This window comes from Quercus robur, chromosome 5, assembly GCF_932294415.1.
Source record: "Quercus robur chromosome 5, dhQueRobu3.1, whole genome shotgun sequence".
Lineage (NCBI taxonomy): Eukaryota > Viridiplantae > Streptophyta > Magnoliopsida > Fagales > Fagaceae > Quercus > Quercus robur.
The window spans coordinates 17,658,404-17,802,582 of record NC_065538.1 but is presented as its reverse complement, the minus strand read 5'-3'; the positions used below and the strand labels follow the sequence as shown (position 1 = coordinate 17,802,582).

The window sequence follows — 144,179 nt, the reverse complement described above, 5'->3', positions numbered from 1 at the left end:
AAAGATCTGCATCTCTGTATCTCTCTCTCTTTCTCTCAACTCTAAACTCACTGTGTTAAGGTTAAGTTTGATTTGCTCTTTTTTTTTTTTTTTTTTCCCTTCTCTTTTCTCTTTAGCTGTTACTGATGCAGACAACTGGTCTGCATTGCTCCAATTTCCAAGATACCGTGCACCACGAGTATGGTTAAAATTAAGTTTTCACTTTTCATCAACGAAAGTAGTGGCCAGCTATGACTTTATTTTCTTCTTTATTTCTTATTAAAATAATAAATAATTTTTTGCTGAGAAAAAAAAAATTATATTATACTACATAACATTATAATGTATATATAAAAAACTAATATTATTAAACTATAATACATCATATAATATAGAAAAATAATAGTATAGCGTTATTTTTTGGCTAAGCAAATAATTGATCGTTATTTAAAAAAAAATGTAATCGATTATTTGATTAGATTTTTTCATATATATTAAGATTTGAATAATTATTTGTTGACTTTCTAACAAATCTTTAATCTATTAGTATATTTTATGAATAAATGATTTTTTTATCTTAATAATTATATTTAATGAGTTATATAATTTAATTTAAAACTAGATTTATGGAAAGTTAAAAACTATTAATTCTTTTTTTAAGAAGAAAAACTATTAACTCATTGTTCTAAAGAAAAGTAGAGAATAATCTAAAAGCAATATACCTTTAGGTTATAATATTGAAACTTCAACTTCTAATGAGCCTTTCCAAATCTCCAAGGATTGAACTCAAAAAAATTATTTTGAATCGATAAATGGTGAGTGTACTTTAACTTGTGTATTAAATATATTTACAATATTGTTTTAGATTATTGTACATAATAGGGATGTACTTAAAATATGTACTGAAAAATAAAATCTGATTTTTATCTAGCCCTTAAAAGTCAAATTCCTAATTCCGCCATCGATCACATAAACATTTGGTATTGGAGAAAATATCATACGACACCGTCAAATACATACAATTACCCCTCAAATTTGTGAGACCTATATGCTGTCCCACATATCATATATGCTGTTGTTCTCGTAAATAATCCTTTCTAGTATTTACAATCTGGACTACATTATACTTGAGAGAGAGAGAGAGAGAGAGAGACAGAGAGAGAGAAGTGCTATTCATTCCTATTCATTCCAAGAAATGAACAGTATGATCATAACAAAAAGTTTCTTTTTGTTCACCATGTAGCAATTGACACGGCAAGCCTTGAGATATGCCGGCGCCCCACGAGCTCCTCGAAGCACTACGAGCAAGAACATGCAAATTATGATGCCTCCTTTGAAGCTACACAACGAAGACAAATACAAGGACAGAGTTGGCACTCTCTTGTTGGTTGCAACCCTCGTGGCTACTGTAACCTTTGCAGCGGCTTTCACCGTGCCCGGTGGTTACAACGGCTCTGGAGGTGTGGCAACTTTTCTAGAAAAGCAGATGTTCCAAGTGTTCGTAATTTGCAACACCATAGCTATGTATAGTGCCATTGCTGTTGTTGTCACTCTCATCTGGGCACAACTCGGTGATCTTAACTTGGTTATTGCTGCCTTTAAGTTCGCTGTGCCAATTTTTGGGTTAGCTCTAACAATGGTCTCCGTAGCATTCATGGTAGGTAATTATCTAGTATTAAGAAACCTCAACTGGCTTGCCTATCTAGTTTTAATCATTGGCTCATTCGTCCACCTTACTCTCTTGATACTATTTTCTCCACTTTGTTTTCCCAGTTCCTTACACCATCGTTTTCTTCGCTACATCCTTTACTACCCATTTTGCCTTTTGATTAAAGTTACTAGGAGTGACACTGATGATAGGAAAGAAGAATAATCTCCTTTACGTATGTTATATGTAGTTTGCCATTGTGTATGCCTTTGGCAATGCATTCCAAAAAGGGGGAGTTGGTGTTTTATGGGGGTTGAAGGTTTTAGGGGTAGAACTTCTATGTTGTTGTTGCTGTTTTTTTTTTTTTTTTTGGGTCTAGTCTTGATACGCTATGCTTTCATTTGTTTTGAGCTGTGTTGTAACTCTATATTTGGTATCAGACTTATTATGTTATGTTCACTTGCTTTACTGCTTAAATGATTCTATCTTTATATTATTGCATTGTGATACAATTATCATCTTCCATCACCCTTTGAAATTTCATGGTTGCCTTTGCTTCTTACCTAGTATGATTGCACAAATTTATTATCCCACCTGCATCCATATTAAGGCACATAGCAAACATACAAACACATAATCTTCCATGTAGTTGTTTAATTTTCCTAAACAAATGCCAAGTTAATGTTAGAGTCTCAAATTCAATTAGTAAACACTATGATATACACCTATTCCAAAATTAAACACGCCACCAATTCTACCAATACATGTAACTCTGCATAAATCATGTTTGTGCTGTAATTCACAACTTTCCTCGCCCTAAAACCCTTCCCAACAATTTTTTTAAAACAATCACCGCCGAGAAAAATTTTCTATTATTAACAAAATTTTTCCATAATTTCTCTCTAAAAGAAGCTTCCACCATTACCATGTACTAGTGTGTAACTTCGTGCATATGCACGGATACATTTAAAAATAATCACAATTACATATGTATAATTTAGAATCTAATTACATCTAGACTCTTCTGTTTTTGTATTCAATAATTTACTTGCCACCAAAATTAAAATATTAGATGGAACACATACGCAAAATTGAATTCCAATTAAAATTCAATTTAGAATCTAATTGAATTTAGACTCTTTAATTTTTACACCTAATAATTCATTTGAAACACAAATTTAAAAATTAGATAAGATACGTGCCACAAAATTAGACTCCGGTTTAGAATTTAATTAGATTTTCTCTTAGTTTTAGCTATTAATATATATGACTTATAAACTTGAATTGTTTTTAGTAATATATAAAAAAAAAATAAAAAAAGCTCATATATATATAAAATCATTCAAAAATTATATTTTTTATGGTTTACTTATATTGGACTCCTCATTTTTTACACTAAATTAACTCATTTAACACAAAAATTAAAAAAACTTAGATTAGATGGGACACATGATACAAAACTAAACTTTAATTGAAATCCAATTTTTACATTGAATTAACTCACTTGGCACAAAAATTTATAAACTTAGATTAGATGGGACATATGATGTAAAATTAGACTCTAATTTAATTCAAATTTGAAATCTAATTGGATTTTTTTTTCAGTTTTATCTATTATTATATATATATAGATTTCCAAATAAGTTCTAACGCAACTTGTAGGCTTACTAATCAACAATTAGCTTGTAAGTATTGGAAATAACAAAATTTGCCTATATCATTGAATTCTTTCAACCTAGCAACTATGATAACACATAAATAGTAAGAAATCCTACGTAATTATGCTGCTATTTGAGGGAGTACAAATAGTCATAGATCTTGTGTGACTTCCATGGAGAACTTCTTTGCTAGAGTGCTAGCATTCTTCAAAATGGGCTTCCAAATTCTTAGATGTGTCTATAACATGAACGTTACTCTAAATAGGTGAGTGAACAAAGCATCATAAACAATATTATCATGAGTAAGACTTGTCATTTTTCTTACATTAGAACAAAATATGACACGTCAAAGAAGTTTTGAGGCTTTGAACAAAGTTAAGCATTTACGCACCTTCCTTTCGTTAGAATTGTACAAAGCAGATTTGGACTTATACATAACAAAGAGGGTTCCACATGATTTATTGCTAATGCTAAGATCCTTACGTGTGCTCTCTCTTTGTCATTATGCTAATTTGACCGAGTTACCTAAGTTAATTGGAGATTTTAAACATCTATGCCATCTAGATGTCTCTTGCACTAAAATTGAGAGGTTGCCCAACTCTATATGCAAGTTGTGTAATTTACTGACATTGAATCTATCAAGATGTAAATTTCTCATTGTGTTTTCAACACATATGCTAAAGCTCATTAATTTGCATCATCTTGATATTATTGGAACCAGTATAAAAAGGATGCCAATACAAATAAGCAGATTAAAATGTCTTCAGACTTTGACTAAATTTGTTGTCAACAAGAATATTGGATTCCAAATTGGAGAGTTAGGGAAGCTTCCAAATCTCAGAGGAGCCATTTTGATAGCAAAGCTTCAATATGTGATAAACCCAACAGATGCTTTGTACGCAAAGTTGAAGGCTAAGAGAGAGCTTAAGGACCTAACATTGGAGTGGGATGCCGATGATATTATTTCTCAAAGTGAAAGGGACGTACACAACAATCTCCAACCTCATACAAACTTGAAAAGGCTTGTTATCAACAACTACAGGGGCACAAGCTTTCCTAATTGGGTAGGAGATTATTCATTTTCAAAATGTTAAAGATGTTCATCTAAACTCTTGCAGATTTTGCCTCAATTTGCCATCACTTGGGCAACTGCCCTCTCTTCAAAACCTCGGCATTGTTGGGTTTGATGAAGTTGTTAAAGTCGGTCCTGATTTCTATGGTGGCAGTTCTTCCACAATAACACCATTTCAATCACTGAAAATATTGAATTTTGAGAGAATGATAAAGTGGGAGGAATGATTTTCTTATGGAGGAGCTTTCCCGTGTCTTCAAGAGCTTCGTCTGGAGGATTGTCCTAAACTAGGCAGAAGCCTGCCCAAGCACCTTCCTTCTTTAACCACACTTTGGATTCGTAAATGTTCAAAGCTTGGGACTTCTCTCCCAAGGGCTCCTGCCATTCGTGATTTGCGTGTAACACCTTATAATGACATGCTGTTGCAAATGAATGTATTGCCACCTACATTGCACATGCTCAGAATGGGCGGATTTGATAACTTTTCTCTGCCAAACTGAATGCTGTCTCGCAACAATTGTCTTGAAGAGTTAATGATTGATAGTGGTCCTCTGCTCAAGTCTCTTGATCTTAAAAGTGGTGGTCTACTCAGTACACTAAAAAAGCTTAGGGCTGTTTGGCTTCACTTTTTTGATCACTCAATTTTCATCACTCATCACTCAATTTTTCACACCCGTTTGGCATCATCACCCAATTTCCATCACTCAATATTTTTTACACTATTTGTGGGTTCATACCTGTAAGCCGGTGCAGCTTTTTTTTTTTCTTTTCTTTCAGTACCCAAACTCACCGAAGCTTAAAAAAAAAAAAAAAAAAAAGAAAAGAAAAAAAAAACCCAAAACTGAAGACAGAACAAGTGAAAAAAAAAAGTCAAAAGGTGATCAAAAGTTACGGCTGTGGGTCCCTCCATGTGTGTTTATTTACGGAAATGCCATTGAGTTATAAGTTATGGAAACTGAAAACAGCCAAAATGTGTTTTCAGTTTCCATAACTCATAACTCAAAAATCAGAGAATTGAATGATGGAAACAGAGTTATCGTTTGCCAAACAACGTTTTTACTATGGGTCCCACCATTTTTGAGTTATGAGTTATGAAAACTGAGAATTAAGTTATCAAAATTTGCAATCCAAACAGCCCCTTAGTATCTTGAATTGTAGGAAATTACAGTTCTGATGTACCCATGCTACTATTCCCTTGAGTCATTGTACATATCCTATAGCTGTAATACTCTCAAGTCATTTCCTTTACACATCTTCCCAAAGCTTCGTGTTATTCGAATCGAGACTTATAGCGAAATGGAGTCCCTTTCAGTTTAGGAGGGACATCACCTAGTTGATCTGATTTCCTTGAAAATTGAGGATTGTCCGAATTTTGTAGCTTTTCCCAGTGGAGGATTACCGGCCCCCAATCTCATACCGTTACTAGTCAATAAATGCCAGCGTCTCAATTCCATGCCTACAAACATGCACAGGCTTCTCCCATCTCTTCAACATTTGGAAATCAGAAATTCTCCCATCTTTTCCAAAAGGTGGTCTGCCATCCAATCTAGTTCTTTTCAGAATTGATGTTTCGGAAAAACTTTTTGCCACTAGGATGGACTGGGGATTGAAAAGATTGCACTCTTTTACCACATTGATATTATCCAATCTTGCTAGTGATTTTCAGGCTGTGGAGTCCTTTCCCAGTGATTTCCGGGCTGTGGAATCCTTTCCGGAGGAGAATTTGCTACCCACAAGTCTTACCACTCTTTTCATTGGCGGATTTCAAAATTTGAGATCATTGGACAACAAGGGACTTCAACACCTTACCTCTCTTCAACAATTGAGGATCGTAAACTGTCCCGAGCTGAAGCACATGCCAAAAGTGGGGTTGCCTGTCTCTATTTATTACCTACGGATCTATTCATGTCCTTCTTTCAGTAAACAATGCAAAGAGAAGAAGGGTAAAGAGTGGCGCAAGATTGCTCACTTCCCCTTCATTCACATTGATGACGATGTTGTCATAAGAGCCAAAAGTAGTGTAGACCAAATCTAACCCCATTTGACAATCAACTCTTCATGTTACTTATGTTTCAATTAAATTTTACATTTAGAAACAAATACATTTTTGACAAATAATAAAGAAACTTCTATTATTATTCGAATTTAATTACTAATACTGATAGTTAAAACAATATTTAATTTCAACATGAGATTTAACATTTGGTTTCTGTGCCTATTCCCTTTATTTTTACAGATGTCTACAAGTCCTTTTAATCAATCGTATAATATAATGTCATGAGAAAAAATATTAGAAACTATGAATTTTATATTTCTTACAAAATCATCCAAGTGCAAATGTTGTTGTCAAAATTCTTCACAAGAAGAAGTTGAAGCATTTAAGAAACAAAAGGGAGCATTTTTTTTAAGGCTTTTAATGCTTTGGTCCTACTATAGAATGTATCTCCTGTTTTCTTTTTTTTCATAATTCTTTCTGTTTATCTAAACACACAGGATTTATACAATCACATGGGGAAGGATACATTTACAATCTCGTATTCCCCAGTCCAAATTCAACTTACATCATGCTACAAACTGCCTGTGGGTGCAGAATTGCCGGTCTCTTTTACATTTTGTAATTGACAGTAGATTTGAAGCCTCTCCAGACAGCTCAAGAGGCTCAGCATGTCACAGCTCCTTCTGTCCATTTTGTCCTCACCAGTATGAGCAGCCCAACTCCCATTTTTACCATCAATATTATTAAACTTACAAGACAATGGTCCAGAGGCACAGGGAGGGAAAGCTGGCAGCTGGCCCAAGATTGGTCATGTGCTTAAGGCCAATTTGACGCTCTCTCATGTCAAGACCAGCAAGTACTAATACATTTTCTCAAACGAAGGGTACTCTGTGTTGTCAGGTTTGTTCAATTGATTTATGTTTCTTGGTATAAAGTATAGACTTTGGGACCTCCAATCATGGACTATTTTTAAATCTTTGTGAACTCTTCCATAGGTGTACTTAGACACAACATGTTTGAGGTTTCTAAAAAAAGTATATAAATCAATGTTGAGGGAGTTATTATATGAGCAAAAATGTCTAGACAAAGACAGAACTGTGAATTCCACTCTCAACTCAACAGTTACATTTAAGGTCCCTTTTCTACCCGATTTGCTTACTCTCATTTGATTTTTCTGTTTCTCTTCTTTTAACTGTTTCTTTTGCGAGGTGTAGAAAAACATATCTAAAGAAAATGTTAACACTGAAAAAAATACACATTTTTAGTTCTTTGTATACTCAATTGTTCTCAGCAATTTCACTAGATAAATTAGCACAAGTAAAGAACTCCTCAGGCAGTTTTTTTTTATTGGGTTTGTGGTGGGGGGGGGGGGGGGGGGGGGGGCACGGGAGAGGTGAGGGGGGGAGGGGGGGTGTTGAGGGCGTTCTTCTTCTAAGTCACTCCAGTATTAGATTCTTGTGATTGCTGCAGAATTTCCTAAAGTCCGTCTTTTTTTCCTTTTTAAGTAAATTCTAGCTGGCAAGTTCTTTGGTTTTGACACTTCAGTTGAGGAGGCTCAACAAGATATCAATGCAGCCCATGTTGAATCGGAAAGCATTGAGAATGGTATTGGAGTCATCAAGTTGATTGGCCGCTACAGTGGTAAACTTTATTCTTTTAATAGCTAATGAAATTTGTTAGTTTGATCTGAAATTGTGCTTAATTTTCTAGTGAAATGAGCTTTGATTGAGCTAAAGATTTTCCTTTGTAATGAACATTGAACTTTTATTATTTTTGGTTGATTCATGATAGTTATGCATGGGGATGGGCTTCATAGTTTAGGAGTGGTTTCTTTGTCCCCCCTCCCAAAAAAAAAAAAAAAAAAAAAAATCCAGTATTTTAAACTCATTTCTTACTCGTTATGCGCTATATTTAATTTGCTACTGTTTCTTTGATTTACTATTTATTGGTAAGACAAATCTTAGCATCTGAGTAAACATTACAGGTTTTTTTTTTGGGGTGAGGCTGTTCTCTTGCATTACTCTTCTTAATAAAATCAACCATTATAAAGAGAAGCAAAGTTTCTTGCATTAGCTTCAGCTAATTCTTGTAGCCGAGATATTTTCAAGCTGGACTCCTAGAAATGTATGCTACTCTTGCTAGCCGAGATGTGGACTGTTGTTTGATTCCTGAGTAATTCCTTTTATCTTGAAGGACATGGTGGCCTATTTGAATTCATTGAGAAAAGACTGAAAGAAATGGTTATAGTAATGCAGGACAAGGGCTTCTTTCTGAAAGCATGGGCACCAACAACCAGTAGGATGCTTCTGAAAATAAGTTACTCCAAGATGTGGGTGTAGGGATATCTAAAAACATTAAGGTATGGATTAGTGTTAATTTTTTTCCCCATGCCTTGCAATTGTGAGCATATCAGCTTTGATTTAGTAATGAAGCAACTTGAAGAGTCTTATTTGTGTAGTGACTTCTAACTTAAGGCTTTGCCAATTTCCTTCAATTGTATTTTGGACATGATGCCAAAGAGATATTTGTAAAGTAAATTCAACTAATTAAGGTGCCCCTTTTCAGTTTGACAAATAGCTAAGCTATTGGCACTACAACATGGTGAATTGGGTGTTACTTCCATTGATTTGATTATAAGAAATAATGTGGGGATTTATACTTTTTTTTTTCCTTCTCAGAGAAATGCTGTTAATTTCCAGTAACTAGATTGCAAACATAGATAGTTCTTCCATATTAATTGTAGGTTTTTGTTGCTAGGATCACTTCACAAAATGGAAGAAGATGGCTATAAATCTTAAATATTTAGGTTAGTTGATTGAAATAACGTCTTCATATTTTATTTTTTTGTTTCTTCTTGGATCTGTCCTTCAATCTGAAAGGGAAATAATAAGACTTTGTTTGCTTGTAGATCCCACATAAAAGATCAGTACTACACCCTCCTTGCACACAGTGCCATTCATGGTGCAATGGCAGGGTATATAGGCTTGACATTTGGCCCTGTTAACGAACACATGCTTACATACCATTCCATGTAAGTTTCTATGTTTGGAAAGAAATTTCGTATCTTCCTTTCATCATATTTAGCTGTTTCTGTGGTCTATATGTATGTGTAGCCCTACTGCATGGATGCAATTTTGAAATTATGCTTGCTACAAGATTCATATCCACAACGCCCAATTTTAACAAAATTCCAATTTACAATGTCATGTTGATTGAACCGATTTATTAATTGACCTGTAATAAAATATCAGGCTAAATTTTCCCTCTTTAAATATAACTTGAGGGAACTTGTACTAACTTATCAAAAAGAAGATTAAAAAAAATATCAATGGATTTAAGTGGGAGATGTGCTCTTTCAACTGAAGCTGGATGTATATTAGTTTAATTACTAGCAAGTAGCAACTACAGCTGAAACTCTTTGTTTTCTTTAAACTCGCGGACAAACTTTACGTGCAGCAGGTGATTGAGACACAGACAAGGTTGTGATAACTGAGAGGATGGGGGCAAAGGCTAATACTATCTTCAACAAATCAGCCAATCTGATAAGACTGCATACCAAATCAAGACTAGAGGAAGAACTACAGATCTTGTTACCATTAGTAAATGGGAACAGCCATTTTGAAGCCACGATGGATAAGCAGAGTGACTAGCAGCACAATCCAATTTGAGCAGCTGCTGATTTGAAGTTGTCTTTGTCATGGATTGATGGTATCCCTTTTCTCTTTATTTTTGCTGCATGGAAAGTGTTAACGATTGAACCCTATACCCAGTTGTGATTCATGTGCTTTTAGCGTGAAATTTCCATATACCACAGTTGAGGCTAAGTGTGCTAGTTAGCACAATACTTTCAAAAGAACCACTGTATATAATTCTGAACAATAGTTTTGGCATTATTATCCGAAGAATATATAAGAAACTTCTGAGCATTTTATAGGCAATAAAAACATTATATTTGTACATAAAATTATACATTACGCGTCTGTAGGACGCTTCCCCAATCTAATATAGACCATTTAGCTAGTTTTAATAATTTCTTAAATCAAGCTAGGTCACACCATTGCCTCACATTGACACTGCCAAATAATACCATGTTTAAATCCCACTTCCAACCAAAACTTAAAACCAAAATCATGATAAGAGAACAAAGGCTAGGTTCACTCAAATCAATGAAATCAAAAGAAGAAAGTGGATTCTGCGAAGCACTAATAGCATGAGACTAAAACATCGCAATTGCAACGAGGAGCATTTGAAAACTACAATTTGATAAGGATAGAGGTGTCAGAGGACATGACAAAGAGATTATTTAATTTAATTTTAATTATTATTCCTCAACATCCAGGGATATAATCTGAAACGTTGCCCAAAAAAGAAAAAAAAAAAAAAAAAAAAAGAAAGAGATCCGTATATAATAGATATATTGCATGAGCACGTATGTTAATAAAAGAAGTCCAGAGAGCATTGCTTACAGAAATACTAGCATATATCATCTCAGGTTTGCTTTCTCCAACTCGCTAATTCAACTCGTTCAATTTGGAATGGATTTAAAAAGTCGTAATTTATTTATTTTATTGATTTAATTAACATTTATGACAAATAATAAGTGTCTTTTGAAATAGTTTTAGTAGTAGTTTTTTTACTTGTTTAGTTTAAAAATAAATTAGATAAAAGTAAAATTATATGAAAATAAAATAAAATAAACCAAATAAAGCTTTTATTATTGATTAATAAAATAAACTAAATAAAATTTTTTTTTTTAAACCCTAATCCTAATTTTGTGCTCCTTGATGTGGGCTTAAAAGAGGACCAAGTACCAACCCATTTTGGTGCTAATATGAAGCGATGATGGAACTTAACATTATCCATGCATGGGCCCAATTTGAAGACAAAAGCAATTTTCGGCCCTATAAGGTGAAGTAGTAACAATGATTCCAGTGCAAATACCTAGTAACAATGGAATTCCTTTTTTTTGGTTGAATGAATACAGAATACTTTTATTAGACGCAACAATCAAAGCAAAACAATGGGAATTGGGCCTTCACCCATCTTCATATATGGCTTTAACAATAGCACTAAAAAGATTTCAAATGGGTTCAGGCCCAAAAATGATACAAAAGCTTGCCCATTGTGCGCAAAAGAGGGCTGCCATGTTATAATTTCTATTAACAAACTGAGCCTTCCAGCCAACAAAATAGGACTTACGATGACCCGCATCAAATAATTACAATCGCCTAATCGACGAATACAATTTCATGGAACCACCCCCCCCCCCCCCCCCCCCCTCCTCCTCCTACAAAGCAGCAAAAAATCATAATAATAATAATTGTCGGGACACGGTTTTAGTTGACCCGATCTTTGCTGGTCAGGTCTTGACCCAAAAGGTCCCACACAATGAATTTTTTGTAGAGTATGGGTTAAAGAATTTGGTTTCAGTTAGCTTAAACGATTTGTTGCATGGGCTCAGGGGGTACGGAAACAAAAACAAAAGGATATAGCAGTGAAGAGAAATCCTTCTCAAATGATCAGGTCTCAAACTTGATTAATGAGCACAAATTCATGCAAATAAAATTTCTCTACAGTGTTCTCTCCTCCCTTTTTCTCCGTCTCTCGTCCCCTTCTCTTGGGGGACTTTTACATATTATATAGGTCCTCCCCTATCATATGGGCTTTACACTTGTTGATCATCCAAACCCCCACTTGAGCACATGTCCCATCAGACACCCTTATCAATTCTTTGTGAGTTGCAGTGGTCAAGGTAACACTGTTTAGGGGTCTTCTCTTCATTAATGCGGCTAGGAGAGTAGTTGTGATACATTTAATGTGGTTGTGGCAGCCTTTGCTGAGATAATTTGGGTCTCCTTCCTTTTTGCGTATTCGAGGAATAGACTACGGTGGCTGGGACGCACCTTCGATCTGGATTTTGCAGTGTCCGAGGAGGAATTCCTCCTTGGACATATTCTCTTTACCCCAGTGGGCCTAAATAAGGATTCTGGGCCGCGATGTTTCCTCGGACGGGCCCAGGGCCCAGTCAACCTATTATTCTGGGCCGATCCCCACAATAATAATAAGACGAAGAAGAAAAGAAAAGAAAGAAAGACTTTGAATTTGCCTTTTTTGAATTTTCTAACTTTTAATTAAAAAAGTTAATTTTGAATTCTAATTATATTAAATTGTCTACGTAGGTTTATAAGTATACATTAACGAAGAATATATCAGAAATTATTTAAACATCTAAAAAAAAATTATTCAAACCTAGTACTTTCACATTGGGCTCTTATAATTTTTTATTTAATTATTTTTTATGGAAGGGCTCTTATAATTAGCATTGAGATTAGTCGGAAGAAGTAACTGGCCATGAATATATTATAGTCTTTTCAATAAACTCTGTATAGCAAATTGCTCTTGGTTTACGTTTGTTGATCACTTGATATTGTTTGGTTTATGTTTGTTGTTATTTGGGCTAATATTTGTTGTTGTTATTTAAGCTTTTTCTTTTTAATTCTATAAAAGGGATTAAGGATTAATTTTGGTGGCAAAATTAATTTTGGAATAATGTTACGTACACAACATTGACCCACCCTCCTCGTCTGTGTGTCCAGATTGGTCCATTAGCACTGTTTTAAGTAATGTCCTTAGCTTAGCTTTTTCTTTTAATAGGTGCTCTTTGTCTTGGGTTAGAAGATCTGGTAACTCCGCTGCCCACATAGCAACCAGAATTACTATGAACTCTAACTTGCCTTTATGTTTAAATAATGACAATCTGCCTGTGGCTCTTCAGTCCCTCTTGTTGCAGATTGTCCCCATGTACATCGTTCCTTTTAATATATATCATTGGAGCTTATAAAAAAAATAAAAAATAAAAATTACATCCAATGTTGGGAAAATTTATCACGATGTTCAATATGGTTTTCAAAACATTTAATGGTGAAAGCACCCGATCAATTGTTCAATGAAGTTTAGAAGTGCTTAAACGTTGGAATTATCCTTTTATATTCTTTACACTTGCACAAAATTTGGGGCGGAGAATTTCATCAAAATTCTTTTGTGGTTCACACTTTCCTAAGAATTGCCTAAATGCCCCATTAGTTTGGAAATTTTCGTTTATTGGCTTTTTTTTTTTTTTTTTTTTTGATTGCCAACATATTAACTAGATTCATTGATACGGACCAAGGTCCATTGAAATTACATCATTTTGAATTTGGAGTTCAACAACAGGGGGAGTATCCTCCACCCATATTACACAATCAACAACATGCAAAGCATTCCTAGCAAGTAAGTGAGCAGCCCTATTGTTATTTCTGTTGACGTGATTAGCCCTCCATGTCTTGAAGTGGCTTAGGCACCTCTGTGAGCCTTCAACAACCTTTTGGATGACCGAAGCTGGGAATACAGAAACTTTCAGCGCAAGCATCACCAGCTGAAAGTCCCCTTCCACCACAATGTCCCTCAATCCCAGGTCCCAAGCTAACAAAATACCTGTTTCAGCAGCTTTTGCTTCGGCTTCTAAGGCTCCCCAAGGCATAGCTACCTTCTTACATAAAGCCCCCATCATCTGTCCTTTGTCATTTCTAATGACGCCCCCATTCTTCCTTGCTCCCAACCTCCCCTTCTCCCTAGTTCACCTCTAAGCCAAGCTTCGTATTGCATTCCCTCATCACCTGCTTTGTTTTCCGTACTTGCTCTTTCCTTACATTCCTTCACGCCATGATCCAATCTCCCACACTGGTAATAGAAGTTAGGTAACCGTTCGTATTTGAAGAAAACCCATTTGACTTCTCCTCCTTCGATGGTTACTTTCTTCTCCCTGACCAGCTTTTTCGTGACGTCAACACTGACCCTCACCCGCAGGTACTTACCACACTGAACACCCTTCTCAGGCACATCCACATCAAGCACCCTACCAATTTTTCCACCCATCTCCAGACCGGATTCTCGAGTCATGTTCATCAGAGGGAGGTTGTATATTTGCACCCAAAAAGGAGTCCACTTCATAGTGATTTCCTTTGGAACTTTTTCACCCTCAAACTCCTATAAAAGTACAAGTTGTTTCTCATAGCTCCAAGGACACACCTCTAAGATTCGTTTTTTGTCCCTACCGTCTCCAAACTCCACCAGGAACATTTCCCCTTCTATTTTCGATATCCATAAACCCCTGTTTGGTTTCCATAGCATCTTCAAGTGTTTTCGGAGTGCGTCTAGGACAAAGAAGCGCTGCGTGAGTATCTTCATCACTAAACAATTTTTTCCGATCTCCCTCGCCGCCCTTGTGCTCTCGCATCCTAGTTCTATATCCTCTCCCTCTTTTTCCGTAAAAGTTAACTTACTCCAAAGTTCTTCCAGCTCGTCTGCCATTCTTCGTGAATAAAACCCACTCTCTATTCCGTTGAAAGGGGTTACCTACACTGACCTCATTGTACATAGGAGGCCACTAAAACTCTTGCATAAGGAGAAACGCAAGACTACCACTGCCGCTACATGCACAGAGCATGAGGGCACTCATACCATCCTCGTTTATTGGCTTTGCTTATGAGTACTTTTAACTATTTTTCCCGTTATTTTAATAAGCGCAAGGATATACTTCGGAAAGCCCTTTCTTACATTCTGGTACAGGTACAGCTTATTGATAAAGCTCTACACAGTCGAATGACAGAGCTCCAAAGTGCGAAATGGAAAATCTCTATGCTTGATTTAAGACACAACAGTATTGATTGATGAAGCTCCATTAACATATCATAGGCACATAACTGTAGTATATCATGGAGTTCAAGAAACAATATTGTGAAGCAGTAGCACACCAAGAAATTTATATTACCAGTGAACTTGGTTTTCAATTTCGAGCCTATAATTTGCATCCAACATTTACTTGTATTATTCTAGATTATTTGAAGCTTTTTTGTGCTGTCACTTGTGTATAGCCATGAAACTTCTGGGAGTACGCATTTAATTTTCTCTTTTTTATTTTCATCATCCTCATCTGACATGCATGGGATGCTACTCATTAGAACCGTGGAAATTGTTTTGTTAACTCGCTTTCATCTGGAATGTTGATGATGTCCAATGCGGTGAACTACTTGATGCATAGTCCCTCGTGTTATGATTGTAAATCAGGTTGGAGATTAAAGGGAAACCAAGTGATGCAATAATGTATTCAGTTGTGGTATTTGGTGGGTGATCGATTCGAAGTGACAACTACAGTGTATGTTTTAGATGCCATCAACTATAATGCATGTTTTAGGTGCCTTATACTTGAGATTATAGAAGTGGCATTGCTATGTGCTTCTATTTGTAACTATCTTCTCAAAGAATTAAATGTGTAACATTTTCGTATGCAATAATAAATCATTTTTTTTTCCCTTAAAAAGTCACATTTGATATCTTTCTTTCTAACACAAAATAGTCTTGCAGCGAACCTACTTTCATAATAAGGATGTCTTTATTTCTTCATTTTAGTTTCTACGATGCAATTATAGATTAGTACACAAAGATTTATGAAGGCTAACTTTTGAGCGTGTTAGGCTCTATACCATCCATTTGTTTACTTATTAGGCAGTTAGCAATTATGGCCACGATAAAGCCACAACCATGTTATATTGTTAGCAATTAGGCTCTATGTTATTGTTATGACTTTTATGGCATAATTTAATAGATGTGAAGGTAATGGCATTAGCCAAAATCTAAAATTTCAAATCTATTATATACCCATACAAACATATAATATTATATATATTAGATTGAGTCTCATATTTTGATATTCAATACTTCGTTCATGAATATACTATTATGTTTGAATTTAAATTATTTAATAGTCAAGCTTTAACTTGAACCTGAACTTAACGTATTTAATAAATTAACAAATATACACATTTTTTTAGGGGTAATTACATTCTCCTTTCTTGAAGTTTGGAGAAATGACACTTCACTCCACTTCACCCCAAACTTAAAGGGAAAAAACACTTTCCCCTTTACATCTTTAATCAAACTTTGTTAAATTACTATTAAAATATTGTGTACTAGCTTGGTGCTTAAGGGTAGGTTTCCAAAATTAAAAGCCCTTATTTTTAAATTTTAAATTAAAGTGTAATTTAAAATATTAAGTAATAAATTTTTCTTTTTCCCCCCTTTTTTCTTAATGAGTTATAAAGAGATTTGTCGTTGCAAATATTTTGGTACTTGATAAATTTTGTATTTTTATTCTAAATTTATAAAGAAAATCTTAAAGAAGTTTTAAATATTTTGTTATTAATATAAATAAAGAGGAAGTGTTAATTACTTCAAACCTCAAAACTCAAGGAAGGGAAGTGTTATTACTTTTTTTTTTTTTTTTAAAGTCAACTTGGTTCATTTACAAACCAATCCACGAATTAGTACATTCCACCCCCATCCTACCCCACTCCAATCTGTTTTGTTCTAGCTTAGAGAAATAGAAAAGGAAATGAGTCCATGCATATTATTCAAAAAAACAAAACAAAGGTATGAGTTTGCTCTTCTGCTACTGTCATTGGATCAATCTATTTTTCCATATAATTTCCAATTCAATAATGTTTTTTTTTTTCCTCAAGGGAAAAACAATAAACAAAAACATGGTAGAAACTATGAAGATCTTTGATTATGAGGTTGGTTCTCGGAATGCAAATCCTCTGTACCACTTTTCGTGTATCACTCTATGCTTCATCAATCACCACTTACCATGTGTATAACTGCTTTCCATTTTAAACTTTAGTTATTTTATAAGGAAAGTAAAATCAAAACATGGCAATTAGTAATTGGTAGAAAATAGAGTAGTACACGAAAAGTGATACAGAGATTTATATTCAAGTTCTCGACATCTCATCATTATGGCCTAAAATAGCCCCACTAATTTAGGGACCATTAAAACAAGTACAGAATGCCAATTTGGCTAACAGATCAGCAACAATTTTTTTTTTTTTTTTTTTTTTTTCAGATGAGCAAAAATTTTAAACTCCATCTAATAATTTTATTGGATATTAAAAAAAGGAAAAAAAGAATGAAAAACCAAATTTCATTTTCTGTTTTCATTTATATCATAAAACAAATGTTTCTTGTTTAACTTCCTGAATTTCTTTATCCTATCCCTAAAGACAGTGATTAATGGAAGGAATTTTTTTAAAAAAAAATAAATAAATGAATAGCGATTAAATTGGTCAACCATTAGTTTTAAGACCAAGGCCATCTAAAATTAACCCACCAAATTATCTTGATCATTTTTTTATTAGCTTAACCTTTTATCTTTCTTATTCAGCGAAAAAAAAAAAAAAAAAAAAAAAAAAAACCTTGGAATTAGAATCTTTTCTCTCTCTGTCTATAACCAAATTCCCACGATTTTTATGTACCAATTATATATTCTATATTATATATTCCCATAAATTTTTATATATATATTTCTCTCTCTAGCACACCTACATTTTGTACCTCATATTAAAGTATAAGACAAAAAATCTGTGGCTAGTGTTTGTTAATTAGGGTTGTCCAGCGATCCGTTCAAATCGACCCGCCCGTCTGTACCCGCCCGAACCGAAGGTCCACGGGCTGCTCCGAATCCTAGTATGGATTGGTCACGGGTTATAATTATTAAGAACCGAATGATCGGTTTAGGTGGCGGTCTATAAAGTATTTCACCCTAAAACTCGAACCGACCGAATTATTAGTACAGCCCATCTGTTCTGGCCTCTGGCTCTGGGAAACGTATGTCAGTATATAAGCCAAATCAAATGTCTGCTTTTTGTTGCACAACTTCCCAATTTACAAATCCAACGTTTATATCAAATCAAAATTTAAAATCCACGTTTGAAGATTAGTGGCTACAGATTATAGAGCAGTGATTCAATCGGTACAGGTACCCTATTTGTAAATCATTCGTTAAAATTAGAATCATGACAAAAATCGAACGGTCAAAATTAAATATTAGACTTTTGATTTGATCTCTCACTGCCTCTAATCTCTTCACTTCAGTCTCACAGTTTCACGCTTCCTCTTCAGACTTCCCTGACTTCTTCGGTCTTCTCAGTTCTCACCACTCTCTCAAACCCTTATGCCTCTGCTCTCTTCTATTCAATCTTTGGCTTTTCGCCTCAGTTCTCATCTCTCTCTTTGTGAGTCTCTCATTGGTTTCATTTGTTATGGAAATCAATTGTTAAATTCAAATAAACCCAAAGATTTATAATTTGAAAATTTAACTGAAAAAACTTGATACCCTAACCATTTTACTTTTGTTCATTGTTCATTTTTTTTTTATTAATATTTTTCAATTTTATTTTGGATTGACAGTTGTCCAAGGCTCCAAGTTGGGTTTTCTGTCTTCAAAAACGAAACTCCAACACCCAATTATGATTTTTGTTTTACTTTGTGTTTAGTTTTTAAAGTTGGGATTTTGTTCTTCTTTTGGTTTGACTTTATGCCTGATATGAAAAATAGACCAATCTGGTGTAATATGCAATGTAAATCATATCCTATGTTTAGTTGTAATTATTAACTGTAACAAATTATTTTATGTAGATTAGATTGACTCCCTAAACCATTTAGTGAGGGAGATTCATATGTTCTTTGGTTTCATTATAAATTGTTTTAATGCTGTTGTTTGATGTTTCTTCTGCTGTTAGGGTTGCTGTTGTTGTTTGATAAATTTTGAGCATCATTGTTTTTGCTTTTATTATTTAATGAAATTTCAAGTCTCATACTGTTTGTATTTGAGCCTTTTTTATTAAAAAGTTTAATTTAGTCTTGTGTTTTTATTTTTTATTTTTTGGGTGCATAAGTAGGATATTGCTACTGTTTGTATTTGACCTTTTTAAAAAAAAAAATTTAGTTTAGTTTAGTTTTTCATTTGTGTATTTGAGCTTTTTATTTTTTGTTCAGTTTATATTAGTTTTGATTTGTGTGTTTTTTTTTTCCCTGCACAAGTAGGATACTGTTACTGTTTGTGTTTGAGCGAGGAATATGTTTAAATTCTAAAACTTTTTTTTTATTGAGTTTTATTAAATGTCTCATGTATTCAAACAAAATTTAAACTATTGTTTTTTTTTTTTTTTTTTTCATTTCTAGTTATAAATCAACAAGCAACAGGAAGTGCAGCAGCAAGTCCTAGCTTAGGCAAACGTCCCTTAATTTGTATTGATTGACTTGGTAGGTTACTGCCTTTAGTCTCATACTGTTATTAACTTAATGTCCTTACTAATTGGTTTTGTACTTGGTACTAATATATTATTTGTTAAATATCTTTTTGTCTATTGTAGGAAGGTCATTCATTTTGGAAAGGAAGCAGCCTTTTGGAAACACCCCCCCCCCCTCCCCCCCCCCAAAAAAAAAAAAATACTCTTAATGCTCATAGGAGAAAAAAAAAAAAATCTTACTCCATAGGTTTTATTTTTCTATATGCTATAGACATTATTAACTAAAGAGCAGTTGCCAGTCAATGCTTTGGAAAAGCTATTATCTGATAATAACTGTTGTATTTCATAGTTGTAACTAATTATATTGCTAGGAACTTTGTATAACTAGCTTTACTGCCTTACAAACTTGCAGTAACTGCCTCTATGGTTACTATTATATATCCAGATATGGAAATATTGCAGTATGCTATTATCAGTTTCTTATGCTAGCTGTTGTGATTTATTTGATGCTGGAAATATTATTTGTTGTGTGATTGGCAGGTTTAATAGGTGTTAAGATTGGCTTTTATGCCTACTTGTGTTGAGCTACTGGCTTACTGCCTAGGTGCATATTGTGTTGTTAACAGATCACCACTGGTAAAATTAGGTTTTGTGTGTGTCGTGTTGTGCTATTTCGTCCAAATTTAGTCTATTTTGTTATGTTTATTTTTTGTGTTTAATGTGGAAGAGATTGTGGATCCGTTTGGATTGAATTTATTGTTGTTGAAAACTGAAATTATTGTAACAAAATAATTTTTAAATATGTGAATAGTATTGTGAGATTTTTTTAAATATTTTCTAGTGCGTAAACAGTGATAAACAGTGTTATTACAGTACTGCTACAGTACTTGTGTCCCCCTGAAATGCGTGAAGTGAGGAAAAAAAAAAAAAAAAAAAAAGTGGAAAAACGCAGCTGGATTCCGCGGAAAACGCTGAATCCAAATGGCACCTATATATTTGGATTGATATGTACTGCCCAGGTGCTTCTATTGTGTTGTTTAAGAGATCACATGTGGTAAAAAGAGGCTTTTTTGTGTAATCTGTTGTGTTATTCTGTTATTTTCTGTTTCACACAAATTAATTACAGAAAATAAACATAACAGAAAGATTGTTTCAGCAAAAAAAAAAAAAAAAAAGAGAAACAGAAAGATTGTATTGGGATTGATTTGTATGTCCTGGATGCCAACAAATATAGTGTAGTTCTTAATATAAGTTAAGGCCTATTTTAAAATAAATTACGTAAAAAAGAGGCCCAATCTAAAATGTATAGGAGATTCAAAAAATCTGAATCCAAGTGATTTATAAAACTGCTAAACCCCTTAATTTGGGCTAAAAAAGGCCCCCAAAAAAAAATTACGAAAATTTTAAGGAAGTTAAAAAATTTGGACCAATCGGAGTCCCCAGACCCTGACAACTCTGACCAGTACCTGAAATGTTGGATCCGACCCAAACACCCAAACATTTGGTAGGGAAAAATGTTCTAACACCATCCTAATCTTTGGCTTGTTGCTTCGACACGCTTTAAACTTTTATTTTATCAAATTTATCACCTGAACTTCACATGTGCGTCCGATTGCTGCTTCTGCCAGTGCCGTTTAATAAGCCACCGTCTACTCACGTGTGGACAAAAAGCAAATACCAAAATCAATTGTTTGTTGGTTCAGTTTTGAGCGAAAAATCTTGGAGAGGATCCAACCATACCGAAAACCATACCGAATAGAGAAAATCGAACCAGATTTCTCCAGGGACTGAACCAAACCCTAATTACTCAGTTTTTCAGGTCTCGGTCTGTGTTCCCCTTTTTTTTTTTTTTTTTTTTTTCTTTTTTCAAGCCATCGAATCTAGGAAACCCAAAAGGATTGTCTCCAAGTCATACTTAAACACATGCTTTCTTTGCAACCTACTCTTTCTCAGCCAATTTTAATTTCACAACTCAAATATCCATGGAACCAAATCAGTCAATTTCCTATACTAAGACCCGAAGTTTTGACCAAGAGAGGATAAAAGAATTAATGAGAAAAATGATTGTATTGATCAAAATAACTGTGCTAATTACAGATATATATAGCAATGCTTAAGCAGCTAAAACAAACCCAAAACTAACTTATCTGATCTAACAAACTCCTAACTAACTAACAGAAATGTACAGCTAATCAAAACACGTGCAAGTCATGTGTCTATTAACTATAAGTAAAACTACATGTAGCTTTTATTCTTAAACTACATGCCGTTGGTCTCTGCTTCAGTTATACTGCTACTTGGACTTCTGGACTGAGGTGATTCAGCTAGCTCTTCTAGTTTCCTTGAATTCTGATACTCCCCCTCAGGATGGACATCATGAGAGTGAATATTGGAGATGCCCATCCTGGTAAGAAGACCAGAAAATTGACTCCAGCTCAAAGCCTTTGTCAACAAATCAGCTATCTGACATTGGGTACGAATGTCCATCAGCTTTATAACTCCTGCCTGCACTTTGTCTCTAACAATGTGACAGTCTATTTCAATGTGTTTTGTACGCTCATGGAATACAGGATTAGTTCCTATGTGAATAGCAGCTTGAGAGTCACTGAACAACAATGCAGCCTGATCATGTTTTATATCCAGATCCTTAAGTAAGTATAAGATCCATGTCACTTCACATACTGCAACTGCCATGGCCCTGTATTCTGCTTCTGCCGTGGATCTTGAGACTGTGTTCTGTTTCTTAGACTTCCAAGAAATGAGAGAGTCACCAAGAAACACACAATAACCAGTAATGGATCTTCTAGAATCAGTACATGCAGCCCAATCAGCATCTGCAAATGCTTTGATATGCAAAGAGGATTGAGAAGAAAAGAACAACCCTTGTCCTGAAGTACCCTTAAGATACTGAACCACTCTATAGGCTGCCCTGAGATGAGGCTCTCTAGGCTTAGACATAAATTGACTCAACCTATGTACTGAGTAGGTGATATCAGGCCTAGAAATGGTAAGAAACAGCAGCCTCCCTATCAGTCTTCTGTACATACCAGCATCAGTCAATAACTTGCCTTCATCTTTACTTAACTTGAGATTTGTCTCCATGGGAGTCTTAACAGGTTTACACCCAAGCATTCCCACATCATTGATCACTTCAAGAGCATACTTTCTTTGGCATAAAGAGATGCCTTTCTCAGATCTAGCCACTTCCAAACCCAAGAAGTATTTCAAACTGCCCAGATCCTTCAACTTGAATTCCTTATTTAAGAGAACCTTAAGGTCTGCTACAGATTGAGGATCATTGCTGGCAACAAGTATATCATCAACATATACCAAAAGTGCTATGAAAGAAGCTCCTGAGTGCTTGGTGAACAAAGAGTAGTCTGCCTTAGATTGCAGAAAACCATGGTGCAGTAGAGTTGTTGAGAACTTTGAATACCATTGTCTTGAGGCTTGTTTAAGGCCATACAATGATTTGTTCAACTTGCACACAAGCTCCCCCTTGCTGGGCAGGCCTGGAGGAGGACACATATACACTTCTTCATGCAAATCACCATGAAGAAATGCATTGTTAACATCCAATTGATGGAGAGTCCAGCCATGCACAGCAGCCAAAGAGAGAAAGAGTTTGACAGTCACCATCTTGGCAACAGGAGAGAATGTCTCAGTATAGTCTAAACCCTCTTGTTGAGTATATCCTTTGGCCACTAACCTTGCTTTGTACCTCTCTACACTACCATCTGACTTGTACTTGATTTTGAACACCCACTTACAGCCAACAGCCCTTTTATGGGAAGGCAAAGGAACAAGAGACCAAGTGTTATTAAGTTCTAAAGCCTGAATTTCAGCTGCCATGGCAGCATCCCAATTAGGATCACCAACTGCCTGATGGTAAAACTGAGGTTCAGGAATTTGGGAGATACTATTGCAAAAATGGGAATAAGAAGGGGAAAGTTTATGATCAGAAACATAATTGGCAATAGGGTATTTGGTGGAAACAGCATGGCACTTGTAAGCTTGAAGGTAAGCAGGTGGCTTAGAGATTCTAGAAGACTTTCTAGGACCAAGAGGAGTTGGAATAGGACCAGCTGGAAGAGAGGGAAGAGCATGGACAGAATCAGTTGACAAAGAGGAAGAGGAAAGGTCAGGGAGAGGAGTAGTGATGTCATTAGGAACAAAAACAGAAAGCTCCTCAGGAAGATCAACAAAATGTTCTTCAAGAATGGTGGAATCAACATGATCAGAAGTATCTAATACAGGAGTAGAATGATGAATAGAATCAGTGATAGGAAGAGGTGGAGCATCAGGAAAACAATCATGAAAAAGAGGATCAGATTGAGATAAGGGAGCAGAAGTAGGAAGAGACTGAAATGGAAAAACAGATTCATGGAAAACAACATCTCTAGAAATGAAACAAGATCTGGTTTGCAAGTTTAAAAATTTATAACCCTTAACCCCAAAAGGATAACCCAAGAAGACACACTTAAGAGCCCTAGGATCAAATTTGCCTCTATTGTGTGAAAGAGTAGAAGCAAAACATAAACAACCAAACACTTTGAGATGGGAGTAATCTGGGAGTTTATGATAAAGAAGCTCAAAAGGGGATTTGTGGTTCAAAAGAGGATAAGGCAGTCTGTTGATGAGGTGAACAGCAGTGAGAATGCAATCACCCCAATAAGCAATAGGGATATTTGATTGAAGTCTTAAGGCTCTAGCAACACAGAGTATATGCTGATGCTTTCTCTCCACAACAGAATTTTGTTGTGGAGTAGCAACACAGCTGTGCTGATGAATTATACCATGAAGTTTGAAAAATTCATTCATTTGAAATTCAAGTCCATTGTCAGTCCTAAAGACTTTAATAGACTTACCAAATTGAGTCTTAATCATGGTATAAAAGGATTGTAATAAGGATCTGGTTTCAGACTTGGATTTCATGAGATATACCCAAGTTGATCTAGTGCAATCATCAACAATGGTGAGAAAATACTTGTGACCTGCAACAGTAGGAACCACATAGGGACCCCATATGTCACAATGTATCAAATCAAAGGGAAATTCAGATATATGATTATGGAATGGAAAAGGAAGTCTTTTATGCTTGGCTAGAGGACAAACATCACAGATTTTATTTGAGACAGAATTGAGATCAGGAAGTACATTTTTCAAAAAGGAAATCTTAGCATCAGAGGGATGCCCAAGTCTAGAATGCCATACAGAAAATGGAACTTTGACAGTATTGACAACATGAGATTTATTTGGACTAAAAATGGAATGAAAAACAGAATTGAAAACAGAATGAAAGCTTGGAATAGCCTGGGACTGAGTTGGAATGGCACAAGTATCAGAGGGGCTATGTTGAAGAAGATACAACCCATCATGAACTTCACCCACACCAATCGTCCTCCAGCATTTCAGGTCCTGAATGAAACAGAAGGTAGACAAGAAAATGAGACAACAATGCATTTTCTTGGTGAGCTGACTAACTGATAATAGGTTGAATGAGAAGGATGGGACACAAAGCACATTGGTTAAGACAAGATTTTCAGAAAGACATATAGAACCAATATGAGTTACCAAAGCAGTTTCACCATTTGGAAGAGCAACCACACAATTAACAGCAGTAAAATCAGTCAACAGAGTAACAGAATACACTATATGGTCTGTTGCTCCAGTATCAATAACCCAATCATTACCACCAAAAGCAGTTCTATGTGTGATTTGAGCAGAAAAAACTGAATGCCTCAAGTTTGAACACGTATGATTGAATGTACCTGCCATGGTGAAAGCATCTATGCCACTGGAAGAGGAAGATGCAGATGAATTAGGCTTGATCACACTGTTAGCCATGTGTGCTTCCTTATTCCCCATATTGAACTGAGCTTCCTTGCCACCAGAATGAAGATGAGCAGCTTGCATTTGAGTTCCCAACATAGTCAAAAATTGTTGACATTGCTCTTGAGAAAAAGGGAAATTAGCAGAGGTATGATCATCATCTGCATAAGTCTCTTGAACATTTACTTGATTCACCCTAAAATTCTTGCCTTTAGGTTTAAAACCTGGAGGAAATCCGTGTAGTTTGAAGCATTTTTCCATGACATGCCCAAGCTTCCCACAGTGAGTGCATATAGGTCTGTCTCTACCTTTGGAATTCTTTCCTCCAAAAACACCAGAATTAGCAAAGAAGGCAGGAAAATTAGGGAAATTGGGATTGGAGTTAACATCAGATCCTTTCACTGCAAGAGTGGTAGACTCTATGTGAGCAGAATTTCCAATCCCTACACTCCTCTGCCTCTCTTCTTGAATCAATAAGGAATAAGCTTTGTTGACGGTTGGCAATGGTTCCATCAATAGGATCTGACCTTTGATCTGAGAATATGACTCGTTGAGTCCCATCAGAAATTGCATGACTGAGTCTTGGAGACGAAGCTCTTCAATCTTCTGAGGCAGATTGCATGTACACTTCCCACAAGAACAGGTAGGAGTAGGCCTAAAATTCTGGAGTTGATCCCAGAAAAGCTTCAATTGAGTGAAATAGTTGGTGATTGAAGAATCACCTTGACACATTGAAGCTATATCTTTCTGAAGCTGGAAAATCCTAGGTCCATTCCCTTGAGAATGCGTATCCCTGAGGTCATTCCAGATTTCCAGAGCAGTATCCCTGTAGGTGATGCTCACTCGAATCTGAGGTGACACAGCCTTCATCAACCAAGAACCTACCATGTTATCACATCGAATCCAAGCATCAACAGCTGCTGGAGTTTTTATCAATGGCGAAGAGAGAGTGATACTACCATTGACAAAACCAAACTTATTCTTAGCAACCAATGCTTTTCTCATTGATCGAACCCAAGCATGATAGTTCTCACCAATCAATGGTTCGGACACAAGCATGGCTCCAGGACTCTCAGCGTGATGAAGAAACAGAGGATTTGAGATATCCTCTACAAGTGCAGGATCTTGCACAGAGGAAGAAGATGAAGTATTCGTTGCTTCCGCCATTGACGAAGCTTCAAAACTCTCAAGAACAAACCCTAGGAATTTTGGGAGAAAATAGAGCAAGAAGGCTCTGATACCATAAAAGAATTAATGAGAAAAATGATTGTATTGATCAAAATAACTGTGCTAATTACAGATATATATAGCAATGCTTAAGCAGCTAAAACAAACCCAAAACTAACTTATCTGATCTAACAAACTCCTAACTAACTAACAGAAATGTACAGCTAATCAAAACACGTGCAAGTCATGTGTCTATTAACTATAAGTAAAACTACATGTAGCTTTTATTCTTAAACTACATGCCGTTGGTCTCTGCTTCAGTTATACTGCTACTTGGACTTCTGGACTGAGGTGATTCAGCTAGCTCTTCTAGTTTCCTTGAATTCTGATAGAGGAAGAACTTTGCCAAACAGTTGGGTGCTATTAATCAGATTTGACAATCCCAAAAGGGAAAAAAAAAAACAAATACGAGTCTATAGAAAACAAAGATTGCAAACAATTTTAATTGGTGGAACTAGCACAGAGGTATTTTAGATAATGGTAATTAGATTAAGAGTCAACATAAAACAACAGTTGCAAAAAATTTAAGTTTTAGTTTGATATCTCTCTCTCTTGCACGGAAGACAGAAAACGACCCAAATCCGGCAGGACCATGAATGTCGGCTCTGGCGGTATTACGAACGGCTGGCCTGGTTCCCTCCTATCTCTCTCAAATTGGTCCTGCAAACAAATTTTTTTTTTTTTTTTTTTTTTACATACGTTTTCGTTGTTTAGTGCTCACGTGAGAACGACGTTAGATTACTAAACAACAATAACAGAAGTAGTAATTCGAAACGTGTGAAATTGAGGTATTAAATTAGCTAAAATAAAAGTTTAGGGGAGTGTCAAGGCAACTAGCCCAAAGTTCATGGGGTGATAGGACATTTTTCCCAATTGTTATATATTCTCTCTTTGACAATAGATAAGCATTCATAATAAGTAGGGATTCCTTTTATTCGAATTATTGGCTAAAATTAAAAAACTTAAGACTATGAGTAAAAAAAAAAAAAAAAGCCAATATAAAGCAAAAGAGATTCTAAAAGAAAAAGTTCTATTATTGAGGTGATCAAAAGTATACTAGTTAGAGTAACACAACTTTCTTATACATCATAATAATAATAATAATAATAATAATAATAATAAATAAAAAGGTTATAATGAAACTTTAAACATTTAGTGATTAGATTATAGACCACATACACCAAACATCTAAATAGGATCTCTGCAAATAATCGTAGGAGAGAATGTCGATGGATATGGAAGAAATAAGTTAATAACATGGGTAGTGGGTGTAATGTACCGATACGTGTTCAATTACTTTTTCTTTATATTGTGTTCTCTTTTGGTCATGAATTTTAAATATTTGTTGTTATTGATAACAGGAGTGAGACTTGTAGGCGAAAAACTTGACCATTTTAGAAATTGAAACTACGATCTAATATTATGCAAAAGCAATCGGGTCCATTCACAACCAATAATTAATTCAAGGAGTTTATCAAAAAACCAATAATTCAAGGAAAAGACACTCCTTTCTCAAAAAAAAGAAAAGGAAAAGACACTAGAGGCATAGAGGGTGAGTGCAAAGCTATTTATTAGTTCAGAGCAATCAATCATGGTAGGGACATAGATTTTTTTTTTTTTGTTGTTGGTTAGAAATGGCATCCAATAAACAAATGAAACCAGAAATATTGATAGAGAAAGAAATAGCAAACTTTATTGAAATAGAAAAATATCTATATATACAGCCCCAATAATAGTCTTAGCCATGTGACAACCAAATAGCTAAATTATGCTACTTTAAATAAACTTTTATATTACATTCATAACATCTTAAACCAATTAGCTCTCAGCAAAAAATTAACCTTGGCTATATCTTAAAATGATGCAACTTTAGGCGTATCTTAAAAGCTTGTAGGGATTTCCTCTACCACTTAAATTCAAAACTTCAGAGCTAGGGAAGCCAGCATGAAAATCACCTGTTTCATGGCTATAAAACAGAGTGTATTTTCCAACTTTTGAAACTTTGTAGCAACAACAACTTGTTAACCCAAAAAACCCATGGATCAGCTAGTTGAGATTCCCATGAAAATATTGAATTTCAATTATCGTAAAATACCGAAAGTGCCTTGAGACTTCTAATAATTATTATAAAACAAAAACTATTATGAGTCCATTATTAAGTTATCTGTTTGTTTGTTTGTTTTTTATTTTTATTTTTTTTATTATTTTTTTTAATAGAGAGGAAAATAATCTAAAAATATGGTAAGAGGCCAAAATAAGCGTTAGACTCCTGTATTGAAGGAGTTTGGGGGAAGGTCAGAGGGGGCATTTGCCCCCCGCGCGCCCCCTAGGCTCCGCCCCTGGGCCTAACCTTAATATGGGATAAGCCATTAGGGGTTGGTAAATGGGAAGCATGCCTACTTGCCATAAAACCCTATCCTATGTTAAAGTCATAGATTCTAATTAGCTTAACTAATAAAAACTTTTATTATAGACTTGGAATTTGAATCCCGCTTGTACCAAAAACCAATTAGTGTCTTAGTTTGACGTTAAAGAAAAATCTTGATAGAGTTCAAATTATATTTTATCTAATAAATAAAATAAAATAAATGGCCAAAGTCGTATTGAATAAGTTATGCTTAATCATTGTCTACTTTGATCCCCATCCTGGTTTACCATGTGTTTTCTGTGATCTTAGGCATCAATCTCTTTCTTATCAAACTAATAGTTCTACAACTTTCTTTCTTATCAAACTAATCGTTCTACAACTTGGATCATAGAAAACAAAAATTCCACGAAGACAATTGAGTAAGTTGTCAATATATCATATTCATTTTCTATCAATCATGGCAAAGACAATTCTACAAGCATCTTTTTTTCCTTCTCTTTTTATTTTTATTTTTTTTAATTTTTTATGTGTGTTTATTGTAAGCATAGGGAATTGTAATATCTAATGAGAAAGATCTCAAGAGAGTTGCATTAATTCCTATAAAAGATGTAATATTGTATTTTGTTAGAGATATATTATACACATTAGCACAATGTTATAGGCCCAAGGTCACCTACTTTGTGTGAAAGGCAAGTCTCCTACTTGTACTAGAGGTCTAGAGTTTAGTCTACTACATATACTGATGTGGGGGCCAGTTAGACAGAAGGTACTGTTAAAACTGTATGTATTGGGCCTATGGCCCAGTTTGAGGATGTCTATTAGTCCGAGAATGGTCAAATAAAGGATATTATGGGAATAGTAGAATAAGAAGAAATAAGGATTGTATATGATAGTTCAAAATGTGTACGAGGAGAAAAGTCATATCGGAAATGTAGATCCGAGGTCAGTAGGAATGTCTTATCGTCCTGAATGTCCTGAACCTTCAAGATTGCATCACAGTTAGAAATCAGACATTGGATAAGAGAAGAGTATAGGGAGGCAACAAATATCTGCAAAAACTTCTACCTCCACATTAAATGCATCCCAGCTAACTCTCTGGCTGCATTAATGTAGAGGTGATAACTGAACAGTGGTGAAGCAGCCTTACAGCTGCTAATTGAGAGTTTTGGGAGGTGTTGGATGGGACAAGAAGGATTTCCTAGAAACTAACTTGCACGTGTATGGTGGGGATGATATCAAAATTATAGTATATAACATGGAAAGGTGGCCAAAGGAGAAGGAGATGGAAAAAACCAAGAAATCTTTGTAAGAATTCTTTGAACTTTTGTAACCTTGATCAAAAACTTGACATTATAACATAGCCGAGGATAGATTTTCTTATCTTACTTGTGTTTGATTCTCTTACATAAACAATTGTTATTGTCTTTCTTACCAAATAGAACTAGTTCTTTCACCCACGCTCTACAAATTTATTGTTTGGACTCATTGGGCTAAAACCCAATCCTATATTGGGTCCAATCCAAATCCAGTCCTTACAACTGATATTATGGTTCATTCTAACACATACTTTGTACTACACTCTCATATAATAAAGATATAACTGTTAAGGGTTTCCTTCGTGAACACAGGTCGTCATGGTTGCACCACATAATCTCATGTTCTAATGTTCCTATTCTACACTTCCTCTTCCGCATCTACTCTATCATATACAACATAGTATACACGTCAATGCTAATATTTAACATATTTGATGCTACCTTAAGAATTGAAAATAAACCGAGAAGATTTTGTAACTTATTTTATTATTATAATGAATTTGTTTAAGGTTGGTTCTATGATTTATTCCTAATGGGATTTCTTAGTGCTTTTGTTAGAGATTAATATGTTTTTGTGAGTTTAAGATCTTGGCCTGGTAATTTTGATTATATTATTTTTGAGGACAGATTAGAATTATTTGTTAAATTTCTTACTTCAAGTGTCCGTTTAGCAAAAATTATTTTTGTCGACTTATTTTACTATTTATCTTGTTTTTCTACTATTTATGAGTCTCACTATACTTTTTGATACTATTTATGGGTCTTACTGTACTATTTCAGGCTCAGCTAACTTTTTCTTTTATCTACAATACTTTCAGTAAAAAAAATTTTAGTTTCAACAAAATAAGTAGATCCCAAACGGACCCCAAATAAAATTAGATTGTGGCCCAACAAAGTCTTATCAAAGCTTGGCTCATTAAGATGGATGACATTTGGTGTGATAGTTATATAATTATATTAGTACGACTGATCAATGGAATTTATGAGAAAATAATATTTATTACAAGTTTGCAATTAGTTTAATAAAGTGCACAAGAGCATGGATTTAGTTATGGAGACGATGATTATCTTGTTCAGAGAAATTTCCCTCTTATTAGGGTGGAATTATCATGAAATGAAGATGGCTTGATATAATTTGTGTCAAGTAAAGATTGCTGAGTATGTAATTGTCTCAAATTCTTATTATGACTTGGATGGTTGTTTGAGTTTTCTAAATTAAGGAAACTTCACTTGGTTGTCATTATTTATTTATTTTTTATAGGAACTTGGCTATCATTGTTTTTCCTTGATGTGGAAGAAAATTTTATTCCTAGCTAAATAAATTTTATAGATCACATACATGGAAATAGATATAAACTATCACCAAACATCTAATAGGATCTCTGCAAATAATCGTATGAGAGAATGTCGATTGACATGGAAGAAATAAATTAATAACAGCAGGGGAAAATATATAAGACTCTAGATGGGAAACGCAAAAGTCACTATAAGGCGGTTGCGTTTTGCTCCTCTTATTTATTTTTTTTTTCACGTGTTTCAAGACAAAATTTAGCTGAAACGGCTATTGTGCATGAACAGTAGCCGAAATTTTTGACTTTTCAGCACATTAGTGGGCCTGTGTACTATTCACAGGACCTATAAACTTCACTTTTCAGTAACTTTCATTAAAAATGGGTCCCACAGTACTATTCACACATTTAAAAATTATTTTGCTACAATATTTTCAGTTTTCAATTTTCAATTTCAGCAAAATAAGTTCTATTCAAACAGACCCTATATATCCATATATGGAAATATTGCAGTATACTATTATCTTATTCTTATGCTTGCTGTTGTGATTTATTTGCTGTTGAAATATTATTTTTTGTGTGATTGGCAGGCTTAATAGGTGTTAAGATTGGCTTTTATGCCTACTTGTGTTGAGCTAGTGGCTTACTACCTAGGTGCTTATTGTGTTGTTTAACGGATCACAAATGGTAAACTTGGTTTTGTGTGTGTTGTGTTGTGCTATTTTGTCCAAATTTAGTCTATTTTGTTGTGTTTATTTTATTGTATTTAATGTGGAAAAAATTATATATTTGGATTGATATGTACTGCCCAGGTGCTTCTATTGTGTTGTTCACTTTTAGAGATCACATGTGGTAAAAATAGGCTTTTTGTGTATTGTGTTCTGTTATTCTGTCCAGGTTTAGATTTATGTTATTCTGTTATGTTTATTTTTTGTAATTAATTTGTGAGAAACAGAAGGATTATATTGGGATTGATATGTATGTTCTGAAGGCCCAACAAATCTAGTGTAGTTCTTAATATAAGTTATGCTTGAAGCCCTATTTTAAAATAAATTAAGTAAAAAAGAGGCCCAATCTAAAATGTATAGGAGATTAAAAACGTATGAAATCCAAGTGATTTAGAAAACAGTTAAACCCCTTAATTTGTTCTAAAAGGCCAAAAAAATGAAATTACGAAAATTTTAATCAAGTCCAGAATTTTGGACCAATCTGAGACCCCAGACCCGACTATCTGACAACTCTGACCTATACTTGAAATGTCGGATCCGACCCAAACATTTGGTAGAATATGACAATTATTAGGGAAAAAAGCTCTTAACACCCTCTTAAACTTTTGGGGTAGTTGCTTTGACACCCTTTAAATTTTTATTTTAGTCAATTTAGTACCGAAACTACACCTGTGTCCGATTGTTACTTCTATCAGTGCTGTTTAATAAGCTACCGTCAACTCACGTGTGGACAAAATGCAATTACCAAAATCAATTGTTTGTTGGTTCTGTTTTGAGCAAAAAATCTTGGAGAGAGGATCAAACCATACCGAATAGAGAAAATCAAACCAGATTTCTCTAGAGACTGAGAACCAAATCCTATGGTATGGTACGATACGTTTAAACAACAGTTTTTTTGTTTAAACAATAGTTTTCAATTTTTTTGAAAAAATAATAGTTTTCAGTTTTATAGTTTTATGTTTTTTAGAAAATTCGTGTGGGTGCGGGTGCGGGTGAAAAAGTGTGGAAATATGTGTAATATTTAGAAACTAAAAACATGTGTTTAAATTTGCAATACTAAACGGGACTTAAATTACTCTGTTTTTCAAGTCTCGATCTTTGTCCCCCTTTTTTTTCTTCTTCTTTTTTCTCTTTCCAAGCCATCGAATCTAGGAAACCCAAAAGGATTGTCTCCAAGTCATACTGAAGGTGAGTTTGGATTCACGTCCACATTCTGGACGTTTGCGTTTGGGGCTCTTTTTTTGTTTTTTTTTTTTTAAACCAACGTGTATAGCACTGTTCATTGGTAATGAACAGTAAATTTAGGCCAATGAACAGTGCTAAACAATAAAAAACAAAAAAAAAAAATTTTATTGTTTTCAGTTTTCAGTTTTCCAAGTGTCCGTATGGTGTGCGTTTTGGAGAGTAGCGTCTGCGTCTAGCTTTTTTTTTTTTTTTATCAGCGTCTCTTGCACTGTTTATGAGACACTAACAGTGCAGCATTAAAGTAAATAAACAATATTTTGTGTGTGAACAGTAATTTAGAAATTATTATTTTTATTATTTTTAGTTTTTAGTTTTTAAATTTCAACAAAATAAGCAGTATCTAAACGTACCTTAAAGTTAGTCGAAAAATGATGTAGCCAATATATATATATATATATATATATGTATTTAGGCTAGCCCTGCTTTCGGTTATATCTCTGCTTTCGGTTTTGTTTTTTTTTTTTTAGAAAGAAGTCCTTGAAGAGGCCATACAGCACATTTGTTAGATTTGAAGAGAAAGGGGTGGGAATCTTTTTTGTTATGTACTATTCCATACTTCTTTTTTCTTATTTACTTTATATCATTGGATGATGTTCTGGGTAAAATTTATTCCATTATTATTGATATTATTTTATTATTTATATTGTCAACATTTTAAAATATTTTTTGTGGAAATTTTTGTGATTATAAACTTATTGTCTACCATTTTGCTTGGAAAGCTCAAACGTGAAATGTTTGACCGTAATGACCGGTTTGGTTCTTAGAAAATTCAATGACTTCTTTCAAGGTTTCACACAGTAACTTCCTTGATATTGCAATGATCCTAGCTTTTCTTCAACCCACTGACAAGTAAAATGAATTTCCACACTTGCACTCACTGATGCATGGGACCCTAACGAAAAGACATTACAAAGTTTAGAACCCAGTAGTGGAAATACCATTAATCTCTTGTCAGTAAGAAAAACTTGGGAGATCTTTTTATTTTTCACAGTTGGGATTTTAAAATTTTCCTCCAAATCTATTATTTCATCAATAATGGAAAATTTTCTCAGTGCTTTCCCTAACAAATCAGCGATCCTCATTTGAAAAAGTCATCACCTCTTAGTAATGTGTTAGGTTCTATGAGATCTAAATGTATTAGAATTTTAATGTGTAATATTGGCAAACCATGATCAAAACTTAGAATCTAGATTTAGGTTGCTCAAAGTGTGTTTATTTGTAAAGTTAGAATTGAGTGTACAGCAGGATTTATTGGACTAAATCTGCAAGGCTCGATCAATCGAACCTCGTGCAAATTGTTTTTTCTGTAGAATTTCCAATTCAGCCAAAACCCATATGACATGTAGGGTTTTATGTTTTACTCCAAGTATAAAAGGAAAAACCCTAACTACGTTTTAGAGGTCTTTTGATGTGCTGTGTTGAATCTGTTGTGAGATCTAGAGATGTTTACCTTCATACACACTTAGAATTATCAAGATCAAGATTGATGTTAAGAACTTGGTGATCTCTTTAGTTGCTGTTTCAAGAGCTTAAAGAAAAACACAAGTGGGAGCACTTGTGGTTGCTATGGATCAAGGAAATAAGTAGTTCGTGAACTCAGAGCTGTCACGTGGTCGTGGTAGTAAGTTTTCTACTCGAGGTAGCAATAGGATGTTAGTGGTCTAAGTCTTATTGTAAAACTTCATTTCTTTCATAGTGGATCTGTTTTACCTTGAGAATAGTTAGGTTAAATCCTCCCCAGGTTTTTTATCGGTTTGATTTTCTTGATTTATCATATTGTTGTATTCTTTATATTTCTGTATTATTTACATGATATGTTTTACTTGTGTTAACCTAGGTCTGAATAATTTATCTAAGTAATCACTTGGTTAAATAACTAGGTTAAACAACTTGTGTTTTAAGGGGTTTAAAAACGTACATAATGTTTGTAGAGATAAGCCTAGATTCACGTATTCAAAAATGCAAAAGCATGCAAATTGTAAATTGAAGATTTGATCCCCTACTCGTGAATTATAAGTTATAATAAAGAATATCTTTTAGATCAATTACTTGTTCCAAACATCTCATGGGCAAACCAAATTATCATAACCATAGCGAAAGTACTTATAAACTACTTCCATGTAATGAAATACTTCAAACTCTGAAACAAGAAATAAGTATACAATATTACTTTATAAATAGGTAATTATTAACAAGCACCTAACCCTATAACTCTAAAACTGATAACTAACAACAACTTTTTTAAGCTTTGAAAGCTCCTCTAAAATTTTGTTTATAAATTTTTTGTGAATAGCAAACTTTTCTAAAATTTTATTTTAAATTTTAGTTTATAATTTTTTTTATGACCTTTAAAAGGAGGAAAATGCTAACTACAATTTTTTATTTATTTTAAATTGTTGATATGATAAGTGGTTATTAATAAGTAAAAAAATGATATAAGTGTTGCGCTCAGATGTAAATCAATAAAAAATTGCTATATCAACAATTTGTAAAAGTATTTTTAAAAAGTTTGTGGCTATAACATTCTCTTAAAAGAAGCAATGATATTGTTAAGGGAGGACAAAGTGTAATTTTATAGAACAAAAGTACTAAAATTAGTACATATGTACATGCTAATATATATATTGAAATCCCCCCCCCCCTCTCAATGACTCCCTCCATCCCTAGGTGGGACGCTTGCTCTCTTTAAGAAGATTTTTTTTTTTTTTTTCTTTCTTTTTTTGAAAAGGAAATCAAAATTTCATTAATGAATATGAGCAAAATCAAAAGACAAAGCTTCCAAAGCAGGGGGAGGAGAATCCTCAATCCAAAAAACATCCTCCCAAATATGACGCATATAACGAGCTAAAGAATGAGCCACAGTACTAGCTTCTCGTTTTACACTACTAATGGAAAACCATGCTAACTCCATCAACAAAGCTTGAATATCCATAAAAATATGCCCCAGCCGAGCCCCACTGAGGTCCTTCTTTGCTATGGATCCCGTGATTTTGGCATTGTCCCCTTCTATGACAACATCAGTAATGCCCAACTCAATAGCAAACTATATAGCCCTCCTACACGCAAGTAACTCAGCTTCAATGCTATCAACCGCCTTCGAACCACGGACAGAGAACGAAGCCATCACATCAGCATTCTCATTACGAATAACAGCTCCATACCCTGTGAATGGTGGGTCCGAAAACATGGCAGCATCAAAATTAAGTTTATAGTGCCCAGCAAGAGGAGGCAGCCATGTACTTGGGTGTGCATTGCGATGCTGCACCGAGAGCCGAATTTGAGAGCTTCGAAAATCCTCCAAAAAATCTTTGGCTCGCTTGCAAGCCCTCAATTGTCAAAACTTTTTTTTTGGTGCACAAATTTAATTACCTAAATTAATCTAATTAATTAGGTCTATTAATTTGATTTAGTGGGACTTTCAATATTCATGTTTGGACATAATGCATAAATATGACCATTAACTCACCAACGGCTAGGTTATTTATTTTGATTTGACACCACCTCCACATATCTAACCCAATTTTTACTCCAATAAATTTTAGTCTGTTAATCATCACACGTATAAATAATTAAGGAGTTGTGAGAGTGCTTTTTTTTTTTTTTTTTTTTTTCTAGCACTCAGGCCCAAGGATTCTAGGCCAAAGAGTTGTAGTTCGGTGGACTGGACTTTGATTCACCGCAGCTAAAGGGCTGTTTAAGAATCAAGTGGTGCACAGGGCATACTTCCTACAATACACATAAACTAACAAACAAAGATATTTGTATTGAACAACAATCAAAACAGCAAAGTAATGCAAAAGCAAACAGTAAATGCACAAAGTAATGGTTAGGGATCCTCAAATCAATAGGGAATGCTTCATTGAATTTTCTTTATTATGATTACAGTGTGCTCATTAAGACGTGATACAAGGTTCAAGTAAGCTAAAAAACTACAGTCTTAGATGGCTATTCAAACCTCTAAGACTTGCAAAGTTTGATTCTTTTTGAATTCGAGTATGTGCTATAGTGGCTTTTTCTGGGATACCAGGAAGTGATTTACTAATTTCTCTGAGTTTTCTTCTCGACAGAACTTTCTCAATGATTCTGTTGTAAATTTTTCTCCTCCCCCTCTTCGCAATCCTTCCCCCCTTTTTATAGTGTTATTCTGGAGTCCCGGAGAACTATTGATTCCCCTGTTTTGCCCCTGGGTACTAGAGCCTGTGTTTTGCCCATCACCCTGAAGGTTCAGTTTTTCCTGTTCTTCATTCTTTTCTTCTTTTTAGTGTTGTTTCTTTGAAAGTCCGTGGCTGACTATCTATTTCGGAGTGTGCTGAGGTCACGTTCTTCACGGTTCAGCTTTTGGCCGTCCTTCTTCTTTATCTTTTTTCTCAAATGGGCGGAATCCCACTCTGCCGGTTTGAAAGTCCTTTGCTGCTACTCCCTTTTTTATACCCCTTTGTTCTGGTTCCCCGAGGTACTGCCCACTTGCGCTATGAGAAGTCACTCCAGGTTTTCTTCTTTTCTTGCTGGATCATTTGGTACTTGAGAAGGACGTGCCCATCCTCTGTTTCTTGTGTTCTTTTGGCTTTTTTCCTTTGAGCTGTCTTAATCCTTTCTTGATTGTATTACATGCCTCGGGGATCCCTAGCCTTTCGGCAGTCTCTGAGGATCCCGACTCAGCTTTCTTTTCACGCTGGTAATTCTTCAATCTTCTGATCTGGGCTTCTTTTCTTTTTCTTTCTTTTTTTCTCATAAACTTTCGGGCTTGTCTTTTTTTCTTTATGTTTTTTGGGCTTCAAGCCTTTTGGGCTTACCATTTCTTCTCTTTTTCCATGGCCCATTGTGCTTATTTCTTTGGGCTTGGGTGCTGTGATTTTTTGGACCTCAACAGAAGTTTCTCTCATCAATGTGAGATTCCACATTTGGCAAACTCGAAGGAAATTTATTTTAGGTTTAGAGAGGTGGGTGAGATGAGTTAAGGAGGTGGTTGAGGTTGTAATGCCACTAGAGAAAAATTAGAGGAAGAGGTGGGTGAGATGAGTGAATGAGGTGGTTAGAGTTGTAATGGCTTTAGAGAAAAATTAGAGGGAGAGGTGGGTGACATGAGTGAAGGATGTGGTTGGAGTTGTAATGGCTCTAGAGAAAAATTAGAGGGAGAGGTGGGTGAGATGAGTGAATGAGGTGGCTGGATTTGTAAGAGCATTCGCATTTGGTATTGCAAATGCTATATGTAAGAGAATTTTAACATTAATGCACCAAACAAGCCCAGCATCAGGACTTGTAAACACCAACTATTGCAAAAAAATTTGCAATTCTAAAGGTAGAATTGCATTGTAGCACTATTTAAAAAAAAAAAAAAAAAACTAATATTTTATTCACTTTATCAATTCATCTCTCTCTCATTGGGTTTTGGGTTTTTGTTTTTATTTGGGTTTTAGGATATATTATTTTATTGTGTAGAAATATTATTTTAATGTGTTATATTGTAAAATAAAAGTTGAAATGCTGAGAGTATTGTAAAATGGTATAGTATAATTGATAAAGTAAATTTTTGATATGGTAAAATAAGATGAGATAAAATTTTGGAATATAAATGCTCTAATGGGCCTAGAGAAAAATCTGAGGGAGAGGTGGGTGTATGTAGTTAAGAGAACTTGTGAAGTTGGAGGTAAACCCAAAGGAGACAGCTTGCAACTGAGCTTGGATTTGACAAGTCATTGACTTGGGCTCCACACACTTGTGTCTAATTACAAACATGCCATACAAACTTATATCTTAAAAATTGGAAACAATGAGGGCTATTTGATAATGTGTTTTGAGCAACAATTTTCAGTGTTTAAATAATATTATACTTATTTTTACACACTTTTTCACCCATATGAATTTCCAAAAAATACAAACAACGTTACTAGAACAACATTACCAAATAGCCCAATCACTCGAACTCAGTTTCCATTACTCTCACTCAAAATTTTGAGTTTGGAGTTATGAAAACGTAACCCAAAAATCGGACCAAACAACTCTAAATTCAGTGGGCCCCACTTTTTAAGGAAAATTATTAGGTACTTTTGGAGTACCATAAATGCGTAGTCCTTCCTCTCACATGAATGATGGGTCCTATCATGAATTTAATTAGTGGGACCTCCCATTTATGTGAGAGGAGGTATTGCGGGAGTACAAAATAATTTTTCCCTTTTTTAAGTTTTGGGTGATGAGTTTTGAGTTATATAACTCAAAACAACTCCAACCAAACACCCACTTATTATTTTTACAATAAATTTCCCAACTTTTAATTAAAATATTAAAAGTTTGATGAAGACATTTTTGGTTTCCATCAAAGCTTTTGAGATTTTGCAATGTGAAAGTTTGACCGCAACGATTGTCGGTATGGTTCTTAGAAAGTTCAAAGAGTTATCTCCATGATATTGTTGCAATGTAAAGAGCGTAATTGGTATCTAGAAGGTTCAAAAAGTAACTGGGCATAGTTCACACAGAAAGCAAGACTACGCTTAAGTCTCATCTTCCTTACAGATTATGGGTTCTTGGAAGAAGGCTTTTGCAGTTTCTTTTCATCGAAATTGAGGATTTTATATTTTTATTATTACTTTTTATAAAGGTTTTTAATTAATTTACAATGAAAATTATTTTTGAGCATGTTTTTATTTTGTTTGGATCTGATAGTTGTGATGAAAAGCAAACAACTATAGTACTCAAATTTGGTCTGTCTACTTTGTTATCAAAATCAAGCTTAACACAAAGCTCGATTTTTATTTTCAAACTTGATTTTTTTTTTTTTTTTTTTTTTACATTCTTAGTTGAAATTAAACTTGTTCAAGAGCTTAGTTATGTCCATTAAATTTTATTTAACATAGCATAACTTTTACTTATAGTTACTGCATTGCAGCAGCATAATAGTCAATGTAATTTTTATTCAAAATTTTCTCTTTAAATTTAAAATTACACCTATTAATTAATTAAAAAAATATTACTTTTAAATTAGATTCACAAATAACCAAATAAAAAAATGGAAAAAAAAAATCAATCTCTCTCTCTCTCTCTCTCTCTCTCTCTCTCTCTCTCTCTCTCTCTCTCTCTCTCTATATATATATATATATATTTCACGGTAATATTTAATGTTGCTATAATTTTGTTGCGCCACCTCATTCAACATGTCATATATTATTTTTTAGATTGTGTTTTGGTATTATGTTTCTTTCATTTCCCATTACAGAGTCTTCTCCCTTCATTTTATAGCTTTAACTGAATTTTGGTTTGGGTTAATACTTAATTTTATTTTGAAAATAGGAATTTGAGTTTATATCAAAACACAATCTTCATGATTATGAATTTGAATATGTTTACCAATTGTTTGAGTAATAAATTATTATAAAGTTTATCTTTTATTCCTTTAATTTCATTTTAATTTTTGGTTAAGATAACATTATGGTTTTGTGATGAGTTTTGATTACTATGATAATATACTTATTCTTTAAGAGATGAAAAACTTAAATAATACATTTGAAATTTATAAAGTTTAGTTGTATATTAGGAAAATATAACACACTGTAACAAAAGTTAAAAAAATATAGTTCATCTTAAAAAAAATATTAATCAAACAAAAAAATAATAATAAAATAATATATTTGTAAAGATAAAAAAATAAAATAAAAATTTTTTTATAAAAAAAATAGGCAGTACTTGAAATAATTTTTGCTGTAAAAGAGTACGTAGGTTAGATGGTGAAATGGTTGATTATTGAGGAGGAACCAAATAGCAAATTGTCTAGTAGCTCAAAGCCTCAAAGTGCAAGCAATAAAGAAGTTGAGGGCCCACGTTCTGATATCTCAAAACTCAAAAGCAAGGCCTCCTCTGGTCAATATCAATGAATGAGTCCACATTGCACATCACCAGTTCACACTGGAATTCACCCTGTAATCTAAAAAGCAGAGCCAGCCGAGTTTGGCAATTGTCATGAGGTTATTTCCTCTGATTTATTTAGAGCCCGTTTAGTACGGTATTTCAAATATTTATTTTTAGTTTTTAAATAATATTATATATTTTTTTATTAACACATATTTTAAAAAATTACAAATAATATTATTTAAACTTTTCTACTAAACGGGTCTTTAGTTTTTAGTATTGTTTATAAATTTTATTACACTTTTTATTTTTAATATTATTTATGAGAATAGTTACATTTATAATATTTTTACAATAAATTATATGTGATTAGTTGTTATTGGTTCAAATTTAAATTTACTATTGGAATTATTTTTTTGCCCCAATAATAACAACTCATAACAATTTATCACTTAAAATTTGTAGTGAAAATATTATAAAAATGTTATAAATATAGTATTTTTTTATTATTTATGGATCTTATTATTCAATTAACTTTTTTTTAACACTTTTAACAAAAAGTTTTTCATTTCAACTAATTTAGTTGTTTCTAAACCAACCTAAAATCTAGACCATACGACATCAGTTTACACTGATCTATTTACAAAGTGAATTTCTCTACTTATTTACAATGCCCAAGGTGAATTTCTCGGATTCTTTACAAAGTATTGAACTTTTTAAAGTTCTAGTACTAGTGGACTGTGGACCAAGATGAAGAGAAAAATGAAATATTTTCTTATCCGAAGCCAAACACTTCTTGAATTGTTTATTTAATTGAAACTGAAAATTTTTTTGTTAAAAATACTATAGATAAAATTAAAAAATAGTTCAAATAGTATAGTGAGACTCACAAATAATACTAAAAAGTGCAATAAAATCTATAAATAACAATAAAAATAATTTGAATAGCAGTAAAAATAAAATAAATAATAAAAAAACTGATTTTTTAAGTCAATGCCAAAAGACGTAACCTAATTCTATGTATATCTTTGTATTTAATGTAAACTTTAAAATTTTAACTATTAAATTATATGTTTTCTATATTTTTAATACACATAAAATTTTTTTCAAATTAGATATTATTTATCATTTAATTAATAAACTTATTTTTTATATAAAATTTTATGGATTTTATTGCATATTTTCAAAGAAGGGACCAAAGAGGAGATTAAAAGTTCGAGGCCCCACATTAATGTTAAACGAAAGTTAGTCGGAAAATGACGTAGCCAATATACATATTTTTAGGGTAGCCCTGCTTTCGGTTATATGGCCCACTTGATTCCACTATTCCATATTTCCCCAAGTCATGCTTTTGTTTTTCTTTGGGGTGGGGGGGAAGAAGTCCTGGTCTTTTTTATAATGCACTATTCTATACTTCTTTTTTATTATTTATTTTATATCATTTAATGATGTTCTTGGTAAACTTTATTCCATTATTATTTTTTTTCGGATTATTATGGATATTTATTGACAACTGGTTGTTTCAACATTTTAAAATATTTTTTGTGAAAATTTTTGTGTTTATAAACTTATTGTCTACCATTTTGCTTGGAAAGCTCAAACATGAAATGTTTGACCGTAATGACCGGTTTGGTTCTTCGAAAGTTCAATGACTTCTTTCAAGTGACTCAAAAAAAAAATGACTTCTTTCAAGGTTTCACACAGTAACTTCCTTGATATTGCAATGTAATAAGCATTTATTGTCACTTGGAAGAACCGAAGAAGTTTAAAAGGTTTCATGTGCATTTTAATAATTTTTTCTGAAACTTTTATTTGATTATTTACTGTAAGTTAACAAAAATATAGTGCACCTAGAAAAAGTAGGTTATTTATTTATTAAAATGATAAAATAAATAAATAACCTAATCCTTTGCTTTTTTTTAAGAGATAATTACAATATGATGCAACACTGTAGGTCAAATCGTTTTCTCCCTTAAACACCTAATTACTTTGTGTATGTGAAGATGCCAATTCATTTAATACTCCAAAACTTAATCTTGGCTTACAATATTTTTTCAAACTATTAATGTCGCTTGTTGTAATTAATAAATAATAAAAATGATATTAACGATGAAGCTTATAAAAATAATGTTACTTCTATCATGTTTTAAATATGTTATGAAGTATCTCTAACCGGACTAAAAAGCAAAATCAACACCAATAGTTGGAGAAAGCAAAGGCAATATAATTGTATTCCAGTACAAATTTTCAAAGGTAGCCCATCTTCATTTACTGCAATCCACTATTTTAAATCTAAAGTCCAACTTTGGTTTAGTCCACCATCATTTCACATCACGATTTTCAAAATCAAAATCTAACATAGGATGAGAGAGAATCACGTGGATCGGATTGTAGGATTGAATTGAGGATCAAAAATCGCTGCAGGCTATATCTAATTATCAAGATATGTTAAAGAAAAAAATTTAACAAAAATTAATTATAAAAGGTAATAATTGCTACGTTACAAATTACTAATACATAGACAAACTTGAAACTCCAAATTTCAAAATTACAGCCCTATTTGGTGAGCAAGGTTAACACACATTTTCACATTTTAAACAACTTTACACACATTTCAACACATTTTTTCACTCAAACGTATATCAAAAAATACCTAAATAAGAGTACTCAAACTCCTCTACTAAATAGGCCTTACATGTTCCAACACCCAAAACATACTTAACGTTCTAAATTAACAATATAGCGCAAAGAACAATGTTTCTAACTGTAGAGACTCGATTTGGGGGCCAAGCCCAAAATGTATGGGTTTTGGTCCAATGAGCCTGATGTAATGAATTTGTAGAGAGTGAGTCGAGGAACAGTGTTTTAATAAGTTGGACAACGGCTAGTATGGGAATAAAAGACAATTAAGCACGAATTAGAGATATTGACATCAATGGACTTTCAATCCGAGGAGACCATAGTTCTTGTATATTCATCATCATTAAACTCTTTTAGATAATTGTGATTGCTACAGTGTTTTATCTCCCCTTCTCTCGATCCCCATCTCATGGGAATCTCTCCCATTGTATTGCCCTATTTGGGCTATCTTGATCCTACACTTGTTAATCATCTGAGTTCTCACTTGAGTGCCCGTCCCATCAGACACCTCCCTTTAGTCTTCTGTGAGTTGTGGTAGCCAAGGCAACATTGGTCAGAGGTCTTCTCCACATAAATGTGGCAAGAAAAGTAGCTGCAATGCATTTAATGTGGTGGTAGCAGTTTTTCTTTAGATATTTTGTATTTCCTCCTTCCCCGTATGTTCATGTGGCACATTCCTATTTCTAGGGTCTTTCGGAGGGGCCCTCTAATTGTTAGAGTTATGCATTTGAGCTATTTCTCACATGTTCCTTGTTTATGAGACCTTAATCAAGAGTTCCTTTAGTAACCTTTTTTCTCTCCTCGGACTTGTCAATTGCCCCAGATAAAACCCAAAGCCCAATACATGATTTAGGGCCTTCATCCCCACACTAACCATGTACACCATGGTAATAAGTTAACACAACCATATAAGAATGAATATTTTCTAAATGGTTATTGCTCACTCACTCTAAATACAAATGGTTCAAATTTGTATTCATTTTGTAGTCTTGGATATATACTACTTTATAATGGATTAAGTAGCAATTTATTTACTTTTGTCAGCTATTTCATTCTCATCTACGACCTACACTTCATTTTTCTTTGTTTCTCTCGCTTGGTAGTTTATGCTTTCTTCTTCGTCTTCTCTAAGAGCATTCACATTCGGACTGCCAAATGACATATGTATGACAGATTTAGCATTAAATCTCAAAAACAACCCAACACTCGGACTGCCAAATGGTCAGAATCGCAAAAAAATTTGCAATATTGCTACAGTACCATTACAAATTTGCAATGGTACTATAGCAATATTGAAATCCAAAAATTATTATTTTACTCACTCCACCGTCTCATTTGCACGATTTGTAGCAGTACTGTAGCACTTTTGCATGTCTTATTTTCTCTCTCTTTAAAATATATTATTATTTTATTATGTAGATATATTATTTTATTGTGTAAATATATTATTTTAATGTGTAGTATTGTAAAATAAAAGTTGGGATGCTGGAAGTATTGTAAAATGGTATGGTATAATTGATAAAGTAACTTTTTGAAATGGTAAAATGGGATGGGATAACATTCTCGGATGTGAATGCTCTAAGTTCTCTTATTCTATTCTTCCAGTTCGTGTTTTTTTTTTTTTTTTTGCTGTATTGTTTTTCTAAAAACTGTTATGTTCGTAATATTTTCACAAAAAATCATAATCAGTAAATGGTTATTAGTTCAGGTTCTAATATGAATCCATAACTTAAATTACTTTTTTACCTCCATAACAATCTGCCATTTAGGATTTTTTTGTAAAAGTGTTGTGAAAATATTGTGAACATAACATTTTTCTTTTTCTTTTATTTTATTTTATATATTCAATGTATCTGTGCTCACTTCATCTTGTTCTTTTTCTATTTTTGACCAAAACACCTGGAATGGGTAGAAATTTGATTCGAGGGGGAATATGGGAGTTTACTATTTTAGTTTGCATTTCGGTATGAGATATTCTGACTATTCTGATTTGAATAGAATGAAATTCATAACATTTTTCAACATTATAAAAAATATAATTTTCTAAAAAATACATTATAGAAAATGCTATTTGGAATGCATTTCGTCTCTCTCCAAGCACTATCTAAGAAAGTTAGAAAAATTTAAAAAGTTAGAACACTCACAACAATAAGATTGCTAAAAATATAACTTTTAGCAACTTAAGTATTACTTTATCTATTTTAATACCTCACTTTATAATACGTCCAACATTAAAAGTTTTATTTTAGTATTCAACATATTAAAATAATATATCCAACATAATAAACAACAGCCACAACCACTACCACCATAGCTACAAACACCAATGAAATAAAATAGTATTTATTTAAAAAAAAAAAAAATTGGAGTTACAGTAAAATGTCACAGGTCAAAAATGACGTTTTAGTGTAGCTTGGCTAAATTTTTTAAATTTTAGCACCATTGATATAGCTTGTTTTTTTTGTGTTTTGGTTGCTAAAATAACTTTTAAATCATTTTAGCATCTTCAATACGAGTGCCCGAAGAGTTAAAAAGGAGTAAGAAATTAAAAAATTGAAAGGTTAAAAAAAATTTGATTCAAGGGTTGAGATTAAAAGTCCTTTTTAACTTTTTTTTTTGAAACCGTCCTTTTTAACTTTTAATTTCACCTGTTAATTTACTGTTTCATGGTGGTCCATATTTGGGAGAAAGGATCCAAATTTTTGTTAGCTCAAACAGGGGATGGCTCTGTCATTTACTCTTATTAAAGTATGGTTTTAAAAACTAGAATGGACAAAGAAGTTCTTATTAACAGTTTTAAGGTTTGACTAGAGTCGGACCGATGATGTCATAATTAATATAATTTAAATATTTAAATAAATTTTATATGAATTTTGAATTTTAATAACTTATTTTAAGAAAATAAAAAATATAGACTTTTTTTTCTGTTTTTGCATACTACCATTTTTTCTAGTCAGTAATTATTAACAAAAAAAAAGAATAATCTATCATTAAGGTTTCATATATTTATTTTTATAAATAATAGTCTAACTTTAATTATTTATCTATTCAAAAAAAAAAACCACCCAAGTCAAGTGACTAGACAACTCATGACATACCAATTATTTTGGCCAGTACACTTTCTCACCATCTCACTCCCTGCCACACACGTATTCCCTTTAATGATTTTTTTTTTCCCCCCTCATAAATCTAGCAACCCACACGGTTTACTATCAAAAAGTTTTGGGACACATTTAGGTAACCCATTCCAAGCAATTTTTTAAATATTTTAAACAAGTTTACACCCCTTGTGAGTGTTTGGATTGTGCTTATTCTTGCGTTTTCAGTTCCTAGTTTTGCCTTTTTTTTTTCTTTTTTTTTCGCACATGAACAGTTACCTCATATAGGTTCACTGTTTATGTACTGTTCATATAAAAATATTAAAAATGAGTCACACGATACTATTCACGTATTTAAATTTCAACAACAGGACTTTCAGTTTTCAATTTCAACAACAATAAGCTCAATCGAAACGGATTTTTTTTTTTTTTTTTTCAACCAGTATCAAAAACAGTCAATCAACGTTACTCATACTCCTCAACCAAACATTCTCTTATTTTTTCAGTTCTCGCTTCTCAGTGTTTTTTGTTTTGTCCTCCAGTACCTCCACACAAACCCCCCCCCCCCCCCCCCCCCCCCCCCCCTTCTCCCTCTCTCTCTCTCTGTGGAAGTTAGACAGATCCTCTCATTCACTGTCTCACCCAGGAGCTGTGGATACCTCATACCAGTCCAAGAGGCTGGTTTCAACACCAAGCATGAGCATTCAGTAATTTTCTCACTCTCTCAAGCCTAGCAGATCTGAGAAAAAGGAAGACTTTTTTAGCAAAAAATCTGTCCTTACCCACATTATTTATTGTTACTTTTTAAATTTACTCTGTCATTCATTGCCTCTCTTAAAACACAGCTGCTAAAGACTTGGACGCCGCCAACGTTGACTGAAGCACCCCCTTCCATCTCGTCTTGGTCTGGGTTTTATTTTTTATAATTTTGTAATAAATAATTTTCTTCCTAAATCCCATATAGAGATTACAGTATTTGATTTTGTTTCTTTATGTTTCTTCTCACAGGAGCTCAAGAACCGGATGTCAAATTCATCAACATCGATCAGACCACCCTCTCCTATCTAATTCTAATCTTGGTCAGTTTTTTTTTTTTTGCTGTGACTTTTAATTATCTAGAAGATCATGATTAGTGTTTTGATGTCTTTTTCCACCGATTATCTGTTCTCCCAACAAGTAAAAGGCAAGCTGCTGCTCCATTGGCTCGGGCAAGGCATCACTAAGATGCCTCTAAAAGTATAAACCCTGAGGCTTTAGGACATTTTAGGTGTGGGCCTCAAGGAAATTCATGGAAAAATAAAATAAAAATGGTTAGTTCTATAATTTGGAAAAGGCCAAAAAAAAAATGTCAGTTGTTCTTAACTGAAGTTCATGGTCCTTCCTTTTAGGAGGAACAAATTAAGCTTTTTGAGGTTGACACTTGAAAGAATCAATTTATAGATGTGAGTTGAATTAGGATTTCTTTGTTCAAAAGTTTTTAAAAGCAAATCCAGATCTCACTCTTTTTCAGTAACGAATCAGTAAAGATTCTCAAACTGGTGAAAAAGAAGAGGTGAGTTGTGGCATCATCATTGGCTTCTAATAGTCTAATGTATGGTTCAGACTTCGGAGTTTCATTGTTATTGTTATATTATTAGGCTAAATTTAGGTACAATAATTAAATTTAATAATTATATTTAATTTTTTTATTTTTGAGATAGAGTTTCAACATATGGCGTTCCCTTTTGATAATTGTGTTCTTTATCATCAGACGAAGACACCACTTCTGCAATGTGTGTGTGTGTTTATATATATACACACACATATATATATATATATATTTTTTCTTTCTATTTTACTTGTAATTATTTTATTTTAGTTATAAAAGTTCTGATGTTGTCTCTAAAAAAAAAATGGCACTTTTATTAATCTGCATAAAGAAAACGACACTTCCTTGGGAGAATATTCAGGGATTTTAATAGTAAATACGTCCTACATAATACATAATATTGGCTATGTTTGGCGAGGTTTGTTAATTGGAAGCTTTTTTTTTGTGTGTGTGTGTGTTTTTTGGTTCGTTTTATTTATTTTGTTCATCATTTTTTTTATTGAGGGGAAATGGCTTTGGAGGTATGGCCATGAAACCTTGCATCTGTGGCGAAAGGTCATTGCCATGAAATATGTGGAAAGAAAAAGGGGTTGGTGCACTAGAGCTTGTAGTAGGGCTCATGGTTGTGGGTTATGGCGGAGTATTAGTGAAGGGTGGGAAACTTTTGCTAAGCATTTCTCTTTTGTGGTGGGGGATGTATCTCGTTATTTTTGTGTTCAGCTAATAAGGAGGCCTGTATTTCTGAGGTGTTAATCCCTCATGTGGGTGATAATGACAAAGTGTGGAGTTTAAGTTTTTACAGGAACTTCAATGATTGGGAGTTGGTGGCTTCCTACTCCTTTCTTCATTTCATCCAAACCCGAATTCCTAGGGAAGGAGGGTGTGACATACTTTGTTGGGATCTTAATGGCAGTGGGAAGTTTGATACTCGGTCCTTTTATCATAAGATTCGAAATGCAGCTCCTTTCTCTTTCCCTTAGAAGGAAATTTGGAAAGTTAAGGTTTCTAAAAGGGTGGCTTTTTTTATGTGGACAATAGCCCATGGTTAGATTCTAACTTTGGATAACCTTATGCTTCACGGTCGTCTTTTGGCGAATCGTTGTTATTTGTGCTATTGCAATGTGGAATCTGTGGATCACCTATTACTTTTTTGTCCGATAGCTCATTCTTTGTGAATGTATATGCTTTGGTTGTTTGGGATGGAATGGGTCATGCCAAGTTCAGTTGTGGACTTATTATTTTGCTGGTATCATTGGCTTGGGAAGCATAGCTCTGATATTTGGGATTTGGTTCCAGGATGTTTAATGTGGACTATTTGGATTGAAAAATCAATGGTCTTTTGAGGATGAGGGGAAAACTGTGGTTCGGTTATTAGAGTATTGCCGGCGGACCCTCTTCGATTGGTCTCGTTGTTGGGGTTATTCGGATTGTTCTATCCTTTTGGATTTTCTTTCATCTATTAGTATAGATTAAGGGCTGCTTCTGTCTTTTTGTTTCTTTTTTTCCTTTGTTCACTACCGTGAACTTTTTGTGCTTTTCTTGCTATTCTTTTATTAATAATATTCTCTTCTTATTTATCAAAAAAAAAAAAAATTCTTTTATTGAGACTCATAAATACTTAATTTTGCAGATATTTCATGTGGAGCAAAAGGGTCAGGCATGATTTTTATTGGGTATGTCATATCTCATTGATTTTTTTTTTTTTTCATTTTTTTGGTGGGTTTTATTTATTTGATCATTACAATTTTTTTTTTAATAAAAAAATGCTGTTGAGACCCACTTAGCATGGCAATGAATTATAGTATTATAAAAGTTGGCAGGTTTGTAGAGAGTGGAAGATTGAAAAGTGTAAAAAATTTTAAGTAAAGAATTATGTAGGAAAGTTATGTGTAACACATTAAATTACGTTAGATTGGTAAAGTGTTGCCTGGCTGTAGGCAGTCTATGCTATTGTTGGATATATTCTTGCCCAATATGATAGCATCTTCTCTTCTTTTTGACAACTGAAAAGTGATGTGAAAGAATAGATTTTGAAAATTTTATCACCGTGTCTGAAATCCCACACAAACATGAGTTAAAGTTGATGAGTGTTTTGTATTTTGACTTATAAAAAAAATATTATTTTGTATTTTGAAGACAATAAAAAATTTTAGAATCCAAAATGTGTGCATTTATGCTGATTTTTTAAAATATTTTCTTTACAATTTAATGGTGCACGGTGTGAGCAAGGGATATTTTTTAGAAAACAAAATTGATTGGGGAATTTAAGTGTGGAAAATAAATACTATAACCTTATAGTGTTTGTTATGAAATGCAGCAGGATTTAATAACAGAAACTGATTAAAGCATGTGAAGATCTCATAATTAATCATCTCAAGCAGCTTTACTCCACATTAAGGTTAACACTTACTACCTCTTTGTTTACTTAATGTGTTTTTGTCATACAACTCATTAATTATTAAGATGATTAATTTATTCTAGGTGAAACTATAGACATAACCCTTCAAGTGACTCACTAATTATCATGATAGTTTGAATAATATTAGTAAAAAATATTTTTGTGGTTTACATAAAATTAATATTTTTTATTTATAATTTTTAAAATTAATTTGTGCAATACACAAGCATACTACTGATTATTTTTGAGAAACAAACACACACACAAGGGTAATTATACCACATTGCTTAAGAAAGTGTGTTGTGAGTTGTATAATTTCAGTAGAGTTTGTGTTGCGCTTTGGGCATACTACTAATTTTAAGTTTCCATCTCAATATTATTGCATTACTTTTGTTCTGGTTGACACGTGACTATATATTATTTATGTTCAACTTCTCCCGTGAATTTATTTATTTTCTTGATAATATGCAATTCATTAAACTAAACACATAACAAATGGGGTGAATCCACCTCCCTCATCACATCTATTTATAATTTACTGCCTTAGTCCCTCTAAAAAAAGTAAAGCTAAGACATATCGTGGTCGTTTTGGAAGTTTAATATTTTCATCATTTTGATGGTTTTAGGGGTATTTTATAATTTTGGTAGTTTTAGGGGGTATTTCAGTTATGTTTGAGGTCTTTTTTTGGATATTTATTAAAAAAAAAAAGGAAATTTCAATGTTAATTTGGTCGTTTTATAGGTTTAGGACTATTTCAGTTATTTTGAAAACTTTAAGGGTATTTTGATTATTTCAAAAAATTTTGAGATAGATATATATATATTTTTTTCATTTGGACACATTTTAGTGTATTTTTGGATATTTTGTCCACTTTGAGGTTTTGAGTTTATTTTGGTCATATGATAGGCTCATGGGTATTTTAGACGTTTTGGAAGTTTTAAGAATATTTTGGTTATTTTGAAAATTTTAGAGGTATTTTTGTCATCTGAATGTTTCTAGTATATTTTTGTCTTTTTTAGAAGTTTTGAGACATTTCGATTAGTTTGGAGGTTTTAAGGTTATTTTGACCATTTTATAGATATGGGTGTATTTTGGTTATATTGAAGGTTTTGATGGTATTTTGGTCAATTTGAGGGGTAAATTTGTGATTTTGGATGTTTCAAGGATACTTTTGTCATTCTAGAGAGTTTGAAGATATTTTGATTATTTGAAGGTTTTACTTTTAGGGGACATTTTGAAGATTATGAGAGTATTTTGGTCAATTTTCTCATGTTAAAAGGGATGGCAATAAGCCGGCCCATCTTTTGACACAACATGCTAAGTTTGTTGTTGATTTTGAGGCATGGGTTGAGGAAACCCCCAATTTCTTAGAAGCTGCCATTGCGTGTGATGTGGTTGTTTGTACTTGATTTTCTATACTAATGATATGCAGCAGTATTTTCTCATCAAAAAATGGATCCAATCAAGAAACTAAGTTCAAGTATCTAAACGTAACCTATGTTAAAAAAAAAAAAAAAAAAAAAAAGCAGCCTATAGATTTTTATTTTTTATTTTTGATGTTCTTGTTTTTCTCCTGTTGTTATTTATTTATTTTTTTATTAACTAGGAAAGTGTGATTAACGTTTTAATTTTCTTTTTTTGTATGATCATTTGTGCATGGTAATCTTTGAGGGATTGAAAGTTTATTTCGGTGAGGGAGCAGTGACAATGGAGAAGCGAAAGACGCATTGTACGAACAAAAGGGGAGATTCCAAAAATGCAAAATATTTGGAAGGAACGACCTCTAGGTTGAATGAGATACATCATATGAATGCAAGGTGCAATGAAATTGGTGCTGATGTGGAATCATCTTCTGGGTCAAATAACATTAAACTTCTATGTGGCCATCCTAATTCATCAGAGCAGATTGTTTTCAAGGTGGTACCAGGGTTTAGTGTTGATAAACAGTTTTATAATTTGGATTCTTCCTTGCACGACAAGCATTATATTCTGAGGCAGAATCACCAAAAGCGTTCTATTCTCACTCATAACAAATATAACTTTACACTAAAAGAGTGGTTGGAGCGCAATACAGATAATTGGTGTCCGATTTATCGAAAGTGGAAAGTTGACCGACCAACCGAAGAGACAAAGAAACTTATACAATGTATTCTCCATGCGGTTTATGATTCTCATTCTAAGGGCATCTTTCATGGCTTCTTGCACCACCCTGAGAATTTTTGCATCGTGCGTAACCACAAGAAGATTAAACTTGTGTACCTTGTATATGACAATATGAAACCAAAAACATTCACAAATGACATACGTCAAAATGACATGTTAGCCATGTCAAATGTGATTTTTGAACAAATTCTTGGAGGTAGGAGTGGAAAGAAGTACCCAGAAGATTTGGAAGATCTATGCAGATTGCTTTCTGATGATAAGAGTTTACGAAATTGGACAGTTATTGTTGACCACCCGTCCCTGTGGCATTGGAAGATAAGATTTAATTACATTGAGCGTGTCTGGATGCAATATCGTCATGCTGATAAAATCCTCAAGGAAAAAATGAATGACTGTCTCAGAAAATTTCGTGGCTACGATTGGAAAAACAAAATTCCTTCTAATACTCCCCTTGAAAGGATATTCAATCATAATTATTACAGATCAACGCCACATGAACTCTTCCGATATATTAGGGTTGTTCGTTTCCATTATATGGATCATAGAATTGATCCACAAACGGAGGCAGACTACTTGGAGGAGCAATTTATTGAACATAAAACTACTGAGGTTTGCGAACTCCTTCTAGTGAACTTGCACAGCATGGTATGCCAATTGGGTATTGAGATCTAAAGCCATGGCACCGGCTGATTCTTGTACTAAAAGAGGTTCTTTTCCATTACCTAGATGATGTTTTGAGCACAAAATGCTGATTTAAATAGTGAAATTATGTTGGTTTGACTTGTCTTGATTTTCTAGTACTACTAGTCATCTACCTACACATAAAATATCACTGCTACCAAATATAGGTCTTGTATTCTATTTTAAAAGATAAATGCATTCCAGCCTAAGCATTTTCATGCAAGATTTCACATGATCGTTTTGTGGGCAAAATGGTGAAGGCTGCGTCTTCGTTCTTTGTTCTTCACCCCCTCTCCCTCTTTCCTACCCTTTTATTTTCCTGACCATCTTAGTGTTGGTGAGTTAGGGACAAAACAAAACAAATACGTTTTGTATATGCTCCCGTGTAATTACAGTGTTGACAGATGCTTTCTTTATTATTTTATAATCTAGAATAGGAATTAATTGTGATTATGCAACAAAGTCTGAAGGTGGAGCCGTGGAGCACTTGGATTTGATCCATTTGTGGTATAACAGTTTAAAACCAAAACACTAATTAACAGAACAAAGGCCAATTTCAGTAAGTTCTAACAGAAACAATAGGGTCTTTGTTTCAAAAAGAAACACTAGCAGCTTGTGAGTTGTGACCGGTTTCCTAGGAACCTCTCGTGTTCAAAAAAGAAGACTTGCACAACAGTTCTCAGAGGTAGCCGTTCAAATATTTACAGCATGGGCACGTAGTTCTGGAGACAATTTTTGGCATTCTTGAATCCGGCAGTCCGCAGAGGTGGCTTTTGTCTGCTTTACACAGATCAGGATGCTCGTGTTTATCAATTGAGACCCATTGTGAATGTTTAAGAAATGAAATTAGTGAATTAAAGTAACCATGAACTTGCTTCCGGCTAATCTTACGTTTGAGAATGTGCAAGAATATGTTTGGCCCTGCATCTAACAGCATTATTAAGCTTTGAAAAATTTAGTATGCGGCAAATTGGTTTCGTGTCAATCCACAAGTCATTTGACCTTATCATGAGCTAGAGCTACTATTGTGATTTTTTCTTTTTCTTTTTGTTTTTATTATTTTTTTTTTTGGGTCTTTTCCTTTTGTTGGCAATAAAATATTGGCTAAATTGTAAACTACATCAAATTAGAAGTAAGTGGCCAATTGGTTCTTATCAATCTACAAGTCATTTGACCTTATCATGAGCTGCTATTGTAATTTTTTTTTTGTTGTCTTTTCCTTTTTGTTGGCAATAAAATATTGGCTAATTGCAAATTATATCCTTAAAATTTGGGAGTGTTTGGATCTTACGTTTCAAAGTTTTACATTCTAAAGTTTCAGAACTTGGATTTTAACCTTTGAAGTTTGGGAGTGTTTGGATTTTACAACCTAGAATTTCAAAATTTAGATTTTATCCCATAAAATTTGAAGGTATTTAGATTTTACCTCTAAAATTTGAGATTGTTTGGATTTTATATCCTAAAGTTTTAAAATTTGGATTTTACCCCCCAGAGTTCAATTATGTTTGCATTAGCAGTCATTCTATCCATATTTTCCATTAAGTGCCACGTAAACTTGTTACATTTGTTTAGTTCATTCAACAAAATGATGTCATTTCATTTTTATTATGCCATGCCATTTTTAATTATTTAAATTTTTTAGGTTATAAAATGATGTGACATTATTTTATTGAATAAACTAAATATGTGTGGTAAGTTTATATGGTACTTAATAGAAAATATGGATAGATGGGCTATTGGTGCATACAGAATAGAACTTCAAGGGGTCAGATCTAAATTCTGAAATTTTAAGGTGTAAAATCCAAATATCACTAAATTTTAGAAGACAAAATCCAAAATTTGAAACTTTAAGATTTAAAATCCAAACACCCCAAACTTCAAAGGGTAAAACTTAAATTCTAAAATTTGAGGTTGTAAAATTCAAACACTTCCAAACTTTAAGGGTCTAGTTTGCAAAGCAAACAATGCAGCACAAACCTCTAGATAACTATATTTCTATGTCTACTGAACTTGCCCGACCACGAAGCTAACAACTCGACAACCCTGTATGGCATAACCCAATGAATACCAAACAAACAAAACACCATAGACCACATCTCATGTGCTATAGGACAATGAAGAAGAAGATGATCCACTGATTCCCCACACATTTTGCACATATAGCACCAATCAAGCATTACAATACACCTCTTCTGAAGATTATCTGTAGTTAAAATCTTACTTAAATAGGTAGACTAAGAAAAAATGCTACTCTCATAAGAACCTTTGATTGTCACACCATTTTCCAAAGAAATAAAATGACAGAAGCAGGATATAAAGAATGATAAAAACCTCAAACCTCAAAGCCTTTACTCATAACTAGCTTCCAACAAACTTTAAAACTACCAACATCCTACACATTTGTGGAATAGATTATAGGCAAAAATGCACTTTTGGTCCCTACATTTTGGGTCAATTCCCATTTTGGTCCCAAAACTAATTTCATTACTAATGTCGTCCCTAAAAAAAAGAAAATCGATTATATTTTGGTCATTGTCGTCAACCCACTAACGGAAACCTTCTACGTGGTAGATGAAATGCCCTACTTGCTAATGTAGCGTTGACGTGGCCATTAAATTATTATTTAAAAAAATTATTTTGCATTTTTTAAATGCCACGTCAGCATTTAAATTTTTTTAAAAAGCCACATCAGAAAATTAAAAAAAAAAAGAAATTAAATTAAAAAAACCTTAAATCTAATTTAATTAAAATTATTCTTAAAAAAACAAAAATAATTATCCTTTTAATTCTTTTTCTTTTTCTTTCAATCTCATCAGTGATTAGATTTTAAAACATCATTAAACTTTCTCTATCTCTAATTCTCTCTTTCTCTCTTCACTCTCGACGGAATCTCTCTCAGACCCAAACTCTGTCTAATCTCAAAATCTCATCTCCACCGATTTGCCAAACTTCGATCTGACCCAAACTCTCTCCAATCTTAGTGATGAGGTCATCGCCGTTGAACTCGTTCAAGACTTAGTATGAGATCGCTACCGTCGAACTCTTTCAAGACTCAGTAATGAGGTCGCCGCTGCCATCAAAGAAAGAAAACCCATCGAACCCATTGAGAAGGTTCGCTGATTCAATAACTCACCATAGTTGCCGATTCGATAGTTTTGTTTCTGTGTAGTTATGGCTCCGTTGTATGAAACCCCAGTCACCGATGTGGTTTTGGAGCACAGATCAGTGGTTGTGAAGTCGAGATCAGTGGTTCTCACACCTCTTTCTACCTCACCATCTCTCTTTTGCTCTCTTTAAGGATGATTTGGAAGTTTTTAGCTTAGGATTTTTTGTAGATTTGATGTTAAGGCTTTGCTGGTTGCTAGGAAATTTTGGAAGATTTGATTCAATGGTGGTGCTATACTGGATGTTGGGTTTCTATTCTTTTGCTTGGATTTGATATTCATGTTCTTTGATTCAGTGGTGGTGATTTGGAGGTTTTTGTTTGTTTTTCTTGTGGGTTTTTTTTGTGTTTGTTTGCCAAGAAAATTTATGGGTTTGAAGGTTAAGGTTTGATTTGCTGGAGATATGGGTTTGACATTTGGTTGAGATCTGGGTTTGGGGTTTGGTTCTTTGCTGGAGATTGATTATGGGGAAGAACACTGGGGAAGAACAAGAAAGAATAAAATAACGAAAGCAATAAAAATAAAATAAAATAAAAGACAAGAAATATGTTTAATTAATTTCTTTTGTTTTGATGTGTTTGGTTATAAAGAAAGTACAAGAAAGACAAAGAAAATTATAAGAAAAGAGCCCCCATGTCATCTCCTTAATAGGCATGGGTGGTATGGGAAAAACGACTCTTGCCCAACTAGCTAGCAATGATGTTGATGTGCAGGCCCCTTTTGAAACGCGAATATGGGTATGTGTTTCTGATCCTTTTGATTAGATTAGGATTGCCAAAGCAATCATTGAATCTATTGATGGTTAATCCCCTAAAATTACCGAATTACAAAATCTAGTAATTAGAATTTGTGATTTGATAAGGGGAAAGAAGTTTTTTCTTGTCTTAGATGATGTGTGGTCTGAAAAACCCAATGATTGGGAGCCATTCGAACTTGCACTCAAATGTGGCGCTCAAGGTAGTAGAATTTTGATCACCACACGTAAGGAGGGAGTTGCAAAGATGGTAAATAGTGCTTATACCATCAATTTGGAGGTACTGTCTGATGAAGACAGCTGGTTGATATGCAGTCAAATGGCATCTGTTGACAAAGACGATGAGCAACTAGGAAAACTTGGTCGAGAACTAGCAAATAAGTGTAAGGGCTTGCCACTAGCTGCAAAGATTCTAGGGAGTGTCATGGGCAGCCAAAGAAGTAGGCAAAAATGGAAGACTATTTTGGACAGTAATTTATGGGAATTAGAAGATGTTCAAAATGGTGTTTTAGGACCATTATTATTTAGTTATAATGAATTGCCGTCACCAATAAAGCAATGCTTCTTGTATTGTGCTAACTTTCCAAAGGATTATCTCTTTTCTAGAAATGAGTTGGTCTACCAATGGATGGCACAAGGATATTGTGGCTCAAAATCTAATATGGAGGATATGGGAGAAAGGTACTTTGAAAAATTAGTTATGCACTCATTCTTCCAAGATTTTGAGAAAGACGACAATGATGATGATAAGATAATAAGATGCAAAATGCATGATATGGTGCATGACTTTGTCCTATCAATGACAACAAATGAATGCTTCACAATTGATGTTGACAAAGTGTTGGGGATAGATTGGAAGAGTGCTCGCCATTTGACATTAGAATTTAATAAGGAAACACAATTTCCAGTATCTATCTATAATGCAAAAAATCTACGGACTCTTTTTCTACAAACTCATTTTTTTGAAAGATCAAGCATGGTCTTCTCATCTGATTTATTCCAGCATTTGACATGTCTCCGGTCATTGAATTTGAAAGATAGTTCCTTTGAGAAAGTTCCAAATGAAGTGGAAAAATTAAAACATTTAAGATTGCTCAATTGATCACATAGTGAGAAAATTACAGAATTACCTGAAATGTTGTGTAATTTATGTAATTTACAAACTTTGGATATTAGTTGTTGTGTTAAAATTAGGAAATTACCCCAAGGAATGGGTAAATTAATTAAATTAAGACATCTTCTTATTGATGATTGTTATGGATTGAGCGAACCCTTTCCAAAAGGGATTGGGAGATTGAGATCTCTTAGAACATTAGAGAAATTCATAATAGGTGGTATAAACAATGTTGGGGAATGTAAACTTGGAGAGTTTAAGAATCTAGTCCACCTTAAAGGGTCTCTTGAGATAGGAGGCCTGGAAAACGTAACAGATGTACAAGAGGCTGATAATGCACAACTAAAAAATAAGATACACCTCCGTAAGTTGAGATTACGGTTTGGTGGGCGATTTGGGCGAGTTGATAATAGAAGAGGGGAGAATGATGAATTAGTTCTTAATGCGTTGGAGCCACATCCAGAGTTGGAGAGTTTATGGATTTATGGGTACGGGGGTACAGGGTATCCTAATTGGTTGATTTCTTTGACCATTTTGAAAGAGCTTGAGCTTGATTCGTGTGATAATTTAGAGCAATTGCCTCCTCTGGGGAAGCTGCGTTTCCTCGAATCATTATCTATACGGGCTTCCTTTAGTGTGAAAAAGGTGGGTGTTGAATTTTTGGGAATAGAATCCAATAGGAAGAAGGATGAGGAGATGGGATCAACATCAACATCATCACTTATCTTATTCCCTAATTTGAAATTTCTCCAATTTGAGGATATGAAAGAGTGGGAAGAATGGGATGGGATTGGAGGAACAATGAGAGAAGAAGAAGCACAAGAAAGTGGTGTTACTATCACTATTATGCCACGTCTTCAGAATTTGAAAATTTTTAATTGCCCCAAGCTGAAGTCACTGCCAGACTTCCTTCCTACAACTCCATTGAAGACATTGGAGATCTGGTTGAGTCCAATTCTCGGTGAATGTTGCCAAACACTAACAGAGATAGGAGATCAATGGCCCAAGATTTCTCATGTACCCAACATCAGCAGTTGTAAATGAACTGTGCGAAGAGATGGTCGTCCAATGCAAACTTGAATCTCAGTTCGATTGGGGCTCTGCAAGTCGCATCCATTCAGATAAGGTAACTTCTTTCACTTTGTCTTCTTCGTTTTTTACTTTCTTTCTTTTTATATCAATTATATATTCTATTTGTCTTGGAAAAAAAAATTTAAATTAACAACGTTCGTAGATAAATTCATCAGATTTGTGACCAAATAGTTCAATTTCATGTGCCCGCTAATACTATTCACAAAATTACAAAAATGTGTTGGAGATTTTACTACTGCGTCTTAATTATTTTCATAATCCCTTGTTTTTCATTATGTTGTCTTGTTTTATGATTATCAAAAAAAAAAAAAAAAAGAAGTTATCTTTGTTTATTGTATTTTTAGTTTATATGGTTTTTCTTCTTCATACCAATGACAAGAAGACTCTTCTTTGTTAAAGTGTTTTCTTTGTGGTAAAATCCTCATGCCAAATATTTATTTTGTAGGCCTTATTAAACCAGAAATCAAACGAGAAGCATATTTTGTGCTGGAGAAAATTTGCGCGTATGGATGCATGTTTGTAAAACACCCACAAAAGAAAGGCTTGCATTTTGTATCACATACTGACAAATGAAAGGCCAGCAAGGTATGTGATCATTTGCAACTTATGCAATCTTCTATCTATTAAATTTCTAGAATAAATATTTAGCATGAGGATTTAGCTCATAATCATCAGCTTTAACATTGCAGGTTAAAGAGTTTGAATCCAGAGGAGTGCATGTGGTTCATGTCCTTTAGATTGAAGTGTTTCGTGCAAATAAAGAGGGAGAGAGTGGGATGTTAGCACTGGGATAAGTGGGAATAACTAGATAGAAGTCTGTTGTTTGTTTGTTTGTTTATGCCATCCATGGTTGGATAATTTTGGAATGACAATGTAAAAGGTGAAGAGTAGTAGACTGGACCAGTTCAAAAATTCCCCAAATTCTGGAATCAAGGCCATTCAGCTTTTTGTTTAATATGGGCACTTTGATTATAGTTCTCCTACAGGTAACTTCTTGTTTTTTTTTTCAGCCCCTTTTGGCTATTGTTGCATTTGCTTCTTTGTACATTTTTAACGACTATAATGTCCAACCTATCAAGGGTCTAGGTATGTTTCACTCTCATTTAGTCAAGACATAATGCATAAGTGTTACATGCTCCTCGGGCCTCATTCAATCTGATTTGATTTGGTGATACATGTACTTTTTTAATGGATATCATTGAGTATATTATTTTAAATGTTTTAAAATCCTAGCACATAGTATGGGTTTTTTTTTTTTTGGGGGTAAAAATCTCTATTATCATTTCAAAGATAATTAGATAATTCGCATCTTTTATCTATATGTTAATTTTAAGATGAAAGAGAAGGGCCTTTAGGCTCCAAAATGATTTTGCTGATGATCAAGTTTTATAGATGCAGGGTAGATGCTTGCAAGTTATCAAGTTTTATCAATATCGTATGTTTTGTTTCTTGTCTCAGAGGCTGGAGTGATTCTTTACATTGAAGAGTGCGAAGTATAAGAGGTGACCACCGGTCAAGAAGAAAAAATTACAAATACCTTGGCTTTGTTAGTTGGATGGAAAGAGTTGGATGCTCTTTTCTGGAGCAACATTCGTGGAACAGTGGAAGTGAATAACATTTTCTTAATAGTCTATTACAACTTCTTTGCTGCCTCAATCTTATCCTCACTCAACAAATTTCCTCTATGGTTATGGTTTATTTCCTTCTTGATATAGGTAATTATAGAAACACCACACATAGATGTACTCTCTCTGCTTTCAGCTGAGGCAAATTATAATTTTTGCCTCTATTCTTTCACTTGTCATTATGTCTTTTATCACACATTCATACATGGGGGCTTTCAACTTTCTAATAGAATCAAGAACTGTTTAATCATGCTTCATAAACCCCCCCCCCCCCCCCTTTTTTTCTAAGTTTATATTTTTCCGAACTGTTACATTTTTTTTTTTTTTCCAAATGGGTTGTGGTCTTATGTCAATTCTTTCTTCTAAGCAATTAACCTTTACTTTAAATATTGAGTAGTTTCAAAGCAGAGAATTTAGTTTTGTAAAAAGACAATTGGCCGTCATTTTTTCTGATTACAAATTTTGTGAGGAAAAGTGCAATAAGAAAGGATATGTGTCCCAAATCCATTGCTTAGATATGACTAATAAAAAAAAAAGAAAAAGAAAAATCCATTGCTAGATATGCTTTTTAGTTTTTATCTTTTATTTTCATTTTTTGAGGGGTAGTAATTCTAGAAGTTTCACTAGAATTCACGTTTGGTACCACAAAATAATCTCAGTTGCAAAGCTTGACAAAATTTTCTCAGCTCATGCTTTGTGTTTCATTCTATCATTCCGTCATCTTGTTTTATCGTGCAGGGTGAACTCCAAACTATGTGTCATTTGGGAAAGCACATCTTGCACAAGAGGGAATGGTCATGCAAAAGATTTTGGAACCATGATTGGAACATCTCGAGGGGTCAGTTGCATCTCCAAAGCTGTCTGCAGAATTCAGTAGCAGAGCATGTTGCAAAATGTTTGACATTAAACTTTAAGATTTGAATTTACATAGTAGTCTTTGCCTTGTGAAACAGCTCCAATTTATATGTTTCGTAATTGTTAACTCTTGCATCTTAGCAGTTGTACTTTCGTGGAGTAGATGGGACTTGGAAAGAACTTCTGTGATATTAATATGAGGTAATGCAATTTGAAGTTCTACGCATAGAGAATGGTGTTTTGCACTACAGGTAGGCTTTGTACACATCTTTTTACTAGAAGTTCCTAGTTTTTGAATGTTCCGAAGTGATAATGATCTAAAAGATTGTCTTTTTCCAAATGTTTCATTGTAGTCTTAGCATTGTCTGATTTCTTCCTCTTATCAGCCTTACTTTGAAGGTCTGTAATTTGCTTCTTTAGTAAAGTACATAAATTTTCCCGTATGAAGACCAACTAGATTCTTGAATGAACAGTGTTTTCTACTAGATTCTTATGACTTTTTTGGTCTTTACTGCCTCAATCCCATCATGTCTTTCACTCCTGGAGTTTCCTCATTAATTTTGGTTTATTTCCTTCATGATACAGATGATAAGAGAATGCTGAAGATAAATATTCTTTGTAACTACTCCCTCTCCCTCCATTTCTGGTTGAGGCAAAATGTGATTTCTCTTCCCTCTCTCTTTTCACCTCTTTTTGGAGCCATAGCTCTCTTGTTTGATCACACATTTATTTACTAGGTACTTCTAGCTTTTCAAATAATCTAAATAGTTAAAAATGCTCCATAAATTTTCCTTTCTTTCTTGTATTAGTTAATTGATTTTCTTAGCAGAAAGCCATATAACTACGTTATATGATTGTTTATAGTTAAGAAATAGGTACACGTGAAATGAATTCTTGTTTTTATGTTATTTGTTTTTGCTTTCGCTTTCCAACAAATTTCTTGAAAAAAGGACGTGTTCTTATGTCCATTCCTTTTAAGCAATTATGAGTTGGAAATGGCTTTGGAGGTATGGCCATGAAACCTTGCATCTGTGGCGAAAGGTCATTGCCATGAAATATGTGGAAAGAAAAAGGGGTTGGTGCACTAGAGCTTGTAGTAGGGCTCATGGTTGTGGGTTATGGCGGAGTATTAGTGAAGGGTGGGAAACTTTTGCTAAGCATTTCTCTTTTGTGGTGGGGGATGTATCTCGTTATTTTTGTGTTCAGCTAATAAGGAGGCCTGTATTTCTGAGGTGTTAATCCCTCATGTGGGTGATAATGACAAAGTGTGGAGTTTAAGTTTTTACAGGGACTTCAATGATTGGGAGTTGGTGGCTTCCTACTCCTTTCTTCATTTCATCCAAACCCGAATTCCTAGGGAAGGAGGGTGTGACATACTTTGTTGGGATCTTAATGGCAGTGGGAAGTTTGATACTCGGTCCTTTTATCATAAGATTCGAAATGTAGCTCCTTTCTCTTTCCCTTAGAAGGAAATTTGGAAAGTTAAGGTTTCTAAAAGGGTGGCTTTTTTTATGTGGACAATAGCCCATGGTTAGATTCTAACTTTGGATAACCTTATGCTTCACGGTCGTCTTTTGGCGAATCGTTGTTATTTGTGCTATTGCAATGTGGAATCTGTGGATCACCTATTACTTTTTTGTCCGATAGCTCATTCTTTGTGAATGTATATGCTTTGGTTGTTTGGGATGGAATGGGTCATGCTAAGTTCAGTTGTGGACTTATTATTTTGCTGGTATCATTGGCTTGGGAAGCATAGCTCTGATATTTGGGATTTGGTTCCAGGATGTTTAATGTGGACTATTTGGATTGAAAAATCAATGGTCTTTTGAGGATGAGGGGAAAACTGTGGTTCGGTTATTAGAGTATTGCCGGCGGACCCTCTTCGATTGGTCTCGTTGTTGGGGTTATTCGGATTGTTCTATCCTTTTGGATTTTCTTTCATCTATTAGTATAGATTAAGGGCTGCTTCTGTCTTTTTGTTTCTTTTTTTTCCTTTGTTCACTACCGTGAACTTTTTGTGCTTTTCTTGCTATTCTTTTATTAATAATATTCTCTTCTTATTTATCAAAAAAAAAAAAAAAATTCTTTTATTGAGACTCATAAATACTTAATTTTGCAGATATTTCATGTGGAGCAAAAGGGTCAGGCATGATTTTTATTGGGTATGTCATATCTCATTGATTTTTTTTTTTTTCATTTTTTTGGTGGGTTTTATTTATTTGATCATTACAATTTTTTTTTTAATAAAAAAATGCTGTTGAGACCCACTTAGCATGGCAATGAATTATAGTATTATAAAAGTTGGCAGGTTTGTAGAGAGTGGAAGATTGAAAAGTGTAAAAAATTTTAAGTAAAGAATTATGTAGGAAAGTTATGTGTAACACATTAAATTACGTTAGATTGGTAAAGTGTGGGCATGCATGGGAAGCAACCACCAGGTAGAAGAAGATATTACAAACATCTTGGAACAACATCCCAACTGGAAGAGTGTGGGCATGGGAGGTAACGATTGGATACTGCTTTTATGAAACCAACATTAATGGAAGTGAATAAGAGTTTCTTGTTGGCTTATTACGATTTCTTTGCTGAAGGAGATTTTCACTTTTCTTTTTTGTTTTGGTTCATTTCTTTTATGATATAGGTAATCACAGAATTCAGTAAATCTTTATGTTCTTTTTCTCCCTCCTCTTTTGGCTGAGGCAAAGTAAAATTGCTTATTACTCTTCTTGCCTATCTGCTCCTCTCTGTCATACTGTTCTAGTGTTGATGTATCACATTCATTTATGTGTTTTTTCAGGTTTCTAATACAATCAAGAACTAGATACTCATGTTTCATAAATTCAATTCACTTTTTTTTTCTTAACTAGTTGTCAATTATTCCTATTATACTGCCGCAAATCATTGCATTGAATAATTGCTGCATCTTCTCACCATTGATTAGAACTAAATTTCAACATCTTATTACTATCGGAATTTTTTATGTACAAGACTAAGTAATTGTAAATAACACTGAATCCACACCGTAACAAGAGTTCAAAACTACGTTTCTTTTGGGCCAGTGTCTGCTTTACTACTATTAGTGGCTTAGCTTTTATCTGATTGGCATTCTGAAGCACTATAGTTCACCTTGATATCTTCTTCTAATGAAAAGAAATTTCTTTAAAATTGGTCTGCGATCCTATATTGATTCCTTCTCAATAAATTATAATGAGTTGGAAGATTGTTTAGTTTCTAAGCATAAAATTAAGATTAATTGAAAAGCCAATTGGACATCAATATTTTGTATCATAAAATTTAATGAAGAAAGGGGGCAGTGAGGAAAGATAAAGAGACCAAAACAATACATGGTTTGTTAGACACCATTTTGGTGGCTATGATTTTAGAATTTGCACTTGAATGCACAGTTAGTACTGCAATGGCAACAACAGAAACAAAAACAATTCAAAGGCTTAGAATGCCAATTATAAATACAAAATAATTTATGTGGCAATCTTTAAAGATGTTTTTTTTTTTTTATTTTGATCTGTAAGAAAGATGTTTATTAAAAAAAACTGCTTTATGCAAAGTAGCACAAAGCAAAAGAAAGATTACAAAAAAGGAAAGAAAAGCAGAAACATAAAGGAAAAACTAATTACAAAGAAAAAGTGTGCTAATAAGGAACAACGAGAGAAAATCACTAGATGTTATTATTTTTCTTTTATTTATAATTTATTTTGTGTTATTTATTATGCAAGGTGAACTTGAAACAGTGTTCCTCATGGAAGAAAATCTTGTGCAAGAGGGAAACGTCATGCAAAAGGTTAAATTTTTTTGTAGCACCATAATCTGGACATCACATGGCTTAGTGACACCTCCAAAGGAGTTTAACCATTCAGGCCCAGGGAATATACTAAATATATATTGTTTGCCAAAGATAGCTTTATAATTTCATTTTCATAGTTGTCATTAACTTGGCAACTCTAGTTTATATGTTCAGTGGTTATTGATCTATGCATTCCAACCAGTTGCACTTGCTTGGAGTAAATGGAACATGAAGAGGGACTCTATGATCTACGTGGTAATGAAATTCGGGTTGGCTCGAATATCGGTTTTCTTGTTGCAGAGGTAAAATTGGATTCATTTTATGATCCCTTATTTTGATAGGCGTGGGCTATGCAATGGAACATTAATAAGTTGCTGTGAAAATGATAATTAACAAATGTGTAACTTGCATAAAAGAGTATCCTTCTCTGTAGGAAACTCGAAGGTGTGCATTCAAAGATATTGTGGCTGGACCCCCATAAAACATTGATAGTGGAACTCCGGAAATGATATGCTTTGTTTAACCTGTGTGTGCATTGTGACTCTGATCTTATCTCCTGATGCATATAATTTAATCTCAAAATTGTCTCAAGCTGGTTATTAATCCTGATTCAGGTTACAAAGTCTTTTGGTTCTGACACTCACATAGATGAGGCCTAACATGCTGTATTGATGCCCATGTTTGAAGTTGTAAGCATTGAGAAGGATTTGCACGCTGCAGTGGTGAGCTTTACCCTTATCTTATAACTAGAAGTTCCTAGTTCATGATTGTTTGTATTGATGGTCCAAAAGATTGGCTTCCAGTCTTGTGCTTTGTAGCCTTAACATAGTCTGATTTCTCTCATTCAATAGGCTTACCTTGATAATTTGATTTTTGTTCCCTTGAATTCAGCATATTTTGAGAAAGGAACTTGATGGGGCATTTTGTCATATAAATTTGCAAGCAACGTTATCCTGTGTATTTGTGGCTAGAGAATTCAAGGTAGTGAGGGATATATTGAAAGCTCTTTTCATTGATCAATGTCATTTTTGTAATCCTTTTACAACCATACGCTAAATTTAAAAATTTTAATTTGCTCTTACAGTCTTGACTGTCTACAAATTTTACAGTTAGCCACTTATTTGCATATACGTGAAATTGAAGGCCATAAAGTACAGGCTATGGTGTTGTGTATCTCGTTCAACATATAGGTAACTACTTATCCTTGTTCATCTTCATCATCTTACCTTTTTCATATTATCTAAGAACTTAAACAATAAAATCTGTAATTATAATTTCCATTTTTCTTATTATAACCAGCAAATTGCTCAATATCATTATACTATGTTATTGTAGCCAAATTAAAACTCTTCCTTTTCTGCCATTGGGAATGGCGTAATTTTCGTTTGGTGTCAAATCCACTAAAATTTTCATAGCAGTGATGGTCTTACATCCAATGTTGGGAAAATTTATCATGATGTTCAATATGGTTTTCAAAACATTTAATTGTGAAAGCACCTGATTGATTATTCAATTGAGTTTACAAGTGCTTAAATGTTGGAATTATTCTCATATTTTTTACACTTTCAGAAAATTTGGGGCGGAGAATTTCATCAAAATTCACTTCTGGTTCACACTTTCACAAGAATGATTTTATAGTCAGTTAATCCACCAATGCCATAACCTACAAATCAAAGGGTGATTAAGAGGATTTACCATTATTGTGAATTAATAAAATGATCCTAGTATTAAAGCTAAGCATTCCATGGAGTTGTCTAAATACCCCTTTAGTTTGGTGATTTTTGTTTATGGGCTTTGCTTATGAGTATTTTTAACAATTTTTTCCCCTTACATCTTTGGCTGTGCAGTCTTGAACATTTGGTGAAGCACATTTTAAATTGGTGGGAATTAATAAGCAACGATGTACCTCAGAAAGCCACTTCTTACATTCTGGTACAAGTACAGTTGATTGATAAAGCTCTACACAGTCAAATGACAGAGCTCCAACGGGGTAGAATGGAAAATCTCGATGCTTGATTTGTGGACACAACAGTGTTGATTGATGAAGCTCCATTAACATATCATAAGCGCATCAATGTAGCATGTCATGGAGTTCAAGAAACAATATTGTGAAGCAGTGGCACTACTCCGCACACCAAGAAATTTATGACCAGTGAACTCAGTTTTTCAATTTCAAGCCTAGAATTTGCATCCAACATTTACATGTAATTCCAGATTTTTGAACCCTTTTGTGTGCTGTGACTTGTGTATAGCCATGAAGCTTTCGGGAGTGTGCATATTTTTTTCCATCATCCTCTGACATGCATGTGATGCTACTCATGGAAATTTTTTTGTAAACTTGCTTTCATCTGGATTGTTGATGGTGTCCAATGTGGTTGTGGTTTTACTGCAGTGAACTATTTGATGTTCAGCCTCCCGAGCTATGATTGGAATTCATGTCGGAGATCAAATGAAAGTAGCTTTGGTATTTGGTGGGCGATCAATTCCAAATAAAACTGGAACATCACAAACCTCAGATGCTATCAGCTACAATGTATGTTTTAGATGCCATCAACTACAATGCATGTTTTAGGTGTATACTTGAGATTATAGAAGTGAGATTGCTATATACTTCTATCTGTAACTACCTTCTCAAAGTAATAAATCCTAGTAACATTTTCTTCTACAATAATAAGTCATTTTTCCTTAAAAAGTCATTGAAAAATGCAGGATATTCAAGGTGGGGTGACTTGCCAGTATTATTGTGCAAACAGTCCCTTTTGATATCTGTCTTGCTAACACAAAATAGTCTTGCTTCAAACCTACTTTCATAATAAGGATGTCTTTATTATTCATTTAAGTTCCTACAAATGCAATTCCAGGTTTGTACATAAAGATTTATGAAGGCTAACTTTTGAGCGTGCTAGGCTCTATACCATCTATTTGTTCACTTTAGAACTGAGACGATGAGTTTTTGAGTTTGGTTGGGATTGATGTAGAAAAAAAAAAAAAAAAAAAAAAGGTCAAATTGCAACTTACCCACCTAAGGTTAGCTTAGTTAGAGTTCTGTAATCCACTTTTGTTAAAAATAGGGTTAAATATGTAATTTTGCATCACTTTTATGTCTCTCTCAAAAAACATAAAAATACAAGACCAAATAAGATAGAAAAACAATCCAGCACAACACTTGCATCATGATTTAGAATCTAAATGGATCTAGATTGTTCATATTTTGCACCCAGTAATTCACTTACCACAAAAATTAAAAAATTTGATTGGACACAAGGTGCAAAATTGAACTCCAATTAAAATTCAATTTATAATCTAATTGAATTTAGACTCTTTGATTTTTGCATCTAATAATTCACTTGATACACAAATTTAAAAAATTAGCTAAGACACATGGCGTAAAATTAGACTTCAATTTAGAATTTAATTTGATTCTCTTGCTATAGCTATAAATATATATATATATATTCATGTGCAATGCATGGTTTGATGATGATTCATATTTAAGATAAAATTTTTTAAAATAATTAAAACTAAATTATTACATAAATAGTAGTAATAAATTATACTAAAATAAAAGTGTGTTGTGTGAGATTTAAGTTTACAAAATTTTTTATAATAGTCTTTTATTTTGAATAGAATTTAAATTTATTTTAAATTATTGTTAAAACATGCAACTTGAGGGAAAAAAAAAATGATTATTGTTAAATCTTATCCTTTAGTCAAAACGTGGGTTTTTTTAAGAAAGAAAATGGGGGGTTTTTGTGTGAGATTTAAATTTATAAATTTTTATAAAAGATTTTTAGTTTGAATAGAATTTAAATTTGTTGAAATTTAAATGATAACATTTTACCTAATTTAAATAGTTGTTAAATAGTATCCCTTAATTGAGGAAATATATCCTAACAAAAAATATATAATTAATTTATTGAATATATATAAGTTTTGAAAATTTTGATAATAGACTTTTAGTTGGAGTAGAATTTAAATTTCTAAAATTTAGATGATAAGGTTTTATCTAAATTAAATTATTGTTAAATCTTACCCTTAGTTAATAGCTTTGTAGCATAATATGCTAATAAAATATTGGATTAAGATCTTTTAGAGTTCCTAGGGTACTCTACTAGGTAGAGTTTTTAAAATCTCCACAATTTTTTTTAAAAATAAATGGCTAAGATATTGCCACATCATTAATCTATTAATAAATCCCTAAATTTAACTTTCAAAAAGAAAAAAAAAATTAACTCCTATTAATGTTAAACTACCAAGCCGCAAAAACTCAAAATTCATCAACGCTTAAGCACTCCTATTTGAATCCAGATTCATCAAAGCTTATCTCTTCAAAATTAAATCGTACGTGGATAGTTGTTGCTTTGATCAACCTGGCTCTCAAGAATGCACCTTTAAAAAAAAGAAAAAAAAGAAAAAAAATTATGGTTACAGTTGCATCTCTTGATTTCAAGAGAAGGTAAAAATGAATCAAAAGCCCTCACATATGGGTTTCCCTGCTCTTTTGACAAACAACCATGGATGATTTGATTTTATTTATATGGTTTATTTGCTCTTCCAATAAACATACATGGAGGACTTGATTTTGCCATTGATTCAGGTAGGACCGTAGGAGAGCTTTTGGGATTTTTTTTTTCCTTTCAAAATAACACCTATTTTCAAACAATTTCGTTAGTTAGCATTATTCCCAAACTATTTAGGAAACTAACATTTTGACTGTCTTAGACTTGATTTCACTGTAGCAAATTGAGTATCAAAGACTTGATTTGTATGAAAATCAATGTGAAAACTGAGTCTCTAAGACTCGAGTTTCACAAATTCACCAAGAAGAAGGAGGTAGAGATCACAAAGAAGAAGGCAAATCAACAAAGAAGAAAGAAACAACAAACCCAGATCAATCAAAAACAGCGAACCCACTCTTCTGCTCTTTGAACTTCCATGGCCAAGCTTCTTGGCTCTTCCTCTGACCACCATCGCCACCATCGGCGGTGGTCCGATCTCCAACTCATCTCTCTTAACCCGAACCAAAACCATTTTTGTGATTTGTGGGTTTGTTCCTAAAGTGAGAGTAGATTTTGCCGTGGGTGGGGTGTTTGTGGGTTCTTGAGGTTTTTCTTGATTTGGTCTTTGTGGGTTTGTTCTTGATTTGGTTTGGAGAAAGGAGAGCCTTTAGAGAATGAAGAACGAAGGAAAAGGAATCAAGGAAAAGACCAAGGAACTCGAGTTCCATCTAACTCGACACTCTACCACTCGATTTGCTACAGCGAATTCAACCTTTCCAAACTCAAGATGTTAGTTTCCTAAATAGCTTACAAACAATGCTAATTAACAAAATTGTTAGAAAAATGTTGTTATTTTGAAAAAAAAAAATCCAGAGCTTTTGTGTTTGATGATTTAAATAAAATAAAATTAAAAAAAGAAAAAGAAAAAAGAAGAAGGAGATTTGATTAGACTCGTTCAGTAATCCTACATTGATAGTAGTACTTTTTTTTTTTTTTTTTTTTTTTTTTTTTTCTTTTGAAAGACAAATTTAAGAATGTAATGGATTGATGATGTGGTATAATCTCAACCATTTATTTTTGAAAGAATAGTGGAAATTTAAAAAACTCTACCTGGTAGAGTACTTTAAGAACTCTAGAAGATTTGAATCCTAAAATATTAATTTAATAAGATGCAACTTGAAGAAAAAAAAGTGTGGGTTGAGTGGGATTTAAGTTTAGAATTGTTTTTAATAGACTTTTAGTTTGAATATAATTTAAATTTGTTTTAAATTATTGTTAAAGTTTTGAAATTTTTTATAATAGATTTTTAGTTTAAATAGAATTTAAATTTGTTTTAAATTATTGTTAAATCATATTCCTTAGTCAAAACGTGAGCTACTTTTATTTTTTTTAATAAAATTAATTTACTAATTAGTAAGAGTAGCCACTTGACCCAAACGTGACTTCTAAGCTCAACTTTCATTATACATGAGGAAAAAATAAAAACAAAAAAAACATAAACGTGGGTTGTGTAGGATTTAAGTTTAGAATTTTTAGCTAATAGACTTTTAGTTTGAATATAATTTAAATTTGTTTTAATTTATTGTTAAATCTTATTTTAAATTATTGTTAAATCTTATACCTTTAATCAAAATGTGAATTGTTTTTTTATTTTTTATATATAATTAATTTACTAATTAGTAAAAGTAGTCACTTAACCCAACCACGGTTTCTAAGTTCAAAATTTATTATACTTCAAGAAAAAAAACAAAAACCTGAGCTGTGTAGATTAAGGTTTAAAAATTTTTAATAATAGACTTTTAGTTTGAATAGAATTTAAATTTTTTAAATAAATTATTGTAAAATCTTATCTTTTAGTCAAAACGTGAGTTTTTTTTTTTTTTTTTTTTAATTTATTTGATTTATATAATTAATTTACTAGTATAATATATATATATATATATATTATTGGCACAACCACGGTTTTTAAGCTCAACTTTTTTTTTTTATATAGTATAATATATATATATATATATATATATATTTATATAAATATTATTATTATAAAGTAAGATCTAGTCAGAAACGAAGTCACATTATATGCTCCTTAAAACTTTGAAAACCATTCTTAGTAATATATAAAATTTTACATATATATATATATATATATATATGGAGGGATAAAGGCTGAAATTTGTATATTAGGCCTTGGGCTTTGGCCGATGACGTTGGTTGGTCCAAGGACGGATAAACAGTAGTAGGTGTGTCAAGCCCAGAGTCCTATAAATAAGATGCAAACAGAAAGGTTGGGGAAGGTGGTCTGAGAAGGAGTATCTCCTCGAATGAACAAGGCATAGTTCAAAGGTATATCTTGTCGATCAGAGTGGCCTTCCAGAAAGTTCTACTGATAAGGACTTGTATTACAAACGTACAAAAGGGATGGGGGCTCAGAGGTATCTAAGAGAAAGCTGCTACCTCTTCATTAAATGCCCTTTAGCTAACTTTCTAACCGCATTTATGTGGAGAAGACCCCTGAACGGTACTGCATTGGCTATCCTAACTCATAGAGGGTTAGAGAGGGAGCTTGATGCAACAAGCACTCAAGTGATGGCCAGGATGATCAACAAATGGAGGGCCAAGATTATCGAAAGGGAGATATATAATGTAAGAGACCCCCTATAGAGAGGGGATCGGAAAAAAAGAAGGAAGAACACTGTAGCACTCTAGAACAGAACTTGTAACCTGACTTTAGTATTAATAGAAGAGAATCAGTCTCCTCGGACTTGGCCGAGGACGATTTTCTCAAGCCTAAGCTTGTTTATTTTCATTCTCCTGTCATCAAGACCTACCTTATTGGTTGGCTAATTCACTAAAGCCCAGTCCTTTGACCCATTCTCTACAAATTTATTGTTTTGAACTCTTTAGGCCTACGCTCATCCATCTTTTGGCTTAGGATTCGAATTGGGTCCCTATAATTGGCGCCGTCTGTTGTTGACACCCTATTTTGCAACCTGTATTTCACCTCACATAGAGGGTAAAAGGGTAATTTCACATTGAAAATATGCATTTTGATTCTGGTCATTAGATCCTTAATCTCATTTCACCAAAATGATCTTGATATTGTAACGATCAAATCAACTGGTTATGATAATCGGACCATTAGATTGAAAGTTATCATCAAATCAAGTTTTAATGGCTGAAATGTACTATCACAAATTGAGTTCGACTATATGTGATTATGAACAATTGATAATCAATTTGAAATCAATAATGTGTCATAATTTGATTGGTTATGACTACATTTTATGGTAGGGTTGTACACACTTAATTAACTAGATAGTTAAACATTAATTATTCAATGAGTAATTTGTGCAATTATCTTTTAATTAGAGTAAATTTGGAACCAATTAAGTCTGAAATGGGAGTGATTGGAGCCATTTAATGTTAATTGGGAGCAAATTTGGGACTTATTAATGTTAATTGTGCTGAAACCATTTTCTACCAAATGACCTTTGCTCACTATTTCATCGATATTTCTCAGAATATTTTGAATCTGTGAAAGAGGTTAATTTTTCCAGAAACTAGACATCCAGGGCTTCAATTTGAGTATAAGAATGAGACAATTTTGATCAGAATTGAGGTAGATATGATTTTTCAAAGTTGACTTTACAAGCTGTTACTGCAGCTACGGGAAAACCGAACTTTGCTTACTCTTCACTTTCATCAATCTCCACATTTAATGCACCAGATTTTCCCAAAAGCTAAAATGAGGTCTAAGTTCATGATTCTTTGTCAACCCTCATCCATTCATATTTCCTCCACCACTACTATATAAACCCCCCTCTCATTCATTCCAAAGCACACAAAAAATCCCCCTCTCTTCTCTTCTCTTGAGTTCTAGTAAAGTTGAGTAATCTTGTCATATCTTAGTCTTCCTGAGACTCAAGGTATTGAGTGAGACTTACTCTCCCTCTCCTAGCTCTTCTTTACCTCCATCCTTAGGACCTCCATCAAGAATCCACTCCTCCATTATATGGATCTTGCATGAAGGTATAATCCCCTTCCCTAACTGTTTGTTTATATTGCCATGATTAGAATTTAAGATTAAAGTATGATAATTCCCTTGAATATGTTTGAATGTTCTTATGTGTTCTTCACATGTTCTTAGTTGTTCATCATATGTTCATGCATATCCCTAGATTTAATCTTAAATCCACATCACATGTTCCCTTGATTGACATATTGGATGATGTGATATGAATATTGGCCACTATAGTCTAGAAGACCAGTTTCACCGGGCAAGGTGGGTGCCTAACACCTTCTCACCTTGTAACATAGCCTCCGAGCTTAGATCAAGGGTTAGTAGATCAAATGCTTATCCATGTAATTTTCAATTTCTAGATTGTAACTAGGAAACAAAGTCATGTACTTTATCTTAGATTGTATTTAGGACCAAAGCCATGTAATTTTCCTATGATCAATGTAAATTCAATTTCAAATTAATAAAATGAAGAATTTTTCAATTATGGTTTTCTTATTTTTCCAATAATTAAATAAGTGGCGACTCCATTATAAAACCCTTAATCTAAAGGGGGAAATATAACTAGTTGAACCTCCATTTTGAGAGGCAATAACACGACTCCACCCATTCATGTGGGTTTGGCCCAACATTCCAAATAAAAACGGGCCGGGGGCACGGTCTCTCACATCTGTGAGAAGGACAAGTATTATAGTGAGTTTAACGTCTAACTATGGTAGTTTCAGGACCGCACCAAGCAGAATCTATGAGGTCCAAACATGAAAATCATTTTGTCAATCTCGAACGAAGAAGGGACTGGGAGAGGAGTGTGCATACCGTCTGGACCGGTAGGAGTCAGTCTCGAGGTAAGAGTCACCTCTCTCATAAGGAGGATACCAGAGCCCTGCAATTGGAGGTTGACAAACTGAAGAGAAAGCTGTGCCACGTACAGCGAAAGCGAACCCCCTCCAGTTCAAACTCTCCTTCCGACGACGGAAAGGATTGTAGTTATAGGCGTTGGTCAAGAACCCCCCCCCCCCCCAAGTGAGTCTTTCTTAGATGTCGAAGGGCGCCATCATGGGCGCAGAAGCAAGAATTCATCCTCTAAGGGCATGAGAAACGATGCCATGAGCAGTGCACTCAGCTAGTTTTCCAAGTCACCTTTCACGCGTAAAATAGAGGAAGAGGTACTTCCTCGGCGGTTCACCCAGCCCACATTCACCACGTACAATGTTCAAACTGACCTTGTGGAGCATGTGAGCCACTTCAATTAGAGAATGGTTTTGCACTCTAAAAATGAGGCCCTGATGTGCAGGGTTTTCCCCTCTAGTTTGGGGCTTGTGGCGATGAGGTGGTTTGATGGCCTAGCCACAGGTTTCGTTAATTCCTTCAGAGAACTCACCCAAGCCTTTGGGTCCCACTTCATCACATGCAGTAGGGTCCTTCAGCCCATAGACTCTCTGTTGTCCATGTCCATGCGAGAAGGGAAGACCCTGAAAGCGTACTCGGACAGATACTAGGAGATGTTTAATGAGATAGACGGTGACTTTGATGACGTGGCCATCAGGACCTTCAAGGTCGGCCTGCCTTTTGAGCATGGCTTGAGGAAGTCCTTGACTGGGAAGTCTGCTACTAGCGTACGTAAGCTTATGGAGTGGATTGATAAGTATAAGAGGGTTGAGGAGGACCAACAACAAGGCAAAGGGAAGGGTAAGGCTATCCCTCAGGAGAGGGGGGATTTCAGGTCGGATCGATACAACCATAACAGACCCCGGAGGGATTTTGCTGGGTAATCTAGGTCTACGGCTCCTCAGGCGGTTAACGTGGTGTTCCGAAAGCCAGTACATCAAGTCTTGGAGAAAATCAAGGGTGAGCCATACTTTAGATGGCCAAACAAGATGGCAGGGGATCTCACCAAGTGCAACCAGAGCCTTCATTGCCAATACCACCAAGAACGAGGACATACGACTGAGGAGTGTAGGAATCTGTGGAATCACTTGGAGCAATTGGTCAGACGGGCAGAGAGACCAAGTAGGGTCAAAGGCTCGGGAGAATGCCTCTTCCAGGCCCCCTTTAGGTACGATTAACGTTATCTTCACCGCTCTAGGGAGAAATGGCTCACAGCCCGCCAGGGTGATGGCCGTAACTCAACTACCAGCCGAGGACTCTAGTCGAATGCCGAAGAGGGCCAGAAAGGAGGCCTAGCCAGCATTGAGCTTCTCGGATGAAGGCAAGGTGGGAACTATACAGTCGCATGATGATGCATTAGTGATCACCTTTAGGATAGGAAGGTATGACGTGAAAAGGGTGATGGTGGACCAAGGCAGCGGTTTAGAGATCATGTACCCTAACTTATACAAGGGGCTGAACCTGAGGCCCAAGGATTTGACTGCCTATAATTCACCTTTGGTGAGCTTCGACGGAAAGGTTGTCACTCCAAAGGGTCAGATTAGATTGCCCATGCAGACAAGCGTAGAAGTGGTGGAGATGGATTTCATCGTGGTCGATGTCTATTCTCCCTACACGGCCATCGTGGCAAGACCCTGGCTTCATGCCCTGGGAGTCGTTTCCTCCACTCTACATCAAAAGGTGAAGTATTTGTTTGGGAACCAGATTGAGGAAATAGTGGGGAGCCAGGCTGTGACAAGGCAGTGCTTGATCGCCGCGATAAGGCACCAGCTAGAAGAGGAGCCCTCGGACTCTGTAGATAGGGGTTATTGCAATCAAAGAGCCCGACATTATCCCTGGATGGGACAACCAGGGGACAAAGTGTGCGGATTTAGAGAGGATTGTTGTCGATGACGAGCTAGAGAAGTTCTTACAAGTCGGAGCTCGGCTGCCCCCTTAGGAGAAACATAGACATGTTTGCGTGGAGTGCTTACGAAGCACCCAGGGTGGATCCAAGCTTCATATGTCATCATTTGAACGTCAATTCATCAGTTATCCCCAAAAGGCAATCACCTCAGCACTCTTCTAAAGATCATTCTGGTGCTGTCAGAAACGAAGTGGCAAAACTTAAGCTGGTAGGGGTTATTAAGGAGGTGTTTTACCCTGAATGGTTGGCCAATACTGTGGTGGTGAAGAAGAAAAGCGGGAAGTGGCGAGTATGTGTGGACTTCACCGACTTGAACAAGGCCTGCCCAAAGGACCCTTTCCCCATGCCTCGAATTGACCAGTTAGTTGACGCGATAGTTGGTCATCCACGGATGAGTTTCAAAGATGCCTTCCAAAGGTACCATTAGATACCTTTAGCTTGGGGTGATAAGGAGAAGACAGCCTTTGCCACCCTTACTGGAAACTATCACTACAAAGTAATGCCTTTTGGTTTGAAGAATGCAGGGGTTACTTATCAGAGAATGATGACCAGGATGTTTGAGCCATAGTTGGGAAAAAGCATTGGGATTTACATAGACGATATGGTGGTTAAGAGCAAGGTGGAGACCGAGCACGTCAATGACCTCGAGAATACCTTTGAGATCTTGAGGAGACATAAGCTGTGACTTAATGCCTCCAAATGCTCTTTCGGCGTCGGTTCAGGAAAGTTCTTGGGCTATATGGTCACTCATCGCGGAATTGAGGTCAATCCTAGCCAGATTAAGGCAATTAACGATCTGCAACCATCTCGAAATCCCAAGGAGGTCCAGAAGCTGACAGGAATGACTGTTGCCTTAAATCGATTCATCTCTCGGTCAGCAGACAAGTGTAGACCCTTCTTCTAGTTGAACAAGTGGAAGGGATTTGAATGGATCGAGGAGTGCGTCTAAGCCTTTCAACAATTGAAGGAATACCTTTCTCGTCCACCCATTATGTCAAGGCCCAATGTGGACAAAGTTTTGTTTGCTTATATCGTCGTGGCTCCCCACGCAGTGAGCTTGGTGTTGATACGAGTTGATAGTGGGGTGCAGGGACCAGTTTACTATGCGAGCAAGTCCCTACATGAGGCCGAGGTCCGCTACTTGCCACTAGAGAAGGCTATTTTGGCGGCGGTGCATGCCGTACGCAAGTTACCTCATTACTTCCAATCGTACATAGTTGTGGTATTAACCTAGCTTCCACTACAAGGACTACTTCGGAGCGCTGATTTCATAGGGATGATAGCCAAATGGGGTACAATGCTAGGGGCTTTCGACATCAAGTATATGCCTTGCACCTTTTTTAAGGGCCAGGTCCTCGCAGATTTGGTGGCTGAATTCGCCGAATCCCCATTAGAAGGCGAAGTAGAGAGGCAAGGCATGGATGGAAAATCAGTTGGCATAGTCTCCCTGCAAGAGCCCTCGTCCTGAAGGGTATACGTAGATGGCGCAGTGAATCAAAGGGGTTTCGGAGTGGGGCTAGTCCTAATATCCCCTGAGAAGATCACCATTGAAAAATCATTAAGATTGGGGTTCTCGGCCACAAACAATGAGGCTGAGTGTGAGGCTCTATTGATGGGAATGGCTATGGTTCAAAGAATGGGCAGAAAAGCAGTAGAGATGTTCTCGGACTCAAAATTGGTCGTAGGCCAAGTGGGAGGGGATTTAGAAGCAAGAGATGAGAGAATGCAAGGATACTTGAATCAAGTGAGGCGTTTGTAGTCAGGGTTCCAGTCTTTCAGTTTATTGCATATCTCTAGGAATGGGAATACACACGTCGATTCCCTAGCCACTCTTGCAACCTCCTCGACACAAGGTCTACCTCGGGTCATCCTCGTTGAAGACTTATACCAGCCTACTGAGGGGAAGAGTGAAATGGTCCGCGTCTATCAAATCAGGGTGGGGCCCAACTAGATGGATCCTATAGTGCTATTCCTTAGAGAAGACATCTTGCCCGAGGATAAGTCAGAAGCTAACTCGGTTCTAGTTGTCCGAGGATCAAAAACTGTACAAGCACTCTTTTTCTGGGCCGTACTTGTTATGCATACATCTAGAAGCCTCAAAGCTACTTCTTGAGGAGTTGTACGAAGGGATTTGTGGAAGCCACACAGGAGGCAGATCTTTGTCTTACAGGGCCTTTACTTAGGGATACTGGTGGCCGAATATGTAAAAAGAAGCACATGAATATGTGAAGAAGTGCGACCAATATCAGAGATTTGCACCAAATATTCACCAACCTTGAGGAGTTCTTAATCCCCTGTCCAGCCTTTAGCCATTCGCTTAATGGGGCCTAGACATTGTTGGCCCTTTCCCTAAGGCAGCGGGGAACAAGAGGTATTTGCTGGTCGGCACGAACTACTTCACTAAGTGAGTTGAGGCTGAGCCCTTGGCGAATATCAGGGACGCGGATGCTAAGAAATTTTTTTGGAAGAATATTGTTACTTAGTTTGGAATCCCTCATATGCTCATCTCGGAAAATGGACTTTAGTTTGACAGTAAAGCCTTCAGGAGGTATTGCTACGACTTGAGAATTAAGAACAGATATTTCACTTCGGCTTATCTGCAGGGAAATGGACAAGCTGAGGCTGTCAATAAGGTAATAGTAAGTGGATTCAAGAAGAGGTTGGATGATGCGAAGGGAAGGTGGATGGAAGAACTGCCACATGTTCTCTAGACATATTAGACCATGCCCCGTAGATCAACAGGATAGACACCTTTTTCAATGACTTCTGGAACCGAGGCTATCATTCCTCTGGAAACCAGATTCCCAACATTAAGAACGAGCTCTTTCACTCCGAGCAACAACGATGGGCTGTTGGGGAAAAGTTTAGCTTTAGTCGAAGAGCGAAGAGAGAATGCCATGATGCAGTTGACCTATTATCAACACAAACTCAAGCAAGGGTATGATGCCAATGTCAAGTTAAGGCCACTGGCACCCGGAGACTTGGTATTAAGAAAGGTTCTAGGTACTGCAAATAACCTAGCATGGGGAAAGCTGGGGCCCAAATGGGAGAGGCCATATCGCATCACCTTAGTGGCTGGTATAGGAGCATATTTCCTCAAAGACCTAGATGGACATGTAATACCATGCCCATGGAATGTAAACAACCTGAAAAGAATCAAACAAAACTTTGGAAATATGCTTGGCTCCTCGGATCACATACCTTGGAGAAATTGATATGTCAAGTTATTTTTCTAGGTATCAAACAAAACCTTGGTCAAGCCTGGCTCCTCGGACCACATACCTTGGGGAAATTGATATGTTAAGTTACTTTTCCAAGTATTAAATAGAACCTTAGCTGTGCTTGGTCCCTCGAACCACCTGCTTTGGGAAAATTAATACTTAATGACATCCTTCCTAAGTATGAGATAGAACCTTAGCTATGCTTGGTCCCTCAGACCACCTGCTTTGGGAAAATTAGTACTTAATGACATCCTTCTAAGTATTAAACAGAAACTTAGCTATGCTTGGTCCCTCGGACCACCTACTTTGGGAAAATTAATACTCAATGACATCCTTCTGAGTATTAAACAGAACCTTAGCTATGCTTGGTCTCTCGGACTACCTACTTTGGGAAAATTAGTACTTAATGACACCTTCCTAAGTATTAAAGAGAACCTTAGCTATGCCTGGTCCCTTGGACCGCCTACTTTGGGAAAATTAATATTTAGTGACATCTATTCATTTTTCCTAAGTGTCAAAGCACACTCTAGGTTACATTCAGCTCCTCAGATCACTAGCCTTAGGTAACTTAATGTTTTGGATGTTTACCCAGGTGTTAAACAGAATGAAAGTTGTCTGTCTCTAATAGGGGTATGTGATAATTCTCTTCATTTCTTGTACTTTTTCAATTCATTTATATTATCAGTAAAGTATTACTGTTAATTTTCGCTAAAACAATAGCCGTTGTTAACTGCTGTTTGCAATTGAAGTTAAAAGACACATAAAGTAAAGACATATAAAGTAAAGGCACATAGAGTAAGAAGAAAAAGTCTTTTCATTAAACAAAAAAAAAAGTACATTACGTCCAATGGAAGAATGCCACTAGAAAAAATAATGCAAAGAGAAAACTACAAAAGAAAATCCTATGCTTATACCTTGGCTTGAGGAGGGTTGGCTTCGAGATCAACAGCCTTGGGCTTGGACTCCGCTTCTTTAGCCTTGGAGACCACGTCCTTGATCGTGAGTGCATCCTCGGACTGTTTGGCCTCGGCTGGTGGCTGAACCTCCTTGCCCTTCTCAGCCCTTGTTGGGACTTTATTAGCATCAGGAGGAAGGGCTTGGACGGTGGGTAGCTGCTCGGGAGGAGGGAGCGTTACTGGAATTTCCCGGATGTCCTCCAAGAAGAAAATATCCTCTGCCCTCCTGAGCTCGTAGTTAGCAGGGACTCTTGCCCAATTGAGCGCTTCGGCCAATGTCTCGGCGCAGTAATCCCTGCACATTCCAGTTACCTTTTCTGCCAACCGGGTCTCCGTTTTCAGCACCCCACGCTCGTAGGACGCCGTCTTCGCAGCCTCAGAAGCTTCCTTGGCCACCCAGGTGGCATCCTTAGCTTTCTCCAGCACGGCCTTGAGATCTAGGACCAGCTGTCTCGAGGTGGCCAGTACTATCTCGATCATGTGAAGCTATTTGCGTTGGTCCTCGGCTTGCCTCTCCACGATCTTTAGACCTGCCTCGGCATTCAGGCAAACCTTGTTCGCTTCTTTCAGCTTCTCGGATAGCTCCGCTTGTTCTTGTTTGAGGGTTCCCAAGGATTTCTCAACTTCAGCGTGGGAGTGGGCCTTAGCCTTGACCTCATTACGGGCGTTTTGGACCCATTCCTTGGTCACACAAACTTGTTGAGTAACCTACGTTAAAACAACGATGGAATCCCATGTAAAAAAAGAAAAATAAAAAAGAATGAAATAGCGGCTAAGTTTTTAATTCAAAGATATGTTGGGCTACTTACCATGGCAATATCTCTCTTTAGGGACTAAAAGAGGTCGGGCTGCTTGAAGCGCCTAACAACATCTATATCCCTGGGAAGGAGTGGCTGCTCTAGGACCTCAGCAATGTAGCTGGAATGCCCTCTGTGGAAGCTTCGAATTGAAGCATCCTAGGGTATGGGGTGCCGTCTAGCTTTAGCCGGGGAGCCCAAGTACGCAGTGGTCGGTGTACTTCGGCCCCTAGGGAGTCTTCCTTGCTCTCCATCGAAGTCTCCCTCCTTTGTCTATCCTTATTTGTTTTTTACTGTTTTGGATCCTTCGGTGGGGCAACCTCCCCTTCCTCGATCTCCTTCCCCTTCTTCTTCTTCTTCTGCAAAGTTGGGTCGGGGTGTAGGCTAAGGGTGGAGGGGAGAGGGGGAAGGGGCGGATTGGGAGGAAGTTGAGTCTTTAGGGCATCCTTAGACGACCCTTCTTTGTTCCTCGCAGCGATGAGACCCTTTAGTCCTTTCCTTGGATTGATATCCATCTCCTCGTCCTCCTTGGAACTGGGATCTGCACGAGCAATAATGAGCCTTGGGGAATGGGCAGCAGATTACCTGTCTAACTCGTCCTCGGAATCAAGGAGTTGGATTATATGATCTGCCCTTTCGCCTTTGTCCTCCACAAAGTGGAATTTGTTAATTTCGGCCTCGAGGGATAGACGTGAGGAGCCTGTTTCCTCCCTTCGGGCAGCTACCGCTTGGAGAGGGCGTTGAGGAGGTAGTTCAACAGGTGGGAGGTCTTCCTAAGCCAAGAAATCGGGTCGTGAGGCGTCTATTTGGTGGATTCTAGGATTGCCTGCCCTTATTGCTTGGCCCACGTCCTAGAATGCGTTTGACAATGGCTCGAAGTCCAACACTAAGTGGACAGCTCACAACTGCCCGTCTTCACTTATAAATATCTCCGACCTCAGTAGCTTGTTGAGAGTGGGAACGTTGACCAGGCTTAGTCTTGGAGCAATGTGACTTTTATCTGCAAAAACATCCGAGGAGGTAATCATGGTCAAACCGGTGAAAGTTATCATCAAAAGAGGGTGGAGTGTTAAAAATGAAAAGGAATAAAGCTAAAAGGGCTAAATACCCTGCCAAAGCGACTAATCCTAGGGTACCCCACTTGGCTCTCCCGCCCGGGTTGGGCAGTGAAGACTGTCATGCCACTCCCAAGAGACAATCAGGTAGTCATCCTTCATAGCTTTGTTAGACTTAGAAAGACATGATATCAATCTAACAACGTCGGATCGAGACTTGAGATAATATCCCATGCCAGTAAGTTTGTGGCACTCGTACATGTGAATGACATCATGCCACGTGAGCCCGAAGCCCATTTGCTTGTTGAGAGCGTCTATGCTACCTAAGACCCTAAACAAGTTAGGGGTACATTAATAGGGAGTCAGTCTATGGTGAATAGGTAATCCTTAATTACCCTACCCATAGGAAGCTTCATTGGAATGATGACTTCACCACCCTTCTATCTGTAAGAATTTGGTCTAGGGCACAATATTGCAAGGCTACTCCCTGCAAAATATGGTACTTAGCTCTAAAACCCTCCATACCCGCTAGAGAATCTACAAGGTGTTTGAACCTATCCATCTAGACAAACTACAAGGATGTGAAAGAAATTTTCAAGGGAAAGAGACAAAGAATAGAAGGCTGAGGAAACCAGCCGAGGAGAAAACAACCTAGGAAAAAAAAAAAAGGAAACTTACGAGAATGAGTACGTTAGTTGCTTCTGATATTTCTTGAAGGTTTGATTTTTTTTTCAGAGAAAGAGACTCGGAGACTTTAGAAATTTAGGAAGCTTTGAAGGTTTGAGAGCTAGGGATCTCTGAAGAACTTGAGAACTTGTGAAGTGAGGAAAAATGATTTCCCAGGGTGCCTTTTATAGGGGGTGGAATTAAGTGGGAGTTATCCTGCTCAAAATTCGAGGAGAAATGTCAATCGTTGGATCTGCAATTCACCGTTGGACGCGGGGGACAAAGCGAAGCCTAGAGCAATTAATGACGCATTGCGGGTTCCGAAGCATCAGTGATGGTTATGGGGCGCATAAAACGGTACTCCCACACGTGTAAACCAAGGAAATGAATGGTCTTGATTCTTAAAAATGACAACTCAACTTTTTCTCCTCGGATGAGAGGGAAAAACTGAAGTTTTAAGGGGCTATTGTAGGGATAAGGGCCCAAATTTGTATATTGGGTCTTGGGCCTTGGCCGAGGAATGTTGGTTGGTCTAGGGACGGATAAACAGTAGTGGGGGTGTCAAGCCCAGAGTCCCATAAATAAGATGCAAATAGAAAGGCTGGAGAAGGTGGTCCATGGAGGAGTATCTCCTCGGATGAACAAAGCACAGTTCAAAGGTATATCCTATCGATCAGAGTGGCCTTCCAGGAAGTTCTATTGATAAGGACGTGTATTACAAACGTACAAGAGGGATGGGGGCTTAGAGGTATCTAAGAGAAAGTTGCTGTCTCCGTATTAAATGCCCTGCAACTAACTTTCTGGCTGCATTTATATGGAGAAGACCCCTGAACAGCGCTGCATTGGCTATCCCAACTCACAGAGGGCCAGAAAGGGAGTCTGATGCGACAAGCACTCAAGTGATGGCCTGGATGATCAACAAATGGAGGGCTAAGATCATTGAAAGGGAGCTATATAATGTAAGAGACTCTCCATAGAGAGGGGATTGGAAAAAAGAAGGAAGAACACCGTAGCACTCTAGAATAGAACTTGTAACTTGACTTGAGTATTAATAGAAGAGAATCAGTCTCTTTGGACTTGGCTGAGGATGATTTTCTCAAGCCTAAGCTTGTTTATTTTCATTCTCCTGTCATCAAGACCTACCTTATTGGTTGGCTAATTCAGTAAAGCCCATTCCTTCGACCCATTCTCTACAAATTTATTGTTTTGGGCTCTTTAAGCTTAAGCCCATCGATCTTTTGGGCTTAGGATTCAAATCGGGTCCCTACAATATATATTAGATTTAGCTCCCAAAAATCCCAAAATTTGAGCTAAATCAATAATGTCCACTTTTTTTTTTTTTTTTTTTTTTTGAGGAAACAATAATGACCACTTAAAAATGAATATTAAGTAATTAATCTTGTAGTCACGTAAAATATAATTGGCTTACTTGGTCCATTATGAAGAGAAATTTCTACTCCTTTCTTAATCCAAAAAAGGGCTTTCGACAATATAATCTTTTTTATTTTCTTATGAGTAATGATTTTGCTTTAATATTTAATTTAAGTTATTTAAAATTCTTTGCAAATTTATTGGTAATGTTTCGGTTGGATGACACGCATCATAATATTATTTTAAAATTAGCCTCATCACATTATATTATTTTTTAATTTCAGGTTTAGTGTCATAATGTTTAAAAATGAGACAAAGATAGTATCCTAGTTTTTAGGATCTTTCTTTATGTGAGAGTTGATAAAAGTTTGAAATTTGAGTTTAAAATATAAAGTAGTTGTAGAGACCTGATTCGAATCCTAAGCCCAAAAGATGGATGGGCTTAGGCCTAAAGAACCCAAAACAATAAATTTGCAGAGAATAGGTCAAAGGACTGGGCTTTAGTGAATTAGCCAACCAATAAGGTAGGTCTTGATGACAGAAGAATGAAAATAAACAAGCTTAGGCTTGAGTAAATCGTCCTCGGCCAAGTTTGAGGAGATTGATTCTCTTCTATTAATACTCAAGTCAGGTTACAAGTTCTGTTCTAGAGTGCTATAGTGTTCTTCCTTCTTTTTTTCCAATCCTCTCTCTATGGAGGGTCTCTTACATTATATAGCACCCTTTTGATGATCTTGGCCCTCCATTTGTTGATCATCCAGACCATCACTTGAGTGCTTGTTGCATCAGACTCCCTCTTTGGCCCTTTGTGAGTTGGGATAGCCAATGCAGCACTGTTCAAGCGTCTTCTCCACATAAATGCGGCTAGAAAGTTAGTTGTAAGGAATTTAATGTGGAGGCAGCAGCTTTCTCTTAGATACCTTTGAGCCCCCATCCCTCTTGTACGTTTGTAATACACGTCCTTATCAGTAGAACTTCCTAGAAGACCACTCTGATCGACAGGATATACCTTTGAACTGTGCTTTGTTCATTCGAGGAGATACTCCTCCTTGGACCACCTTCCCCAGCCTTTCTGTTTGCATCTTATTTATGGGACTCTGGGCTAGACACCCCTACTACTGTTTATCCGTCCTCAGACCAACCAACGTCCTTGGCCAAGGCCCAAGGCCCAATATACAAATTTGGGCCTTTATCCCTACAGTAGTAATTCATATCGTAGAAGGAAAAAAAAAAAAAAAAAACCCAAAACATAGAATTTTTTAAAAAAAAAGTAAATTACTCTTTTAACCAGTTTGCGTTTTTAAATTTAAGATTACAGTATTTAACTAAAAGATAGGGGCATTTTAGAGAGTTTAAGAATTTGTGTAAGAATATTTTAGTACGCAAAATGTTGAAACCCAAACAAATAATCCTTGTTTTTTTTTTTTTTTTTTGAGCAAAAGGGGAATCCTGTTATTAATATTAAAGACTAGTTAAAAACCATTGCGTTACACAGATTTAATCATAGACTAAAAAAATATAATTTTTCTGACGGTATTTGGAATAGAGTTGTTTGGGTCATGAAACGGTTCTCCTGGAGAAAAAGGGAATGAACATTCATTTGCAGCTGGATATCATTTTTGCGACAACTTATCTGTAGAGTAGACCCTTTCAATGAATTAGTGGGAAAAATTCGTGATAATGTAATCGCAAAGATGCTTAGCATAAGATTTATAGAATTGCCAATATGCTACCAAAAAAAGAAATAGAAATGACAATAACTTTCATGGAAAAGGACTACTTCAAATAGCAACTTTGTGCCATCCTCATTAGTTTATTCATATCTTGTTCGTCATCCTTTGCGTTTGATCTAAACTGAGAAATTCATCCTTACCAAGCAAGGTCAAGTCAACCTCAACCACAATGAAGGCATGGCATGCACCTCACCTAAGGACAAGGTCTGCATCTATATAAATCAAGTAAGATTACACCACAAAGTAACAAACTGATCTCTTTTAGTTTGCTGTAGTTCTTTTTATCCAATTTCTTTCCATTAATTGCAAAAAGAAAAACATGGCTGAGGCCCTAGTGGGAAGAGCAATTCTGAATGCAACTCTTCGCGTGTTGTTTGACAGATTGGCATCTCGAGAGGTTCTGGACTTCATCTGGGGAAGAAAAGTCTCTGATACACTGCTAAAGAAGTTGTAGACATCATGTCTTGCCCTTAACGCAGTGCTCAATGATGCAGAGGAAAAAGAAATCACTAATCCAGCTGTGACAAAGTGGCTTGATGAGCTCAAAGATGCCGTCTATGATGCAGAGGACCTTTTGGCTGAGATTGCTACTAAAGCTTTGCAGTGCCAGTTGGAAGCTAAGAGTAAGGTACATAATTTTATCTCTACTTCATTTAATTGGACTGGGATGAAACTAGAATCAAACATAGAAAAAGTCCTGGATAGGCTGGAATCTCTAGTTACACAAACAAATGTTATAGGCCTGAGAGCAGGTGTTGAAGGGAAATCTTCCCAAAGAGTTCCCACAACTTCTGTACTAAAAGAAACTAGAATTTATGGTAGGGATGATGATAAAGAGCCAATAGTCAACTTGTTAATCTCAAATTATGCAAAAACCAATGACCACCCCTGTGTGATTCACATAGTGGGCATGGGTGGGATTGGCAAGACCACCCTTGCTCGACTTATCTACAATGATCAAAGAATCACTAAACTCTTGCAGATTTTTCCTCAATTTGCCATCACTTGGGCAACTCCCCTCTCTTCAAAACGTCAGCATTGTTGGGTTTGATGAAGTTGTTAAAGTTGGTCCTGATTTCTATTGTGGCAGTTCTTCCACAATAACACCATTTCAATCACTGAAAATATTGAATTTTGAGAGAATGTTAAAGTGGGAGGAATGGTTTTCTTATGACGGAGGAGCTTTCCCGCGTCTTCAAGAGCTTCGTCTTGAGGATTGTCCCAAACTAAGCACTAAGCAGAAGCCTGCCCAAGCACCTTCCTTTAACCACACTTTAGATTCTTAAATGTTCAAAGCTTGGGACTTCTCTCCCAAGGGCTCCTGCCATTCGTGATTTGTGTGTAACCCATTATAATGACATGCTGTTGCAAATGAATGTATTGCCACCTACATTGCACATGCTCAGAATGGGCGGATTTGATAACTTAGAGTCTCTGTCAAACCGAATTCTGTCTCGCAACAATTGTCTTGAAGAGTTAATGATTGATAGTGGTCCTCTGCTCAAGTCTTTTGATCTTAAAAGTGGTAGTCTACTCACTACACTAAAAAAGCCTAGTATCTTGAATTGTAGGGAATTACAGTTTCCGATGTACCCATGCTACTCTTCCCTTGAGTCATTGTACATATCCTATAGCTGTAATACTCTCAAGTCATTTACTTTACACATCTTCCCAAAGCTTCGTGTTCTTTGAATCGAGACTAGCAGCAAAATGGAGTCCCTTTCAGTTTTGGACGGACATCACCTAATTGATCTGATGTCCTTGAAAATTGAGGATTGTCCTAATTTTGTAGCTTTTCCCAGTGGAGGATTACCAGCCCCCAATCTCATACGGTTACTAGTCAATAATGCCAGCGTCTCAATTCCATGCCTACAAACATGCACAGGCTTCTCCCATCTCTTCAACATTTGGAAATCAGAAATTGTCCACAACTTAAGTCTTTTCCAAAAGGTGGTCTGCCATCCAAGCTAGTTCTTTTCAGAATTGATGTTTTGGAAAAACTCTTTGCCACTAGGATGGACTGGGGATTGAAAAGGTTGCACTCTTTTACCACATTGATATTATCCAACCTAGTGATTTCCGGGCTGTGGAGTCCTTTCCAGAGGAGAATTTACAACCCACAAGTCTTACCACTCTTTTCATTGGCGGATTTCAAAATTTGAGATAATTGGACAACAAGGGACTTCAACACCTTACCTCTCTTCAACAATTGTGGATCGTAAACTGTCCCGAGCTGAAGCACATGCCAAAAGGGGGGTTGCCTGTCTGTATTTATTACCTACGGATCTATTCATGTCCTTCTTTCAGTAAACAATGCAAAGAGAAGAAGGGTAAAGAGTAGCGCAAGATTGCTCACATCCCCTTCATTCACATTGATGACAATGTTGTTATATGAGCCAAATCTAACGCCATTTGACGATCAGGTATTTGTTTCTGCTTGACCGGCTAAGTTTAAGTCTTGACTCTACATGTTACTTGTGTTTCCTTTAAGTTTTACATTTAAAGACGAATACATTTTTAACAAGTAATAAAGAAACTTCTATTATTATTTGAATTTAATTACTAATACTGATAATTAAAACAATATTTAATTTCAACATGAGATTTAACATTTGGTTTCTGTGCCTATTCCCTTTCTTTGTACGGATGTCTACAAGTCCTTTTAGTCAATTGCATAATATAATGTCATGAGAAACAATATTAGAAACTATGAATTTTATATTTCTTACAATCCAAGTGCAAATGTTGTTGTCAAAATTCATCACAAGAAAACGTTGAAGCATTTAAGAAACAAAAGGGTGCATTTTTTTTAAGGCTTTTAATGCTTTGGTCCTACTCTAGAATGTATCTCCTGTTTTCATAACTCTTTCTGTTTATCTAAACACACAGGATTTATACAATCACATGGGGAAGGATACATTTACAATCTCATATTCCCCAGTCTAAATTCAACTTACATCATGCTACAAACTGCCTGTGGGTGCAGAATTGCCGATCTCTTTTACATTTTGTAATTGACAGTAGATTTGAAGCCTCTCCAGACAGCTCAAGAGGCTCAGCATGTCACAGCTCCTTCTGTCCATTTTGTCCTCACCAGTATGAGCAGCCCAACTCCCGTTTTTACCATCAAGATTATTAAACTTACAAGACAATGGTCCAGAGCCACAGAGGGAGGGAAAGCTGGCAGCTGGCCCAAGATTGCTCAGGTGCTTAAGGCCAATTTGACGCTCTCTCATGTCAAGACCAGCAAGTACTAATAAAATTTCTCAAACCAAGGGTGCTCTGTGGTTGTCAGGTTTGTTCAATTGATTTATGTTTCTTGGTATAAAGTATAGACTTTGGGACCTCCAGTCATGGATTATTTTTAAATCTTTGTGAACCCTTCTATAGGTGTACTTAGACACAACTTGTTCGAGGTTTCTAAAAAAAGTATATAAATCAATGTTGAGGGAGTTATTATATGAGCAAAAATGTCTAGACAAAGACAGAACTGTGAATTCCATTCTCAACTCAACAGTTACATTAAGGTACCTTTTCTACCCTATTTGCTTGCTCTCATTTGATTTTTCTGTTTCTCTTCTTATAATTGTTTCTTTTGCGAGGTGTAGATAAACATATCTAAAGAAACTGTTAACACTGATAAATAAATAAAAATACACACACACACACATTTTTCGTTCTTTGTATACTCAATTGTTCTCAGCAATTTCACAAGTAGATAAATTTGCAGAAGTAAAGTACTCCTCAGGCTTTTTTTTATTTGTTGGGGGGGGGGGGGGGGGGGTGTGGTTTGAGGGCATTCTTCTACTAAGTCACTCCAGTATTAGATTCTTGTGATTGCTGCAGAATTTCTTAAGGTCGGTCTTTTTTCTTTTTTACGTAAATTCTAGCTGGCAAGTTCTTTGGTTTTGACACTTCAGTTGAGGAGGCTCAACAAGATATCAATGCAGCCCATGTTGAATCAGAAAGCATTGAGAATGGGAGTTGTCAAGTTGATGGGCCTCTACAGTGGTAAACTTTATTCTTTTTAATAGCTATTGAAATTTGTTAGTCAATCTGAAATTGTGCTTAATTTTCTAGTGAAATGAGCTTTCATTGAAAAGAGAGCTAAAGATTTTCCTTTGCAATGAACATTGAACCTTCATGGCTAAAAGGGAAAATATTTAGGAGTTATCTTTATTCTTTTTCGTTGATTCATGATAGCTAAGCATGGGGATGAGCTTCATAGTTTAGGAGAAGTTTCTTTGTCCCCCCTCCCAACAAAAAAAAATCCAGTATTTTGAACTCTTTTCTTACTCATTATGCGCTATATTTAATTTGCTACTGTTTCTTTGATTTACTATTAATTGATAAGACAAATCTTAGCATCTGAGTAAAAATGTATGCTTGCATTAGTCATTTTGTGAAATAGAAATTCTAAATTCTAAATCTTTTTCCTGCTACTCTGTGCCAATTTCAATCCCCCCCTTTCCTTTTCCTATTTAGGTCTTTTAGATTTAATTTCTTTCACTTTTTTCTGTGGTCTTCTTTAACTCGGCATTCTCAAATGATCATGTTGATCAACCTAGGGTGTTGAATGGGGCATGGCCATCTAGTATTAAGTACCCAGGTCAATCAGTGTTCTCATTTAAGGGTTTTTTTTTTGGGTGTGGCTGCTCCCTTGCATTTACTCTTCTTAATAAAATCAGCCATTATAAAGAAAAGCAAAGTTTATTGCATTAGCTTCAGCTAATTCTTGTAGCCGAGATATCTTCAAGCAGGATTCCTAGCAATGTATGCTACTCTTGCTAGCCGAGATGTGGACTATTGCTTGATTCCTGAGTCCCCCTTTTTATCTTGAAGGACCTGGTGGCCTATTTGAATTCATTAAGAAAAGACTGAAAGAAATGGTTATAGTAATGCAGGACAAGGGCTTCTTTCTGAAAGCATGGGCACCAGCAACCAGTAGGATGCTTCTGAAAATAAGTTACTCCAGGATGTGGGTGTATGGATATCTAAAAAGATTAAGGTATGGATTAGTGTTAATTTTTTTCCCCATGCCTTGCAAATTGCAATTGTGAGCATATCAGTTTTATTACTTGCAAGTAGCAACTACAGCTGAAACTTTTTTTTTCTTTTAACTCGTGGACTAGTTTATTCAAGCGACAATCTTTCCGTGCAGCAGGTGATTGAGACACAGAAGAAAGTTCAAGGTTGTGATAACTGAGAGGATGTGGACAAGGCTTACTAACTTCAACCAATCAGACAATCGACCATAATGATGTCAACAGGGACAAAAACAAAAAGCCACCCCCAACAACGGGTAAGCATAGAGATCCGAAGATGTCAATGAAGACAAGAGAGGAAGAACCAAAGATCTTGTTACCATTAGTAAATGGGAACAACCATTCAGAAGCCACGATGGATAAGCAGAGTGACTAGCAGCACAATCCAATTTGAGCAGCTGCTAATTTGAAGTTCTCTATGTCATTGATTGATGGTATCCCTTTTATTTTTATTTTTGCTGCATGTGGATATATAAAAGTGTCAGCAATTGAACCCTATACCCAGTTGTGATTCATATGGTTTTAGCGTGAAATTACCCTACCACAGATGGGGCTAAGGATGCTAGTTAAGTTTACACAATACTTTCATATACGACCACTGTATATTATTCTGAACGATGGTTATGGCATTACTATCCGAAGAATATACAAGAAACTCCGGAGCAATATTTTATAGGCAATAAAAACATTATATTTGTACATAAAATTATACACGTGTCTGCAGCAGGACGTTTCTCCAATTCATTATAGACCATTTAGCTAGTTTCTAATAATTTCTTAAATCAAGCTAGGTCGCACCATTGCCTCACATTGACACCGCCAAATAATACCATGTTTAAATCCCACTTCTAACCAAAACTTAAAACTAAAATCATGATAAGAGAACAAAAGCTAGGTTCACTCAAATCAATGTAATCAAAAGAAGAAAGTGGATTTTGCGAAGCACTAATAGCATGAGACTAGAACATCGCTATTGCAACGAGGAGCATTTGAAAACTACAATTTGATAAGGGTGGAGGTGTCAGAGGACATGACAAAGAGATTATTTAATTTAATTTAATTAATATTCCTCAACGTCCAAGGATATAATCTGAAACATTGCAAAAAAAAAAAAAGCAAAGAGATCCGTGTGTAGTGAATGTAAGGTTGAATTTAATCAACCATTTTGTTGGCTTTATTATGTGCCAATTTGCTTGTAATTCAGCACTTAGAAACTTTGTATTTAGGTGGGAATAATGTAAGGGTAGTGTGCGAGAGAGTGTGAAGAAATGCTTAAGACTGTGCACTGAAATAGGGACTCACGACTGGATCTTGCGGGTGGCTCGCGATTGGCAAGCCGCTAGAGGATGCACACGAGTGAAGCATGCAGAGAAGCTGAATCGCTATGTCAAGTTGCGAGGCCAAGTCGCCAGCCAGCTTTGTTTTGAAAAACTAACTCTTCGTATTCCATTCTCACATAAGTATAAATACCCCTTATACCCACGAAATGTAGAGAGCTTCCAGAAATAATTTTGAGAGAGAAACCCTAGAGAAAAACAAGATTGACCCATCTACAATCTTTACATAGTGACTCTTCAAATTTCTCAACTCTTTGAGAGGTACATTGGACAAATCCTTTTCTCACCATACCCAAATCTGTGAGAAGGTTATTTGGTGCTTGGAAAGCAGTTAGGAAGGGACCAATTGATATTGGTTGATGCTATGGGTTATAGCAGAATCCGATAAGTTAAAGAAGACAAAGGTTTGGCGTAACCTCGTTGGAGCAATAAGCTTGGAGGACTTAGGTACACTAGGTAGATTAGGCTTGGAGGGTCTTCTGCTATTCATGTATCCCAACTTTATTCTTTATTGGATTATTGACCGTTTGGAGGTCGGCGGAGAGGTCTTACGTCGAGGACTTTGGTTTCCTCTTCGATAACACATCGCTGTGTTGTCTTTGTATTTGCATCTCTTTTCTCTTTATCTTTGCCATTTATTTACTGCCGTGGTTGTGATTATTTATGGTTGAGATTGTTTTATCAATTTTGTATTAGCTTATGTTCATGTTCCGCACATATATTATTTGATAATAAGCTTGAATTGGTAATTTGTAAATTAGAGTTCTAAACGTTCAAAGTGTTTTATATACTATTTGAACTTTCAGTAGATATATTGCATAGGCACGTATGTTAATAAAAGAAGTCCAGAGAGCATTGCTTACAGAAATACTAGCATATATCATCTTAGCTCTACTTTCTTCAACTCGCTAATTCAACGTTTAATTTGGAATGGATTTAAAAAGTCGTAATTTATTTATTTTATTGATTTAATTAACATTTATGACAAATAATGTCTTTTGAAATAGTTTTAGTAGTAGTTTCTTTACTTGTTTAGTTTAAAAATAAATTAGATAAAAGTAAAATTATATGAAAATAAAATAAAATAAACCAAATAAATTTTTTTTTTAAAACCTTAATCCTAATTTTGTGTTCTTTGACGTGGGCTTAAAAGAGGACCAAGTGATAAGGTCTGTTTGGATAGAATTTATTTTGCTGAAACTGTAAACTGAAAACTGAAAATACTATAGTAAAATAATTTTTAAATCTGTAAATAGTATCGTGAGACCAATTTTTAATGAAAAAATTGTGAAAAGTGAAATTTGTGGGACCTATAAACAGTACACGGGTGCATTGTTTACCATTAACTTGGTCAACAATTGCGGCTGAAGCAAAAAAAAAGAAAAAAAAAAAGGGGAAAAACGCAAACTTAAAACATAGACTTGGATTTGAACCCACAGTAAGTACCAACCCATTTTGGTGCTAATATGAAGCGATGATGGAACAAACATTATCCATGCATGGGCCCAATTTGGACAAACGCAAATTTCAGCCCTATAAGCTGAAGTAGTAACAATGATCCCAGGGCAGATAGTTAGTAACAATTAAATTCTTTTTTTTTTTTTTTTTTTTTTTTTTTTTTTTTTTGTTGGTGGTCGTTGTTGTTGTTGAAGAATGAATACAGAATACTTTTATTAATCGCAACAATCAAAGCAAAACAAGGGGGATTGGGCCTTCACCTATCTTCATATATGTCTTTAACAATAAAACTAAAAAGATTTCAAATGGGTACAGCCAATAGAAATACTCCTGAAACCTATAAAATTACCAAAATACCCCGAAACCTATAAAATGACAAAAATGCCCCTAAAACCTATAAGATGATAAAAATACACACAACCCTAAAAATTGACTGAAATAACCTCGAAACCTAAAAAATGACCAAAATATCCCAAAACTTAAAAAATAACCGAAATACCCCCAAAACCTAAAAAATGACCAAAATACCCTTGAAACATAAAAAATTACCCCTGAAACCTTGGAATTTCCAAAATACCTCCGAAATCTATAAAATTACCGAAATACCCCTAAAACCTAAAAAATGACAAAAATGCCCCCGCAATCTAAAAAATGACTGAAATACCCTTAGAATCTAAAAAATGACCAAAATAATCCTGAAACCAAAAAAATTACCAAAATTCCCTCAAAACCTACAAAATGATTGAAATATTCTTAGAACCTTTAATCCTGACAAAAATACGCTCGAAACATCCAAAATACCCCAAACCTATATTTTCGTAATTTAAGAGGTTACAAATGTATTTTGGTCATCTTACAGGTTTAGGGGTACTTTAGTTACTTTAAAGGTTTGAAGGGTGTTTTGGTCATTTTAGATATTTTCTAGGGGTATTTGGTTGTTTTAGAGGTTTAGGGCTATTTTGGTCAATTTTTAGGTTTTAGGGGTATTTTGGTAATTTTTAAGTTTTTGGGGTGTTTTAGTAAGTTTCTAGGTTTTGGGGATATTTCAGTCATTTTATAGGTTTAGGAGTTATTTTGGTCATTTTTTAGGTTTCGGGGGTATTTTGGTAATCTTTAAGTTTCAGGGGTATTTCAGTCAAATTTTAGGTTTCGGGGGTATTTTGGACATTTTTAGGTTTCATGGTTATTTGGTCATTTTTTAGGTTTCAGGGGTATTTTGGTCATTTTTTAGGTTTCAGGAGTATTTTGGTCATTTTTTAGGTTTAGGGGGTATTTTTGATAATTTTAAGTGGCTTTTTGAGCATATTTGGTGATTTTGGGGGTATATTGGCCATTTTAGAGATCTCATGGATATTTTGCTCATTTTAGAGATTTTGAGATATTTTGGTCATTTTAGTGGGTTTTGAGCATAATTGGTGATTTAAGAGATGTCAGGGGTATTTTGGCCATTTTAGAGGTTTCATGGGTATTTTGCTTATTTTAGAGATTTTGAGGAGATTTTGGTCTTTTTAGTGGTTTATGAGCATATTTAGTGATTTTATAAAAATTGGGTTTGGGTAGGGTATGGATATCCACGGGTAAACAAACTGGGTAACAATTGGGTATGGATACTAATTGGGTAAGGTAATTGAATATCCATGGATAAATTAATTGGGTTGGGTATGAGTATACCCTACCTATGGCCATCCCTAGTGTACAGGCCCAAAAATGTTACAAAAGCTTGCCCATTGTGCCCAAAAGAGAGCTGCCACGTTATAATTTCTATTAACAAACTGAGCCTTCCGGCCAACAAAATAGGACTTATGATGACCCACATTAAAAAATTACAATCGCCTAATCGACGAATACAATTTCATGGAAGTCCCCCTTCCCTCCAAGCAAAAAGAAAAAAAAAAAAAAAAAAAAGACTTTGAATTTGCCATTTTTAAGCTTTGCCTAATGCTTTGACTTAATGCAGGAGGATAGATTTCACATTATATCCCGTCAAGTCCTCTTTTTTTTTTTTTTTTAAGTGAATATTTCTAAATTTTAATTAAAAAAGTTATTTTTGAATTCAAATTATATTAAATTGTCTACGTAGGTTTATATACATTAACGAAAAATATATCAGAAATTATTTAAACATCTAAAAATAAAAAATAAAAAACTTATTCAAACCTAGTACTTTCACTTTGGGCTCTTATAATTTTTTATTTAATTATTTTCTATGGAAGGGCTCTTATAATTCACATTTTACAATTTGCTTGTAAAATTAAAATTTGAAAGAGTTTTCCATTGAGGTCAGTTGGAAAAAGTAACGGGCCATGAATATATTATAGTCTTTTTCAATAAACTCTTGTAGGGTTAAGGGCCCGGAATCATGCATTGGGCCTTGGGCTTTGTCTGAGAACGTTGGGTGATCCGAGGAGGAACAAATAGTTATTAGAAATTCCAATTTAAAGTCTCACGAGTAAGAAACGAATGGAAGGTGGTCTGAGGAGGAATTCCTCTTCGGACATAATGAATGCAGCTCAAGTATGTACTCTAGCAATTAGAGTGACCCTTCAAGAAGCTTCAATGATAGGGACATGCCTTATGAACATATGAGAAGGAAGGGAATCCAAAAATATCTAAGGAAAAGTTACCACCACCGCATTAAATGCACTGTAGTTATTTTTCTGGCCGCATTTATGTGGAGAAGACCTTTGAACAGTATTGCCTTAGCTATCACAACTTACAGAAAACCAAAGAGGGTGTTTGATAGGACAGGTACTCAAGTAAGGGCTTAGATGATCAACAAGTGTAGGATGAAAATGATCCAAAGGGAGATATATAAGGTGAAAGATCCTCCATGAAAAGGGGATCAGAAAATAGAGAGAGAGAGAGAGAGAGAGAGAGAGAGAGAGAGAGTGTGTGTGTGTGTGTGTGTGTGTGTGAGAACACTGCAGAAATCTAAGTTGTTCCTGTATTCAATTGTAACCAATTTATGTAAGTTGAACCTCCTCGGACGGTGAAGTGATTCAGCTTTACCTTCTTTATTCTTGCTTGATTATCCTCCAAACCCATACTAGCCGTTGTCAAATTCATTAGGACCTAGTTCTTCGACCCACTCTCTACAAATTTATTGTATTGGGCTCATTGGGCCAAGATCCCATACATTTTGGGCTTGGGCTGTAAACTGTGTCCCTACAATTGGTGCCGTTTATGGGGAGAACTGGTGCATTAGTGAGTGTAACAGTTAAATATGGTAGGATCAGGTCCGCACCAAGCAGAGTCTGTGGGCTCTCAATGACAAGATGACTTTCTCAATCTTAAACAGGAAAGAGATCAAGAAAGACATCGAGAGGGTAGTGTACACACCTCCCATACGAGCAGAAGCCATTCTCGAGTGGGAAGTCATGTATCTCAATGGAAAAATAGCAACAAAGCCATGCAGCTAGAGATAGATAACTTAAAAAAGAAGCTGCACCATGCACAGCGAAAACAAACCCCCTCCAGTCCCAATACATCCTCCAATGATGAGGAGGATGACAGTTATAGACGAAGGTCGAGGACTCCACCAAGCGAAACTTTCTCTTACGATGAAGAGTGCCATCATAAATGTAGAAACAAGAGCCCGCCTCATAAAGGCTTAGGAAATGACGCCATGAGCAAGGCATTGAATCAAATCTTAAAATCACCTTTCACGTGCAAGATAGAGGGGGCGAAACTTCCTCGGCGATTCCATCGGCCCACATTCACCATTTACAATGGTTGAACGGATCTTGTGGAACATGTGAGCCAATTTAACCCGAGGATGACTGTCCACTCTAAGGATGAAGCTCTGATATGCAAAGTATTTCTCTCTAGCTTGAGACCTGTGGCGATGAGATGGTTTGATGGTTTGAGGGCCAATTCCATAAATTCCTTCAAGGAGCTCACCCAGGCCTTTGGCCATCTTTTTATCATATGTAATAGGGTACCTCGGCCCTTGGACTCACTACTGTCCTTATCCATGCGAGAGGGGGAGACCTTGAAAACGTACTTGGATAGGTACTGGGAAATGTACAACGAGATAGATGTTGACTTTGAAGACGTGGCCATCAGTACTTTTAAGGTCGGCCTCCCTACCGAGCACGGTTTAAGGAAGCCCCTGACTGGCAAGTCTGTTACTAGTGTGCGCCAACTCATGGACCGGATTGATAAGTACAAGAAGGTTGAGGAAGACCAGCAGCAAGGGAAAGGTAAAGCGAAGATTATCCTTCAAGAAAGGAGGGATTTCAGGTCGGACCGGTTCAATAATAACCGATCTCGGAGAGATTGCGTTGGACAGTCAGGGTCTGCCAACACTAGGTGATTAATGCAGTGTTCTGAGAACCGGTGCATCAGGTTTTGGAGAAAATCAAGAACAAGCCATTCTTCAGATGGTCGAACAATTTGGCTGTAAACCCCGCAAGGCGCAACCAGAGCCTTTATTGCCAATACCATTGAGACCAAGGACACACTACGGAGGATTGTAGGAATTTGTGGTACCATTTAGATCAGCTGGTCCGAGAAGGAAAATTGAAGCAGCTATTGCACCATTCCAGTGGCCAGGCGGAGCAGACTAGTTCGGATCCTCGAAGGGATGCTTCTTTAAGACCTCCTTTAGGAACGATCAATGTCATCTTTGTTGCTCCAGGAAGAACCGGATCCTGTCCTTCTAAAGTTATGTCTGTGACTTGGCTGCCTGCCGAGGACTCCAATTCGAAACCAAAAAGAGCCAGAATAGATATCCAACCAGTTCTAGGCTTCTTGGATTAGGATAAGATTGGAACCACTCAACCCTATGATGATGCTTTGGTGGTCACACTTAGAATAGGAGGATATGACGTGAAGAGGGTGTTGGTGGACCAGGGCAGTGTTGTCGAGATTATGTACCCCGACCTGTACAAGAGGCTGAATTTAAAACCCGAGGATCTAACTGCCTATGATTCCCCTCTGGTAAGCTTCGAGGGGAAGACTGTTACCCCAAGGGGTCAGATTAGACTACCCATACAAACCGGTTCAAAAGTGATGGAAGTGGATTTCATTGTGGTAGACACCTATTCACCCTACACAGCTATTGTGGCCAAACCTTAGCTTCATGCCTTAGGAGCCGTCTTTTCTACCCTACACCAAAAGGTAAAATATCCGTCGGATGGCTAGGTTAAAGAAATTGTGGGGAGTCAGTCCATGGCCAGGCAGTGCATGGTAGCTGCTATCTTACATCGGTCGGAAGCTGAGTCGTCGGCCTCTGTTGAAAGGGGCTTATAGCAATCAAAAACTCTGGCATCGCCCAATAATGGATCAACCGAGGAAGCAAAGTGTGAAGTCCTAGAAAAGGTTATTATCGGCGACGATCTAGAGAAGTTCTTTCAAGTCAGTTCCCAACTGCCTCCTCAAGAGAGGGAAGAGCTAATTGGTTTCCTTAGAGGGAATGTTGATGTGTTCGTGTGGAGTGCTTACAAAGCTCCGGGGGTGGACCTAAACTTCATTTGCCACCATTTGAATGTCAACCCATCTGTCACCCCCAAAAAACAACCTCCTCAGTGCTCGTCTAAAGATCATTCTGAGGCTGTCAAAGAGGAAGTTATGAAGCTTCAACAGACAGGGGCTATCAAGGAAGTTTTCTACCCTGAATGGCTAGCTAACACCGTGGTAGTAAAAAAGAAAAGTGGGAAGTCGCGAGTATGTGTAGATTTCACAGACCTGAATAAAGCTTGTCCAAAGGATCCTTTCCCCCTGCCTCGGATAGACCAATTGGTAGATGCGACCGTGGGCCATCCTTGAATGAGCTTCCTAGATGCCTTCTAGGGATACCACCAAATACCGCTAGCCCCGGACGATCAGGAAAAGACAGCTTTTGCCACTCCAATTGAAAACTATCACTACAAAGTGATGTCCTTTGGGTTGAAAAATGCTTGTGAAATTTTAGAGTACTCGCAAGTGTACGAATCGTACCAAAGTATAGTTAGACAAGAACGAGATCGAACCCACAGAGACTTGTATGAACGTAGGAAAATTAATTAAACCTTAACCTAATTAATCCTAATCTAGTTTAATAAAAATTGGTTGTCTGCAATTAAATATACGAAACAAATAATAAAACTAAGCAAATAGTTAAATTAAGCAAAAGATATAAAGCAATAAAAAGATGTAAACAATCAAGAGAAAGGAATTAAGGTTTTGAAATCCGCCTTGTAAATCATATCAATATATATTTATGATCATTAATTTTTCCCAACCACTGCATGATTATCTAGAAATCAATCTTGCTATCATGGAAAATATCATCATTAAATTCCTTATTTTAAAAATCAAAATCATGTTCTTCGTCGCTTCTTAAGTATAGAATCAAATCATCAATTGTATCCATAGCCAAAAAAATCACAAGATATATCCAATTCTAAAAATCAAATCATAAATTGTATCTATTGACAGACAAATCACAAGCGATATCCAATTTTATAATCAAGAATTAATAAACCAAGCATTCAATTAATTAAGACAAATCCTAAATCATGAGAAAAACATGATTGAACTCATATCTAGAATCCCATCTTAGTCAATTGATATGAAGCAAGAACAATTTAAATCATTAAAGAACAATTATTGTGGGAAAAATCAAATCACATAAATATTACTAATAATCGTTAACAAGGTTTCATCCTCAACCCTAATTATAAATTTAGCTACTCATAGTAATTGAACTAAAACACAAAAATAAAATACTAAACATTAAACTAGACAAATAAAATAAAACTAACTGTCATGGAAGAAAAGCAAAGAAGTAGCCGCACTTTCTATGTACAGCCCCCAGCCCTAGCACTAGCCTTAGCCTCCTGAATTTTGCCTTAAAGAGCCTTTAAATAGGCCAAGGTCTCCTCTTACAAGTTGAATTTCCATTTGGAGAAAATCCCAGATTTTTAGGCTTCACTTAACCAACGGTTTTGACCCATTTAATGTCAGAATTTGGAATTTTGGTAAACTACAAAGTTGTATCCCTTTAAGTTAACGTTCCAGCCCAACTTGAATCATCTCGATTGGACATCTGAGCCGAATGTTATGACAAAAATACTAACTGATGTGCAGTCTGGAATCCTAATCCGAATTAGACTTAGATTTGGTGCAAATTTCCTTTGATTCCTTACTCCAATTGGACTTAAATTTAATTGGGTTGGTCTTTTCTTGAATTCATTCTTGGCTGGATGTAAGTTGGCTTGAATCAATTGGCCTAGCCCCACTTTGCATGTAAAGCCCTTGTTACCTACAACACAAAGATATTATATAATCAGTCACAAAATAACATAAAAGTAAGGCTAAATATGTAGATATGTGAGTACTTTATGGTATATATTTCATGCACATCAAATATCCCCAAACCTACATTTTGCTAGTCCTCGAGCAAAACAGATAAAGAGTAAAACAAAACAAAGAAATTAAAAACAAAGAAAAAGGAAATCCTAACTAATCCACTTTTGCTGGAATTTTCGATTGCATTTAGCGTATGCAACAAGCCTTTAAACCCCTAGCTTGCACTAGTGGACGAGTTATAGTCTTGTGAGGGTTTGCAGGGAATATACCCACAAAATTCTGAGAATGAATACTAAAAAAAAAACAAATAAATAAATAAATAAACAAAACAAATAAAATCATTTTTTTTTTCAATTGCCTTTTGCAAAGAGGATTAGTTCAAGTTCAAAAACACTGCATATGCTAAAGAAATTTCTCATGCCATCAAAACTCAATGTGAGTGAAAAGTGGTAGCCAACCCAAACACACTCTTAGTTTTAGAATAAACTTGACTCGAATCTCTATTTGAAAGCATGCTTCAACTCAAATCTTTCTAGTGTTATCACTCAACAAATGAAATCACTTTGAAATGGGGTGTAGCACTCTCAACAATATATGTGAGCGGAATACCGTAAGCAAAATCAAACACCTCACATATAAATCATATGAAAAACGCTTAATCAAGAAAGAACAAGTAGTCTCATGAAAGGATGCCAAAAATATTCATACCACACCTTTTTCTTCTCAATCATATCAATATCTAAACTACACAATCTCAAGATCAAATAAGGACTTTATTAGGACGTAATATAGGGTAAAAGCAAAGTGAATGAAATAAAAATGGGTGAAGGTAAATAATAAGAAGTGTTTTCAAGATTTGTCGGAATGTCAACTCTTTTTGGAATTTCCATTCAACAATTTTTTCTTTTTAACTCTTCTTCTTCAAAGCAGTACTCCTTCCTTACATTTCACTTCTCAAAATTTGATGAGAACCCTTTTTATTTTCTTCTTTTTGACACTTTCCTTCTTCTTCTTCTTCTTCTTTTTTTCAATTCTTTTTCTTTTTTTCTTTGAATTTTTTTTTCTTTCTTTGAATTCTCTTTTCTTTCTTCTTTGAATTCTTGTACAAACCACCACATTGAAACAAACTGATCAAATTCAATCTTGAAACACTATGGATAAGGGCTTTAAGAAAGAAAGGCTAATTAAAAGGCTCAATGGGGTGACTAGCGATAATGTATCAAAAAAGAAAAACACATATATGGCTCAAAGTAGACAAAAATGGCCTAATCTCATCTCTCAAAGACTAGTATAGTTCATTCAACATCAATGACTTCAAAAGATTCAAGTGTGGCATAAAATTAAATTATTTTTTTCTTGGCCAAAAGAAAGAATAATGAGACTACAACAAGGAAAACATGTTACGCACTTACAAATGAACTTTAAGACTAGAAAAAATAACCCTCCAAAAATAATGATTGGCTCAAAACTCACAGGGGTTATAGTCTCCACATTGTTATCATCAAGATTTTCTAATCATTTTTATCCTTCAACAACAAGTTATGTCTGAGTGGCTACGTGCATGTGCAATGAATGGAGCATGAAAGCAATGAAATTCTTTAAGCAAGAGTAGTATAACAAACTCAAAACATAAACCTCAAGCTAGGCAAAAGAATATATATATATATATATATATATATTTTAATACAACAAAACAAAACAAAACAAAACAAAAAGATAGAAATCTATATAAATCCCCCCCAAACCTAAGCGAAACATTGTCCTCAATGTTAAAAATGATACTCTCAAATATATGTCTTGAATGAAAAGAGAGCAAAATATGAATATGCAACATGAGAAAATCAAGTAGAAACAAGTACGGTAAGGAGAAGGAGGAGACGTACCTTGATCAAGCTGATTGTTATAAATTTTAATTTCTGTCAAATATCAGCTAGAACAAAAGAAAATAAAATGAAACAAAAAAATAAACACAAAGATTAATCTAAAATCAGAAAATAAACAAGTTTTTTTTTTTTTTTTTTTTTTGCAAAAAGATTTAACACAACTGGAGATCAATCCTGATAAACAGGACCATCCAAACCCTAACAACACCATGGAGATAAATAATTCATATTATGAATGGACTAGTCCAACGATATTGTAACTTACCTGGGTCAAAAACATGTTAAGAAGCTTTTGCAGTGTCTTCCAAGTGAATTCTTTGCATAACCACAGAAGCACTAATACCCTTAATATCAGCAATTTTCCAACCTATAGCTTCCTTATGCTCTTGAAGTATACTTATCAATTGGTGTTCACAAAAGTCATCCAACTTTGGTGGTTCTACAATAGATGGGAATGGGGATGAAGAAAGTGGAAGAGGGATCACTTTTGGTTGCCATCTATTAGTACTTAAGGGAGGAACAGAATCTAACAATGCATTGGCCTCTTCAATTGATTTTTCAATATCCAAATTGCAATAAAAAAGGGTTAAGCAAGCCTTTAGGGGATCCTCACAACTTGATTGTAGGAAAGTGTCATGAACTAGGCTCCCAATCATGTTAACCTCTCATATATCCTCATTGTCTAGTACTTGCTTACTTATGTCAAAAATATTAAGCTCAACAGTCATATTCCCAAAAGAAATCTTCATCACACCACTCTGACAATTGATCAAAGCATTGGATGTGGCTAAGAAAGGGCAACCCAAAATGACATGGATTTGTGTACTGGCATTTAGAGCAGGCTCAGTGTCTAACACAACAAAATCAACAGGAAAATAGAATGCATCCACCTTAATCAGCACATCCTCAACAATACCTCTAGGGATTTTCACAGACCTATCAGCTAATTGAAGTGTCATGATTGTTGGTTTTAACTCCCCCAAACCTAGCTATAAGTATACTGAATATGGCAATAAGTTCACACTTGCCGCCAAATCTAGCAAAGCTCGCTCAATGAGATGATCCCCAATCTTGCATGAAACCTGGGTCCTTACATTTCACTGGATATTTATTCTGAATGATTGAACTGACTTGCTCGGTCAAAAATGCCTTTTTAGGGACATTTGTCTTTCTCTTCATTGTCATAAGATCTTTTAGAAACTTGGCATAAGCAGGAACTTGCTGAATTGCATTAAGAAATGGAATGTTTATTTGCACTTGCTTAAAAACCTCTAAAATATCTCCAAATTGTGCACTTTTGTAAGGACTGATTAAACTTTAAGGAAATGGAGCTTTAGGAACAAACCTCTTATCACGAGGAGAACTAAGATCCTGAATTGGAATGGAGGGTGGGTTGCCCTTCTTTTCTCTATGATCATCATGTGAACTATGAATTCCTTTTTCCTTTAACACAATATTTTCATCATCCTCCACTTCAGGCATTTTCACTTGATTATCAACTTGCTTACCAGACCTAAGGGTAGTAATAGACTGAACATGTTCTTGTCCATGAGTAGAACTAGAAGAACCATTAATTGCATATTGCCCTTTTATCCTCACTCAACAAGTTTCCTCTATGGTTATGGTTTATTTCCTTCATGATATAGGTAATTACAGAAACACTACAAATTGATGTACTCTCTCTCTCTCTCTCTCTTTCTCTCTCTCTCTCTCTCTCTCTGCTTTTGGCTGAGGCAAATTATAACTTCTTGCCTTAATTCTTTCACTTGTCATCATGTCTTTTATCACACATTCATATATGGGGGCTTTCAACTTTCTAATAAAATCAAGAACTGTTTAATCATGCTTCATATACCCCCCCACCTCCTTTTTTTTTTTCCTTCTGAGTTTGTATTTTCCCCAAATGTTACATTTTTTTTTTTTTTTTTTTTCCAAATGGGTTGTGATCTTATGTCAATTCTTTCTCCTGATCAATTTTCCTTTACTTTAAAGATTGAGTAGTTTCAAAGCAGAGAATTTAGTTTTGTAAAAAGACAGTTGGCCATCATTTTTTCTGATTACAAATTTTGTGAGGAAAAGTACAATAAGAAAGGATATGTGTCCAAAATCCATTGCTTAGATATGACTAATAATAATAAATAAAAAAAAAAATCCATTGCTAGATATGCTTTTTAGTTTTTATCTTTTATTTTCATTTTTAAGGGGTAGTAATTCTAGAAGTTTCACTAGAGTTCACGTTTGGTACCACATAATAATCTCAGTTGCAAAGCTTGACAAAATTGTCTCAGCTCATGCTTTGTGTTTCATTCTATCATTCTGTCATCTTGTTTTATTGTGTAGGGTGAACTCCAAACTATGTGTAATTTGGGAAAGCACATCTTGCACAAGAGGGAATGGTCATGCAAAAGATTTTGGCACCATGATTGGGACATCGCGAGGGGACAGTTGCATCTCCAAAGCTGTCTGCAGAATTCAGGAGCAGAGCATGTTGCAAAATGTTTGACATTAAACTTTAAGATTTGAATTTACATAGTTGTCTTTGCCTTGGGAAACAGCTCCAATTTATATGTTAAGTAATTGTTAACTCTTGCATCTTAGCAGTTGTACTTTCTTGGAGTAGATGGGACCTGGAAAGAACTTCTGTGATATTAATATGAGGTATTGCAATTTGATTCAACACAAATATTAGTTTGTTGTGCTGTGGAGGTAAAATTGGATCATTTTAAGATCCCTGATTTTGTTAGGACTGGGTTGTGTAATATTAAGAGCCTTTTAGCTAAACATCTCATGGTGTTTCCAATGGAGACATCCAAGTTGTAACTATATATATATATATATATATATATATATAAAGTAATACTAAGAAGCTTCTGCAAAATGATAAGTAAAAATTTGAAACTTGCGTAAAAGAGCACTCTTCTTTGCAGGAAACTAGAAGGTGTGCTATCAAAGTTGTTATGGATGGACTTCCTAAAACCATTGATAAAAACAAATTGGAAGTCTGGGATGCTTTGAATAATTTGTGGTGGGTTTTAGATCACATTTACCTTATCTCCTAATGAAATCATATGTTTAAATCTCATATAATCAAAATCTGGTTGCCACTCATAATTCAGGCCACTGAAAAAGGTCTTTGTTGTTTACATACCGTAAACGAGACTCATTAAGCCCATGTTTGAAGTTGTACACATAGAGAATGGTGTCGTGTGCTACAGGTAGCTTTTGTACACATCTTTTTACTAGAAGTTCCTAGTTTTTGAATGTTACAAAGTGATAATGATCTAAAAGATTGGCCTTTTCCAAATGCTTCATTGTAGCCTTAGCATTGTCTGATTTCTTCCTCTTATCAGCCTTACTTTGAAGGTTTGCATTTTGTTTCTTTAGTATAGTAGATAAATTTTCCCATATGAGGACCAACTATTTGCAAAAAAAATTCTAGTATTATTGGGGAATTAAATAAAATGGAAATTGATCAGATTGTATGTTAATGGAGATAATACAGGGGGATTCTCATCTTATGAAACTGCTCTTGTTATTGTTGTTTTAATTCTATTTTATGTGGTTTTTGTTTCATTCTGCTACAGATAAGATCAAAACATTAGCAAATATCAAGATTGCAACCTTTTCTGTTTCTTACAAAGAAAGAAAAAGGGGTGTTGATCCATTAAGAGTAAACCAGTTAACTGATCGCTGCATCTCAGGTAGTCTTCTATCTTTAATTTTGAGCACTTGGAATTATCCAGTTTTCCTTTTTGTAGGGTTGGGTGCTTGCTATTAATCAAGTTTCAAATGAATGCCGTTTGTTAGTTTCTTGTCTTAAAGTCTGAAGTATTTCCTGGCATGGATGAATTGGAGAATGAAATTGATTGCCTGGAGTAGAGAAGAAGATATTATCAATGCCTTGGCTTTGTTAGCTAGATAAAGTAGCCATCAGTGGTGTCTTGTTTTCTTAGTAATCCTATATCCTTGAATGAATAGTGTTTTCTACTAGATTCTTATGACTTCTTTGGTCTTTACTGCCTCAATCTCATCATGTCTTTCACTCCTAGAGTTGCCTCATTAGTTTTCGTTTATTTCCTTCATGATACAGATGATTACAAAATGTAGAAGATAAATGTACTTTGTAACTACTCCCTCTCTCTCCATTTCTGGTTGAGGCAAAGTGTGATTTCTTTTCCATCTTTCTTTTTGCACCTCTTTTTTGGTGCCATAGCTCTCTTGTTTGATCACACATTTATTTAAGGTACTTCCAGATTTTCAAACAATCAAAATAGTCAAACATGCTCCATAAATTTTCCTTTATTTCTTGCATGAGTTAGTTAATTGATTTTCTTAGCAGAAAGCCATATAACTACATTGTATGATTGTTTCTAGTTAAGAAATAGGTACACGTGAAATGAATTCTTTTTTTTATGTTCTTTGTTTTCGCTTACGCTTTCCAACAAATTTCTTGAAAAATAGGATGTGTTCTTATGTCCATTCCTTTTAAGCAATTATGAGTTGGAACATTTTACAGTTTCTAGCAGGAGAAGAATTTTAGTCGTAAAGAAGCAACTAGCCCTTCTAATTTTTTTGTTATAAAAATTGTATAGTTGAGAAAGGGTAATGAAAATGGTATTTAGGCCAAAAATATTGCTCGACGTAACTTTGTTATCTATAATCCTAGAAGTGAAACTAGAATGCCCCTTTAGTGACCCCCCCCCCCCCCCCCCCGCCGCCCCCCCCAAAAAAAAAAAGAAAAAAAATTCTTATCCATTAACTCTCTCATTCTTACTTCTTGTTCATTAAGCAGGGTGAGTTGGGAACTGTGATGTGTTTGGATAAAACATCCCATGCAAAAGAGACTGGTAAATGCTAATTTTTTTATAAAAAAATTTCCTACCTTTTGTTACCATCCATAATTTCCTAATCCTGGAATGGCTTAATAAAAGGTGGACAAGAGAAGATTGGACCAAGTAAAAGAAAAAAAAAATCCAAATTTGTCATCAAAATGAGCAAAAGATATAGCTATTGAAACCATATAACTCTTGCCTTTGATATGGGTACCTCAATTCTAATTTTCCTACCGTTAACTTTTTATTCTTCTCTTTCCATGATGTTGCTGCATTTTCTTTTTGATCCATATTAAGGAACTTTCCAACCTATTAAGGGTCAATGAATACTTTGCCCTCATTCTGGCTAGACATCATGTAAAATGTTGTGTTCCCTTGGGCCTCAAACATTGTGAGTAAATTTCTGACTACAAAGCTCCGTTATCATTTCAAAGATGCAGCAAAAACAATCCTGACTTCAAATGCTGGAGTTCTGTAGAGGCAAGTCTATTTGGTGACACATAAAAAGCAACCAAGGTAATCGGCCAGCAAAATCTTTATGTAATCTCTTATCCATATTTTTGAATGCTCTTGGCTATTACATTAAATATATAAATACAAATATATATATATATATATATATTGGCTTTTTAATCAATGTCATATGCTTGTTTCTTGTCTCAAGGCTAATGTGTTCTGTGGCAAGCATGGGAAGCAACCACCAGGTGGAAGAAGATATTAGAAACATCTTGGAACAACATCCCAACTGGAAGAGTGAGGGCATGGGAGGTAATGTTTGGATACTACTTTTATGAAACCAACATTAGTGGAAGTTGTAGGGTTGAATTTTATCAACCATCTTGTTACCTTTATTCCGTGCCAAATTTGCTTGTATTTTAGCAATTAGTAACCCTGTATTTATGTGGGAATCATATAAGGGTAGTGAGTGAGAGAGTGTAAAGAAATGCTCAAGATTGTGCAAGGATGTAGTGACTTGCGGGTGGCTCGCAACTAGCAAGCTGCCAAAGTTGGCACACATGTGAAGCATGCAGAGGAGCTGAAGAGTCATGCCAGCTGTTGCACTACAGGACAAAAGTCCCAGGCTGGCTAGGCCGTTAGCTCGCTGCTTGAACTCGCGACTCAGCCCAGTCGCGAGGTCAAGTTGCTAGACCACCCTGTTTGGAAAAAATTGACTTTTCACATTCCTTCTCACCCTACTATATATATATACCCTTATACCCACGATATTAAGAGAGCTTCCAAAGAGAATTTTGAGAGAGAAACTCTAGAGGAAAACAAGATTGATTCATCCACAATCTTCACATAGAAATTCTTCAAATTCCTCTACTCTCTTCCTCTCCATTGTCAAATTCTTGAGAGGTACATTACCAAAACCTTTTCTCACCATACCCATATTTGTGAAAAGACCATTTGGTATTTGGGAAGCAGTTAAGAAGGAACCAATTTCATATTAGTTGATGTTATGATCAAGTAGCGGAATCTGGTAAGCTAAAGAAGAAATAGGTTCGGCGTAACCTCGTTGATTCCTTTCTCAATAAAGAAGAAATTGGTCTGTGATCCTATATTGATTCCTTTCTCAATAAATTATAATGAGTTGGAAGATTGTTTAGTTTCTAAGCATAAAATTAAGACTAGTTGAAAAGCCAATTGGACATCAATATTTTGTTTTATAAAATTTAAAGAAGAAAGGGGGCAGTGAGGAAAGATAAAGAGACCAAAACAATACATAGTTTCTTAGACACCATTTTGGTGGCTATCATTTTAGAATTTGCACTTGAATGCACAGTCAGTACTACAATGGCAACTACAAAAACAAGAACAATTCAAAGGCTTAGAATGCACAATTATAAATACAAAATAATTTATGTGGCAATCTTTAAAAATGATTTTTTTTTTTTTTTTTTGGTAAGTAAGAAAGATGTTTATTAAAAAAACTGCTTTATGCAAAGTAGCACAAAGCAAAAGAAAGATTACAAAAAAGGAAAGAAAAGCAGAAACATAAAGGAAAAACTGATTACAAAGAAACAAAGAGCTAAGGAACAACGAGAGAGAATCACTAGATGTTATTATTTTTCTTTTATTTATAATTCATTTTGTCTTATTTATTACGCAAGGTGAACTTGAAACAATGTTCCTCATGGAAGAAAATCTTGTGCAAGAGGGAAACATCATGCAAAAAGTTAAAATTTTTATAGCACCATAATCTGGACATCACATGGCTTAGTGACACCTCCAAAGTAATTTAACCATTCAAGCCCAGGGAATATACTAAATATATATTGTTTGCCACAGATAACTTTATAATTTCATTTTCATAGTTATCATTAACTTGGCAACTCCAGTTCATATGTTCTGTGGTTATTGATCTATGTATTCCAACCAGTTGCACTTGCTTGGAGTAAATGGAACTTGAAGAGGGACTCTTGATCTACGTGGTAATGAAATTCGGGTTGGCGCGAATATTGGTTTTCTTGTTGCAAAGGTAAAATTGGATTCATTTTATGATTCCTTATTTTGAGAGGCATGGGCTATGCAATGGAACGTTAATAAGTTGCTGTGAAAATGATAATTTACAAATGTGTAACTTGCATAAAAGAGTATCCTACTCTGTAGGAAACTAGAAGGCGTGCATTCAAAGATATTGTGGCTGGACCCCCATAAAACATTGATAGTGGAACTCTGGTAATCATATGCTTTGTTTAACCTGTGCATTGTGAGTCTGATCTTATCTCCTGATGCATCTAATTTAATCTCAAAATTGTCTCAAGCTGGTTATTAATCCTGATTCAGGTTACAAAGTCTTTTGGTTCTGACACTCACATGGATGAGGCCTAACATGCTGTATTGATGCCCATGTTTGAAGTTGTAAGCATTGAGAAGGATTTGCACGCTGCGGTGGTGACCTCTACCGTTATCTCATAACTAGAAGTTCCTAGTTCATGTCTGTTTGTATTGATGGTCCAAAAGATTCGCTTCCAGTATTGTGCTTTGTAGCCTTAACATACTCTGATTTCTCTTATTCGATAGGCTTACCTTGATAATTTGATTTTTGTTCCCTTGAATTCAGCATATTTTGAGAAAGGGACTCGATGGGGCATTTTGTCATATAAATTTGCAAGCAATGTTATCCTGAGTATTTGTGGCTAGAGAATTCAAGGTAGTGAGGGATATATTGAAAGCTTTTTTCATTGATCAATGTCATTTTTGTAATCCTTTTACAATACACTAAATTTAAAATTTTGAATTCGCTCTTACGGTCCAAGTGTCCGCAAATTTTACAATTAGCCACTTATTTGCATATACGTGAAATTGAAGGCCATAAAGTACAGGCTGTGGTATTGTGTATCTCATTCAACATATAGGTAACTATTTATTCTTATTCTTCTTTATCATCTTGCCTTTTTCATATTATCTAAGAACTTAAACAATAAAATCTGTAATTATAATTTCCATTTTTCTTATTATAACCAACACATTGCTCAATATTATCCCCAACACATTGCTCAATGTAAGTAGGGGATTAAGAGGACTAGTTGATATCGTATTTTCCAATGATTATGCTCAACTCCAGCCAGATTAACACTCTTCCTTTTCTGCCATTGGTAGTGGCATAATTTTCTGAATCTTGCACGTTTTGTATACTTACACCAAATACTCGTGATTTTCTTTTGGTGTCAAATCCACTAAAATTTTCATAGCAGTGATGGTCTTACATCCAATGTCGGGAAAATTTATCATGATGTTCAATATGGTTTTAAAAACATTTGTGAAAGCACCTGATTGATTGTTCAATGGAGTTTACAAGTGCTTAAACGTTGGAATTATTCTCATATTCTTTACACTTCCATAAAATTTGGAGTGGAGAATTTCATCAAAATTCACTTCTGGTTCACACTTTCACAAGAATGATTTTATAGTCAGTTAATCCACCAATATCATAACCTACAAATCAAAGGGTGATTAAGAGGATTTACCATTATTGTGGATTAATAAAATGATCTTGGTATTAAAGCTAAGGTTTCCATGGAGTTGTCTAAATACCCCTTCAGTTTGGAGATTTTGTTTATGGGCTTTGCTTATGAGTATTTTTAACAATTTTTTCCCCTTCTTACATCTTTGGCTGTGCAGTCTTGAACATTTGGTGAAGCACATTTTAAATTGGTGGGAATTAATAAGCAACGATGTACCTCAGAAAGCCATTTCTTACATTCTGGTACAAGTACAGTTGATTGATAAAGCTCTACACAGTCAAATGACAGAGCTCCAAAGGGCAAAATGGAAAATCTCTATGCTTTATTCGTAGACACAACAGAGTTGGTTGATGAAACTCCATTAACATATCATAGGCGCATCAATGTAGCATGTCATGGAGTTCAAGAAACAATATTGTGAAGCAGTGGCACACAGCACACCAAGAAATTTATGACCAGTGAACTCAGTTTTCAATTTGAGCCTAGAATTTGCATCCAACATTTACATGTAATTCCAGATTTTTGAACCTTTTTTGTGCTGTGACTTGTGTATAGCAATGAAGCTTTCGGGAGTATGCATTTTTTTTTTCCATCATCCTCCTTTGACATGCATGTGATGCTACTCATTGAAATTTTTTTGTAAACTTGCTTTCATCTGGATTGTTGATGGTGTCCAATATGGTTGTGGTTTTACTGCGGTGAACTATTTGATGTTCAGCCCCTAGTGCTATGATTGGAAATCAAGTAGGAGATCAAATGAAATTAGCTTTGGTATTTGGTGGGCGATCAATTCCAAGTAAAACTGGAACATCACAAACCTTAGATGCTATCAGCTACAATGTATGTTTTAGATGCCATCAACTACAATGCATGTTTTAGGTGCCATCAACTACAATGCATGTTTTAGGTGCCTTATACTTGAGATTATAGAAGTGAGATTGCTATATACTTTGTCTGTAACTATCTTCTCAAAGTAATAAATCTGTGTGACATTTTCTTCTACAATAATAAGTCATTTTTCCTTAAAAAGTCATTGAATAATGCTGTATATTCAAGGTGGGGTGACTTGCTAGCATTAGTGAGCATAACAGTTACATTTGATATCTATCTTGCTAACACAAAAAAGTCTTGCATCGAACCTACTTTCATAATAAGAATGTCTCTATTACTTCATTTAAGTTCCTACAAATGCAATTCCAGATTTTTTTTGAGAATCCATGCAATTCCAGATTTGTACATAAAGATTTATGAAGGCTAACTTTTGAGCGTGTTAGGCTCTATACCATCTATTTGTTCACTTATTAGGCAGTTAGCAATTATGGTCATGATAAAGCCACAAGCCCACAACCTTTTTTTTGAGAAAAAAGCCACAAACACATTATATTGTTAAAAGGTCAACGCGATATTATATTATAGTCCTATTCATTTTTTTTATCCCACAAACCGTAAGCTTGCTGGACCATGTTGATTACTTTACTGGACTATTTTATGATTTTTTATTTTTTAGTTTAAAAGGACTATGTTAATGTTATGACTTTTATGGCATAATTTAATAGATGTGAAGGTAATGGCATTAGCCAAAGTCTAAAATTTTAAATTCTATTATACACGCATACAAACATATAATATTATATAACTTAGATTGAGTTTCATATTTTGATATTCAGTAACTTGTTCATAAATATACTATTATGTTTGAATTTGAATTATTTAATAGTTGAACATTAACTTAAACTTGAGCTTAATGTCTTTAATAAATTAACAAATATGCACGCTTTTTTTTTAGGGGTAATTACATTCTCCTTTTTTTTAAGTTTGGAAAAATGACACTTCACTTCAAACTTGAAAGAAAAAACATTTTTCCTTTTACATTTGTTTGACCAAATTTTATTAAATTAATATTAAAAAATTGTGTACTAATGTGGTGCTTAAGGGTAGGTTTCCAAAATTATCCTCAATTTCAAAATTAAAAACCCTTATTTTTAAATTTTAAATTAAAGTGTAATTTAAAATATTAAGTAATAAAATTTTTTTTTCCTTTTTTTTTTCCTCAACGAGTTATAGAGAGATTTGTAGTTGCAATCCTTTTTTTTTTCTCAATGAGTTATGAAGAGATTTGTCATCGCAAATGTTTTGGTACTTGATAAATTTTGTACTTTTATTCTAAATTTATAAAGAGATTCTTAAAGAAATTTGAAATATTTTGTTATTAACATAAATAAAAGGAAAGAGTGTTAATTTCTTCAAACCTTAAGGCTCAAAGAAGGGGAGTGTTATTACTTTTTTATTTTTATTTTTTTTCTTAAGTCACACTCAAGTTATAAACAAAGAACTTGGTTTATTTATAAACCAATCCACGAATCAGTATATTCCATCCCCCTCCCTACCCCACTCCAATTTGTTTTGTTCTAACTTAGAGAAATAGAAAAGGAAATGAGTCCATGCCTCTCGATATTATTCAAAAAAACAATACAAAGTTTTGAATTTGCACTTTTGCTACTGTCATTGGATCAATCTATTTTTCCATACAATTTGCAATTCAATAATGTTTTTTTATTTTATTTTTCCTCAAGGGAAAAACACTAAAACAAAAACAAGGTAGAAACTATGAAGATCTTTGACTTTGCGGTGGGTTGTCGTGCCTATGGCCTAGAAGAGCTCCACTAATTTAGGGACCATTAAAATAAGTATAGAATGCCAATTTTGCTAGCCCCACTAATTTAGGGACCATTAAAACAAGTACAGAATGCCAATTTTGCTAACAGATCAACTACAATTTTTTTTTTCTTTTTTAGATGAGCAAAAATTTTAAACTCCATCTGATAATTTTATTGGATATTAAAAAAAAAAGAAAAAAAAAGAATGAAAAACCAAATTTAATTTTCTGTTTTCATTTATATGATAAAACAAATGTTTCTTGTTTAACTTCCTAAATTTCTTTATCCTATCCTTTCTCCAGTGATAAATGGAAGGAAATTTTTTTTAAAAATAAAAAAAATAAATAGCGATTAAATTGGTCAGCCATTAGTTTTTAGGTACAAAGGCCATCTAAGATTAACCCACCAAATTATCTAGTTCATTTTTTTTTTTTTTGGCTTAACCTCTATATCTTTCTTTGCTTCTCAACTTGGAATCAAAATCTTCTCTATCTGTCTATAACCAAATTCCCACAATTTCTATGTACCAATATTTATATATTATATATCTCTCTCTAGCACACCTACATTCTGTACATCATATTAATCATGACATGTAAGACAAGAGTCTGTGGCCAGTGTTTGTTAATACTATCATAACAACGACCCAAGATTTGTGTTCACACCCAACTGTCTTTTTCAATCAAACCTATGAAACAGGCCTAAATAAACAAACAAACTCTCAATAGAAACAGAAACCAAAGACAACATCAAAACGTTACTGTTCTGTTGTTCCACCCTGGTTCAATGCCTTTTGTAACGGTCTCTTTTTGGTAAACCCTCTCTCCCTCTCTCTCTCTCTCTCTCTCTCTCTCTATCTATCTAGAATCAGCATAAACTGAAAAGGGTCTTCCTTATTTTTTGTTTTTATTGGATTAAGTTTTGCTAGTTTGAAATGGGTTTTATATATGTTATTGTTTCTTCGTATGTATAATCTATTTCTTCAATCTATTATTAGCATAAGCTAAAATTAGTTCTTAAATTTGATGTATATATTTCTTTCTTATCCTATTTGGGTCTAACCTGTTTTTAATTGTTTTTATCGGATTATTTTGGTGTTGATTGGAAATGGATGGTAGAGATGTTGTTGTTGCTGGGTATGCATAATCTTTTTATTTATCTGTGATTAGCATGAACTGAAATTAGTTCTGTGTAAATTTTATTTTTTGTTTTTATCCTTTTTGGGTCTAACTTGTGATTGGTTTTAAGGAATCTTTCTAATTTTGGTCCTTGAATTTAACATAAACTAGTAAGGTATTTTACTAAATTTGATATTTCGTATTCATTAATGGTTTAGTAATATGGGTCACATGGATTTTCTTGATTTGGGTATGTGGACTAATCTGACATAGGTCATATGGTTTTGTTTTGAGCATTTAGATGGATGATGATGAAGAAGAGGACCTGTGATCTGTGTTTGTGTGGGGATTCATGAATTTAGCTACAGGTAGGGGTTGTTGAATGATGATGGTGAATTTAGCTACAACTCTCTCTGTGTTTGTGTGGGATATAAAACCTCTTTTATTGAAGTTTGGAGTGGCTTTAGCCGTCTCTTTTGCTGGATTTTTCTACTCTCGCCTCAGAACCAAAATGATCAAACCTTAATGCTTTGATTATATCGCCCATCTTACTAGACCATGGGAGTGAAGTTAATTTAAAAGGTGGAAGAGCTTGGCATAAAGATGATCTTCATGCCATAAAAACAACATCCAGAGCTTGGCATAAAGTTAATTTAATTAATTTCTTGTGTTTGTAATATTGTTTGATTGATGGAGAATCTGTTGATGAAATTGCTTAGTCTGGATGTTGATAAAGCCGAGTGTTAGCATACTATATGAATAAAAGGCGCCAAAGGACAGTATCTATACTACTATTTAAGGGGCTTTTCCTGTTTGGATTCCACATTTTTCATGCCTAAGATACCCTCATCATACCCACTTACAAGTTTTCAACTACCGAGGATAGATATGTAAATTAAAACTCCTACACTTTAAAACCACAAACTCACGTACGCTTTGCAGTTTCTATCTCACTTTCTCTCTCTCATTCTTCTTCAAATTAAAGACATTTAGTTTAGCTCTACATCCTCTTCTCTTTTTCTTCATATTAAAGATATTAAAGATATTTACTGTCAGAGGCTTCAACAAATTTTCAGGTTCTATCTTTTGCAAGTTCCTCTTTGTTTTCTTTTCTTTTCTTTTCTTTTGTTTATGATTGACTTTCTTTAAGTCCTACTTTTTTTTTTCTTATATGTATCACATTAACTCTTTTTTTTTTTTCCCCTTCTTCTTTATTTTAAAATGTAATTTTGAAATTAATGGTTCCTTCATATACTCCACCATTGTACTTCTTAATGAATTGTCATTTCATGTTGTAGGTATTGTGATCCAAATATAGGGCTGTCTTATGCTACAAAAGAAGTATTCAAAATCATTCTCCAACAGTTAAACAGTATGGCTTCCTTTACCTCTTTTAATAGTCTTTGTTTACATTTTAAAAATTATAACCATGATCACCTCATGAATAGATAGTGAGTTTTTTTTTAAAAAAAATAAGGTCAACAACGTCCATCACTCTCTTATTAGGTTTTTTATTTTATTCTTTCTTAGAAAAGGTTTTTAATTTTATCAAAAGGTTAACCACAATTATCTATTTCTAACTGCATTTGCACTAAATACATCCAACTTTATCAAAAGGTTAACCACAATCATCTACACGTCTATCACTACTAAACAGCTACTAAATTTTTTTATTTAGAATGAATTTTTTTTTTTTTTTTCATTTGTGTAACTTTTTTGTATATCTAAATTATCCAATTAAAGTTGTCTACATCACAAAAAAAAAAAAAAAAAAAAAGGGTTATCCATCTCAATTTTATGGGCCCACATGCATTTGTTCATCAAGTGGGTTCAACAAAAAAGAAAAAATCGTCAATTTAAAAGTCTAAAGTCTAAACTTTAGGTTTCGCTTTTTAATTGTTATAATTAATTATTTATTTTCAGCAATTCAGTACTAAAAATAAAATCTAAAAAAAAAAAAAATTATATTCAATGGTGTGATTTCTATCGTTTCAATGATTAAAAAAAAAATCAACTATGTAATTTATTGGTTAATGTGATTATTTAATTAAATGTAATTAAGTAATTTAAGTAATTGTATATAAATTTTGTCCTTTTATTAGTATTCGACCTAGAATCTTATTTGCGTTGCTTTGATTGTTGAGAAATTATCAATTTCATTACTATTATTTTTTTATTCCATAATTTTTTTATCCACATAATTTATGACTATTATTTTTTTATCTACACAATGCAAGGCTACAACCACTAAACGTTTCCTAAATAACTGCAAATTTTCGAAATTCAAATTTCCAGTAAAATCTCACCGTGTTCTCTATCACAATCTCTTTTATCCTTATATGCTATCACTACCAACATTTTCGGATAACTACTATTTTATTCAAATGTTTGCTTTATTCTATTTCTTTTTTTTTTTTTTTTGGAGAAGAATTTTCTATTTCTATTTGAATTCAAAAATTTCAAACACAAACTCTAACAAACTTAAGCTATTATCTTTAACAACATATACATTCAAACGTTGGTTTGTTAATTAAAGTTTTTTTTTTTTTTAAATACTTGGTTTAACCCTAATTCTTTTATCTCTCTCAGGTTCACGTACGCACAAACTTTTTGGATTGCATTGAGGAGTCATTGGAATGGAATATTAGATAAGTTCGGGTGAGAGACTTTACAAGAATTATTATATGTATTAAACCTCACATAAAGTGGTTGTTATCTAAGAAACTGTTGTAAAAAAATTTCTTTTGTAATGGAAACTATATTTCTTTTGTATACAATTAACATGTATCTCTTGCCATAAAATTTTCAAATTAAGCTTTTATTTACTTATGTTATGGATGTGTAGTAAATGACTAAATTTTAGGATTAAAAATACTACATTTTACGAATAGACAAAAAATGATAACTGTCATACATAAAATTTGAAAAAAAAAAAAAAAAAAAAAAACCCACATCAACAACACCAAGAACATGAGAGACTTTACAAGAATGAAATATTAGACTTTTAATTTTTTTTCCCTAAAATTTAGCATTTTATTTTTTTTCAAAATCAGATATGTTAGTGCCTAAATATAAGGATATGGATGGAGAAATTATAGTAGTAGTTTTATTGTAGGAGTCTTTCTTTTCCAAAATATGGACGATATTAAAAAAAAAAAGAGGAAAACGTGAGATTTATTTTGTATACAATTAACATGTATCTCTTCACATAAAATTTCCAATTTAAGTTTTATTTACTTATGTTATGGATGTGTAGTAAACTAAATTTTAGGATTAAAAAAACTACATTTTAGGAAAAGACAAAAAATGATAACTGTCATACATAAAATTAAAAAAAAAAAAAAAAAAAAAAAAAAAAAAAAAAAAAACAACAACAACAACAACAACATCAACAACACCAAAAACGTAAAAAAAAAAATAAAAAAATAAAAAGAAGGAAAACTTGAGATGTTTAACGTGGGATAGAAAGTGGAAATTTTTTAAATAGTACATAGATAGAGAGAGAGAGAACGTGAGAGACTTTACAAGAATGGAATATTAGATTTAAAATTTTTTTCCTTAAAATTTAGCATTTTTTTTTCTTTCAAAATCAATTATGTTAGTGCCTAAATATAAGGATATGGAAGGAGAAATTATAGTAGTAGTTTTATTGTAGGAGTCTTTTTTTTCCAAAATATGGAAGAGATTAAAAAAATAAAATAGGAAAACGTGAGATGCTAAAAAGTAGGATTTTTAAAATAGTAAATGGATAGATGTGTGTATATATATATTAAAAAAAAAAGACAAAGTACAAGATGTAAATACTTTGAATTTTCGAAAATGAGAAAACAATAAAAACGATTTCATTTTTCATTAAAAAAAACGTATTATTTATTTCAAAAAGTAAATTAAAGATTAAATTAAGAGAGGAGTATATACTTAGTTTAATGCTTTGGTCTAAATTTAAAGTGCAATTTTGAGCAATAGTACATGACAAAAAATGATAACTGTCATATATAAAATTTGAAAAAAAAAAAAAAAAAAAAAAAAAAAAAAAAACAACAACAACAACACCAAAAAGGTATTAAAAAAAAAAAAAAAGGGGAAAACTTCAGATGTTTAACGTGGGATAGAAAGTGGAAATTTTTAAAATAGTACATAGATAGAGAGAGAGAACGTGAGAGACTTTACAAGAATGGAATACTAGATTTAAAATTTTTTTCCCTAAAATTTAGCATTTTATTTTCTTTCAAAATCAATTATGTTAGTGCCTAAATATAAGGATATGGAAGGAGAAATTATAGTAGTAGTTTTATTGTAGGAGTCTTTTTTTTCCAAAATATGGAAGAGATTAAAAAAAAAAAAAAAAAAAAAAAAGGAAAACGTGAGATGCTAAAAAGTAGGATTTTTAAAATAGTTCATGGATAGATGTATATATATATATATATATATTAAAAAAAAAAAAAAGTACAAGATGTAAATACTTTGAATTTTCGAAAAAGAGAAAACAGTAAAAATGATTATATTTTTCATTACCAAATAACGTATTATTTACTTCAAAAAGTAAATTAAAGATTAAGTTAAGAGAGGAGAATATACTTAGTTTAATGTTTTGGTCTAAATTTAAAGTGCGATTTTTTTTAAATAGTACATGGAAAAGGTACTATTTAAATAATGGAGTGCATGATCAAGCAATATTGAACATGTAGGCCATTGATGAGTATTATGTGTAGTGAAATAATTTTTCATCACACCCCTACACTTTTTTTTTTTTTTTTTTTTTTTTTTGTGATTGGAAAATGTAATAATCCAAAATTATAATAAATGTTCTAAATTAACTCTTACACGTTAGCCATCTATCAGTACGTCCCACGTAATTAAGGGTATTTTTTTTACGGATAATTAAGGGAACTTTAGTAAAGAAGAGATTAAAAAAGTTTTAACGTAAAACAACAATATTTTTCTTTTCAGACTTCAACGCCTCTTTGTATATTTGTTTGATATTATATTTATATCCGGTAAAGTAAGAAATTAAATGTACATTCAAATCCTTTAAATCATCACCTCCACAACTCTCAACTTCTAAACTCACTAAGCCACTTCTTCTCTCTCTTACACTTACACACAGACACATAAAGTTACAAACAGACACATTATTTTCTCATCCAAATTAACCAAAATGGCATGATTTTTTTTTTTTTTTAAAGTGTGTGAAATGAGTACGAAAAATTTAATCTAATTTTAACTATAAATAAATGATTTTTTGAAATAAATTAAACATTTTCTGAATTGTATTTTCATCATATTGATCTAACAAATCATAACCTAAAATAATAATTTAATAATTTTAAGAAGTGTAACTTATTTCTCCTATTTTACTAAAAATTTATTACAATCACACATATTATTACAATTCTTACATCTGATTAATTTGTTCAAAATTAGTTCACTTTAATGAGGTCTTAAAACACCCTATTTGTGACAAGGAAAAATCTATTGATTATTGTGTATGTATGCGCAACGACCACCATAAATTTAATTTAATTTTATGTAGAAATGAGTTTGCAAAATACATCGGCGGTGAATACCGATGACATAGAACGTCGTCGAGAACAATGGAGATATTATGCTCGCTTGAGAAGACAACGAGAAGACAATGAAAGCAGAAATATTCGATTGGCAAGACGTCGTGCTAATTACTCAAGACAAAGGCAACAAACTTTAGGTGGTGATCACATTTTAGTGGGAGGCCCAACAAATTTAAATGAAGAAGATGTTGTACATTCTAATTCAACATCAACAAACCCATCACTAATACCACCTAATCACGAGGATGGACGAAGTCGTCGGCTTACCCATATCCGTAACTTGGCACGCAATATGCCAGTTGAGCATAGGGCTATGCAAGAAGTCAGTGGTGAGATTATAGTTTAAGCTGTTTAAACATTCTTCATTGATTGGAATCTTATTATTTTGATAAAATCCGTAATCTCTGGCATGTTAATTGTATGTCAATGTATACAAAGATACTAAGTCAATGTTTATAATATTAAATTTAGGTCTCCCTCCAACCTATCCAACTATAATGGCGAATGACTTTGAGGCTGGATCAAGTCATATAAATTCTAATGTTACTACTGGTAAGTCTTATATAATATATTGATAAAGCTTTAACCATATTTTTTTTATATATAATTACACCAATTGAGCATTTTATATAAATACATTGCAGTTACAGAAAGAATTGAAGGAGTTGAAAATATAGTTGAGCAAAACCAAGGGGATGCCTATAGAGAACAAGGTTCGTTACTCAATGTTACCATTTTTATCCTCAATTTCATGTTTATATCCTTCTATAAACATTTCATCATTATTTTTTATATATAATAACATCAATTGAGCATTTTCTATAATTACATTGCAGGTGTAGAAAGAACAGAAGCAGTTGAAAATATAAATTGTCAAAATCACGGGGATGGCTACAGAGAACAAGGTTTGTTACTTAATCTCACCATTTTAATTTCAATTTACATGTTTATCATTATCAATTTTATTATTTGTTAATAAGCTGCATATTTGAAAAATTATTAATATTTTGCTTATTCCACAACATAATATTTCGTACAATTTTAATATTTTCTTTCACAACTATCATAACACTCTTTATCACTAATTTTTTCCTCAAAATAAAAATTAGGTGTTAACAACACGTTTGATGGTACTGCACATGTAATAAATTGTATGCGAGGCAGATACAATTGTGCAAAGGATTATAAAGAAGGTATACAGACCATTAGGTACCAACTACCACAACCAAAGACATGTTGCTTTTGTAATGCCCGTTTGTTCCATCGAGAGACATCCTCAATGTGTTGCAAGGATGGAAAAATATCCTTACCCAACATACCAATTTGTCCTGAATTTAGGGAGCTCATTTGTGAGCAAACACCACGAGGCAAACATTTCAGGCAATATATACGGTTTTACAACAACATGTTTGCATTTACCTCAATGGGAGTGCACGTGGATGAAACCATGGCCTTGAATAGTCGAGGAATATATACATTTTGGGCCCAAGGTGCCATCTATCATAGAATTGGTAGTCTTTTATCACATACACCTCTAAGTGTACGGCATCTACAATTATATATCTACGACACTGGTCTTGAAATACAACACAGAATGTCTCAACTTGTAGAAGCTCATGAAGATATTGTGCAACTTATTCAAAGGATCTTAGACATGCATAACCTATTTGTGGAGAAATTTCGTCAACTATCTCGAAGTCCAAATTTACATCAATGTAAACTTCTGATTAAAGAACAACCTTTAAACCAACCTCAATATTGCCTTCCCAGTGCTTCCCAAGTGGCAACTATTATTGTAGGAGGAGAAGAAGCTGGTCATTTAAGTGGTAGAGAAATTTTGGTTCAAACATTTGGTGGTAATTTGATCAATGTTCAAGATACAGCAGGATATTATGATCCATTGCAGTACCCAATACTTTTCCCATTTGGAACATATGGATGGGATATCAATACACGCGACACTAATAGAAATAAAGTGTCATGTCGTGATTATTATGCATTCATCTTTCAGGTAACAGATTTATTATTTTCAATTTTTTTAACTTTAAAATGCCGCTTACACTATAAAATAACTGAACCTATATCTATTTTTACTAATGTCCAAGATTTGCGATGATGCTCTATCAATGATTTGGTATGGAGGACGCCTTTCACAACAGTATGTTGTTGATAATTATGTAAAAATTGAAACACACAAGCTTAGGTGGTTTGAGCACAATCAAGATTCTATTAGGGCGGATCTGTACCAAGGCCTACAAGATGCTTTCCATGAAGGAGAGAGTGATACTGGTAATGGTAATTTTACATTTGAAATTTACATTATCTTATTAATGGAAAATTGGTAGGAATATTTATTAATGACCCAACTTTTTCACCTTATATTTAGGAAATGTTGGACATAGAACCATTCTACCTTTATCATTTGTGGGAAGCCCACGCAATATGATCCAACGATTTCAAGATGCAATGTCATTGGTTCAAAAGTTTGGGAAACCAGATTTATTCATCACAATGATGTGTAATCCAGGATGGGAAGAAATCCAAAATGAGCTTTTACCCGCACAAATCGCACAAGATCGTCCAGACTTGCTTGCAAGAGTTTTCAAATCGAAATTTGAAGAATTGAAAGATGATATTGTGGTTAAGGGGGTTCTCGGAAGAGTTATTGTATATGTGCAAGTCTTTGAGTTCCAAAAAAGGGGTTTACCACATGCACACATGCTTATAATTCTTGATGAAGATGATAAATTGCATAATTCAAAGGATTACGATCGAGTTGTTAAAGCAGAAATACCGTGTAAGGAGGAACAACCTTAGTTACATAAAACTGTACTGAAACATATAATACATGGTCCTTGCGGAGTACAAAATCCAAGATCACCATGTATGAAAAATGGGCGATGTAAAAAAGGATACCCAAAACCTTTCTCGCTAGAAACCTACCAAGGCAATGACTCATATCCTGTTTACAAACGATATGATACTAATAATCCCGTGCCATTGAATGATCATTGCAGGATTATGGTAGACAACACTTGGGTTGTTCCATATAATTCTTGGTTACTGCTAAAATATAATTGTCATATTAATGTTGAAATATGTTGCAGTATCAAGAGTGTAAAGTACTTATACAAATATGTGTATAAAGGCCCAGATCGTGTCTCTATGGAAGTTAGACCAGGCCCAAATTATGATGAGGTCCAACAATACATTGATGCAAGATGGGTATGTGCTCCAGAGGCATGTTGGAAGATATTTTTTTTCCCTATGTATCGAATGTACCCTACCGTTTTTCGTTTGCAAATTCATCTTCCAAATAGACAACAGGTACATTTTAGACCACATGAACCAATTGCGAATGTTTTGGAGCGAAGTAAAAAGACAATGCTCACTGAATTTTTTTATATGAATACGATTGATCATGATGCACGAAATTATCTATATAGAGAGTTCCCTAAGCATTATTGTTGGGATTATAAAAACAAAACATGGACAAAAAGAAGATCTCATAAAAAATTAGTGAGCAGGATATATACTGTTTCACCATTTGATGGAGAGAAGTTCAATTTGCGTGTTCTTCTTAATCATGTCAAGGGGCCAACAGGATTTGATGATTTATTGACTGAGAATGGGATAACCTATCCAACTTTTAAACAAGCAGTTGAACAGAGGGGTTTACTAGAGAATGATAACAGCATACGACAATGTCTACTTGAGGCAACAGACATTCGAATGCCGTCAGCTTTAAGAAGATTGTTTGCAACAATATTGGTATTTTGTTTACCAATTGGAGTAAAACAATTGTGGAATGAGTTCTATCCATATATGGTAGAAGATTACCCATCAACATCTGTTACAACAGAGACACATCGTACAAATAAACTTCTCAATGATTTAGAGGCATTACTCTTGCAACATGGAAAGCATATTAGAGAGTATGATTTGCCGATTTCAACTGGAGAATGTGACAATAATTCAACTATACCAAGACTCATACAAGATGAGCTAACTATTCCTAATATAGATGAAGAATTCACTTTAATTGAGAAGTTGAATAACGACCAGAAAGTTGCATATGAGACAATCATGACAGTTATTAATCGTAACGAAAGCATGATATTCTTCGTTGATGGGCCAGGGGGAACTGGGAAAATATTTTTGTATCGCACAATATTGGCAGCCTTGAGAAAAGCCGGTCGCATTGCAATTGCCACAGCTACATCTGGCATAGCAGCAACATTACTCCCTGGTGGAAGAACAGCGCATTCCAGGTTTAAGATTCCTTTAACTCTAGATGCTTCATCTACTTGCTCAATAAGTAAACAATCAGACTTAGCTGAACTTATTAGACGTGCCACCATAATAATTTGGGATGAAGCCCCAATGGTAAATCGACGTGCACTCGAATCTTTAGATAGAACATTTAGAGATATTATGGAAGTAAATTTACCTTTTGGTGGGAAGGTGCTAATTTTGGGTGGAGATTTTCGTCAAGTACTTCCGGTTGTTCCAAAGGGTACAAAGGCAGAAATGATTGATGCATGCATAGTTAAGTCCCCATTATGAAAAGATGTCAAAGTGTTACATTTGAAGCAGAATATGAGGTCTAGCAATGATGAAGAGTTTTCTGAGTACATACAACACATTGGTGATGGGAATGAACCATATATAATTGATGATTTGATTAAACTACCACCTTCAATGGCAATGCAATGGGAGGGTCAGCATTCTATATACAACTTGATTGATCAAGTTTTTCCAAATTTACAAGAACATGTCAATGATGCAAGGTATATGGTTGATAGGGCTTTGCTAACACCTATAAATGATGATGTTGAACAACTTAATGCAAAGATAATTTCTCAGTTTCCAGGAGATGAGTTTACGTTACATTCTTTTGATGAGGTTGAAGGAGATACACAACATCTATATCAACAAGAATTCCTAAATTCTATAGCTCCAGGGGGTTTACCACCACATATATTAAGGCTAAAAAAGGGTGCTCCAATTATGTTGTTGCGCAATATAGATCCAAAAGCCGGATTATGTAATGGTACAAGATTGATATGCCGTGGATGTTTTAACAACGTAATTGACGCTGAAATTTTGACTGGACAATATGTCGGTACACGCATTTTTTTGCCAAGAATCCCTTTGAAGACAACAGAAAATGTACAACTGCCATTTGTAATGATCAGACGACAATTTCCTATACGTTTGAGCTTTGCACTTACAATAAACAAAGCGCAAGGTCAAACAATTCCAACTATTGGAATTTATCTTCCTGATCATGTTTTTAGTCATGGCCAATTATATGTGGCATTGTCAAGGGGAGTCTCCCAATCCACCACAAAACTATTGGTGCAAAAAGGAAGAATACCTGAGAAGGAAGGTGTTCATACAAGAAATATTGTGTATAAAGATGTTTTGTTCCCTTCATCATAGGTATTAATTAACAATTGAAAAGAACTGTCTTACATATAGATTTATTTTAATAATTTACAAATTTTAATGGTTATGCTATCTTTATTTTAATATTTCATTGTTTGAAGTGTTTTATGTATACAATTAATTGGTATCAGGAAGGATGCCTAACTCAAATGTGAGGATTGAGTCCACTATGCTAAATAATGGAGTGCATGCTGTTCCTACTGCTCATTGGGAGAAGTGGAAGGATGAGGGGTCAATATCGAACATGGAGGCCATTGATAACAAGGTATATTTCTTTTTAATGATATCTTTAATCAGCATCCTTTCTACTGTTTTATCAAAATTAATATTAAAAATGTCATGCTGCGAATGGGTTAGGTTCGAAAATTGCAAATTTATTCACTTGGTTGGGGATTCACTGTTCAAGCTGACAAGAAAGAGCTTTGGAGAGAAGTGAAATGAGTTTTAGAGTCACAAGAATTGGAAAGGTTTGTTATGCTATTTTTTAAAATAGGAAAATAACTAATTGATAATTTTAATATACAAACATTTTTTTCCCTTCATTTTGAAGGACCAAGAACAAAGACAAACAACAAATCACTATCAAGAGCAATGAAGTTTCCAACATCCATAAGAATAAAGACAAAGGAAAAATGAAGGACGATGTGATCTCTAACACTCATGCCAACAGAGACAAACGGAGAATGAAAATCAAGGACAATGTGGTTTCCTACATCAAAGAGCAAAAAAAGATACGAACAAAAAAAAACCAAGGACGATGCAATCTTCAACACCAAAAACAGTAAAGACAAACAGAAATTGAGAGTCAAGGACGATGCGATAATAAAGCAGGTACAAAACATTACCACATCTACTTAAAAAAAAAATTATATAGTTTTAAAATTAAATTTTTTTTTTTTAAATTTTGGTAATTAAATGATAGTTCTTCAAGTCCCAAGCTGAAGTAGACCATTTCACATACATGGAGCTATGCAATATCATCACAAGGTTAGTTCAAATATTTCATTTTACAATTTTATGCATGATGTTTATAGTGCTTATCATTATTATGTACGTTTTAAACTCTCTATTAATAACACAAACTAACACATTTTGTATCATAGGCTCATGGCAAATGCTGCTGGAAAGCAATTAGAATGTGAAACAAATAGCATTGCTCCACCAACTTCTCCATCGTAGTCGTCATAATATTAATAAGTTCACCTATTCCATGTTTCAGATGTACTGCATTATTTTACAGTTTTATCATAATTGCTTTTGTAAAGGTCATCACATGTATTTTGTAAGTAGTCTTATTGTTACAATTTTATTATGCATTTTCAATATATGCACTATTTATAAGATTTATTTAGAGGATCTGTTTTTTCCTCCCCCTAAAGGTTAATACTAAATTATTGCATTATCTCCCAATCAATAACACGTTGATAACCGCATAAATTTTTTTTGGTGGCAAAAATGGATAATAAATATGGAATACTAGCCTCTGAGCATGCGCTCACGTGCGTGCTCAGAGGCTCTTCTATTTTTTGGGTAAGGATTAATTTAGAGCATTTATTATAATTTGGAATTATTACATTTTTCAATCACAAAAAAAAAAAAAAAAACCTAGGGGTGTGATGAGTATTATGTGTTTGCAAGTGAAATAATTTTTTCATCACACCCCGTAGGTTTTTTTTTTGTGATTGGAAAATGTAATAATTCCAAATTATAATAAATGCTCTAAATTAATCCTTACCCAAAAAATAGAAGAGCCTCTGAGCACGCGCGTGAGCGCGTGCTCAGAGGCTAGTTTTAAAAATTACACCAATGACAACAACAAAATCACCACAGGGGCATTTGCTTTAAAAAACAAAAATCGTGTGATTGAATACTTCTACTGGCAATCTAAAATATGAAATATCTTAAAATTAGTTTCTGCATGACATTAACAATAGAATCAGCTTTTATAATTAACAAACAAACACATAAATTTATAAGAACTCTCAGTTTACAATAACATTCAAATTATTTTTGGAAGAACTTAAGTATATGCCATTTTCTTTCTCAAAAAAAAAAAAAAAAAAGTATATGCCATTTAAAATTTTGAACACATCACTAGAGATCCTGATAAACCATACGTGTCCTACACTCATACCTGATCCCCATGACATCATGGCTGATCTAAGAGACTAGGACCTTAAGACTGAAAATTTTGACACCAGACCGTTATTCTAACAAATTTTTTTATTGAAAGATGTCAAGCACACTAAAAGCATAATGTGTTACCCTCATTGTGCTGCATATGAATAGTTCTGCATTGTTTTTTTTTTTTATAGTAATTCATTGTGTTTTTAATTCCCTCATTTCAATGTCCTAAAAACAATAATGTTTTCCCTAAATTTTTTAGTTGAAAACCTGAGTTCTGAAAAAGATTTCAAATCAAATTAAATGACAAAAAACCCAACTATAAGACACACAACTATAGAGAAGAAAACTAAATTGGGAGCGTATCTATTAGGGAAGGACAAAATTCTCCTCCAGTCCATATGTGGCAATCCAATGACAATCCACGTGCACTTTTATTCACATGACTTATTTACTAGTCATGAGACTTATTTAATTCAATTAATGAGTTACGAAATTAAAATACACCAATTCGGGCGCTAAAATGTAGAGACGATGAAATGAACATCATCCATGAATGGGCCCAATTTTTAGACAGAAGACAATGCCGACCTTGTAAAGAAGGTCACTTTCCAACTGGGTTTCCTAGTCCTTTGAAGTTCAAGGGTAATGATCTCCGGACTCCAGGGCAGGTAGTCCCACGATTCAAATGCCTATATACATCTTGGAGATGTGGAGGCATTCTTTAAGTTTTTTTTTTTTTTTTCAATAATTCATCAATTCTTTTAGATGCATTTTATGTTTTGGATTTTAGGGGGAGAAATTTTGGAACTTGATGTGATTTTTTTTTTTCTATTTTAATTTGAATCATGGTTTTGTTAGGTTTTGGGCCATAAATTGTTTGTTTCATTTTTTTTTTCTTTTCCTTGTTTTATAAATTTTGGAAATATGGTTTTTTTGTTTTAAATATTAGAAAAAGAAAGTATGTATTTTAACCTAGCTCCGATTTTTTTTCCTTCTTTTCTTTTTAATTTTGAATCATGGTTTTGTTGAATTTTGAATCCTTAAAGTGTTTGTTTAACATTTTTTTAATCTTCGATCTATACATTTTTTTGGATAAATATTGTTGTATTTTAGATAATAAGAAAAGGTTTAGATTTCGATGTATTGTTTTTTCTTTCTATTTGGTTTAAATCCTAGTATTATTGGGTTTTAGGCTTTTAGCTCTTGAAAGTATCTGTCAAAAGTTTTATAGTTCAATTGACGCTTTCTAATGTTTTGAATGAACACATCTAGGATTCAACTCTTTCCTATCCATTGATGTAATCATCAAATTATATTAACTATCAAATTGTCTAACTTTATACAAATGAACGAAGAATATGTAAAACCTTGTTCAAGCAAAATAAGTACTTTCATTTGGTCTCTTAAAATTAAATTTTGCAATTTGAGATCTTAAGTGCAGGTAAAATTAAAATTTGAAAGAGTTTTAACTAAAAAATAACTGCTCTTGAAGATCTTAAGCAACGCATGCGTTTTAAATCCCAAAACCCCAACTGTTAAATTATAAAAAATAAAAACAGAATGCATGGGTTTGGAATAAAGTTTGAACATCATTAAACAAATTTAAGGATTTTTTTTAGAGAATAATTTTAAGGCTTTTACAGTTATGGGCCTTAGGGCTACCTTGATCAATCCTTAAGAAAAAATTAATAGTAAGGTTAATGCAATTGGGAAGCTATTTCTTTGTAAACTTCTCACAAGGCTCTGAATTATTGCTTACCATTTCCTCATAAACTCATCATTTTCCCTTCTCTCTCAAAATTTCTAGACAAAGTTGTGGTGAAAAATAAGTTTGTGAACCTATAATTTTTTGTACATTGTGGGTCTAAATGAAGCTCTGCGTAGTGGGACTTCTGCACAGAACACATCATTGAATTAGATAGTCGACAACAAGATTGATGCAATTGCTATCAAGAAAGTTGGAAAAAGAACCAATCAATTTCAATCGTTGAATAAAATAAGAGAAAATTATAAGTGAAAATAGTAAAATTTTTGTTTAAGAGAGAATTGGGGTAATTGATTGAGACTTCTTGACAGTCTTTGTAGACTTTTTGAATTTTAATTTCTCCATCGCCAAGTGTACGTTGTCCTAGGAAAAACCAACCTAGACAAATTATTAGGCCCTCCTAGTGGACAAATGAGGTGGTCCTCCATCAAATAGCACCCCATAAATACATGCCACCAATTAAAAAAAAAAATGACTTAGCATATTTATTCATCAAACCAAACCGGATGAACCAAATTATCTAACCACATTTTGGTTCTAACTTCTAAACTTCTAAACTAATCCGTTTCTAAAACCCAAATCTCAGATGCTTTCTCTCTCTAAGATTGAAAATCCAGAGAGGTCTCTCTCTCTCTCAAAACTCTAGATTAGCTTTCTTCTTCCTCTCCACAACTACCATTCTCTCTCAGATGCTGCACGAGATGATGTCAGAGACTTTAGACAATGTGAACACATCAGGCTTTAGACTACCAACAAGTAGCAACAAATATCAAACAATCCAGCTCCACTGCTACCATAACTAATTATGAAAGCTGCAAAGATTGAAGAGGCTAGACATGTGATATTAATTACCCCATAAATAATAGGGAGCAGACCTTAATACAACAAACAAAAATACACAAAAGTCTTTTTTAATGTTTGATTAATGTATGCCCTTAGGATGCTCATTAATCATCCATTTTTGGAAACATTTTAATGGGAATAGAAAAAACTGTCAAAAAAGTTGGTAACTTTTTTATTTTTCCATAAAAAGTTCAAAATAATTAAAAAAGAGAGAATTCTAATCTTAGATTTTGTAAAAGTGAGAGGGAGAGTTTTTGAGAGACATTAAGAGATGTTCTCTTTATGTTAGGGTTGTATTTTATGTAATTCGCTAATCCTTTGACAAAATGCACTTTACTTGTAATTGGGTAGATCTAAAATGAGTTTAATCTATCAAGAAATATGTTGTTCAAAGCATATCAAGTGTTCATATTAAAAGACATGAAGATTAATTCAAGAAACAAGTGAAGAAAATCTGTTCACTAAGTCTTGACAGATAGCTCAACAAATGCATGCTATTGAGACTTAATGTGAAGCTTGATAGATAGCTCGACAGTAGCTCGATCTATCGAGAATTATGATTTTCAGTTTCCCAGATCTGAAATTCGGCCCAAACTTATGTATTTGTTTAGGGTTTCTTTTCTCACAACGCTAAACATATATAAGGCTTATTTTAAGAGCCGTCATATATGGATACAAAAACCTAGAGATTTATTTTCTCTGTGAGAAGCTATTGTGTTTGTATGTTGTTAAGGTCTAAAAAAGTCATAGTACCCAGGCCCAAAGAAATAGAGGCTTGGAGCCCGAAAAACATCAAGAAGAAAAAAGGGCAAGCCTAGAAGCTTATGAGAAAAGAAGAAAGAAAAAAAGAAAAGAAGCCCATGTCAGAGGATTGAAGAAGAAAGCTGAGCCGGGATCCTCAGAGACTGCCAAAAAGGCTTAGGATCCCCCAGGCGTGTAAGCACAATCAAGAAAAGATTAAGACAGTTCAAAAGAAAAAGACAAAAAGAAACACAAGAAATAGAGGAGAGGCCACGTCCTTCTCAAGTGTCAAACGACCCAGCAAGAAAAAGAGGAAAAAATCAGCGACTTCTCATAGTGCAAGTGGGTAGCACCTCGGGGAACCAGAATGAAGAAGTATAAAAAAGGGGGTAGCAGCGAAAGACTTTCAAACCGGCAGAGTGGGATTCTGCCCGTTTGAGAAAAAAGATAAAGAAGAAGTACGGCCAAAAGTTGGATCGTGAAGAGAGTGACCTCAGCATATTCCGAAATAGGTAGTCAGCCATAGACTTTCAAAAAAACAAAACTAAAAGGAAGGAAAGAATGAAGAACAGGGAAACTGAACCTACTGGGCGATGGGCACAACACATACTCTGGTACTTAGAGGGCAAAACAGGGGAATCAACAGTTCCCCTGGGACTCCAAAATAACACTATAAAAAGGGGGAAAGGATTGCGAAGAAAGGCAGAAAATTTTGGGACGGGAGAATCATTGATAAAATTCTGTCGAGAAGAAAAATTCAGAGAAAATTAGCAAAATTACTTCCCGGTATCCTAGAGAAAGCCACTATAGCACATACTCGGATTAAAAAAGAATCAAACTTTGCAAGTCTTAAAGGTTAGAATAACCATTTAAGACTGTAATTTTTGAGCTTACTTGAACCTTGTATCACATCTTAGTGAGCGTATTGTAATCATAATAAAGAAAATTCAATGAAATATTCTTTACTGATTTGAGGATCCCTAATCATTACTTTGTGCTTTTACTATTTTGTTCTCTGCATTACTTTGCTGTTTTGATTTGTTGTTCAATACAAATATCCTTGTTTGTTAGTTTATATGTATTGTAGGACGCATGCCCTGTGCACCACTTGATTCTTAAACAGCCCTTTAACTACGATGAATCAAAGCCCGATCCACCAAACTACAACTATTCGGCCCGGGATCCTTGGGCCTGAGTGCTAGAGAAAAAGCACTCTCACATACGTCATAGGATTTTGTAACCAAGTGTTTCATGATCTTCATTGTTGATGACGTGAAGAACTTTGTAGCTAACAACATCGTTTAAAGTTGCTGGAGTTAGTCACGTGCTAGGATCCATATAAAGGGTTAGTCATAGATTGGAGATTTGTGCATCAAAGGAAAGAAGGCTACTACAAGATCAAGTTTAATATGGTATTGAAGCAAAGGTTCAATTGTTAGTTGGTATTTTGGAATAAGCCAGGATAGTGGTAAGATTCCTTATTCTTGTAACCGCTTGATTGTTGATTAGTGAATTTTTGGGAGTGGTGACCTTAAAATCACCCGATGGGGTTTTTGCTTTGTAAGAGGTTTTCTCTATTTGTCAAAAAATTACTGTGTAAATTTAATTTCCGCTACATTTAGTTTATTTGGTGATTTGTTGGTGCCTTCACACTTTGCATGCAATTGAACCTAATTAATCAACTTGGACAATTGAATTAATTAACTGGGGTCAAGCTATCTTAACTTAACACTTTAGAACTGAGACAATGAGTTTTTGAGTTTGGTTGGGATTGATGTAAAAAAAAAAAAAAATTCAAATTAAAACTTACCCACTTGTGGTTTGCCTGAAATTTAAGTTGCTTACTTGTGATTTGAAATTTAATACTTTACCCACCTAAAATTAGCTCAGCTAGAGTTCTGTAACCCACTTCTCTTAAAAATAGGGTTAAATATGCAATTTTGCACCACTTTTATGTCTCTCTCCTCTAAAAACACAAAAAACATACAAAGACAAGATCAAATAAGATAAAAAACAATTTAGCAGAATACTTGCATCATGATTTAGAATCTTATTAGATTTAGATTGTTCATTTTTTGCACCCAGTAATTCACTTGCCACAAAAATTAAAAAATTTGATGGCAAGGCGCAAAATTGAACTCTAATTAAAATTCAATTTAGAATCTAATTGAATTTAGACTTTTTGATTTTTGCACCAAATAATTCTCTTGATACACAAATTTAAAAAATTAGCTGAGACACGTGGCGTAAAATTAAACTTCAATTTGGAATTAAATTTGATTTTCTCTCAACTTCGGCTATATATATATATATAATTCCTGTGTGACGCATGGCTTGATGAGGATTCATATTTAAGCTAAACAATTTTAAAATAATTAAAACTAAATTATTAAATAAATATTAATAATATATTACACTAAGTGAGATTACAAATTTTTTTATAATAGTCTTTTATTTTGAATATTATTTAAATTTATTTTAAATTATTGTTAAAACATGCAATTTGAGGGAAAAAATCAAAATAAAAAATATGATTATTGTTAAATCTTATCCGTTAGTCAAAATGTGAGTTTTGTTAAGAAAGAAAACGTGAGTTTTCGTGTGAGATTTAAATTTATAAATCTTTTATAAAAGACTATTAGTTTGAATAGAATTTAAATTTTTTGAAATTTAAATGATAAAATTTTACCTAATTTAAATAGTTGTTAAATATTATCCCTTAATTGAGGAAATTTATCCAAATAAAAAATATATAATTAATTTATTGAATATATATAAGTTCTGAAAATTTTGATAATAGACATTTAGTTGGAGTAGAATTTAAATTTCTAAAATTTAGATGATAAAGTTTTATCTAAATTAAATTATTGTTAAATCTTACCCTTAGTTAAGAGCTTTGTAGCTTAATATACTAATAAAATATTGGATTTAGATCTTTTAGAGTTCCTAGGGTAGTCTACAAGGTAGAGTATTTTAAATCTCCACCATTCTTTTAAAATAAATGGCCAAGATGTCGCCACATAATTAATCCATTAATAAATCCCTAAATTTATCTTTTAAAAAAAAATAAAAATAAAAAACTCCTATTAACGTTAAACTACCATGGATGATTTGATTTTACTTATATGGTTTATTTGCTCTTCCAATAAACATACATGGATGATTTGATTGTGCCCTTGATTCAGGTAGGACTGTAGGAGAGCTTTTGTGGTTGATGATTTAAATAAAATAAAATTAAAAAAAGAAAAAAAGAAAAAGAAAAAAGAAGAAGGAGATTGATTAGACTCATTTAGTAATCCTACATTTGATAGTAGTACTTTTTTTTTTTTTTTTTTTTGAAAGACAAATTTAAGAATGTAATGGATTGATGATGTGGTATAATCTCAACCATTTGTTTTAAAAAGAATGGTGGAAATTTTAAAAACTCTACTTGGTAAAGTACTTTAAGAACTCTAAAAGATCTGAATCTTAAAATATTAATTTAATAAGATGCAACTTGAAGGAAAAAAAAGTGTTGGTTGTGTGGGATTTAAGTTTAGAATATTTTTTAATAGAATTTTAGTTCGAATATAATTTAAATTTGTTTTAAATTATTGTTAAAGTTTTGAAATTTTTTATAATAGACTTTTAATTTGAATAGAATTTAAATTGGTTTTAAATTATTGTTAAATCTTATTCTTTAGTCAAAACGTGAGCTACTTTTATTTTTTTTAATAAAATTAGTTTACTAATTAGTGAGAGTAGCCACTTGACCCAATCACGACTTCTAAGCTCAACTTTCATTATACTTGAGGAAAAAAAAACAAAAACAAAAATGTGGGTTGTGCAGGATTTAAGTTTAGAATTTTTTGCTAATAGACTTTTAGTTTGAATATAATTTAAATTTGTTTTAATTTATTGTTAAATCTTATTTTAAATTATTGTTAAATCTTATATCCTTTAGTCAAAATGTGAATCTTTTTTTATTTTTATTTTATATATATATATATATAGTAAGAGTAGTCACTTAACCCAACCACAGCTTTTAAGTCCAAAATTTATTATACTTCAAGAAAATAACAGAAACCTGAGTTGTGTAGATTTAAGTTTAGAAAATTTTAATAATAGACATATAGTTTGAATAGAATTTTTTTTTAATTATAAATTATTGTAAAATCTTATCCTTTAGTCAAAACGTGAGTTGTTTATATATATATATATATATATATATATTTATATTATAAAGTGAGATCTAGTCAGAGACAAAGTCACATTATATGCTCCTTAAAACTTTGGAAAACATTCTTAGTAATATATAAATTTTACACACACACACACACATATATATATATATATATATATTTTAGATTGAGCTCCCAAAAATCCCAAAATTTGAGCTAAATCAATAATGACCACTTAAAAATGAATATTAAGTAATGAATCTTGTAGTCACTTACTTGGTCCATTATAAATAGAAAGTTCTACTCCTTTCTTAATCCAAAAAAGGGATTTTCGACAATATAATCTTTTTTACTTTCTTATGAGTAATGATTTTGCTTTAATATTTAATTTAAGTTATTTAAAATTCTTAGCAAATTTATTGGTAATGTTTTGGTTGGATGACACGCATCATAGTATTATTTTAAGGGGGTAATTACAACAAACCTTCTTGTGGTTTAGCCTGAAATCACTTTTTTTTTTTTTTTGATACAAGATAGAATTCTACTCTAGCCTAATCTAAGTGTATATGTGTGTGAAGCTCCCTCCTGGAGACTTGAACCCCGGCCCTTGCCCCCCACACCCCACAAGCACTTATACTTGTGGAGTGACCATCGCACCAAGGGTGTGCGGTGGTAGCCTGAAAACATGTCATTTTACCCACAAGGTTTGCTTTGTTTATCTCCAGTAACCCACCTTGTTAGAAATAGGGGCAAATATGTATTTTTGCTCTAATTTTATGTCTCTCTCCTCCCAAAACAAAACAAAACATACAAAAACAAGGAAAACAAGATCAAAAAATGTTATTTGGTAAAAAAAAGTTTGTGAAATGTTTTTGCATTTCAAACTTCATAACGGCACAAGAACCCAACCCCCTTTCTTGGTGAATTTTCTATGATTATTACATAAGTTTTGATGAAGTGGGTAATAATGAAAATTAAGAGATTGCATTGTTTCGGAGAAAAAATAAAAATGTGGAAAATTAAGAGATTATTACATACAACCAAGACTAAACTGGGGTTTGAGCGAAGAAAGACAGAGGGAGAGATCTGGGACAGAGAAAGAGCAGAGAGATTTCTTGCAGCTTCGTTGCCGATCTCGTACTCTTTCGTTTGAGGAGTTTGCATAGCGATCCTAAAGACATTTCCAAACTTCTAGTGTTGTGTCGAGGTCAATAATGAGACTCTTTATGAGTCCATCTTCTTGCTTCCAAGTCATGTATGTAGGGTTGACTTTCTCTTTTCCTCCCTGAGTGGTCAAGACAACTTTTGGTTGTTGAAAACCTTCTGTTTTGTGATTGAGCATTTGGATGCTCTCAATGAGTGGCTGAGTTTGGTCACGCCACATGACATAATTCATGATTGAGAGCTTATCACCTACCATTGTCGCAATCTGTGCAATGGTGGTAATATTGATTGAAATGGAGGTGGAAGCCATGTTTCAGATAAGAATTTGAGAAGGAAATACCACTTTTGTTGGTGGAATGCCCTGAGTGTGTTACAAAGACATTTTGTGATTTATTGGAGTTCTTAGGCCAGTATTAAATTTTTTACAAATAACATTTTTTTGATCTTGTTTTCCTTGTTTTTGTATGTTTTGTTTTGTTTTGTCTTGGGAGGAGAAAAACATAAAATTAAAGCAAAAATACATATTTGCCCACATTTTTAACAGAGGTGGGTTATAGGAAACAAACAGATCAAACCTCAGGTGGGCAAAGTAACACTTTTTAAACCACGGGTAGGTTAAGAGATTTCGAGCCAAACCACAGGTGGATTTACTACAATTACCCCTATTTTAAAATTAGCCTCAATCATTGCATTATATTATTTTTTTTAATTTCGGGTTTAGTGTCATAATGTTTAAAAGTGAGATAGAGATAGTGTCCTAATTTTTGAGATCTTTCTCTATGTGAAAGTTGATAAAAATTTGAAATTTGAGTTTAAAATAAAAAGTAGTAATTCAGATCGTAGAAGGGAAAAAAAAAATAATATAGGGGAATTTAAATAGTAAATTATTTTTTTAACCGGTTTGTATTTTTAAATTTAAGATTACAGTATTTAACTAAAAGATAGGGGTATTTTAGAGAGTTTAAGAATTTGTGTAAGGATATTTTAGTACGCAAAATGTTGAAATCCAAACAGAGAATCCTATTTTTTTTTTTTTTAATTTTTTTAAGCAGAAGGGAAATCCTGTTATTAATATTATAGTCTTATAGACTAGTTAAAAGCCATTGCGTTACACAGATTTAATCATAGTAATTTTTTTGACGGTATTTGGAATAGAGTTGTTTGTATCATGAAACGGTTCACCTGGAGAAAAAGGGAATGAACATCCATTTCCAGCTAGATATCATTTTTGCCACAACTTATCTGTAGAGTAGACCCTTTCAATGAATTAGTGGGAAAATTCGTGATAATGTAATCGCAAAGATGATTAGCATAAGATTTATAGAATTGCCAATATGCTACCAAAAAAAGAAATAGAAATGACAATAACTTTCATGGAAAAGGACTACTTCAAATTGCAACTTTGTGCCATTCTCATTAGTTTATTCATATCTTGTTCGTCATCCTTTGCGTTTGATCTAAACTGTGAAATTCATCCTTACCAAGCAAGGTCAAGTCAACCTCGACGGCTATGAAGGCATGGCATGCACCTCACCTAAGGACAAGGACTGCATCTTTATAAATCAAGTAAGAAGTGCACGGGCTTTTACACCACAAAGTAACAAACTGATCTCTTTTAGTTTGCTGTAGTTATTTTTATCCAATTTCTTTCCATTAATTGCAAAAAGAAAAACATGACTGAGGCCCTAGTGGGAGGAGCAATTCTGAATGCAACCCTTCGCGTGTTGTTTCACAGATTGGCATCTCGAGAGGTTCTGGACTTCATCCGGGGAAGAAAAGTCTCTGATACACTGCTAAAGAAGTTGGAGACGTCTTGTCTTGCCCTTAACGCAGTGCCCAATGATGCAGAGGAAAAAGAAATCACTAACCCAGCTGTGAAAAAGTGGCTTGATGAGCTCAAAGATGATGTCTATGATGCAGAGGACCTTTTGGATGAGATTGCTACTAAAGTTTTGCAGTGCCAGTTGGAAGCTAAGAGTAAGGTACATAATTTTATCTCTACTTCATTTAATTGGACTGGGATGAAACTAGAATCAAACATAGAAAAAGTCCTCGATAGGCTGGAATCTCTAGTTACACAAACAAATGTTATAGGCCTGAGAGCAGGTGTTGAAGGGAAATCTTCCCAAAGAGTTCCCACAACTTCTGTACTAAAAGAAACTAGAATTTATGGTAGGGATGATGATAAAGAGCCAATAGTCAACTTGTTAATCTCAAATGATGCAAAAACCAATGACCACCCCTGTGTGATTCACATAGTGGGCATGGGTGGGATTGGCAAGACCACCCATGCTCGACTTATCTACAATGATCAAAGAATCACTAAACATTTTCGCCTTAGATATTGGGTTTGTGTTCCTGAAGAATTTGATGTGCTTAAGATCACAAAATTAATTCTTGAGGCTGTCACTTTACAAATATGTGACACTACAGACTTTAATATGATTCAAACTACATTGAAGGAGAGTTTGATAGGAAAAAAGTTTTTACTAGTTCTTACAGGTCATTCAGCACATGGACAGCTGCTCTTGGATTTGCTCAATGAGGTTGCTGCCATACGAGCTGAGCTTGCTGCCACTAGAGGTGCCTCTCCACCAGCTCCACCGTTGGATCAGCCATGATTGCCCTTTGGCAATACGTTACAAAAAGGGGGAGTGCATAGTGATAGGGGGAGATAACTTTTTTTTGGTATGGGGAGTTCTTTTATGGAGATGTATTTTTTTTTTTTGGATGTATGTATTTTATTTCTTTTATTTTAGTTCTTGTTTCACAAACTTTGATACATTATGATTATATTGTGATGTTTATACATTATATGATGGTTATTCTTTTTAATATATGTCTTTTATTTTATATTTTGTGAAATCAAGAATTTCTATTTTGGTTTACTTGTATATTCCACACATGCATTTATGCTTTGTTTAGTGTTTCAGGAATTTACAAGTTGATTCATTCGAAGCTACTGTCTACACCTGCAACTGATAGGTATGTATGTTTTTAGACCCCTGTAAAATAGATTGTTTAACCTAATTAATTAACCAAGTGAATACTTAGATATATTATTCAGATCTAGGTTAAAACAAAACAATCATATCATGTAAAGTAGCGGAAAATTAAATAACACAACGATATAAAGACCTAGGAAAACCAAATCGGTAAAAAACCTAGGGAGGATTTAACCTAGCTATCCTCAAGGTAAAATAGATCCACTATGAAAGAATTGAAGTTTGTACAATAGAACTTAGACCACTAACATCCTATTGCTACCTCGAGTAGAAAACTTACTATCAAGACCCCATAATAGCTTCGAGTCCACGGACTACTTCTTACCTTGGCCTTTGCAACACAAGCACCCACACTTGTGATAAAAAACACAAACTCTCCTGTTTGTGACTCCATTACCACTCTTGAAAGTTTAGATTATTAGCACCTTTGATGACTAGAGAAGGCAGCAACTTCTACAACATCGGATCTTGAGATTCTTCAAGGAATAACACCAATAGAAGATGTGAGAGAGCTTTTTGGGTACAAAACCCTAGATACAAAAGAGGCACACTCTTCTCTCTCTGAAAAGCCTTATAAAAACGTGCTTAGGATTTCCTTTATATACTAGTAATGTTTTACTTGAAACCCAATACGTTTAAGTAGAGTTTGGGCTGAAATAGAATTCTACAGATACGTGTTTCGATCGATCAAGCCTGTCTTTCGATTGATCAAGCCTGTCTTTCGATTGATCGAACCGGGCAATTCTGAATTCTTCTTTCTATAGCTTGCTTGTTCTTGGATCTTGACTTGAATCACCTTGAGCATTGTCTAATAATACCTATAAACTCTAGGATCTATATCTAGACAAGTTTGTGTTCACGATTTGTCAATTGTTCTAAATTTTTAAAACCTAACAATCTCCCTCTTTGACAATTCGTGACAAAACTTACATACAAAATGAAATGCTTAAATACAAGAACAACCCAATACAATAAAATGCCCAAATACAACAAAAATTCTAATCTAAGACTCCTAACCTAGAAGTTACAAGAAGAGGTAGAAGGTCTTGATCAGAATGTACCTGTCTTTCTTGAAACACTCAAAAGAACACATCACCGCATATGTGGAAAGAAAGACATATAAACAATAATATGAAACACAATATAAAAAAAAAAAAAAAAAAAAAAAGTAAATTCTAACTCTCCCTTTAAGTTAGATACATCAAAAAGTTTTTATATTTTCCCCCTTTCAAAAACAATTTTATCTCTCCCTAAACAAAACATTTTAAAAACTTTTTTAAACAGGATTCCCACATTTCATCTATTTCTCCCCATTTTTGTCACGTAATGACAAAGACAACTCAAACAAAGAGTAAACAGAAAACATACGCAACAAAAGTTAAGAGAAAATGGAGAATCAAGGAAACAAATGAATCTAGTTCTATAAAGAATAGAGGCAACTCCCCCTATGAAGAGCAACAACTCCCTCTAAGAACAACAAGGGTTAAAAAAAAACTTTTCTCCCCCTATAAAAATAGGAAAAACAAAACAAGTTTTGGAAAAAAACAGTTTTGGGGAAAATTTAGGAGGTGAGGAAAATAAAGACGCACAAACCATACTTAAAAACTAAGTTGAGGATACACATGAGGAAAAATATTCTCTCTTTCAATAGATGTAAACTTGACACTACGTGGCCCATAAATAGATGGTGTTTGAACTCAAATCAAATAGAGAAAATATTTGCACATTGATTATCTATCATATCTCTTAAGAAAAATATTTTCTGCAGTTCACACATAAAAATAGCATATACTAAAAAGTACATAACTCAAAAATTAATCAATCAATTTTTAGATCAAGTTGAGTACCCAATTTAGCAAAGTGTATGCATGTTATGTGTGAAAACAATGAGAGATATGACTGCAAAACTGCAAGATGGATACAAAAAACAATGCAATACATGTGAATCCTAACACATAAATGATGCATGAAAAAGAATTTTGGTCAAAAACTTAAAAACTTAAAATTTTCCAGTTTTAATCGATCGAGCATCGATTGAGTATCGATCGAGCATCGATTGAGTATCGATCGAGTTAGGCAGATTCAAATCAAAATTTTAATCGCAATTTCGATCAGTCGAGAAACAATTTCGATTGATCGAAAATCTGGAAAACTTAAATCTTTGAAAAACAGAGTAATTTTATGCAGAAACTCCTCAAATCACAGTATTTCATGAATGAAATGCATGAGTATGAGTTTAAAAGTTTTTCAAAAACACTTGAATTCAACCCAGATCTTCCAAAAACAAGTTTTTCCAACCAATTTGTCCTCAAAACTCAAACATCAAACACATTTTGCATTAAAATCAAGGAACATA

The 144,179-nt window shown here is 34.3% G+C and overlaps 6 protein-coding genes and 3 long non-coding RNA genes across 60 annotated transcripts in view; all 9 read left to right on the top strand.

Annotated features, from left to right (window-relative positions):
• Positions 1-2,123, top strand: part of LOC126725324 (protein ACCELERATED CELL DEATH 6-like) — a 5,172-nt gene extending 3,049 nt beyond the window's left edge. Inside the window, exon 3 of the mRNA XM_050429966.1 lies at positions 1,223-2,123. Within this exon, the coding sequence (XP_050285923.1) occupies positions 1,223-1,852 (630 nt within the window). The 3' untranslated portion in view covers positions 1,853-2,123. The remainder of the gene's footprint in view (positions 1-1,222) is intronic.
• A 1,893-nt stretch (positions 2,124-4,016) lies between these two features.
• Positions 4,017-6,392, top strand: LOC126727923 (putative disease resistance protein RGA3). The gene is made up of 3 exons (XM_050433820.1): positions 4,017-4,306; positions 4,404-4,510; positions 5,830-6,392. The coding sequence occupies exons 1-3, from the start codon at positions 4,017-4,019 to the stop codon at positions 6,390-6,392; spliced, it is 960 nt and encodes a 319-aa protein (XP_050289777.1).
• Positions 6,393-7,271: 879 nt separating this feature from the next.
• Positions 7,272-9,512, top strand: LOC126725323 (uncharacterized). Its single transcript, XR_007655431.1, has 3 exons — positions 7,272-7,486; positions 8,601-8,712; positions 9,262-9,512. It is a non-coding gene; the product is annotated as an uncharacterized LOC126725323 (long non-coding RNA).
• An 8,687-nt stretch (positions 9,513-18,199) lies between these two features.
• LOC126725322 (uncharacterized) lies at positions 18,200-20,292 on the top strand. Its single transcript, XR_007655430.1, has 3 exons — positions 18,200-18,460; positions 19,410-19,490; positions 20,018-20,292. It is a non-coding gene; the product is annotated as an uncharacterized LOC126725322 (long non-coding RNA).
• Positions 20,293-47,633: 27,341 nt separating this feature from the next.
• On the top strand, positions 47,634-54,106 carry LOC126725315 (uncharacterized). Of its 2 annotated transcripts, none has more exons than XM_050429926.1 (6): positions 47,634-47,766; positions 47,905-47,963; positions 48,068-48,138; positions 50,278-50,320; positions 50,965-51,045; positions 52,728-54,106. In XM_050429926.1, exon 6 carries the CDS (start codon positions 52,754-52,756, stop codon positions 53,879-53,881), a length of 1,128 nt encoding a protein of 375 aa, XP_050285883.1. In that variant the 5' UTR covers positions 47,634-47,766; positions 47,905-47,963; positions 48,068-48,138; positions 50,278-50,320; positions 50,965-51,045; positions 52,728-52,753; the 3' UTR covers positions 53,882-54,106. The 2 variants fall into 2 exon arrangements, with proteins under 2 accessions (XP_050285883.1, XP_050285882.1); XM_050429925.1 differs by having other exon boundaries at positions 52,707-54,106.
• Positions 54,107-57,711: 3,605 nt separating this feature from the next.
• On the top strand, positions 57,712-113,942 carry LOC126725316 (putative disease resistance protein At3g14460). 50 transcript variants are annotated; one of them, XM_050429941.1, is made up of 9 exons: positions 57,714-60,048; positions 60,460-60,599; positions 60,704-61,000; positions 61,473-61,701; positions 62,378-62,534; positions 62,639-62,695; positions 107,350-107,447; positions 109,215-109,269; positions 109,354-109,422. In XM_050429941.1, exon 1 carries the CDS (start codon positions 58,944-58,946, stop codon positions 59,964-59,966), a length of 1,023 nt encoding a protein of 340 aa, XP_050285898.1. In that variant the 5' UTR covers positions 57,714-58,943; the 3' UTR covers positions 59,967-60,048; positions 60,460-60,599; positions 60,704-61,000; positions 61,473-61,701; positions 62,378-62,534; positions 62,639-62,695; positions 107,350-107,447; positions 109,215-109,269; positions 109,354-109,422. The 50 variants fall into 50 exon arrangements, 34 of the variants coding, with proteins under 34 accessions (XP_050285908.1, XP_050285904.1, XP_050285885.1 ...); XM_050429943.1 differs by lacking the exons at positions 62,378-62,534; positions 62,639-62,695 and adding exons at positions 106,763-106,919; positions 107,024-107,080 and having other exon boundaries at positions 61,473-61,729; XM_050429946.1 differs by lacking the exons at positions 62,378-62,534; positions 62,639-62,695 and adding exons at positions 106,763-106,919; positions 107,021-107,080 and having other exon boundaries at positions 61,473-61,729.
• Positions 57,788-58,910, top strand: LOC126727922 (putative disease resistance protein RGA3). Its single transcript, XM_050433819.1, has 2 exons — positions 57,788-57,791; positions 57,943-58,910. Exons 1-2 carry the CDS (start codon positions 57,788-57,790, stop codon positions 58,908-58,910), a joined length of 972 nt encoding a protein of 323 aa, XP_050289776.1.
• Positions 113,943-116,347: 2,405 nt separating the features above from the next.
• LOC126725321 (uncharacterized) lies at positions 116,348-119,740 on the top strand. The gene is made up of 4 exons (XR_007655429.1): positions 116,348-116,694; positions 117,302-117,368; positions 118,299-118,372; positions 119,590-119,740. It is a non-coding gene; the product is annotated as an uncharacterized LOC126725321 (long non-coding RNA).
• Positions 119,741-140,222: 20,482 nt separating this feature from the next.
• LOC126725320 (uncharacterized) lies at positions 140,223-141,623 on the top strand. 2 transcript variants are annotated; one of them, XR_007655428.1, is made up of 3 exons: positions 140,223-140,415; positions 140,554-140,800; positions 141,312-141,598. XR_007655428.1 is itself a non-coding variant. In XM_050429965.1 (2 exons), the coding sequence occupies exons 1-2, from the start codon at positions 140,492-140,494 to the stop codon at positions 141,606-141,608; spliced, it is 606 nt and encodes a 201-aa protein (XP_050285922.1). In that variant the 5' UTR covers positions 140,393-140,491; the 3' UTR covers positions 141,609-141,623. The 2 variants fall into 2 exon arrangements, 1 of the variants encoding a protein (XP_050285922.1); XM_050429965.1 differs by having other exon boundaries at positions 140,393-140,800; positions 141,312-141,623.
• Positions 141,624-144,179: the final 2,556 nt, after the last annotated feature.

Bases quoted from the DNA above. Each gene is read 5' to 3' on its own strand.
- LOC126727923 (XM_050433820.1), top strand. From the start codon at position 4,017: ATGCCAATACAAATAAGCAGATTAAAATGTCTTCAGACTTTGACTAAA. The intron at 4,307-4,403 runs GCTTGTTATCAA...AAACTCTTGCAG, and splicing joins CCTCATACAAACTTGAAAAG to ATTTTGCCTCAATTTGCCAT. The intron at 4,511-5,829 runs GTTCTTCCACAA...AAACATGCACAG, and splicing joins TCCTGATTTCTATGGTGGCA to GCTTCTCCCATCTCTTCAAC.
- LOC126725315 (XM_050429926.1), top strand. From the start codon at position 52,754: ATGGAGAAGCGAAAGACGCATTGTACGAACAAAAGGGGAGATTCCAAA.
- LOC126725316 (XM_050429944.1), top strand. From the start codon at position 58,944: ATGTTGTGTAATTTATGTAATTTACAAACTTTGGATATTAGTTGTTGT.
- LOC126725320 (XM_050429965.1), top strand. From the start codon at position 140,492: ATGACTGAGGCCCTAGTGGGAGGAGCAATTCTGAATGCAACCCTTCGC. The intron at 140,801-141,311 runs GTACATAATTTT...AGTTTTTACTAG, and splicing joins AGTTGGAAGCTAAGAGTAAG to TTCTTACAGGTCATTCAGCA.